This window comes from Equus caballus, chromosome 7, assembly GCF_041296265.1.
Source record: "Equus caballus isolate H_3958 breed thoroughbred chromosome 7, TB-T2T, whole genome shotgun sequence".
Taxonomy (NCBI): Eukaryota; Metazoa; Chordata; class Mammalia; order Perissodactyla; family Equidae; genus Equus; species Equus caballus.
The window spans coordinates 42,582,962-42,726,301 of NC_091690.1; the positions used below are offsets into that span (position 1 = coordinate 42,582,962).

Sequence of the window (143,340 nt, forward strand, 5' to 3'; positions counted from 1 at the left end):
ACATATCCAGGAAGCTCAGACACCAAAGAGGGTAAATACCAGCAAATCCACACTTAGGCGTATCATATTCAAACTGCAGAAAATCAAAGACAAAGAAAAAACTCCTGAAAGCGGAGGAGAAAAGCCTTACCCAGAGAGGGTTCAGAAACCATGCAAGCTTCGAAGAGAGTGGAATGAAATATTCAAAGTGTTGAAAGAAAATGAACAAAAAGACCTAGAATTCTGCATCCTTCAAAACTGTCTTTCAGAAGTGAAGTCAAAATACTTTCTCAGACAAACAAAAATCAAAGGAAATTGTCACCAGTAGTCCTACCTTGCAAGAAATAAGTCCTGCAGAGAGGTTAAAAGATACAGGTCAGAAAATTGGATCGACATAAAGAAAGCAAGAGCACCAGAGAAGGAATAAATGAAGATAAATACTTGAGTGAAGCACACAAGCCATGCTTCCCTCAGGAAGTCCCCTCCCCTGCCCCCTGTGCCACCCCCAGCATTCCAGGATCACTGGGCATAGCCCACATCACACAGCGCTCTGGTGGCCTGGTGTGGTCTCCCCACGGGCCTGCATGCTGTGTCCCAGAGGCCGCCCCTGAGGTGCTGAGTCTGATGGATCTGTGAATGGCATCGGTCTGGTGGTCTAATGAATGCATGAATGGCAGAGCACTCACACCAGAGGCCAGGATGGTGGTTAAATAGCATGGCTCTTTATTAGCAATTCAGCAAAAAGATTCCAGTGCTGCCACTGTCACAAGGAAGGGCTCACCCACTGGATTCTCTCTGCCCAGGTGTCGCTCGCAGGTCAAGGGGGATGGACATTCTTCTGACACAGGCTGCTCCTTGACTCCAAAGGACATCAACCTGGAAAGCAGAGGAATGCCCAAGGGGCATGTCACAGAAATGTAGGACAGCTAAGAGGCAGGGTTGACGGTGACTAAGCCTGCTGGACATCCATAGAGCTGGGTGCAGAGAGCAGAAAACCCAGGGGAGGAAAGGGCAGCAGTGTGTCAGACAGAGCCCGGAGTAAAGCCCTGCTCTGCTTCTCCCAACTTCAGAAGGCCCTGCAAGCACCTCAGATTCCTCATCTCTGTTCATATCAGCAAGCCCTTGACATGACACGTACCATGTGCTGAACACCATCGCCCTCAGCACCACGTTCTGAAGTCTGAGGAAACTGAGGTACAGAGGCATAAAGTAACTTGCCCATGATGGAGCTGGACTGGAACCCAGAATCTGCTCCCAAGGCTTGGCTTAACCTCTGCCGTCTGTATACTGGGCATGAACGATGCCCTCCTCTTAAGGTTGTTTTGGATCAGATGAGAAACCTTGACACAGTGCCTGTGCAGAAGCTGGCGTATAATAAGTGTTTGATAAATGCCTATATACATCTCCATGGCCCTCCTTTAAGCATGCTGGGAGTGAGCTGTGTGTAAGTCACTCCATCAGCACCCCCACGACAGCCAAGTTGGTCCTGCGCCCCTGGCGGGGGTACAGTAACCATGTCCTGAATGGACAGCTCCTGTGGCTGCAGCATCTATTGTTGGCCTGCCACCTTCCAGAGTCACGTGAACAGCCACTGTTATGACCACTGGTAACAAGTGCAGACCAAGAGGCTCTGTGACTCAGAGTTATGGCCCTAATTTGTGACAGGGCCAAAACCTATGCCCCCTGGCCCCTGACTCCAGTGCTGGTAATCTTGTGGTTCAAAGTGGGGTCAGCTGACCAGCAGTGGCCATGCTGGGGAGCATGAGAAAGGCAGAATGCAGGCCCCACCACAGCCTGCTCACACAGGATCCCCACGTGACCTTAAGGCCTGAGACGACTGAGAAGCACTGGTCTATGACACTACAGTTGAAACAGTCAGAGAGGCCACTCTGAACTTGACCTTGAGTCCTTCAAGAAATTTAAGAGAAGCCTCGCAGGGGCCTAAGGCAGCTGCCTTTCCCCCACCCCCAATGGCCCAGTGGAGCCCCTCACCAAGAGGGAAAGGCTAAACCTTTTCATGGAGCCCTCACCCCAGCACAACACTTCCCAGCCGAGGACACCATCTTCTCTGCCCGGCCCCTCACCTGCTGCTCTCCTGCCTGTTGCTCTCAGCAGTCAGAGTAGGAAGTTCTGTTGCGAAGCTCCTGAGATGCTTCGTCCGTAAGACGGCTTATGCTTCGGGGGACAGAGGACAGGGATGGAGCCGCAGGGAGGCTGCAGGGGCAGACCTCCCCAGACCATGCTCGGAGCTGGGCCAGGCAGAGGGCCCGTGCCTGGGCCTTCGCCCCATCTGGGCCTACGAGCAGGGTCCAGCCAAGAGGGTCTCAGCCCAGAAAGGCCCCAGGCTTGGGCTGGAGCTAAGGGAGACCCACAGAAAAGAGCCAGCAGCCGCCTCACCCCGCTACCTCCCGTCAGGAAGATGAAACAACTTGTCCCGAAACGCTTACCTTTGTCTCACCTGCTCTATTCGCTCTCGCAGAACATCGTCTCTCACCTCACTTGGCACTTGGAAGATACGGGTATGGCTGCAAAACACCATTCAAACACTGGGATTCCTGAGTCTCTTTCTTACTAGGCATTGTGAAACTGCTAGAGCTGCAATCATATGAACAATAGTTCTGACTCCGTCGCCTTGACTTGTGAGCTGCTCCTTCACCCTTCTTGTATTAGGAGCACAAAGCATTCTTTTCACTAACCAAGTACCCCTGAGCCACCCGATAATCTTGAGCAGGTAGCAAATGGTCCTAAGGAGAGTCAAGGAAACAGAGAGGTTAAGCACCCTTACTAGAGTTACACAGCAGTCAGTGGACCTGTAAGATGTGGAATTCGCCCCTTCTGAATGCCTCTCCAACCTCGTTATCAGCTCTTTACGATCAACATTGTGCCATATTCACTAGGATTTAGAAATACTGCCAGAAAACTCTGTCACAAAGAAGCTACAGATACCTCATGGCTGCTGCTGTTTCTGTTTTATTTCACGATACTGGATTTGCCTTCCTCTCTATGGTCCGCTTCGCGTCCTTCCCAACTCTGTACTCCCTTCTCCTCCCACAGACCCTCCACTCTAGCAAAACCAGCCTGTCCACTGAATGCCCTGTGTCTGTGTCTGTTGAAACTGCCTTCTCTGGATAACACCTTCTTCTAGGGGCTTCGGGCTTTCAATGTGGAGACAGTATTGATGCTGCCTCTAACAAGACAAATGTGCTCACAAATACCACCCACCCAAGGCGAGGCTGGGTTAGTGCCCAAAGAGAGAGCTAAGAGAGCATGGAAGCATTCCACAAGAGGGAGAGATTACCCCAGCCCTAGGTGGAAAGGGGGCGGGAGGCCACAGCACTGGGCCCTGGAAGCCAGATGGGACTGACCAAGTGGCCAAGGCTCTTGCAATCTGTGGGGGGCCCCATTCCTGGCTCCCATTTTTCTAGCCAGAGCCCAGTTCATAGGTCAGTCCAAGCAAATGTCCTCCTAGAAAGCTCTTCTGAGTACCCTGGGTGGCAACGCCTAGAATGCGTGTGCCCTGGGTCTCCCATGCTGTGCTCTCACAGGTATTCCTCATGACTTCTCTAATATTCACACACCTTATCCACCTAGTTAACTTTTATCCCTTTGAAACTGGGGACTCCATCTTATCCTTTTCTCTATCTTCCAGAGGGCCTAGCAAACATCAGATGGTCAGCACACATCTACCAAATAAATGAGTACTCATTGATGCTTAATAAAGGGACATGTATTCCCTGACTACAGACTATACCTACTGAAACTAACAGGAGGGTACCAAAACCAATGGATTGTAGGGGGAACCAGGCAGAGTTTATTGGCTTAAAATCTCCATAGAGGGGCCAGCCCTGTGGCCGAGTGGTAAAGTTCATGCTCCGCTGCAGGCGGCCCAGTGTTTCATTGGTTCGAATCCTGGGCGCGGACATGGCACTGCTCATCGAGCCACTCTGAGGTGGTGTCCCACATGCACAACTAGAAGGACCCACAACTAAGAAGATACAACTATGTATGGGGGGCTTTGGGGGAAAAAGGAAAAAAATAAAATCTTTAAAAAAAAAACCTCCGTAGAAAATCCAGAGTGGAAAATTTATTTATAGACGATTGATGGTGATTCCTGTAGCTTGGCTCTAAAGCTTTAACCTAGTTATGCTGCACAGCTAAGGTTTAAAGAAAGTTGGGGGCCGGCCCGTGGCTGAGTGGTTAAGTCCGCGTGCTTCCCTTCGGTGGCCCAGGGTAATGATCCTGGGCGGGGACATGGCAAGGCTCATTAGGCCATGTTGAGGCAGCGTCCCACATGCCACAACTAGAAGGACCTACACCTAGAATATACAACTATGTACTGGGGGGATTTGAGGAGAAAAAAGCAGGAGGGGCGGGAAAGAAAGTCGGAAGATGATGTTCACATTATCTAAACCAAGGAACCGCGACATCTCGAGTTCCATAGTGCAGCCACTTCGGGACGGACCAGCCCCCTTGTGGAGGGCGGTGGTTGGATTACAGTCACCAACGTTTATGACTTCAGGGACCTTGGAAGGTTTCCCCAGCCCAAAAATCTTTCCCAGGGAGGTCTCAAATCCCTCCATGAATTATCCCTCCCTGCTGTGTAATCACTGAGCCTTTGAATCCTCTCTTAAAATGCTAATGCCCACGTGAAAACTGGATATCCTGAAGCACAAATACATTTCTTGAGAAATATATCCTCTTTGATAGAAGAGAGCAAAGCTGGCGATGGCAACACGGACAGGAAGAAGACAGAGATTAGAGGGGGCTCCCTCACAGTTTCGCAAAGGCCCAGTTTAATCCCACAATTCTTCTACTTGGAAAAGAGACCCCGAGTGAGCACAAGTCCCTGAAAGGAAATAGGGAAGCTCTGCCAGAAAGAGTGAGCCCAGTTCCAAACCCAGCGCCCTCCACCTTGAGTCGTAGCATCTTTAGAACCAGGAAAGGTGGAGGGGGATGGTCTGTGCTCCAGCAGACACAGAGAGGGGCTTTCAAAGCCCCCTAGTGTGGAGCACAGAATTCCACCCTCGGGCGCTGAGAAACCTCCACACACCTCAGTGGCAGATGAGGGCTTTGGCTTTTGCATTTTGAGAGCTTATTTTCCTTTAGCTCTTTAAAGTGCAGCCACTTCTAAGAAATCAAGTGCAAAAATAACAGAAGTCTGAAATTTATTCAGAAGCACTGAAGAAATGGTGAGCAAGCCCAGTTTTCCAACCCCTCATGTCATTTTAAAATTTAGCAATGAGCTGGGCTTTCAAGATAGCAAAAATATTCCCTTAAGACCCCAAAGTAAGGCTGAAGAATTCCTCAGCCAAAGAAGTTACATCTCTAGAGAAGAACAGCTGGGGTCTGTCTTGTCCAGGAATCCTGAAGAGGGCGCTTGTGCCTTCTCTGCCCTTCCCTCCCCACACTTTGGCTCAGGAAAAATGAGATGCTTACCTCCATCTTATGAACTGGATTCTTGTTCTTTCCTCCAGGACCTCTTGACTCTGGTTTGCTAACAAATTAGACTTTGAGAGATGGTGCTTGACCTACGAAATCCAAGTAGGGTCTGCATGAGTACTGCGAGCAAGGACCCCCTGGCCAGGATGGAGCCCCTCCTGGACAAGTTCTGCCCACTTGCCCAAGACCCGTTGCAGTATGACCTCCCACCTCCCCCCACTCCCCGCACAGGTCCAGAATGGTTTGTCTCAGACTCTCAGTTACCACATCTCTGGTCACATGTACATCTTGGCCATGGGTGGGAGGGCCGTTGGTGGACATCTTCTCCTTTATGTCCTGGGAAGCCTCTTCTTCAGTCTGAAATGTGAGTAACTTCCCTCTGAAAGTGGCACTCTGTATCTGATCTCCAGTTTTCCCTCTTTTTCCTTCCTCTTCACCACAACACACATGCCGAGTGTCCACAAATACACTCTGTACCTCACAGGTGCTGCAATCAGCTCATTTATGGCTACCCTCCCGTGGAATTCCAAGGAACTCACTACGTCCCTGGCCCTATCCCAAGGTATTCCTGAGACATTCTGCAGCTGGGGGCAACGGGTCTGAAACTCTGCCTCCAGTATGCTCGAGAAACAGGACCAGGCTAGCGTATTCCAACACATCTTTTACAAGGACACAAGCCCCAGCATCTCCTAGGCCATTTGGTGAGTTAGACACAGCTCTAGGCAGGGTGTTTGGCGATGAACTTGATTGAGTTTCCCGGCTCTAGGGAGAGGGGAGTCCAGATCCCTGCCCCTTAGAGGGCAGCTCTCTAGAATTTTGGGTACCCTGAGTCATAGAGGAATCGTACTCACTTTTTTCAACCAGTGCTGTACTACAGACACAGCCTCACTTTCCACAACTTCAACATCCTGCAACAAATTGGTAAATTGGTGCCCTCAGGACACCTAGAGACTCAGCCCCCTCCTCCATTCTTGTCCAAAGTTATATGTTGTAAGATCTCTCTGGAAGTGCAGCAGGGGGCTCCGAAGGGAGAAGATACATGAGAAACAACTCCACCTGTCTACCACCAACTCCACTTACCGAACTGATTTTTGGTGGGAAGGGGAACCCTACACCTTTCCGGGAAAAAATGTACACAATCCATGTTGTAATGATCATCTTTGGACTTATGCCAGGCCTCCTTCTTGGCTCCCTCCTTCCATTGAAGCTGCCTGAGAACTCCTCTGGAGCAAGGGGTTCATTGAAGGGAAGCGCCCACCTGATTGGCTGGCCAATGATGATGTGACAATGACCTCCTGTAATCTCCATGGTCAGAGTGGAGATGGAAAAGAGAGGTCGGGAAGTATCTACCTGTGGTGGCCATAGCTCACAAGTAGAGAGATGAGGGGCTGGGAGGAAAGGATCAGATATAGCCAGTGGAGCCTGAGGAAGACACAAGGGGGAAGTTACCCAGATCATAGATAGAGATTTTTCAGGGCAGGGGGAGGACTTGCGGGTGGTCACCCAGTCTTGAGCAATGCTGAAGCAGAAAGAGATTTTATAAATCAAAAGAACACATTTGTATAAATAAATCTGTCATTTTTAAAAACGACCTGGGCCCTCCAGACATTCATTCAAACAATGCCACAAGCATTTCTTAGTCTTATTCTTACACGTGGGAGGAGAAAGAGCTTGTCCACCCAAAAAACATGAAAGATAGAGGAGCAAAATTCTCAACAAGGACATTTTATTTTTTTGTCTACTTCGTTTACACAAGTGATTTGAATCGTAAAAAATAATCCAAACAACATGCCACAGCTAGAAGGACCCACAACTGAAATGTACAACTACGTACTGCGGGGATTTGGGGAAAAAAAGTAAAAAAAAAAAAGAAGATCGGCAACAGTTATTAGCTCAGGTGCCAATCTTTAAAAAAATTAAAAAAAGAAAAGAAAAGAAAAGAATCTAAACAATAAGAGGTATAGAGTGAAAAGTGAAAGTGCCATTTCTTGTAAAAGATATTTCCTGATTATTTCAAGTCACCCACAGTGGACTGCCTAAGAGGAAAGACAGTAAATTGGAAATGAAAAAGGGATTATGTTGTGGGTTCAGAATTGGGGGCTCAGATAGCTGCTCTTCCCATCTAGAGCCTTCACCAGGAAACTGAAGGAAGTTCAAAATATCCTAAGGGACCCTAAGCAAATGTTTAGCTGCTCTCAAAAGTAGCTGCAGCCTAACCCTGAGACTCTTCTCAAGGTCTCAGAAACCTAGATTGTAATCCTGTCTCTACCACTAATTGTTATTGTGACCTTGACCCACTCATTAGTCTCTCTGGTATCTCCTAGTATCTTTGTCTTCAAAATGAAAAGAATAGAATAATGTATCTAGTTTTCTTCTAGCTCTAATATTCTATAAATGTTCTCGTTCCCATTCTCCTGAAGTGTATAGAAAACCTTTATCTCACTCTCTCCAATTCCCCTAATATAGTCACTACGTCTCCTCACTCTCAACAAATCACCTCAATTTTACATCTTCTCTATCTGTTGGAAAACGCTAGGCTATGCTAAGGCAACAAACAAGTCCTCAAATCAAAAGGGTTTTATTTCTGACTCTCAAAAACTCCAATACAAGTTGAATAATTCTTTAAGGCAGTCGTGCTCCACGTGGTGACTTAGAGATCCAGGATCCGTCCTTTGGCTCCACATCTCAGGATGCGATCGCCATAATGGCCAAAGCAAGGGAAGGAATAAAGTCAGCTCTTCTGTTTCAGCCCAAAGTCTCCTTTTTGAAGCTTTTCGGCCAGTACCAGTCATATGATCCCAAACTAACTCCAAGGAAGACTGGAAGTTGTAAAACAGAAGATGAAATTACTTGTCGACATCTCAGTTTCTGCCACTAACCCCTAAAAATTGTTTCCATCTTTATTGATATTTTATTTTTTGATATTTAAAACATTAATGTGATTCAAAAATTAAAACTACATGAAAAAATATACTCAGGGAAATTCCATCTCCTCCCCTATCCCTTCAAACTTGTTGTTACTTCAGAAGTAAGATTTTTATACGTTTCTAGGCTGTACATCCTGACATAAATCTATTCTCACTTTTTTAATTCCATGTTATAAAATGCATACAGTAAGATATAAAAATACATGGACAGCTCAGAAAAATTTTTAAGCACACACACACACGCATATGTACATGTTTAACCACCACCCTGATCAGCATATGAAACATTTCTAGTACCCCAGCAGGTCCCCAGTTAATACTCTCCCACAAGGTGACCAGCATTTTGACTTGTATCAACGTAGATAAGTTTTGTCTAGTATTCCATTGTATTACCACAACACAAACTATTTATCAAATGTATTCTTTTTTTTTTTTTTTTGAGGAAGATTAGCCCTGAGCTAACTACTGCTAATCCTCCTCTTTTTGCTGAGGAAGACCAGCCCTAAGCCAACATCCATGTCCATCTTCCTCCACTTTATGTGTGGGACACCCACCACAGCATCGCTTTTGCCAAGCAGTGCCATGTCCGTACGTGGGATCTGAACCAGTGCACCCCAGGTCACCGAGAAGCAGAATGTGTGAACTTAACCACTGCGCCACCAGGCCAGCCCCTCAAGTGTACTCTTTATGGACATTCTTGTTATATCTAGTTTGGTGTTTTTTAAAATAATGCTGTGGGGCTGGCCCCGTGGCCGAGTGGTTAAGTTCGCGCACTCTGCTGCAGGCGGCCCAGTGTTTCGTTGGTTCGAATCCTGGGCGCAGACATGGCACTGCTCATCAAACCACGCTGAGGCAGCATCCCACAAGCCACAACTAGAAGGACCCACAACAAAGAATATGCAACTATGTACTGGGGAGCTTTGGGGAGAAAAAGGAAAAAAATAAAATCTTTAACAAAATAAAATAAAATAAAATAAAATAATGCTGCTATGAACATTCTTATACCTATCTTTTGGTTGACATAAGCCCTAAATCTTCTGAGTATATACATACTAAAGAGTGGAAGTGGTAGGGAGTAGGCTTTATATATATTTAGTATTAGTATATACCAAAGAGTATTGCAAAGTGGTTGTACCAATTACTGCCCGTAAGCAATATATGAAAATAGAAGTTTCTATATATTCTTGTCAACACTTGGTATTGTCACTCTTTTAACTTTAGCCAGACGAATGGAGATATAGTGGTAACTAAGAATAGTTTAATTTGCATGTAAGTAATTAATTGTGTTAACCGTCTGAGTTATATAATAACTCTATTTTTGAGGAACTGTCAAAACATTTCCTAAATGGCAGCATCATTTTACATTCCCACCACGAATGTGTGAGAGTTCTAATTTCTCTACACCCTTGACAACATTGTTGTTAAACTGTCATTCATATTTTAGCCATTCTAGTGAATATGAAGTGGTATCTCGTGGTTTTAGTTTGCATCTCCCTAACGATTAGTGATGCTAAGCATAATGTGCTTATTGGTCATTTGTATATCTTCTTTGGAGAAATGTCTATCTAAATCCTTTGCCATTTTGTAATTGAATTATTTGTCTTTTTATTATTGAGTTGTAAGTAAAAGTTCTTTATATATTCCGTGTACAAGTGTCTTATCAGACATATGATTAGCAAATATTTTCTCCCATTCTGTGGGTTGTCTTTTCACTTTCTTGATGGTATTATTTGAAGAACAAAATGATGAATGAAGTCATCGTTCATGACACAGAATGGATTTTTGATGCTCTAGCTGATCTATTTTTACTTTTGTTGTTCATGCTTTTGGTGTCATATCTAAGAAACTGTTGCCTAGCCACGGTCATAAGATTTACTCCTATGTTTCTTCTAAGAGTTTAGTAGTCATAGCTTTTATGTCTATGCCTATAATCCATTTTCAGTTAATTTTTGTATATGGTGTGAGGTAAGGGGTCCATCTTCATTCTTTTGCGTGTGGAATCCAGTTGTCCCAGCCCATTTATTGAAAAGAATTTCTTTCTCTATTGAACTGTCTTGGCACCCTTGTCAAAATTCAATTAACCATAAATGAAAGGGTTTATTTCTGGACTGTCAATTCCTTTACACTGATATATGTATCTATCATTATGCCAATACCACACTGTCTTGATTACTATAATTTTGTAGTATGTTTTGACATTAGGAAGCGTGAGTCTCCAACTTTGTTCCTTTTTAAGATTGTTTGGTTATTGTGGGTTCTTTTCATTTCCATGTGGATTTTAGGATCAGCTGACAATTTCTGCAAAAAGGAAAAAAGCCTGATGGCATTTTGATAGGGATTGTATTGAATCTGTTGATCAATTTGGAGAGTACTGTCATCTTCACAACATTGTCTTCCATTCCATGAATGTGGAGTGGTTTTGCATTTATTTAAATCTTCTGTAATTTCTTTCAAAAAAGTTTCGTAGTTTTCAATGTACAAATCTTGTACTTCATTTGTTAAGTTTATTCCTATTTTATTCTTCTTGACGCTATTGTAAACGGAATTCTTTTTTTAATTTCATTTTTGGATTTGTCATTTCTAGTGTATGGAAATATAGTGGATTTTTGATATTAATCTTGTATCCTGCAACTTTGCTGAATTCATTTATTGTAATAGTCTTTTGGTGGTTTCCTTAGAATTTTCTATATGAAAGATCATGTCTTCTGCAAATAGAGATCATTTTCTCCTTCATTTCTGATCTGGATGCCTTTCATTTCTTTTTCTTGCCTACCTGCCTTGGCTATACATTGTTAAATAGAACTGGAGAGAGCAGACATCCTTTTCTTGCTCCTGATTTTAGGATAAAAGCATTGTCTTTTATCATTAAGTATGGTGTTAGATGATGGTTTTTTGTAGATGCCTTTTATCAAGTTGATGAAATTTCCTTCTTATTCCTAGATTTTGAGTGTTTTCCTTATCAAAAAGCATTGGATTTTGTCAAATCATTTTTTTTAGATGAGATGATCATATGGTTTTTGTCTTTTATTATATTAATATTGTGTATTATATTAGTTTTTGATTTTCAGATGTCAAACCCATCTTGCACTCCTGGGATAATCCCACTTAGTCATAGTATACAATCCATTTTACATGTTTCTGGGTTCAGTTTGCTAGTAATTGTTGAGGACTCTACATCTATATGTGTGGGAGATATTGGTCTGTAGTTTTATTTTCTTGTGATATTCTTGTCTGGTTTTTGTATCAGGGTAATACTGGCCTCATAGAATGGGTTGGGATATGGTCCCTTCTCTTCTATTTTTTGAAAGAGATTGCCAAAGATGGGTAATAATCCTTCTTTAAATATTTGATATATATTTAATTTTTTAAGAAATGTCAAGCTTTTTTCAAAAGAGGCTGTAACATTTTACATTTTCACCAGCAATGTATGAAGTTTCAAGTTTCTCCGTATCCTCACAACACTTGCATCATCTGTCTCTTTTATCATAGCCATTCTAGTTGGTGTGTAAAGAAGTATATCATTTGGTTTTAATTTGTATTTTCCTAATAACTTATAATGTTGATAATCTGTTCATGTGCTTATTAACAATATATATTTTAGTTGGGCAATATCTATTCAAATCTTTTTTTTTTTAATTAGGTTGCTTACCTTCTTTTTGTTGAGTTGTAAGAGTTCTTTGTATATTCTAAATGCAAGTCTTTTATGACATATATGATTTACAAATATTTCTCCCAATCTGTGGATTGTCTTTTCATTTTCTTAATAGTTTTCTCTTTTTGAAAGGAAAAGTGTTTTAATTTTGAAGTCAAATCCTATATTTTTTTCTTTTATGGAGTATAATTTTGGTATCATATTTAAAACTCTAAGGTCACGAAGATTTTTTTCTCTGTATTTTCTTCCAGAAGTTTTATAATTTTAGCTCTTACATTAAGGCCTATGGTCCATTTTGAGTTATTTTTGTGTGTATAGCATGAGTAACGATGTGAATATCTATTTTTGCATATAAATGTATAATTATTCCAGGACCATTTGTTGAAAAGACTATCCTTTCCTCCCACTGAATTGCCTTGGCACTTTTGTTGAAATTCAGTTGACCATAAGAGCTTATTTCTGTATCTCAGTTTTGTTCCATTGACCTATATGCTTATCCTTACAAGAGTAGAGCATTGTCTATATAATTATAGCTTTATAGTAAGTTTTCAGGTAAGGTAGTTTAAATCTTTTTTTTCTCAAAAGTTTTCTGGGCTAGTCTAGGTCCTTTGAAGTTCTATGTAAATTTTAGAATTAGCTTGGCAATTTCTAAAAAATATGATACTGGAATTTTGATAGGTACTGTTTTGAAGCTATAGATAAATTTTATCTAAGTTGTCTAATTGTTGGCATAAAGCTGTTCGTAGTATTCCCATAGAACTTTTTCAAAACCTGTGGGGTCAGTGGTGATGTCCCTTCTTTCAATTCTGATTTTGGTTATTTGTGTCTTCTTTCTTTCTTCTGGCTCATCCTAGCTAAAAGGTCATTTTTTTAAATCTTTTCAAAGACGACATTTTGTTTATATTGAATTTCCCTATTTTTTTCCCCTCTGTCATTTTTTGGTTTTCTATTTCATTCATTTCTAAACCAATCTTCATTTTTTTTTCCTTTTGCTTGCTTTGGGGTTGGTTTGCTCTTCTTTTTCTAGCTTACTAAGGCGGAGACTTACATTATTCACTTTTGATCTTTCTTCTTCTTTAAAAACAGTGTTTAAAGAGAAAAATTTCTTTATTAATATAGCTATAGCTGTATTCCATAAGTTGTATATTCAGATGAATTCAGTTTAACATATGTTCTAATTTGCTTTGTGAAATTATTTTATCCATAGGTTATTTAGAAGTATGTTGTTAATTTTCAAATAATTTTCAAATTTGGGGATTTCCCAAATATCTCTACATTGTTGATTTCTAATTTAATTATTTTGTGATCAGAGAATATATTTTGTTTGATTTGCATTCTTTTCAACTTATTAAGACTTGTTTTCTGGTATAGCATGTGATCTATTTTAGAGAAGATTCCAAGTGTACTTACAAAGAACGTGTATTCTGCTGTCATTGGTTGTTCTCTCACTATCATGTCAAGCTGGTTGGTAGTGTTGTTTAAGTTTTTTATACTCTTGTTGACTTTCTGTCTATTTTTTCTATCAGGTATTGAGAGTCAAGTATTTAAATCTCCAACTGTTGAATTGTTTATTTCTCCTTCTCATTCTGTCAGTTATTGCTTCATGTATTTAGGGACTCTTGTTTCATGCATAGACATTTAAAATTGTTATATCTTCCTGAGCAATTAATTCTTTTATATTTGTGAAATGTTCCTCTTTATGTCAAGTGATATTTCTTGAAGTCTACCCTGTCCGATATTAATATAGCTACACCAGCTCTCTTATAGTTACTGTTTTAATGGCATATATTTTCCACCCTTTACTTTTAAACTCTCGTGTCTTTGAATCTAAACTATGTCTTTTATAGACAGCATATAATAGGATCTTCTTTTTTAATCTAATCTAACAATCTCTGCCTTATGATTAGAGTATTTAGTCCATTCACATGTAATGCTCTCATTGATATAGTTGAATTCACATCTGCCATTTTGGTATTTGTTTTCTATGTGTGACACGTGTTTTTCGTTCCTATGTTTTTCATTTATGGTCTTCTTTTGTGTTAAATAAGCAATTTTTAGTGTATACTTAATTCCTCTTGATTTTGTTACTACATTTTTGTGTTATTTTCTTAGTGATGACTCCATGTATTTCAATATGCATCTTAATTAATCATAATCTACTTCTTAATTGTGGTAAATATAGAAACTTTGTTCCAGTATACCTCAATATCCTCCATCTTTCTTTATGCAATTATCATATGTATATTGCATCTGTCCGTATTGTGAACTCAATAAATACAGTGTTATCACATTACTTTATACAATCTTATGTCTTTTAAAGAAGTAAAAGTGAAATATATATTTACATAGACTTTTTACTATTATTTTATATGGTGCTAAAATACACATAAAATAAAATTTACCATCTTAACCATTTTTAAATGTACAGTTCAGTAGTATTAAGTACATTCACATTGTTGTGCAACCATCTCAACCATCCTTCTCCAGAACTCTTCATTTTGCAAAACTGAAACTCTCTACCCATTAAACAATAACTGTCTATTCCTCCCTACCCCCAGCCCAGATCATTCACTATTTTACTTTCTCTCAATGAATTTGACTACTGTAGGTACCTTATTTAAGTGGGATCATGCAGTATTTGTCTTTTTATGATTGACTTATTTCACTGAGCTTAATATCCTCAAGGTCCATCCATGTTGTAGCATATTGCAGAATTTCTTTCCTTTTAAGGCTGAATAACATTCCATTGTACATATATACCACATTGTGTTTATCCATTCATCCCTTGATGGACTCAGGTTACTTCTACTTTTTTGATTTTGTGAATAATGCTGCTATGAACATGAGTATACCACAACACTCATGCTATGAACATGAGTGTAGCCAAAATATTTCCTTGAGACTCTGATTTCAATTCTTTTAGGTATACACCCACAAGTGGAACTGCTGGGTCATATGGTAATTCCATTTTCAATATTTTGAGGAATTGACATACACTTTTTTGGGGGAGCAGCTACACCATTTTACATTCCCACAAGCAGTGTACAAGAGTTCCAACTTCTCCACTTCCTCACCAACACTTATTATTTTCTGGGGTTTTTCTTAATGGTAGCCATCCTAATTAGTATAAGGTGGTTTTATTTTGCATCCCCCAAATGTCTAGCGATGTTGAGCATCTTGTCATGTATGTATTAGCCATGTGTGTATGTTCTTTGGAGAAATGTCTGCGCAAGTCATTTGCCCATTTTTAATCGGGTTGTTTGGGCTTTTTCCTGTTGAGTTGTAGGAGTTGTTTATATACTCTTAATACTATTCCCTTATCAGATATATGATATGCCAATATCTTCTCCCATTCCATGTGTTGTCTTTTCACTCTGTTGATAGTGTCCTTTGATGCATAGAAATTTTGAATTTTGATGTAGTTTAGTTTATCCATTTTGTCTTTTGTTGCCTATGCTTTTGGTGTCATATGCAAGAAATCATTGCCAAATCCAATGTCATGAAGCTTTTTCCCTGTTTTTTCTAAGAGTTTTATAGTTTTAGCTCTTACATTCAGATCTTTGATTCATTTTGAATTAATTTTTATATATGGTATAAAGGTACGGGTCAAATTCATTCTTTTGTGTGTGGATGGCCACTTCTCCCAACACTATTTATTGAAAAGACCATTTTTTCCCCCATTTGAGTAGTCTTGGCACCCTTGTCAAAAATTATTTGACCATATACGTGAAGGATTATTTCTGGGCTCTTTATTCTATTGCATTGGTCTACATGTCTGTCTTTATGCCACTGTCATGCTCTTTTGGTTACTGCAGCTTTGTAATATATTTTGAAACCAGCAAGTGTGAGACCTCCAACTTCATTCTTCTCTTTCAAGATTGTTTTGGTTATTTGGGGTCACCTGAAACTCTATATGAATTTCAGGATGCATTTTTCTACCTCTGCAAAAAGCATCATTGGGATTTTGATAGGGATTGCACTGAATCTGTATAATGCTTTGGGTAGTATCGACATCCTCTCTTAACAATGTTTAGTTTTCCAATCCATGAACATGGGAGTCTTTTTATTTATTTGTGTTTTCTTCAGTTTCTTTTACCACATTCTGTAATTTTTCAGTGTATGTCTTTTGTTTCCTTGATTAAGGTTATTCTTAAGTAGTTTATTCTTTATGATGATATTATAAGTAGAATTATTTTAATTTCTTTTCCTGATTATTTATTGTTTGTGTTTAAAAACACAACTGATTTTGCACGTCAACTTTGTATCCTACAACTTTGCTGAATTTTTTAATTCAAATAGATTTTTTGTGGGATATTTGTAGTCTTCTATATATAAAATTATTAGGGGCTAGCCCCATGGCCAAGTGGTTAAAGTTCCACATGCTCCACTTTGGAGGCCCAGGTTCCAGGGTTTGGCTCCTGGCCATGGACCTATTCCACTCATAGGCCATGCTGTGGAGGCATCCCACATACAAAGTAGAGAAAGATTGGCATGAATGTGATCTCAGGGCTAATCTTCCTCAAGTGAAAAAGAAGAGGAAGATTAGCAATGGATGTTAGCTCAGGGAAAATCTTCCTTACCAAAAAATAAATAAATAAAAATAATTACATAAATAAAATTGTGATATATGGGGGCCGGCCCGGTGGCACAGCGGTTAAGTTCGCATGTTCCGCTTCTCGGCGGCCCGGGGTTCGCTGGTTCGGATCCCGGGTGCGGACATGGCACTGCTTGGCAGCCATGCTGTGGTAGGCGTCCCACGTATAAACTAGAGGAAGATGGGCACGGATGTTAGCTCAGAGCCAGGCTTCCTCAGCAAAAAGAGGAGGACTGGCAGTAGTTAGCTCAGGGCTAATCTTCCTCAAAAAAAAAAAAAAATTGTGATATATGCAAACAGAAATAATTTTACTTATTCTTTTCCAATTTGGCTGCCTTTTTTTCTTTCTCTTGCCTCATTGCAGTGGTTAGGACTTCCAGTACTATGCTGAATGGACATGGTAAAAGGAGGGGGCCTTGTGTTCTTCCTGATCTTAGAGGAAAAGCTTTCAATTTTTCACCATCCAGTATGATGTTTGCTGCAGGCTTTTCATAAATTTCCTTTATCATGTCGAGGTAGTTTCCTTCTATTCTTAGTTTGTTGTGTGTTTTTATCATGAAAGAGTGTTGAATTTTGTAAAATGCTTTTTCTGCATTAATCAAGATGATCATGTGGCTTTTCTCTTTATTTTGTTAATGTAGTGTATTACACTGGTTGATTTTCATATGTTGAACCATCTTTTCCTTCAAGAAATAAATCCCACTTGGCCATCTTTTTATTATGCTATTGAATTTGGTTTGCTATATTTTGTTGAAGATTTTTACATCAATATTCATAAGGGATATTGGCCTCTAGTTTTCTTGTAGTGTCTTAATCTGGCTTTGGTATCAGAAATCTTGTGATTTCTTCATTGATCCATTTGTTGTTTAAGAATGTTTTATTTAATTTCCACATGTTTGTAGATTTTCCAGTTTTCCTTCTGCTATTGATTTCTAGTTTATTTTCATTATGATCAGAAAAGATGCTTTGTATGATATCAATCTTCTTAAATTTATTAAGACTTGTTTTGTGACCTAACATCTGGTCTATCCTGGAGAATTTCCATGTGGACTTGAGAAAAATATGTATTCTGCTAACATTGGCTGGAGTGTTCTGTATGTGTCTGTCAAGTCCAGTTGGTCTACGGTATTGTTCAAGTCCTTTATTTCCTTATAATCTATCTGGCTGGTTACATATACTTTCATATTTACCCACATATTTGCTCTTTCCAGTACTCTTCATTTCTTCCTGTGGATTTGAGTTACTATAAATTATTATTTCCTTTTGGTCTGAAGGAATTCCTTTAATAGTTCTTTTGGGAAAAGCATGATAGCAACAAATTTTCTCGGTCTTTGTTTATTTGGAAATATCTTGATTTCACCTTTTTTGTAAGAATAGATTTGCTGAGGGGCTGGCCCCGTGGCTGAGTGGTTAAGTTCGCGAGCTCCGCTGCAGGCGGCCCAGTGTTTCGTTGGTTCGGATCCTGGGCGCGGACATGGCACTGCTCATCGAACCACGCTGAGGCAGCATCCCACATGCCACAACTAGAAGAACCCACAACGAAGAATATACGGCTGTGTGCCGGGGGGCTTTGGGGAGAAAAAGGAAAAAAATAAAATCTTTAAAAAAAAAAAAAAAGAGAACTACCGACTGCATAAAAAAAAAAAAAAAAGAATAGATTTGCTGAATATAAAAATACTTAGATGACTGTGTTTTTCTTTCATCACTTTCAACATGTCACTTTACTGATGTCTGGCCTCCATTGTTTCTGATTAGAAGTTATCTGTTAATTATATTGTTATTACCTGTGTGACGTCATTTTTCTTTTGCCCCTTGTAAAGGTTAATTTTATGTGTCAACTTGGCTAAGTTATGGTTTCCAGTTATTTTGGTCAAACGCTAGTCTAGATGTTACTGTGAAGGTATTTTTTAGATATGATTAACATCTACAATCAGTTAACTTTGAGTAAAGCAGATTACCCCTCATAATGTGAGTAGGTCTGATCTAATCAGTTGAAGGCTTTAAGAGCAAAGACTAAGGTTCCCCAAAGAAAAACAAATTCTACTTCAGGAATGCACTGTAGAAATTCTGCCTGAGTTTCTAACCTGCTTGCCTGCTCCGCAGATTTTGGACTTGCCAGCCCCACAATCACATGGTCAATTCCTTAAAATAAATCTCTTTCTCTTTATCCCTCCTTCCCTCCCTCCCTCTCTCTCTCTCTATATATATATGTATATAGATGTGTGTGTATGCAGATACATACAGATAGATAAATAGATGATATAAAGATAAATAAAGATTATATAAATATCCTATTGATTTTGTTGCTCTAGAGAAACCTGAACAATACAGACTTTGATATTAAGAATAGTTCTAGAAGAACAGAATCTTAAGGATAAATCTTCTGAATTGGCTCTGCAGTTTCTGGAGTTCATTCTCCAGTAATAAAGAGAGCATTGATAGTCCATGACATGATGTGGCAATAGAGATATGCAAAATACAACTACTGGATACTCCTATCAAATACCTACAAGAGGCAAGGTTCTAGGTGACCTTGTATTTGATACTTTAGAACATTTTTGTCAAACTAACAAGTATAATGAGTTTGGCTGGCTGCTTCTAATTACACTAGATAAAGTGGGGAAAGAAAAAGATGAGCTTAAGGACTCAAATTCCCAGGTTAAACACTGCATAAATGACCTGAAAGTTTCCATATCTGCTCTACAAGAAACCTTTATCTCCTGTAGTCACAGTGCTGAGAGTGCTTTAAACCAACCCCAGAGCCTCATCCTGCAAGTGGCTGAATGACAACACAAATTGAATTTCCAACCTCACAAGGGGTCTGCTGATAAGTGAAGATATTGGTTGAGAAGTAATGGGATCCTAAAAATTGGGATTGGGACATAGAAAAGATCCTGATGAAGCTGGGGACATTGAATTCCTAAATACTTCTTAGTTTTCCTTGCCAACAGAAGCAGTCTTTCCACTCTGTCTGAAGAGATTAATCCTGCTTTGCCTAAGGAGACTTGTAATGACCTACCCTAAGGTACTTGCCTTGCAAGACACTGCTGATTCTCCTCAGAACCCACCCCCACTATCCCTCAGCTTCTAGATTTCTAACTCCACTCAAGTCTCAGCAGTCCCCAACAGGTGAGGTACAAAGTGTGTCTAATGAGGAATTTCACTATACTCCAAAAAGAACCATGATCTTTCCAATTTATATAGACATAAATTTGAGGAATATGTGTGTGGATGAATATTAAGTGTATAAAATAATGGTGGAAGGAACATAAGATTGGATCTGGCCAAATTTAGTGATATGAGCCCACTAAGCAGATGTTGTGTGTTTAACATTGCGGCTTGGGGATTTAGAAAGGGCTCTAACAGTTTGGTTGGTTGTCTGGCTAAAACGTGGATCAAAAGGTGAGCTACACTAGATGAATCTGAAATGCCAGAACTTGCTTGGTATACTGTAGAAGGAGGTATCCAAAAGTATAGGGAGATTGCAATGCTAGAGTGTGTTTATCATGTAAGACAAGCTCACCCAATCCTGGGGGGTCCAGAGGACGTGCCTCTCACCATGACTGTGAGAAATAAGTTTGTGAAGGAAACCCAAGCATCTTTGAAGAACTCTGGGGCCACTCTTCTCTGTAAGTCAGAAATTACAGTGGGAACTGTTGCCACTGAACTGGAGAATCTAAACTCAACGGAGATATTTCAATCCCAGGAAGCAGGGATAAAGTGGCAACACAATCTCCAAAAGCAAGTAGGTGTCATTACTGTAAGGACAGCAGACTCAAAGCAGTAATAATAAGAGTGTGAATTTCAGAGACCTATGGAGTTGGTTAGTTGCTCGTGGTGTCCTTAGAAGTGAGATAGATGGGGAGTCTACTAAATTCTTGCTTGATCTGTATAAGTGGAAGAATTCTAGGTCAAGTGAACAAAAATCTAATTTGAATCATGCAGAGTTATGGTCCTCAACCAATTCTCCCCGAATGAAGAAGAGGCCAGAAACCCTTAAGGAAGGACCCTGCTATACTACCAAAAATGCATACTATTAATCTTTCCCCCAACTTTACTCAAAGGGGCTTGCAGCCTTTTACCAGGATGACTGTGCATTGAGGGAAAGGAAATAGACTTTTCAGAGCCAGTGTCCTGGCTCTGAACTAATACTAATTCTAGGAGACCCAAAAAGTCACTGTGGTCCATGAGTCCAAGTAGGAGCTTATGGAGGTCAGGTGATCAATGGAGTTTTAGCTCGTGTCTATCTCACAGTGGGTCCACTGAGTCCTTGAATCCATTCTTTGGTTATTTCTCAAGTTCCAGAATGCATAATTGGAATAGAATAGACATACTGAACAACTGGCAAAATCCCCACATTGCTTGCCTAACCTGTAGAGTGAGGACTACGATGGTAGGAATGGCCAAGTGGAAACCACTAAAACCGCCTCTACCTAAGAAGAGAGTAAACCAAGAGCAATACCACATTCCTGGAGAGATTGCAGAGGTTAGTGCCCCCAGTAAGGACCCGAAAGATGCAGGGGTGGTGATTCATACCAATACCCACGCAGCTTGCCTATTTGCAACACATGGATCTTAGGCAATGACAGTGGATTATTGTAAACTTAACCAAGTGTTGACTCCAACTGCCGTTGTTATCCCAGATGTGGTTTCATTGCTTGAGCAAATTAACACATTCTCTTGTACCTAGTATGTAGAAATTTATCTAGCAAATGCTTTTTTCTCAATACTTGTTAGTAAAACCCACCAGAAGTAGTTCTTCCACTTGGGCCATATGACCCAGCAGATTCAATGGTGCTTGAAGTGTCAGTGGCACATAGGGATGCTATTTGGAATCTTCGGCAAGCCCTTATGGGTGAATCACAGTGGGAACCGTTAGGGTTTTGGAGCAAAGCTTGGAGCTGTCCTCTGTGGGTAACTACTCTCCTTTTGAAATACAGCTTTTGGGTTGCTACTGGGCCCTAGTAGAAACCGAACACTTAACCATGGCCATGCAACCTGAGCTGCCCTTCATAAAGTGAATATTGTCTAGCCCATAAAACCATAAAGTTAGGTGTGCAAAGCAGCACTCCATCATCAAATGGAAGTGTGTAGTTGAGGTCAGGCGCAAGCAGGCCTTGAAGACACAAAAGAGTTACATGAGGAAGTGGCCCAAATATCCATGGTCCCCACTCTGGCTACACTGACTTCTCCCTCCCAGTACGTACCTATGGCCTCCTGAGGAGTTTCATATGATCAGTTGACAGAAGAAGAAAAGACCAAGGCCTGATTTACAGATGGTTCTGCACAATATCTTGGCATAACCTGAACGTAGACCACTATAGCACTATAGCTCCTTTCTGGGCCATCCCTGAAGGACAGTATTAAAGGGAAATCCTCCCAGTGGGCAGAACTTAGAGCAGTCCACCTCATTGTCCATTTTGCTTGGAAGGAGAAGTGGCCAGACCTGCAAGTGTATACTAATGCAGGGGCTGTGGCCAATGGTTTGGCTGGATGGTCGGGGACCTGGAAGGAACATGATTCAAAAATTCATGACAAAGGGGTCTGGGGAGGAGGTGCATGGATAGACTTCTCTGAATGGGCAAAAAAAAATGTGAAGATATTTGTGTCCCATATGAAAGTTCACCAAAGGTGACCTCAGCAGAGGAGGATTTTATTAATCAAGCGGATAAGGTGACCCATTCTGTGCATACTAGCCAGTCTCTTTCCAAAGCTATTGCTGTCATCACTCAATGGGCTCGTGAACAAAGTGGCCATGGTGGCAGGGACAGAGGCTACGCATGGGCTCAGCAACATAGACTTCCACTCACTAAGGTCAACATCCCCGCAGTGCCCAAACTGTCAGCAACAGAGACCAACACTGAGTCCCCAGTATGGCACCATTCCCCAGGGTGATCAGCCAGCTACCAGATGGTAGATTTTGCTGGCCTACTTCCATTATGTAAGGGACACTGTTTTGTTCTTACTCGAAGTGATACTTACTTTGGATATGGATTTGCCTCCCCTACACACAATACTTCTTCCAAAACTACATCAGTGGACTTATAGAATGTCTTACCTATTCTCATGGTGTTCTACACAACATAGTTTCTGATCAAGGAAACTCACAGCAAATGAAGTGCAGCAATGGGCCTATTCTCGTGGTATTCACTCATTTACTCATTATGTCTTGCATTTCCACGTATTTTTAAAATCAAATTGTCAATTACCACAAAAACTTCTGGAATTCTGATTTGTATTTTATTGAATCTATAACTCAAATTAGAGAGAAATGACATTTTTTTAAAGTGAGATTTCCATTCTTGAACATGCTATATCTTTCCATCTATTTGTCTTTAATTTTATCAACAATGTTTTATAGTTTCAGCGTAGAGGATTTGCTTATCTCTCATTAGACTTATCTCCAGATATTCGATATTTTAGTGCTACTTTCAATTGTATTTCTTATTTCAGTTCAGTTCTATTTCAACTGTTTTTTGGTAGTAAACAGAAATTTCTTATATTGCCGCTGCATTCAGTAACCTAATGAAATTCACTTATTAATAGTGATTATTTATAGATTCTGTTGGATTTTCTACATATGCAATCTTGTCATATATGGATAATGATCATTTTTCTTCCTTTTCAATTATTATAGTGTTTCTTTTTCTTTCCTTTTTGCCCTAGGCAAAACATCTTCAGTAAAATGTTGAATAGAAATGGTAAAAACAATCTTTGCCTCATTTCTAATCTTAGAGGAAAAGTGTTCACAATTTCACCATTAAACATAGTGCTAGGTTTTTGGCAGTTCCTTTTATCAAATTAAATACGGTTCCTTCTATTTGTAGTTCACTGAGAGTTTTTCTCATGAAAGGATGTTGAATTTTACCAATTTTTTCTTGCATCTGTTGAGATACCGTATGGGTTTTCTTTTATTCTATTATTATAGTGAATTACATTGACTGACTTTCAGATGTTAATGCCAATATTGAAATTCTGTGACAAACCCCACTTGTTCAGGAAATATATACATATACACACATATACATTATCCATACATACGGTCTTAGATCTTTTGCATCTATGACAATAGGAGGTATTGATATCGACCCTGATATCAGTTTCCCCGCATTTGAACCCAGCATATATGGGGTTAAAACCAAAACACTCATTCCCTGCTTACTCTCTGGCTTCCTGGCTCCAGAATCCACTATCCTCCATGGAGACAGACACTGCCAAGGACAAGCACCTGGATTCATTATCTCCTCCCCGCAAAGAGATACAGGCTGGTGGGAAAGCTGCTGACCAGCAAGGTCATATGCTCCCTCTCCCCTACCTAAAACCCCAAATAAAAACCCTTCCTTTTAGCTTTTCGGGGAGTTTGGGATTTCAGCGTTAGCCGCCCTCTCTCCTTGCTCAGAGCTGTGCAAAAATAAAATTCCTGCTTTCTTCCATCACACCCGGTGTCAGAGATCGGCTTGCTGCACAAGGGGTGAAGGAACTCACTTCAGGTTCGGTATCAACATTAGCCTATAATTTTTCTTTCTTGTATTTCCTTGTCCGATATTGATATCAATGTTATTCTGAACTCGTAAAATGAATTTAGGAGTGTTCACTATTTCTAATCTCTAGAATAACTCATGTAAGATTTATATTATTTCTCCCTTGTATATTTGGAGGAATTCATCTGTGGATCCACCTAGCTGGATGGAGTTTTCTTTATTGGATAGTTTTTAATTACAGACTTAACTTCTTTAATATATATAGTATTATTCAGATTTGGTTTTATGCTTGTGTAAGTTTTAATATTGTATTTTCCAAGGAATGTATTCATTTTGTCTGAGTTGTCAAATTTATTGGCATAAAGGTGGTCACAATATCCTTTTGTCGTATTTCTAATATCTGTAGCATTTGATGTGATTCTACTTTTTTTATTCCTGATAACACTAATTTGTGATTTTTGTCTCTTTATCATCATTAGTTTTGTCAGAGGTTTCTCATTTTATTAACATTTTCAAATAACTACCTTTTTGTTAATTTTCGTGTGTGTGTGTGTGTGTTCAATTTCGATAATGTCTACCCTTATTCCTTTCTTCTACATTCCTTGGATTGAATTTATTGTTATTGTTTTAGCTTCTGGAGATGGTATTTCAGATCATAATTTTCAAATTTTTTTCTTTCATAAGGTATGCATTTAGAACTAAAAAGTGCCCTCAGAACACTGCTTTAGTTACATGCACAAGCATTTTCATTATCATCCAGCCCAAAGTATTTTCTGACTACCTCTGATTTCTTCTTCTTTGGGTTATTTAGAACTGTGTTCCTTAACTGAAAAACTGTAGTTTTTCTAGTTACTATTATGTAATTCTAGTTTTCTAGTACTATTCTAGTTACTATTGTATAATTTAATTCCACTGTAGTCAGAGAAATACTCTGATTTCAGTCTTCTAAAATTAGCTTAGATCAGTGTTCTGGACCAGTAGACTTATAGTCTATTTTGGTAAGTGATCCACAAGCACCTAAAAAGAGAATGGACCCAGCAGTGGTTGAGAGCAGAGGTAGACATACGTCAGTCAGTTCCAAGTTAGTTGATCATGTTATTCCATTCCTCTATATCTTTACTAATTTTTTTCTTGTTCTATAAATTACTGAGAAAAGTAAGCTAAAATCTCCAACTACAGTTGTGGATTTGTCTATTTTCTTTTAGTTCTGTCGATTTTGACTTCATATATTTTGAAAGTATGCTATTAAGTACATACAAATTTAGCATTGATTTATCTTCCTATTAAGTTGCCCACTTTATCATCATTAAATAGCCCTATTGATCAAAAATTATAGCTATTACCTTAAAATTGACTTTGTCTGATTTACTGTAGGTATGGCAACTCTCTTTTTGTTAGTACTTACATGGCATATGTTTTTAAGTTTTATTACTTCCCATATTTCTGTCTGCTTATATAATATGTTCTTGTAAACAGCATAATTGTGGCTTTTTTCCCAATCTGGCAATCTTTACCTATTAATTGGATTGTTTAGCCCACTTAAGTCAATGTAATTGTTAATATATTTTAGATATTTCTAAGATTATCTTATTTTTTTCTATTTGTATCATCTGTTCTTTATTATCCTTTCCTTATTTTATTTTAGATGAAATAACTTTAATTATTCCATTGTTGACTGAGTTATAGGTTGGCTATTTCTTTCAACACTTTAAAAATATTTCCCTTGTTTTTTGTCTTCCATTGTTTATGTTGAAAAGGCTGTTGTTGATCTTATTTTTGCTCCTTTGAAGAGAATGGTGGTTTTTTTCCTGAATCTTTTAAGATTTTTCTTTCTATCTTTGATTTTTTTTTTTTGAGGAATATTAGCCCTGAGTTAACATCTGCTGCCAATCCTCCTCTTTTTTTGCTGAGGAAGACTGGTCCTGAGCTAACGTCCGTGCCCATCTTCCTCTACTTTATATGTGGTACGCCTCCACAGCATGGCTTGACAGGTGGTGCCATGTCCACACCCGGGATCCGAACCGGCAAACCCCAGCCCGCCAAAGCAGAACGCGTGCACTTAACTGCTGCGCCACCGGGCTGGCCCCTCTGTCTTTGATTTTTAACAAGTTGACTATGATGTGCTTGGTGCGTTTTACTTTGTGTTTATTTTCCTTGTGATTCATTGAGTATCTTGAATCTGTGGGATAGCTTTCACCAGCTTAGGAAATTTCTCAGACATTATCTCTTCAAATATTCCTCTGCCCATTCAGTCTCTCTGATCTGTCTGGGACTCCAATTGTACGTATATTAGAACTTTTTGTTTGTATTCCACATATCTCTTTTGTTCCATTTCTTTCTTTCCCCTTTCTTTTTTTATCTCTGCACTTCAATTTTGATATTTCTTATTATCCTAGCTTCCAGATCCCTAGCCCTGTCTTCTGTCATGTCCAGTCTGTTCTTAAATATATTTTTCTGCTAGAAAGTTAGTTGTGCCCTTTGAAGATAATAAGTTTAGCTCTTTAGGCTCCCTCCCCCATGCAGTTTCAACATCTGGTAAATACCTTGAGGAAAAGGCAGGCTGTGTATTTGAGGAGGCCCTTCTCTCTAGCAAAACTTACTCTCCTTAGCACCATGAGATTACAGAATATCTTACTCTGCCTTTTCCAAGTCCTTGGCCTAGCTCCCCAGCCTCCCAATGCACAGCCCCATCTCAGAAAAGTATCCTACGGGAAGAACTTGCCATACCTTTGGAGTTCCTGGAGTTGCCAACCTATCGCACCAGCCCTGTGTGATCCCTAAAGCTTCCTGATTTCTCTTCTCCCAGTAGAGTCCCTCTGAGGGGGCCGAGCCTAAACACAAGGCCAGGGCTAGAATCAATAAATGCCTCCAGAGAAGAAAATCACTGGCAGTGATCAGTTTTCCTCAGAAGCGCTCCACTCTCTCTAGAATTTTAATTCTTTTCTTCCTTTTTGCTTTCATGATCTCCATGCACCTGATGTATATATACATCTCCATCATACCTGATCTTTTAAATACACTTTTATAATGTATCTGGCTTTTTAAAGTTAGGCTGCTGTCATCTAACCCAGAAGCAGAAATTCTAAAATCTATTCTTATTTCCCTTTCATTCTTACTCAAAAAGTGTACACACATGTACACACACACACTAGCCGGCCTTGAAAATGTGCCCCCTTTCCTCCTGGTACTCGTGCCCTTGTACAGTCTCCTCCCACTGTGAATATGGCTGGACTGTATGAACACAAGGCTAGTTTAGAAGAGGCATGGTAGCCTCTGCCTTGGTCTTTCTGATTGCTAGATCTTGGTGAATTTTGAGAACATCCAAGTAGTCCTGTGGAGAAGTTCACATGGAGAGTAACAGGCCTTCCACCAACGCCAGTATCAATATGCCAGCCGTGTCAAAAGCAGATCTTCCAGCCCCAGGAAAGCTTTCACGACTGTAGCCCTGGCTAACATCTTGGCTGTAACTCCACGAGAGACCCTAAGCCAGAACCACCCAGTTAAGCTGCTCCCAAATTGCTGACCCACATAGAAGCAGAGAATAGAGCAGTGCTTACCAGGCTGGAGGAAAGGGAAAATGGGAAGTTGTTGCTTCATTGGTATGGTGTTTCAGTTGTGTAAGATGAGAACTACTGTAGAGCATAGGGCCTGTAGTCAACAATACCGTATTGTGCACTCAAAAATTTGTTCAGAGTGTAGATCTCACGTTAAGTGTTCTTACCACAAAAACAAACAAAATAACAAAGGGACACAAGGAAACTCTTAGAGGAGATGGATTCATGGGTGTATGCATATGTCCAAACTTATCAAATTGTATGCGTTAATGATGTGCAGTTTTTGTATATCAGTTATACCTCAATAAGGTTGTTAAAAAAAAGAACTGAGATAATAAATATTCATTGTTGCTTAAAGCTACTAATTTTAGGAGTAATTTCTTGTGAAGCAATAGTTAATAATACTAAATGTATATATACACATTCTTTGCACCTTTTTTTATTTAACAATATATCTTAAAAGTTGTTCCATCTGATTTCATAAAGATTTCCCTCATTCTTTCTACAGTTTATAGCACTACATTGGGTAGTTTATCGAACCAGTCTTTTGTGAACATACAATTCCAATATTTTGCTGTTAGAAATAATACCACAATTAATAAGCCTGGCATATTTCTTGTTGTTGGAGGTGTAGCTTCAGGGTAAATTCATCGAGGTAGGACTGCTGCTTCAATGTACACTATATTTGTAGTGTTGTTAGATATTGTCAGATTTCACTCCATGGGGTTGTACCATTTTTATTCCCACTAGCAATATATGAACATGTCTATTGCCCCGGGGCCTCACCAACAGAATGTTTTATCAAGTTTTTGAACTTTTGCCAATCTGATAGATGAGAAATGATATCTCTGTGTAGTTTAATTTGCCTTTCAGTAATCATGAGGAAAATCGAGCATCTATTCATTTGTTCAAGAGCCATTTATATTTTTTGTGAACTCCTCATATGTTTTACCCATATACCTACTGAGTGTTTAATTATTTTACTTTGATTCTTGAGTCTTTTATACATTAGTATATTAACCCTGTACCTATGCTATATGTTGCAAATATTTCCTCCCAGTTTGTCATTTTTCATTTTGACCTTGCTTATGCACTTTTTACTTCACTTTTGGCCATGCTTTACATGGCTTTTTTGCCATGTAAAATTTTTCCTAATTTTTATATAGTCAAATTTATTATATTTTAATTGCACCTGGATTTCAAGTCATAGTTTAAAAAGTTTTTTCCCACAACCCAAATTATATGGGAACTTATCTGTGTTTTCATCAAGTACTTCTGAAGGTAAAATTTTTACATTTACGTCTCCAATCCTTTGGGAATTTATTAAGAATATCTGTTTACCCTGTGCATCAGTTATTGATTGTTTCAATAATGCTACATTGAAAATCAACTATAAAATGTCAGTGGCTATAACAAGTGTTTATTCCTTATCTGTCTGGAAGCACTTAGCTGTCAGCTAGGTGTCTCTCTTGACCTTGGCTAGGCTCACCCACATATCAGAGGATCAGCTGATCTTCTCTGGCTTCTAACATAGGCTGGCTCCAAGGGGAGGAATTAAAGCAATGTGGCTCTGCTCTGTGTCTCAATAATCTTCCAGCAGGCTACCATGGGAATGTTCTACTGGTAACAGTGGAAGCACAATAGAGTAAGCCCAAAAGCACAGGTTCATTCAAGCCTTTGCCGTGTAACATCTGCTGACATCCCACTGGCCAAAGCAAGATAAGATACCTGATCAGGTCCAGAGTCAGAAAGGGAAGGTGCTAGAAAACTACATGGCAAATGGTTTGAAAAAGAGAAAGGGTAAAGAACTGAGGGCATCAACTACATCTTGCAGCCTCCTAGATCTAGTTCATCCTAGATCTCTCCTTATCATCTCAGGGGGCTTGAAAGAGTCTTTATCACTCACTATCTTCATGTCCTCATCTCCCCCTTTAATCCAGTTCATTATGATTTGATTTCCTCTCCTGATCTTTCCACTAGACCAGTTTTTAACACGATTGCCAAATGGGCTCTAAATTGCCAAATACAACATGCATTTTTTGGTTCTTATTTTATGTGACAGAACATGTTAGTTGAGCATAAAGTTAAGTCAGGCATTCTGTAGGCAGGTCATATTTGTGCCAGATATCTTCTGATTGGCCCCTCAAGATCCATTCTCCACCCCTCTCTTCCTTGCTCTTGTCCACTATACGGATTACATCAATGGACTTCTGTACCCTCTTGCTTCTAGTTGACTTCAGCCTATGGGACTCCTTGTCAGATTAGAAGGAGAAAGGAGAATGAGGTCAAGGTATTTATTCCCTTGGTTCCATACCTGTGACCTGAAGGTCACCTGCTCTATATGACTCCTTCTCCTTCCCAGTTACGGTGACCTCTCCCCTTCTTGCCTTCAGGCCTAGGATAGTGTTAGGCAGCCACTAATTGCCCTGGATTCCTGCACTATCCCACACGGTCTTCCTATACCCCTCTCATACCTGTGGAAATAGCCCCTTTATAAATAAACCTTCCTCTGATTGTCTGTTTCCTGTTGGAACTCTAACTAATGTAGTATGGCGTCATTCTTCATTGCTCCTCTCTCCATCTCAGTGTAGTCATTTACATTTAGGAGTTGGATGCTGCTCCTTCTGCTCATCTAATCACATCCAATAATTTATATTGGGGGGGGTGGGAATAGAGAGAGTCCTTGATCTTTACTCTTTGAGATTCTAGGAATTAAGGTGTCCTCACAGGAAACAAAAACAAGCACATAAAACAGAAGGAGCTGCACTTTATGTATGCAATATGTGGCCCTCTCTAGGCTATGGAGCACAGCACTGATATTTGCATCCTTCCTGTTTATTCGGCAAATGCAACATGGAGTCATTGAAACGTGTGGTTTCAATGGAAGGCTAATGAGATTTTCACCCCAGCTTGTGAAGACATATGAGTGATATTGACATGACCTTTTCTATTACATTTGACCCTACTGACCACTTCCTCCTCCTTGAGACTCTCTACTCCCCGGTTCTCCTCCCCTTTACGCCTATCCTTCTAGGTCTGCTTCTTAGGTCCCCTTTTCTCTGCCTGCCTCTTAAATCTTGGTGTTTCCAGGATTCTATTCTTGGTCCCCTGCTCGTCCCTCTCGCCATGTTCTCACAAGCAGTCCCAACCATTTTTATGATTTAGTATGAGGCTCCATCTATTCTTCCTTTGCAACAGTGAGTTAGGGCCAAGTGTTGGAAAAATCCCAGGGTCAGATGAGGAACTTGGTGCGTCCTGGAGAAACCTTAGTGTTCAGGGAAGGTAATAATAGCCCAAGGAGCAGAAGAAGAGCTGAACAGTGAGCTGAGTCTTCCCTTGCCCCAAGCCTAGAATAAGAGATGATCAGGAGCTGAGAGGCTTCCTCTTGGTGCGTTGAAAGAGGGCTAAAGACCCCTGGTGCTATGTTGCTATCACAAGCAGTAGAAAAGTATTTGCATATATGCGTGGTCCAGAGACTCTATCACCTATGAATCTATCTAAGAAACGAACTTGGGAAAGACTTTACTCTCAAACAATTTTTCAAACCAAAGACTTTGAGATAGAGGATGATGGAGAAAAGAAAGTGGTAAGTAATAAATATATACAAATACTTAAATATGTATATATATGCATTCATAGATATCATTTTATATACACATGCAGTCAAATATATATTGAAAATGAGCATCTGAGAATGTGTAATCTAAGAAATAAGGATTCTTAAAATAGAAGAGACCTATCGCAATATAAATTCTAATGATAGCTTAGAATAAATGTATCAAATTCTCTCAGCAGAACCTAGGTATTAGGGGGGCTGGCCCGGTGGCATAGTGATTAAGTTCGCATGTTCCACTTCAGCAGCCCAGGGTTCGCAGGTTTGGATCCCAGGCACAGACCTAGCACCACTGGTCAAGCCATGCTGTGGCAGCATCCCACATAAAACAGAGGAAGATTGGCACAGATGTTAGCTCAGTGACAATCCTCAAGCAAAAAGAGGAAGATTGGCAACAGATGTTAGCTCAGGACCAATCTTCCTCACACACACAATAAAACAACCTAGGTATTAGGATGAGGAGATAGAAGTAAAAATGTTCAAAGATGTCCTTTCAGGTTGGGGAGGAGGAACGTAGGGAAGGGAAAATATCCTAAAGCCTCATCTTAGGCAGAGTGTGGGAAGCAGTCAGATAATCAAGTGTCTTAGTGGGGGAAGAGGTTGACATTCGTTATCATCTACTAGTGGTGAAGGAAATATGGACTTGATTGAGTACTAGGAAAGGGTACACAGTCATTAATGGAATGGCAAATGATAGTGAAACTCCCAAATGTAATAAAGGGGTAAAATAGCAATAAAGAGCAACTGAAAAATAAACAGCAAACCAGCAAAATAAGGAAAAATATAATCAGGAAACCATAAAGTAAAATGAATAAAAAATATAAAATAAGAGAATGCTATATAAAGTGAAGCAGTTGTTATGCAATGTGAATGAACTGAATGCTTGTTGGAAAAACACCTTTAGATTGAGTCAAGAAACATATTTACAAATATGCTACATAGAAAAAAAACAGTTATACTTCAAACAAAGACAAAGAAAGGTTGGAGACTTTCAGTCTTGATAACAAGGCCAACTAGATAATCTAAAAAGTTTTCTGCCTCAAAAATCCAGAATGCTGAATAAAATAAAGTAAGCATACTTCTGAATACACAGCTGAGTTTATAAGAGAGTATGGGTAATTGCCCCTAGCTAAAAATTAAAAGTGAATTGGAAACCAGAGTCCTAAGCTTGAGCTGCTGCTATAGTTGACCTGAGCAAGGAGGAGAGGGGGACAGCGGAAGGGTCAATCCTGTAACTAAAGAGCTGAGGTTTTAACAGCCAGGGACAAGACATAAGTCTTGGGCCCACATATGGCAGAGTGTTGGTGCTGACAGGCCACAGAAAACTAGGACCCCTGAAGGACCACATCCTCAGTGAAAAGAACAATTAGAAAAATCCACCCAGTAACACAAGGAGCCAGGGATGCTCATCTGTCTGGGCCTGCGCTTCACCTTTCTTTAGGCCTCCTCTTACGTCTTTCAATTAAATTTTACCATTTGATCTATAAAGGTCTTGCCCATCTTTTGTTAGATTTATTCCTTAGTATATTATTTTGTTGTTGCTGTCATAGCTATTATAAAGGTACCTTTTAAATTATGTTTTCTGTTGCTAGTATAAAGAAATGCTGTTCGTCTTGGATCCAGCAATCTTGCTTAGTTCCATCACTATTTCTAATAGTTTGCCCATAGATTCTCACAGATTTTCTATGTAGCTACTCATATTATTTGAGAATAATAAAAATATTGTTTTACTTTCACATTTTTAAACCTCTTTTTTTTTACTGTTTTATTTACATCAGTTGGATTTCCAGTACAACTTCATAGTAGAATTGATGTCTTATTTCTTTTCTTATTCTAGGCTTTGGAAAGAATGCTTCTAATGTTTCACCATTAATAATAATACCTCCTGCAGGTTTTTGGTAGACATTCAGTTCTGTAACGGCATGTTCAGTCACCAGCCCATAAAGGACAGTCACTGGTGAGCTTCTCATCCATGCTGGTCCCCCTCTCACCAACACATCCTTTACCTCCTGGGTAAATGGAGAGTCCTCCAACCCAATCAAAAAACACAGTCAGCTGGTGGGGGTTCTGGTTTTATATAGTAGATCCATTCTAGCATGCCCAATTCTCTAAGCTTTTTGATGTCTTCTTCCACAGTCTGCAATGGAGTTCTTTGTCATATCTTTGTTATTTAGTGTGGGCCATCACTCTCATCAAACTTTCAGGAAACTTTCTAGCTCCTACTAGAATCACCTTCCAGGGCCGTTGCTAGACCGTGAAATCCTGTGTCATGGGAGAGTGCTACCAACTTAACAAATTCTCCCACAGAGAGTTTTCTATTCCGGCCCCCTTGATCCAGCACTCACAGGATCCACTCTTGGGCATGCTCTCCCAGTCCCTGCCCACTGCACATTGGCCAGGCCCTGCAGCTCCTTGGTGAAATCCCTGTCTTCTTAGCAGACTCAACAGCTTCCCAGTGGGGTCACACTGAGATTTGACTCTCATTATTTGTCTGGTGATAAGAAGAGAAGAATGAGGCAGCTGCTGAGAAAGTCAAGAATTTCTTGTAAGACACTTGCCCTGTTGAGGCATCTGGCTGTTCTTCACCCAAGGAGGGGCTTCTATCTTCCAGCAAGAGGGAGTGGCCATTTCTGTAGGACCAGAGGTTTCAGAGGAATCTGGAGGTTCAAGGTTTCCAACACATTCATCTGTATGTTCCTATACCAGATTACAGGGCCTCACTCTTTCCCTGTCAGGGCCATGACTTCAGCATAGGAGACTCATCAGGCTGAAATTCAGCCTTCTCCAAAATTCTTCCACTCTTACAATTAAGTCCTGGGTCTGGTTTTCAGCACTTCTGCTGCAGGAGATGAAGTCTCTTTAAAGCTGCTGAGGAGGTATTTTGACTCATGCTTTGCTTTAAATTGGTGATTGATTTCCCTGATCCTGCATTTTCACTCTCCAAAGCATCAATGGTGTTCTGCAACAGCCACTCAATTCCACAGTTCCTGTAAGTACTCTTTCTCCAGTGTCTCTAAAATACAAGATATCCTATGAACCAGTAAATCCCTCTCACCGGTACCCTGCCTCCATTCAGCATAAGTAATATCCTAGCAATTGCACTGTTAGAACATGCCAGGGACTGTTAACAGTTTCACCTACCACCATGATGGGTTCCTGTTGCCAACGAGTTGGCAAGTGGTCCAACTCCAGAATTCCATCCTTAGAGTCTCCTGGCAGCAGGTCTTAGAATGGGTTCCCTGTATGCAAAGCCTAAGGCAGGCAGTTGGGTTCGTGTCCCATATGGTGGAAATCCTCTTCAGGAAAAAACATGTGAGGGAGTAAGGAAAGCTAGACAGGATTGGGGAAAGAAGGATGTGGTCTCAGGGGAATTCCAGCCTTAGCCTGGTCCATGGAGATCACCATAGAGGTGTACCTCTTAAGGCAGGGGTGGCCTTTTGTAGCCCTGTATCAGCCACTGAGTGAGGGGCACCCTACGGGAGGGGTATATAACCTCTTGGCAAGTAGGCACATGTCGGCCTTCTCAAGAAGGCTCAAAGGCACTTCTCTAGTAATGGGGAACCTGTGAGCCATTAGCTACAGTCAAAGAAGCTGGGGAATGGCTACACCTATTCAGTATAGGGGATTTGGGTGGGACACTACAGTACCTACTATGCTTCTAAACCTTTAAACAATGTTGCAGGAAATTTCCACTCAGTGGTCAGCAAATTCCCCCACATTATCAGAACTTTCCCTCTGCCTCCTAGTCCTAGATTTGTCAATATTATCTCAACTTTCTCAGCTCACTCCGGCTGGACTTCTGTCTCTACCATCCCACTGAGGCTGCCCTTGTCCACATCATCAGTTACCTACCTCTTTGCTGCCCAAACCAACAGTCACTTCTCTGTACTTATCTTACTTTTCTTCACTCACTGGCTTTTAGTACCTCTCTTTTGCACCCCTTCTCTTCTCTATTGACCATCTCTTCCTGGGACTTAAATACCATCTGTCTGTGGATGACCCCCCAATCCACATCTCCATCCCTTGTCTCCCTCTGGAATTCCATACTCATATATCCAGTTGCCTACTTGACATCTCCAATTGGATGTTTAGTAATCATTTCAGATGTTAAAGAACACTTGATTTCCCTCCCCTTTCATATCTCCTCTTCCTCCAGTCTTTGCGTTCTCAGTCACTCGGGTAAAAAATTTAGGAGTCATTCTTGATTCCTCTATTTCCCCTCACCTATCACCTCAGATCTTTCTACTGGTCAACTCTCCCTACAAATGTATCCGTTTGGCCTCACTTCTCTCCATCTGTACCATGACTGTCCTAGTCTAAAACACCATCTTCTCAACTTTGGACTACAGTAGTGGTCTTCTCACTAGTCTCCCTCCTTCTGCTCTTCTCCTTCTACAGTCTACTCTCCACCACCAGTCAGAGGGAGCTTTTTAAAGTGTAAATTAGATCATGCCTTTTCTCAGCCTAAAACTCTCCAATGCCTTTCCATCATCCTGAAATAAAATCTCACTCCTCGGAGTTTGCACAGCCCTGACTCAGCGCTCCAGCCTCATCTTCTGCCCCTCTCTGCACTCCCCTGCACACTCACATCACATTGCTTTTTCTGTTCCTCAAACATACCACACTCGTTCTTGCCTTAGAGTCCTCGCATTAACTGCACCCTCTACCTGAGATGCTCTTCTCTGCTGAATTTTATCTGACTGGTCCCTTCTGGTCACCAAATGAGACAAGGCTTAAAATGTTATTTTGGAGAGGTCTTCCCTAACCACCAATCTAAAGCAATCAACCAGTCATTCTCTCTGCATAATAGCCATTACAATCTAAGATTGATAGATTAATTGATTGATCAGTCGATTGATTGGCTTGCTCCCTACAGGAGAATGTAGGCTGTGGGAAAACAGAGACTCTATCTGCTGATTCCAGACCATTTCTCTCCCCTTAAATATGTTCCTGTGAAGCTTCAGCCTTTCAAATCTACCACCTTCTCCTTCTCCTTGTTGGTGACATCTCCCATCATGAAAACTGCCTTTCATTCATGGAAAGTTTTAGCACTTGCCTCACTGTCTTCCTCTCTACTCAACTGTCACCATTCTCAGGGATGACCTACCTAGGTGATCCATCCACCATCATGGCCTCTTAGTTCTTTGAGATCCTCATCTTTAGTGAACTTTTCTCACACCCTACCTGAGCCATCTACTCCCATGGTCATACCATGGCCCTGGTCGTTGCTGGAATTTCTTCTTCCTTTAAATTATGAACACATTCTTACCAAGATCTGACCACAAGCTCCTATGCTTCAAGCACAGTGACTCAACACTGCCCCCTCCAAAAAAAAGTAGTAATCAAGATTCCAAATCATTGAACCCATCATCTTAATTGTATTTATCAGTCTTGTTATATCTTATTTACTCATCAACATAAGATTTCATGTTTTCTTATTATTATCTTTTAATCTCCCTCAACTACCTTGTCCCTCTCCCTCATCATGCTTTCCTAGAAAATCCACAATTCTGGATAACCCACAATATAATATCACCAGCCTCAAATTGACACAAAAAACAGCCCAGCAATTCTTAGCAATTCTCTAGTAAGCTCATTCTTCATACCTTTTCCACCACCACCATGACCCCTCTGACCTTTCAGCTGGTAACCTTGTCTCTCACTTCATAAGAAAACACAAGTCATCAAAAGAGAACTCTCTCCTACTCCCAGGACATCCTGGCATCTTCTTCCTTCTTGTCCCAAGGGATAAAATAGCTCACCTTTCCTCAAAGGCCAGTTCATCCATGTGAGGTCTAGATCCCCTTTACTGTTAATTTACCGAGTGCCTTGTTACTTTTGTTATCACCTTTATCCCTGGTGGCATCGGTCTCCTCCTGTATTGGTTCATTTCAGCAGCACAAAATCATACCTTAACATCTCCCAACTTAGAAACAGATAAATCTACCCTTGTGACATCGTCCCCTCACTGGCTACCATCCCATTTCTCTGCTCCCCTTTGCTATGAGGAATATTAACCCTGTTTTACTGTCTGTATTCTGAGGCTTTGACATCTGGGCACTTGCTGGCCCTTGAGAGACTGGCCTTCCCAGAATTAGCAAATTCCTGGAGATAATAGATAACTTTCCCACAAGTACAGTTTTCAGATACAAACCAACCCAGAGCCCATACCTCCAACCACCTCCCTTATCAGGCTTTTATGCTCCACGCTACTAATCCCCCCAGGGCCAGGTACCAGACAACTGGTACAGCCCCTACATCCGGGAGTCCACCGAAATTATTCAAACTAACCAGATCTAAGCCTGCTTACCTGCCTTGCCTGTTCCTTCCCATGAAAACCGCAGTAAAGACTCCTGCCCACAGTTTCCCGCTCTCCTTCTGCCTCCTTACCACCCTGGTGCTTCTCCACGTGGCCCCTTATGGCATGATATATCCCCTCCTCTTGGGAACAGTGAGTAACAAACTATCTTTTCCATGACAATTGTCTCCTGATCTCTGGGCCTTACTATACCTCAGACTTTCTGTTAATATATTATATTTTAAAACACTAGACTTCTCAAAAGTGTTGTCTATAGACCTTGTCTCAAATTGTTCATTTCCCATGCCTCAACTTACTCCGGTCTGGTTTCTGTCCCCATCATTCTGCTGAAGCTGCTCTCACCAAGGTTACCAATGCCTCCAAATTCAATGATGCAGTTTCTGAGCAGTCAGCCATTCTTTCAATGAGTATTGAATAAATCACTTTTGTGACAGCCACTCGAGCTCCAAAAGTGAACAAGACAGATAGAGCCCAATGTCCGAGGAGCTTACACACCAGTAAGGCAGACACATAATGAGCAAGTGTAACAGTGTGTTAAGGGACACTTAACAGGCAACAATCCTGCTGCCTGTGAATGGCAACTAAGGCCCTAAACTGTGGGCAAATAGGAGCTAAGTACCTCTCTTTCTTGAGGTAGCCACAGTTCTCAAGAGGGCCAGTTACCTCCAGCACAACCTACCAAGAGGCAGCATCTTTGGCCTTAGCACCACCTCACCACTCCCCTGTGGCTGGTAAGATAGAGGGCCTGGGAAGGGAAGAGAAAAGGGAAGACTCAAGTCCAGAGGCACTGCCTTATGAGGAGTGCCTGTAAATGCTAAGAGTCTTGTCCTTCTCCTTCCAATGTGAGCAGAGAGGGTGTGGTTCTCCCCCAAATCCAAATGAAATAAGGACTCCGAAATAATCTATCACATAGCTTGGGGTGGTTAGCAAGAAGGAAAGAAAGTCATCTCTCTCCTTGGAATGGCCACTGGTTGAGCTGCAGAACCTTATGGCTCAAACTGGTGCTCTAAGGAGGCTCTAAGAGAGACTGATCAGCACCCCTGGTGTTTGAGAGTATGTGCCAACTAGAGGATGCACACCTCCTACTGGGTGTTAGGAAGGAGGGAAGCTGACAAAAGCAGCTAGCTTCCTCAGGAAGGCTAAGTGATTTGCCCAAGTTCACCAGTTACTAAATGGCAGAACCAAGACAAGGATTTCCTCCCCTGGTAAGTGGGAGCAAGCCATTGTAAACACAGATGGCTTTATAGACTGGGGCTGACGCGTAAAGTAGAAAGGCAGTTTCTCAAGAGCAGAGTGATCTATGATCTGGGCTTTCAGGGTCCTGGCAAAATGATCCCACCCACCTCGCTTGCCTGATGAAGGAAGTAAGCATCTTGAAATCCTTCTTTGACAACAAGTTTGTAGACAGAAGGATACAAGGCCCCTGACCATAGAGGAAAAGGGTTCTATGGAAACAAGGGAAGGGGCCCAAAAGGGGAGGCTGGGGACATAAAAGGAAACCTGGGCTAGCTTATAGGCATGACTTGGGCTCTCCCTGTACCAGGCTGTCTGTACGACAAAGGGCCCTTACTGCTCCAGGACCAGCCCAGTCTCTCCCCAGAACCTAGAAGTAAAGGGTCTGGATCCCTGAGATCAGTATTATCCTGAGGTTTATAAAGCCTATGACATTTGTGTGTCACGTGGGCTCTCCCATCCTTGTCACAGTAATTTACTGATTTCCACTCATAAATGTATTGGCATTGCTCAGTAGGGTTCCAAAGTCTCATTTTCCAGATTCAACGGGCTGTAAGACCCCACTGGGGGAACACAGGCACCCTGGGACCGGTCGTGTCCATCCGAAAGGAAGCCTACGGGAAAAAGTACTGGAGCAGGACTAAAGTCTGAGGCCTCTTCCTATTTTCTAGGCAATTCCTTGCTGTCTTAAAGCCTTTGTGGAATAAGGAAGGATATGGAAGAAAGGAAGAAAGGATGAAATGGGGGAGGAAGTGGGAGAGAGGGGACGAGGCGGGAAGGAGCAGGGAAGGAAAAAAGAGGGAAGGGAGGAGGGAGGGAAGGGAGGGAGAGAGGGACTGAGGGGAAGGGGGAATGGGAGGAGGGAGAAGGGAGAGAGGGAGAGGGAAGAGGAAGGAAGGGACATTGGTTGGTTGGCTTGTTTGTTGGTTCTCACCACCTCAATCCTAACTTACCCCTTAAGGTTACTGGGACCCCCAAATGAAATATATGTGAATAACTTTCTAAAGCATGGAGGACTGGGTTAACATGAAGTTAGAGTCAATTTTAAAAATAGATTAAAGTCCCTTAAATAACAGTTTAACTCAGGAAAGGGCCTCCTGACCCAAACTAGTTGTTTTTTCCTCACCAATTAATTTGTTTTTAACTTAGCTTTGCCACAGTTTGTTTGCCAAATCTAACAAAAATGTTTGATTCTGGTCCACAACCTCCCCCTGTCAAACAGTCACGGCCCTGAGAGGATTAGGGGCTGCTCCCAGGAACGGGGAGGGGTTCGAAGAGCTGGCCTTCACAGGGTGGGGCTGGCACCGTTGGCCACTCATTTATGTGTAAACAGACTACAAAACACTCCATGCATCTGCTTTTAAAAATTAAGACCAGGGTGTATTAGAGATATCAAAAAGGTTTTCATTATGGCCTGCGAAGAAAAAGGAAGGGCAGAGGAGAGAAAAACAGAGACTAGGTAAGGATGAGAATTGTGACAGATTATTGAGGCCCAAGAAATCCATGGCCCCAGAAGGCTCTCCTGGCATCAGAGCACTGTCTCAGGGCTTTTAGGGAATTTTTTGTGGAGACTTTTTACACCACAGCAGACGTTTTTATTTTTATTTTTTATTTATTTATTTATTTATTTAAAGGTTTGGCACCTGGGCTAACAACTGTTGCCAATCTTTTTTTTTTTTTTTTCTGCTTTATTTCCCAAACCACCGCCACCACCACCACCCCCTCCCCCGATACACAGTTGTCTATCTTGGTTGCAGGTCCTTCTAGTTGTGGGATGTGGGACGCCGCCTCAATATGGCCTGACGAGCCGTGCCATGTCCGCGCCCAGGATCCGAACCCTGGGCCACCGCAGCGGAGCGCGCGAACTTAACCACTCGGCCACGGAGCCGGCCCCGCAGACGTTTTTAAATTGGTAGGTGGACCTATTTTTTTGTTTGGCCAGTGGGCTGGTTGTTTTCTTCACTTGGAACTATGAGCATAAATAGGAATATCCTATGTTGGTATTTGCCCTCCACCTAAAGACCAAATGAAATTAAAAACAAGCATAGTAGGAGCTGATAGATAGCCAGAGTATTGCCAAGATACAACATCAGGAAGAAAGGATGCCAAGAAACAAGAAAGAGGAGGTGATAAGGGGAGGATGGTGTGCTTATTTAGGCATCAGGTCTACCAAGTCAACCTGGAGATGAGAGAATAAGATGCGCTAATCCCTTCAAGGGAAAGGAAAGGCGCCGTTCAGTCACAAAGGAGTCACTGCACGCGTGACTCCTGCATGTGAAATTCTGCCTCGGGCCAGCGTGTTAGAGTGGGGGCTCATTTAGACAAAGACCAAGTCAAACAGAACGCTGTCTTCATCACATAACTGAAGAATTAGCATCTCTTCTAGTTCTTAAAGATTTCAGGCATTGTAAGAAATCTACAAAGGCAAAGAACTTTATGTGCATCAGACCATGAGATAAGCGACCCCCTTTCAGTTTCTGCCCAAGTGTCATCTCCCCAGTGAGACCCACTCTGAGCACTCTATTTAATCTGCACCCCACACGCTCCTGCACGTCACCTGCCCCGATCCTGCCCTATGTTTTCTCCAAAGCACTAATCCCTGTATTATAGTCTAGGCAATTTCTTATTGCAATAATTGCTTATTGTCTGTCTCTCACTAGAATATCAGCCCTAGAAGAGCAGGAAACTTATCTGTCTTGTTCACAGATGGATCTCAAGTGAATGGAACAGTGATCCACACAGAATAGACCCTCAGTATATATTTGCTCAGTGAATGAAGAGCAGTTCCTTGATCTCCAAGCCTGAAATCCTTTCAGAATCATGTTGAGCCATGAGTTTAAAATGAGTTAATTAGGGAGAGTTAAAGCCGGAGGTGAAATTAGGTAACATCAGAAAATATTTGCTAGGTAGAAATAAAAATTAGAAAATGAAGTTTTTTAGCAAATGTTTATTTATATCAAAATACAAAACATTTCTGAAGCAGAGTAATGTTACATGAGAAGCAATTAAATACTAAACCTCTTTTCATCAGATTAACTTGCAACACTCCCAGGATACCTTCACTGGCTACACACCTTGTCATTTGATGTGCCCTTTTTCCTCTTTTTGTTTGTTTGCTTATGTGCATGTCTGCTTGCTTTGATTTTTAACTCACTATATGAACATGCAGTGTTACCGGCGATGAATTGTGGTTAGTATCTGGCAAGCCTGAAAATACCAGTGAGTGGAGCCTGGCACAGCAGCCCGAGCCACAGCAGGCTGCAGAGTCTCTCCCTAATTGAGTTTGGGGTGTCACTCAGTTTTTTAACTGGCAAGAGTCTAAGGCCAAAGGAGTCACTGTCCTTGGTAACCAGGGCAGGCATTATTGCTTAGGGCCACAGAGCAGGCGTGGCTTAGGGTCATCTCTAGTGGGGTCTTCTTTGCGGAGAGGGAAGAAGGGGTAAGAGAGCCATTCAGAGCCCATCTGGAGGGGCGGCAGCTGGAACAGGCCGAGGCCCAGGAACGGGAGGTCAAGGGGCCCTGCAGGAGGAGACCCCTTCCCCAAGAAAGCAAGAGCTGAGGAGGAGAAGCGTTCCTCCAGTCTTGGCAGTCTGTGATTTGGTGGTGGGAGGTGCCTGCCTCCTGGCTGGGCCCTTTGAAATGCTTACAGTTTGGAGACTTTGAGGAAAAAGCACCTGGTTGGGAGTGTAGCTGTTTCCACGCACCTCCTTTCCCTGACAGAGAGGAAGGGGAGGGGACAGGAAACAGGAGAGAGACGTGTCTTTCACTACAACCACCCACTCCCAGAGCCCACCTGGGTCTCCCTTTCAGACCCCCAGTTAGTGCATTCACTTTGGCATTGTGCACCTGTAAGCAGACACACACACTTGTGTACACACACACACACACACTCACACCAGCCCCCACCCATGCACACAAATGCCTGCTTTCCTTCCAGAGTCAAGTCAGGAAGCAGGATGGTGTCTCATCTTCACCATCATCTCTGATCCAAGGTGCCCCGTTGGCCCTCTTGTCCCCAAGACCTAGCCCCAGGCTTGACACATGCTGGCATTCCCAGGCTTTGAGAAGAGGGTGACAGAGCAGGGAGCTCACCAGAGACAGGTGACACAAAGTGTAGAGTATATTCATATAAGGCTTTGGTACAGCACCGATTTAATGTTCTTGTAGTCTGATTTCTAAGTCGTTTCTTAGAAGAAAAAAAAAGCTTACTGAAAAAATAGTGTTTTTATTTACTTTTGAATTACATACCTGAAGTTCAAAAAGTAAGCCTCTAGTTGCCATTCAGATTCACACTCAAAGGTGTTCTGTGTGCAGCTGTACAATTTGTTGGTTTGTCTTTAATAGTTAACCAAAGTCAGCCAACCAATACCATGAAGTCAGCTGCCCGTGATAACTGACTTTAACCAGTCCATACATACAGAAAAGAGAGAGAGAGAACACAAAAGCCACCCCTACGTCTCCCACCCCACACCCCTAGGGAGAAAATAAAATAGAAGACAAAATACAGCAAGATTTAAGGAACCAGTGGGACAAAGGAGGTTCAGTCCAGCTGGCCTCTTCAAGAACAGCACCATAAAGCACCCTAGCGCAGTTACGTTGTAATACTAAACATTCAAGAAATGGAAACGAAGTTTGAGGGTCTTCACAAGAAGACCTGGCATGGATGAGGGTAAGCCCCAAAGAAAGGTGAAGAAGGAAACAAGAGTTTGAAACGAGAGCAAGAACTCCCATGACAAAACTGATAGTCATATCCAGATTCATTTTAGAAAAGAAGAACTAATGCAGGAAGAGACTGGGCATCTGGAGGTATGGAGTTTTTAAGAGGTCTTGGGGAGGCAGCATCAGGGCCCTCCCCACCTACACTGCCTGGTCACCCCCCACCTTCGGTATGTCTACAGACCCCTGGGTGAAATAGGGATAAGAAACTCAAACAAAATTGCCTCCAGGTGTGCAATGGAAGCATTATCCCCAGGACAGTAAACTCTCTCCTGGTAGAAGAGAAAAGTTGAAGATAAAAGGAACCAAGCGTCACTGACAATGAAGCAGGATGTTGTCCCTTCAGGTCAGCGGCTGTGGAAAAGAAGGAGCAAGTGGTGAAAGCACACCCCATCCGTGCCCTCAGTCTCTGGCCCCTCAAACGGCGGGGCGGTTCAGAAACTAAACCTGAATGAGACGTTACAACCTTCTGAGATTGATGCATATGACTTGGTAAATGGAGCTTTCAACTGCTCTGCTTCCCTAAACCAACCACTCCCTTTCGAACGCCTCAAAGTTCTAGTGATCAAGATCATTCCAGAGCAACCCCTCCAGTCCCTGGGCACTGTGCAAGAGTTTGCTAAACACCACAAGAGCCCTCCCACTCCAAGATCGTGGCCAACCCGGTACAGACCAGGAAATGTGCTGTGTAGGTTCTCCTGTCCCCCCACTTCCTACTTTCATACTGCCCAAAGGGGCTCAACATGAACATCTATAGCAAAGAGCAGTGCAAGGGCCTAGTAAAAAGCCCAAGAGCAATGGACAAACCCCTCTTCCCTAAGCTACTGGTTGATGATAAAGAGGAAAAGGGTATGGCTCACACCAATCCTTGGGTCAGTAATTCCCAGTGAATCTGTCTACTCCAAACTCTTGTTCTACATAGCAGACAGAGGCAGCAAACCAAAACAACTCTATAGATTCCACCATCACCTAGCAAAAGGGAAAAGCACCAAAATTCGATATCCTTTCCACTACATGGGAACCTAGGAGCTTGGCACAAGTATATGGAATAGCTCATGTTCCCGGCAGTGGCCATGGGCCTCAGAGGCCTAAGCCAAGCACGCATCCCACAAGCCTGTCCCATTAACTGAGAGGGCCAAAGACAGGAAATCTTGCTTACTGCACTTATCATCGAATCTCAGTCCATTGTGTCCATGAGCCTTTGTGAAAGACTGGCTCTTCGGAGGAACTGAACATCTATGCTAGGCTACCTAACCTTTGCCCTCCAATGTTGACCCTTTCACCATCTTTCTGAAGGCTCGTGGCCAGGATCACAGAAAGGGTGAAGGTAAGCCTGACACCCCTCCAAGCTCCAAAATTTCAAGGTAGGAGCTCTATCCCTTGTCTTCACTTTTCCTCCCATAAATGAAGAGTCCAATTGGAGGTTAAGGCATGGGTTGGGAATGTGCAGGTCAGTGACTCTTTCGATCTCATATACCTTGATGCTGCTGAGGTTTCTAAGGATCAAGCCCTGGGTTTAATGTGGAAAGTAGGGCTTTAGAGCAACCTAGACCTAGCAGGGGTACTAACCCTACAACGGGCCTGTGATGCTGACGTGACTTATTCTGCTGGTGCATGTGTACCAGAAGTGTCACAGCATCTATGGAGAAAGGGGGGAGGGTTGCTCTCAAAGCCAAAAGCAGAGGAAGGGAAAGACCTCTTTGTGTGCAGGCTTTACTAGATTAGAAGGGGTTACAAGCCAGGAAGGGACATAGAATGTGCTGCTTTTGCTCCTGTTCAATGTCCCTGAAAAATCTTACAAGAAACATCTGGTTTAATCCTGCTTTGGCCTCCTGAGAAAACTGCAGAAAAGATTAGTCACATGCCAAGGATAGACGCTCAGCCAGTTGGACCCAGTATTGGAGTACACAGACAGAGCCCATTTTCCCTCAGTAGTCCTCAGGAAACGAGAAGCATTTGAGTATGTAATCCTAGGGACTCAAGTAGAGCGCCTGAGTATTCTCCCCATAAGTCTACACTGTAGGGGCAGAAGGGTCAGGAGGCAGACTCAAGCTCCACGCCAATCTATTCTTCACATAAAACCCCCAAAAGAGGCCTTCTCATAGCTGAGGCCTCTGAGTTCCTCTAATGATCAAACTCCATACGACAAAAGCTCTTGGATAGCATGACATTTTGGTTGTGGAGGAGGGGTAGTATTGCCTTTTTTCAGTTGATGAGCAGAATAAGAGAGAGAGATTGCAGCCACAAGTCTCTCCTGGCTGCCTACACCACCTGGCCCTGCAACAGCTTCAAACACATCACTCTGAGCTCTTGGTAAGTCAGAAGAAAGAGCTAGCACCCAGGAGATGATTGATGAAGCTGTGAGGTACCTGGCCCTCACAGCACACGTGAGGTCTTGAATTCTCAGAGGTATTCTTCAGGGCACAGAGGTTTCCTGCTCAAACGCAAGTGAGTTCCTACTCCCCAGAATCTCCAGTTCTGGGTCAAACTCTTCCAATACATTGTTCAGTTCTGTAAGTCCCAGGCCAGGTGTTAGGAGGTTCCACTTAGACCCATCCTCCCCTTCACGCCCAAAGTTCTCTCCTTCCTCATCCTTCCCTCAGAAATTGGACCATTCCATTTCCAACAGCACCTTATTTTCCAATTAAAATAATAACTGAAGAAAGCATTTATGATAAATTCATACTAGATATCACATTCACACTGGTTCCAGCCATCTGCAGCAAGAGTGACCAGGGTGCTCTCCAAGACTGAGCCCATGCAGTAAGCCTCCCAAAGCTCTCTCGAGGTTCCTCCCTCTCACCACCTACCCTTCCGGGAGTGCTTGAGTCAAAGGGCTACAAAGCAGGACAGGTATTGCCATGAACCCCACAGTAATCTTGACCTTCTCCTTTCTAACAACGCTGAGCCAGATTCCTTCAGAGCAACCAGGTACCAACCCACAGCAATATGGAGATGGATTCACAGAGTCTTCAACTCTTCATCCTCACTATATTAAGGACTTGAGCCAAAGCCTTCAGGCCACAGTGTCCCCTTGCAGTGACACGAGATGCTGTGAATCCTGATTCTTTGGGGCTATCAGCTCCCCACAACCTTCAGTTCACTTGTCCTTTCTACAAGTGGAATATTTGTTTTGTTATTTTTAAAATTTTCATATATACACATTTCCATCAGAAAGACCCAAGCACCTATGGACAGAGAATGTCTCAAAGGAAGAGGCATGGAGGAAGGATGGGGAAGCAGGGGACGTCAAGGCATGAGCTAATATCCCAGACCACCTGGGGAAGGAGGTCCTGCTCAGAACATCTCTAAGCACAGGTACAAAAATAAAGCAAACTATGACTTCATATAGATATATAATAAGCTAGCTAGATAGACTTTATATAGGTTTTCTGTCTATTTATACATGTATGCTGAGGGCATAAGCTCCTGCTCCTCTTGCCCGGCTTTAGTCTCCTGCCCTCCCATGTCCCACTCCCCAGATGTCCCACTTGCCTGAAGCCTCCCACTCACGACTATTGCATATGATCCTTGCACCCACCCCCGACATAAGTTCCCCTCACTCCTTAAAATAGAACAAGTTATATACATTTATATAATTTTATATGCAATCTCCATAAAAAATACACTAAACATGGTACATTACTAATTTCACCCTCCTACCAAAACAGAAGTTGCCTAGCAACGAAAGAGTCAACCAAAAAGAGGGTCTCCTAGGCCCAATATTACTCAGGCAAATTAGTGTGTTCCTACAGATCTCTTATACACACACACACCATTCCACAAGCACACCACACCACACACACACTACCACAAACATGCCAGACACAAACACCCACACACCACAAACACACCACACATACACACCACACCACACCATAAACACACACACCCCCCCCCCCTCACAAACTAACATACATAGACTCTTACTTCCTGAGCCCAGGAAAGGAACACAGAATAGACAGCTGGCTGGGGGTTAGAGACCAGGGAGATAAGCTGATAGCTGCAGGGGGACAGGTGAGACATTTCTCTGACCCAGTCAGGACACTGTCGACTCAGGACAGACCTCTCATTGTTCACAGTAGGCAATATAAATATTTGTTGATAGAGTAATTGACAATTTCTCTTCCAAGGATTACAAGGTGACCATGAGGAGGCCTATTCTCCTCCACCAGGAACAAGGTTTCATAGATGCCCTAAGCCCTCATCACCAACAGGAGAGTTGGCATTTGCCCCTCCCATATACTCAGGTGAAAAATCCCACACATCACCCAAAAGCATGCTCACAGTATTTCTAAGGCTGAAAATGCAAGTCCCCACTCCCCAGCCCAAAACCCTTCTCCCCTCCCAGATTCCCTTCCCCACCCAACCACCTCCCTATCGTAAACCATGCATAAGTTCAAGGTCCCTGGAGCCACAATGAAGTGGGGAAGGAAGGAAAGGGAACCTAACTAGTGTGTTTATGGGAGGGAGTGGGAGAGCTTGCCCTAGTTCCTAAAATCAATCCAGGAAACCCAGTGCTGGGGGGAGGTGGGACTGGTGGAGCACATTTCAAGACCCAAAGGAACAACAGGCCCATACAGCCATTCATGTCACCATCTAGTGGGATAGGAAAGGCAGACTGCCAAGGGACCAGGGACAGCAGCTGAGAATTTGTACCACTCCAACTCCTCAATCTAGCTCTCCCCACCAGTGTTCCAAAGCTGACAACTACTTCATCAGCTCTCTTCAGAAACCCTAACTACTACTACAGACCCACCACAGAAGAGAATATCCAAGTGATTTCAATCACTGGGTGCTGTTCTACCAAAGTATTTAGCAATCAAGATACTCTGACTCTTCCTTATATAATAAATGGCCAGCTATTAATGATATTTGCCCTAATGCTTAATTTTTCTTTATCCTACACAGAAACCCTTGGGGTATGAGGATGTCTTTGGATCAAACTCAATCTATTGAGAATTATTCTATCAGCTTGAAATGAGGTCATGAGAACACTTCTACCCTCCCTGTAACCCAAGACACAAATATCTGGTGGGGATATTATATATGTTCATAAAGACTTATTTGAAAGTATAGACAGGGGGGCCCAGAAATAAAGCATTAAGCCAGTATGGATTCCCTCCCAGTCAGGGGAGGGGCATAGTCATGAACACCCCTAACCAAACACCAAGCTGCTAAGGGTGCTGAAGTCCAGTCTGGGCTTTGATCCTTGGTTTATTGACTTCTTCTGAAGAAGAGATTTTTAATTCTGCCTCTCAATCCAAAAGGAGGCAGAGTTGGAGACATCAAAGAGGATAGAGGAATGGCTGGTCTGATTTCAGGGTGAAACTTTTTCACCCTCCTAGGTCAACCAGACTGGTGGCCTTAACTTGTCAAAGAGAAAGTGAGGACAAAATCTCTAGGTATAAAGCCAAGTGTGGCTTCATGGCATGAAGGCAATCTCTATACCTCAAGAAGAAAGGGTGAGAAATGCAAAAGCCATGCCCCAAACCCTCCTCTCCATCGCCAGGAGCAATGTCTTAAGGAAGAGGAAAAGGCCACCTGCCACTTCCGCTTATGAGAACAAACGCACAAAGCTCATGAGAATAATTCTTCCTTCTCCACTGACACAGAGCTGGTGATAGGATGGGGATCTCAAGACAAGTCTCCTCACTTTGGGCCTTAGGAGCCCCCAAAAACAAACAGATAAAGTTGAAAGACATCACAAAAAATACGTCCATATTTGGTTTGGGCACTTAGTGTTATAGGCTAATTCTAGAAGAAGCAAGGAAGGCTAGCTAAGAAGACCTCTTCCAAGATCCCATTTGCCAAGACCTCACCTCACAGTCTTTCTTCAACAACTCTATTACCCTCCCACACCTGCCCCCCAAGATAATCTTGATTGCCACCACTCCCTGGCTTCCTCCACCTCAGAGCAATCACTCCTCTTCCTTTTCCGGGGACAGTCCTCAACTTGTGCACTGTACCCTTAGGGGTAACAAAGTTATCATGTGCCCCAAAGAGAAAGGGAAGGCTTGATGTCCTCTGGCTTTGGTCTTACTGTCATCTCCCAGAATCCCCACCTTCTACTCCATGACGGATCTAACTCTCTATTCCCCTTCCAACCTTACAGACACCTAGCAAAAGAATGTGACCTCCTCTCTAGGCTCTGGCTCTCTAACTCCCCTTCCTGAAACACCTGGCCCACTGGTTACCTTAGTCAGCCTGGATCTGGACACTAACACAGCTCCTTGGCCCTCTCCCCAGAGCAACAAGCGCAGCCCCGTGGGGCTCCAACCTCTGGCCTGCAGGAGCTGGCTCCCTCTATTTTGGAGAAGACAGAAATGCAGAGCTGGGTGGAGAAGCCCCACTGAGAACACGTACCCTTCCCAGCGGGAGCAGTGCGGGTATACTCAGGGGGCCGCCCCACATTCCCGCCCATCTCTCCCTGACTCCTTCTTACTGCTCCCCAGTGATCCCTGCGATGCCCCCGAAGCTCTTTTACATGCAAGCAAAGCAAGCCCAAGATTAGCCATTAGCTTTTCTTATGTTTCTCTACATAGTAATAAAATGTACTTTATGTACAATTCTTCCCCCCAGCCCACCCCAACCCCCAAAAAGGCTTTTGCTAACAAAATTGGAAGAAACAGCTCTAGCCACACACACCCCAGCCCTGCGTTATTCTAATTCTGGGAAGTGGCAAATTTGCCCTGATGCTCTGTGAAGCCTGTTTCCCCCGAAGCTACTGTTTTGTCAACCTTGTCAAAACAAAGTCAGGAAATTGCACATCTGAACCCTATCCAGTTTCCTCTGCCTGAAAGCGGCATTGGAAAATAACTGGAATCAGTTCATCCCCAAATATTTTAGATCCCACATCAAAAGTAAAGACAAAGAGCTTTGAAAAATATTACTAATTACTCACCCCAATCCACCCCTGCTTGAGACATCCCCAAGAGCACAGTCATGGGACACAGGCCCCTCCAACAGGGCAGAGCCCGCCCACGCTGGGGGACAAAGCCTCCTCTGAGAAAGTGGAATCTCAAAGCCCTCCCCAACGCCCGCCTTTCAGGGAAAGCTGCAAAGGAGCTGGGCCGGGAGGTGTGGGGGCTGAGGCCACCAGTGTACGCTGAGCCGGGGCCACAATGACAGTCCATGCCCATGGCCCCTCTCAAGCCATGAACCTACTCAGTGTGGTCAGCCCGCAACCAAGAAACAGGATTCACCTCCTCCTCATTTCTCCTTATCGTTCGTTTTTTCCCCAAACAATTACAGTCTCCAATCCCCCTAAGTACTTTCAGCCTCAAGCCCCTTCTAGAATCCTTTTACCCTTTTCCTGGTCTGCAAATCACCTAACACTGAAACAGCCATGGTTTCCAGTCAAGATGCAGAATGAAGGTCAGGCAAAAGTCTGAGACACAGGAATAGGTCTGATGTGAGCTACTTCTACTGCAAAGCTACCAGACCATAAAAGGGAGGTACGGAAGACATTTGCTCTCCCACTGAGTGCGGTGTGAAAGTCCCAGGAAGCTTTAGAGTGCCCACGGCCCTTGTTCAAGGGCAGAGCACAACGGACATTTGGTCCCTAAAAATGGCTACACCCCACCACGCACACATTCACAACCATACCCTCACACACATGCACACACCCAGCTCTTAAGTGTGTACCTATGATATCTTTACCCTCCATCACACGGACCAAGGGGACTGTATTCTGTCAGTTTCCATCACAGTCCTTAAAGGAAGGACTGACCATAGCTCCCAGGGTGCAGGAAGGCTGCTGGCCTCTAAGGGCACAGTCACAAGAAGGAAGCCCTCTTGGGAGGAGAAATGAATCTGAGGTTGTCAGGAGACAGGTTGGCCTTGTGTCCTTTCTCTAGCCTTGGTGACACCCCAACACTGCTGCCATTCAGTGGCCAGCAAAAAGAACACCTCCAATCCAATCATTTGGTCTGATATGCTGAGGTAAGGGGGACTGCCAGAGGAAGAAGAGAAGAAAGAAGTGAGCACCTGTGTTAGCCCTGGAGATAGCCCACTCGTGGGTCCCGGAAAAACACAGCATGGTCTGAGGCAGCTCAGCCCAGAGTTTGGCTCTCATCCCTGTATGACATCCTAAAGAAGGAAAGCCTTCCATTTCATCTTCTCTTCTTCTGTGACCTCAGGGCCTAGAATTTCCAGCACAGGGCTCAGGAAAGTTGGCCTGATTCATCCTGAATTCCCACCTCCACATTCCAGCCAGTATTCACCCTGGTTGGGAAACGACACTCCGCGAGAGTACAGACAAAGGCTACAAACTGACCCAGAGCGAGCCCCCACATCCATCCCCTCAATGCCCTAGGAGAGGTACTTGTGAGTCACTTATTGGAGCGCGGTGCCAGAGGTAGTGCTGCCTCAGAAAAGAAGACCAAGTCACCCAATCTCTGCTCTTCCATTTTGCTGCAGCTGCCACCCAGTGGTGAGGTGGATTTGGATGCTCAGAGAAGCGCATTAGCCAGAAAGTCCAGGTTCCACCCCAAGGGTACAAGGCCCAGCCCCAGAGCAATGAGGCAGTCAACAAGACAAAGGCCAGAAACTCTGCTCCTTTCCACCTCTTTTGCCAAACTCATCCCTTTCAGAAATGAACTGCGGTTGTGTGACTTGCATGGCAGAACCCCAAGCGTGGAGTTGGTCCCCACTCATTAGGCGAGAGAGAGGAAGCACCAGGGTCTGTGTGGCAGAGAAGAACTCAAGCCCTAAGACGGAAGCTCCCAAAAGGAGCAGCTTCCCGGCTCTCAGAGGCCCCTCCTTGCCTAGGTCATTGGGCTGAGCCACTGGCAACTGCAATGAACTCGCAGAAGCCTCTAGTGCTTTGACTTGGCCAATGTCCAAGCAGGTAACTGGGGAGATGTCCCCAAATCCACCAAGACAGCAGCACCAAGAAGGAAATACTTCAAGGAACCTGATCGCCACCTTTATTCTCGGGCAGCTGGTAGGGTAGGCTCCTGCACAGCAAGAGGGGAAAAAGAGACCAGATGCACCCCCATCCACTCTCAGGGCCGTCTGCCCTCTCTTGGGCAGCACCATTACCTTATTGGAAGGGAGAGATACATCTTCAGTCGCCGTAAGATGACCTCACAGAAACTTCTAGGTGCTAACAGTTTGAAATAGGACAAGATTTTGGCAGAGAAAGGATCAGAGCCCGTGCCCCTACCTACCACCCTTTCCACCTTCATTCCCATGCCTCAGCCAGTTCCACATAAATAGAACTGGGGGAAGAGAGAGGGGATGCAGAGCGTCCCCAGAACCCAGGAATCTGAAGCACCCTCGCTTCATGTGGTCCCATCCCATTGGCGACTGGGTCCACAGAGCAGTGGAGGGCGCCTGGGCAAAGAAGAGTCAGCAGGCAGCACGTGGAGAGTGAGGAAGGGAGCCTCAGGCGGGCTCCCCACAAGTGGCAATTAATCAATCTGGGGAATTAGCTCTCACAAAAGGAAAGGAGGAATCCAATCAGCAGCTTTGGAACCGCGCCCCAGAGGGCGCCGAGCCACAGGCTGGCTATAAATAGAGCCGCAGCAGCTTGGTGCTCAGCACAGATGGCTCCCGAATGGGAGGCCCTTTGGCCACAGGGCTCCTGGCCCTGGCTGGACCAGAAGGGACTGATGGATGAGCTTGACTTTGTGCATCAGAGCCCGCTCGGCCCCGCTGCTAAGCAGCTTCTAACTTCTGAAGCGTGAGCCAAACTGTGGAAGAAAGAAAGATGCCAGTCTGGCCCTTTGCCTGGCCACCCTTTCTTCACCCAGGAACCAAGAAATAAAGGCTTGCATTTAGTTCTGTGGTAAGTCATTGCTAACCCCCAAAGCAGGCAGCTGGTAATCATGGCAAGCGCCCATTTCTGCTCCGGACGGGAGAAGGTAGAGAGACAATTCAGCTAAGAAGGCATGAATCCTGTTCAGGAGGAAGAATGCCCTAGGCAGACATCAGGGCGCCACAGCCAGCTCTCTGCCAGTCCTGCTCACAAACTCGGATGTCTGCTACCCTCTTCCTCCTTCTTTCACTGACCACAGAAATAAACAGCACTTTGCTTCAATGTACATATATATACACATAGAGAAACCCACAAACTACATACATATGCATTTGTATCTATATCTATATATATGTAGAGTTTGGAAGATGGCATGGAAGTCCAGCCCTCTTCCAGGACTTGAAAAACTGAAACAGAAGCAGAGAGCATTAAACGCCATTGCTTTCCTCTTCTTCACTTCCAACGATAATTGAAGAGGTAAGAAAAATCCATCTGGTGAAGAGGGGAGAGGCGCAGAGGAGGCAGCACTCTCCCTGCCCCCAGTTCACTTCCCAATCTCTACCCCCAGCTGAAAGGTCTGCTCCAGCCCTCTGTCCCAAAGACGAAGCCAGCAGGCCAGGAGTCGGAGGAGACTCCTGCTCTGGCCGGAGAGACAACATGCAGACAAAGCTCTGAGCAGCCCTCGGAACTAACCCTCAGCCAACAGAGGAAGATGAGGCCCGCACCCCTTCCCTCGCGCCCCTCCCCTGCCCTCAGCCAAGCCTGCTCGCTCTGGGGAGACTTAGACTTGAGCTGTGTCACAGCAGAGTGGCGTGGCCTGGGTCATCGTGATCCACACTGTTGAGAATCGCCGTCTGGTCCTCTGGCAGCTGGCGGTGGCACAGGTCTGAGAGACGGGCAAAGGGGTCAGGCCGAGAATGCCTCTTCTTCTTCCGGAGGCAGACAGCTTCATCGGGTGATAGAACCTGAGAGTCTGGAAGCTGCTGAGCCTGGGAGGCAGAACCGTCTAGGGAGAAGGGAAGAGGTGCATGAAACAGTGAAGAGAAAATAAGGCAGGTGAAAAGGAGGGACGCGGCCTCATACGCACCCTTCTCATCTGCTAGGGCACGTATTCTGGGCGTCTGGGTTAAGAGAAACAGGTCACGCAAGGTGATGGGAGACTAGAGCAGAGTGCAGCAGAAAACCATCTCCCTCCCCACGAAGGCAGCAAGTCCCGGAGTCTGCCCCCTCAGTCCTCATGTGGCAAGGAGGCAGGATGCACGGGATGTTCCTTCTGTACTCACAGATCTAGTCAATCTTTCATTCTTTTTTATCTTTCATTTAATACTAAATATATTTATTTAATATCTCATCTAATATTTCTTTTTATTAAAGAAAATCAATATTCCATTTTTACTGCCTCCTGGGTGTCCGGCCTCGTTCTAGGTGCTGCAGATCAGGGCTTCAAAGAACAGGTTGGGGCTCTATCCATTCTGTCACCCCCTCCAGCCCTCACTCCCCTGCAGGCAGTGACGGACTTGATACGAGATCTTAATCACGTGCCACAGTCAGGCCTGGCCCGTCATATACGCTCAGGGCCACCCCTCTGCCTCACGACCCTTCTGGAGACACAGCGGGAAAACCCTTGCTTTCCAGGAGGTTATACTTTCATGTATGGGTGTGGAGGAAGAGACAAACTGTAAAGATGAAAAATTCAGAAATAAAATTTTCAGATACTAAAGTAGTACAAAGAAAGGTAAAATGACCATGTGATAGCAAATGAGTGAAGCACTGAAGGAGAAACACTTGAGTCCTGAATTCTAAGCCTCCAAAGATCTAAGGGAAAAGCGTTGCCTGGAGAAGGAATGGCAAATGTGAAAGCCCTGAGTTAGGAGCAGAAGTGACATGTTGCAGAGACAGGAGGACAGAGGAAGGAGGAAGGAGGACGGAGGAAGGGGGAACGCCATCATGGCTGAAGCAGAGTGAGCAGAGGACAGTGAGGCGGCAGACAGACAAGGGTGTCGTAAGGAGTTTGAAATCTGTTCTGGTTATAGTGGGAAGCTTCTGGAAGGTTTTAATCAGAAGTGTGCATGCATGTGTGCATGTGTGTGTGCATGTGTGTGCACACATGCCCATAACTGAAAGAGGATGTGACTGCACTTTCTAAAGATCACTCTGGTTGCTGTGTAGAATACACTGGAAGGGCCAGGACGGAGGCAGGAGAGCCAGTTAGAAGGCTATTGCCACAGTCAAGGTGGGCGACAAGAATGACTCCAACTGTAGTCTTAGCAGATGAGACAGAAAAAAGGGGTCAGATTCAGGATATGTTTTCAAAGTTGAGAGCCAGCCCTGACGGCCTAGTGGTTAAAGTTCAGCGCACACTGCTTTGGTGGCCTGGGGTTGGTTCCCGGGCACCAAACCACACCACTCATCTGTCAGTAGCCATGCTGCGGTGGCAGTTCACGCAGAAGAAGTAGAAGCACCTACAGCTACAATATACAACTATGTCCTGGGGCTTTGGGGAGAAAAAAAAAGAGAGAGGAAGATTGGCAACAGATGCTAGCTCAGGGCCAATCCTTCCCAGCAAAGAAAACAAAAAAGAATTATAAAAAAATGTTCAGCCAACAGACCTTACCAAATGGATCGGATGCAAAACACAAGAGCAAGAGAAGAACCACAGGTGAAGCAGCCTGAGGCACGGGGTGGGTGGAGGCGCTACTTATGAAACTGTGGAGGAACCGAGGAGGAACAGGCCGGGGGAGATCACCTATGCCTCTATTCTGGATGTTTCAAAGTCTCATAAAACACCCAAGCACATGCTCAGCAGGCAACTGGAAATATGAGACTTGAGCTCATGAAAGAGAACTGGGCTAAAGACAGACATTTGAGAGTTGTTAATATATAACAGGGAACAGGACCACTAAAACAGAACAAGACAGAAGATCTGATGTGACTTTTTTTACCAAAAAAAAAAAAAAAAAACCGGATCAATGATGATAGATCGGTAGGGAGGTAGGTACACAGATGGGTCTTAAACTGAAATGGGCTTAAATGGGTTGAAAATTCAGCTTTGGGCTCCAATTTCTCACCCAAGCCCTAAAAAATTCATTTTCTTTTCCTCCGCCTCAGTGGTCCCATCTATAAACTAATAGGATAATAGCACCAGCCAAAAGCTAAGTGAGAAGTAAGTGTTCACTGCCTCCCAGAGGTCCAAGGGCCCCTGGATCACACTTTCCCATAGCCCTGCCTTGAAGGAAAGTCACTCCAGCGTAGTCAGTAAAGAGCTGCAAGGAAATTGCTCAGCAGTCTTCTCTGACAGCCGGTCACTACACTCCTAAAACCATTGGTAAAAAGAGAGTACATGATCAATGTTAAGGAATTTTCTAAGTGCAAAAAAGGGCTCAATTATTTTTGCACAATCTTAGAAGCTACCTACCACTGTTGGACAAACATCAGACACATGTCAACAGAGGCGTCCTTTCCAAGAGATAAGGAGATTTCACTCCATCCCATTGAGACAGGTCTGGTCAACCTGCAGAGGTGCGTCCACGCCACAATGCCTCCTAAGCACTGAGTAGAACCCCATGATTCCCCCGTCCAAACAGAAGGCATCAAATGATAAGAAATTTCCAAGGCATATTGCAGAATGGAAAAAAGATACTATTTATGTTGTTAAAAAATACCTTGAAACAATATGATATAGTTTCTAAAGGTGTATGCACAGACAGGTTCTGAGAACAGACATACCCGACAGGTTCCCAGGTAGGAAGAAACAAAACTGGGAGGACAATCAGAGATTTTAACTTTATCTTTCTCATTTTCTACATAAAAATTATATTTATGTATTATTTGAAAATTAATGTTAAAGAAAAACAAAGAACAAGATAACCCCGTGAGTTGAATTCTACAGAAAGCCCAAAGTTGGGATCCTGAGGAAACAGCCTCATAATGACGGCTAGGCAAGGCGCAAAGAGCAGGGCAGGTGCTTCCCGCTATTTACCGGATCGTTTCTTTGACTTCGAGGAGCCCTTGGATGACTTTTTGGGCTTCTTTATCCGTTGGTATTTCAGAGCCTCCAGCCTCTCAGGTGCAGCAGTATCCCCAGGTGCAGGTGGATGTGTTCTGAAAGGGACAATCAGAGAGGCACAGGTCAGCTCCTGAAAGAGGGAGCTTTTGAAGAAGGGCTGGAAGAAAGCCAAACAGCTGACCCAGAGGAGGACAGAGGACAGTTCCGTGGAGTCCCAGCGTCCACGACAATCCTTGACACCAGCCTTTCTGTTGCTCCTGGAAGAAAACCCAGTAGAAAGCTCCAGCAGCAGGAGGCCTACCTCAGATGGAAACCAATCTGTAGGGCAATGAGAAGACCTAGGAAAGGGAGAGAGAGACTTTCATAGGAGGCCCGTTACACGTAGCTCAAGCTGGGAGGAGTGAGGTCAGAAGAGGAAGCAGCCTCAACATCTGAAGAAGTTCTTAGAAATCATCAAAATCAAGACCTTTAAATGAAAAGTAAAAGGGCAGATTAAAGCAGGAGGCAAGCAGCCCCAACCCTAATTACCTGTCCTCCTCCAAAAAAGAGGACGACAGGGCCAAATGAGAAACACAGTGCCCGGTGAGATGGAGCGTACAGATAACCCAGCTTCACTGGGCTTCTTCCTTCCAGCTAAAAGATTCAAGCAAAACCCCAGCAGCCAACAGCAACAAATACTCATCATCTACCAACGTTCCAGCAGGGGTGTCTCCCTGACCCCCTGCAGACTGGGCTCAGATTTCATCAGTCATGTAGGCGAACAGAAGAGGGCGGAAGTAGATTATGATAGTTAAGAGTGTCCAAATCTAGCAGCCTTGCAAACCCTTCCCAGCTATAGCAAGTATCCAGTGAATCTCTACATTTTAAGATGCAACAGAGAAACCGAGGTTGCTGGGAGAGGAGACCATGTACACAGGCCTCTCTTTCTCCTCCATTTGTGAAGTGGATGTTACCATTTGCCTGATGGATCAACTGCATGGTTAGAACCAAGTCAGCAATTTGACTGGAGCCTGTGCAGCCCAGGTGACAAAGGGGACCAAAGAGAGCTGAGACTGTCTGTGACAATCTGGGCATATTGAAGACAATTTTCCAAAAGTCATAAAAGAAGAAAATCTGGAAGATATGTTATCAATGCCATTTCTTCTCAAAGTAAGCCAAACTCGGAGCCTGAGGAATAAAGGGAGAGAGACAGGTCACTTCTTCTTTCCCAGCAGTGCTGGCAGTAGCACAGAATCAGGCAAGGAGGAGCACTCCAGGGCCCGGTGGACAGTCAGTCACGCTCTTCCTCAGCCCCCACATCACCCTCTTCCATCTCCATCACAATTAACTTCGGTAAATCTGATTAAAAGGAGTAGGACAGCCAACCGTGTGAGGGGAAAAGACATCCCCAGTGGTGAGCAAGCCTCAAATCTGAGGTAAACAAACAAACAGAAATGACAGAGGGATAGGAAGACAGCAGCTGCATCTCCCCAACATTAGGTATCTTCGCAGGCATGAGAGAAGGAAAAGCTTCCAGACTCATTATAGACAAGCCTCTGGTCTCTGGGGTTTCCTGCATTCACTGGCAATAAAGCAACCTCCGTCTTCTCTGATGGATGTCATCATTCCATAGTCCTTTAGTAAATAAGGTAGCAAGAAGCCTCTCCAACATTCAGGTCAGAGACAACTTCTTGATTTTTGCAGCCCCCTGACAGCATGGTGCTAAGAAGCCCCACCTACATGCGCACACACAGCCGCATAGTGAAGTAGTCAACTCACCATTAGAAGTCAGGTCTTCCACCCCCAGAGACCCAATCTGCCAACTCCCCACTGCCTCCTCTTTCACCAACTCCATACTCTACCCACAGAGATCCCATACAGCAGCAGCAGCAGCAGCTGGGAGGGAATTTGGAAGGCAGGCAAAGGATGGAGATGGCTAGGACACGAGGGAGCATGACTCCAATGCTGGTGCAACTTCCTCACCCCCTTCTCATCCTTGACCAAGGCTTCTTCAAGCTGCCTAAAAGGAAAATCAAAGATAATCCACTGCTCAGTCCAGCTGTCTCCCGGTCCTGCCAGCCTCTTCAGAGAGACCATACAAAGTGAGTGATGTACAGTCTGAGGAAACATATGACAAGCAAGTGGACCCAGGAAACAGTGCTTAAACAACACAATCCAGGGTGGCCCACGAGAGCACGTGAGAAACTGGGACAGGGCGTGCCTGAAAATTCCTAGGGATTCTCGAAGCCAGGTGAAACATCCCAGGATGGTATTATTATTATAGCCAACATATTATTAATCATTTTTCTCACATAGAATTTATTTACCACTTACCATGCCAGGCACTGTTCTATATTCTCTACAATAATTTTCTTTAGTCCTTACAATAAGCCTAAGAGGTAAATACCACATTGACCTCATTTTCAGTTGGAGAAACTGAAGTTAGAGAGGTTAAGTAGCTTGTCCAACAATTTGGTTACTATGTGATGGAACCAAGACTGTCAACCTTAGATTAAACCGCTCTTCCAACTTCTTCCTAATCAAAATAGCTATATAAGCTACAGAGAACAAAACACTGCTTCCACACTTCCCCTGAGAGACCAGTCTGCCCTGGAAGGCACCAGCTGCCACCACTGCTGACACTCTGCTTCAGCGGCAGAACCAGGGTAAGACTGACCAGGGAGGGGAAAAACTGGCTGAAGTTATGTCTTCAGGCAAAAACTCCCCAACAGCACCATCCACCGAGGAGGAGAAGTCAATTTCCCTCATGAAACAGCCCAGCTCCAGCCCTTCCAGGACACCTGCTGTCCACCTGTTTTCACTTTTTGCTCAGTCCTCAAACACAGAAAAATGACAGAAGAAGGCTCCTGGAGGCACCAAGACACTCTCTCAATGCAGGAGAAAAAAAATAAAAGCAAGCGTCTGGAAGGATGAGGGGGGAGGAGGGGCAAAATGGGTCTTTATTTTTAGCAAATTATACAGAAAAGACACATGAAATGTGGTCCAACAGACTCGACCTGCAGCATGTCAAGCCCTTCGGAATCAAACTGCTTCTCTTTTCTAGGAAGGGTGACCACGTCCTCTATCAATGTCAAACCTACCAGGGGCACTTTCTGGTCATGAAGCTTTTGGTGCTGATGTCTCTCAGACAGTAGGAAGCTTGGTCCATCCTATCCCCGGAATGCAATTGGCAAGCCAACCTGAGGTTGACCAGTAAGTCACCCTATTAGAACGGAACCCAACCCGAGGTTCCCCAGGAAGGTGAGGTGACAGTTCTCTTTCCAACCAACATCAATTCTCCTCAGATATACCGGAGTTCAGCAAACTCTGAGGTTCTCCTTCTCCCAGGAAATACGAGTATTACTGAAAGGTGAAGGCCTCAAAGCCTATGGGTTTTCTGGCTCTTCTATATCCTTTTCTTCCTACACCCCAGTCCTTTGTGTTTCTCTGCACCCCAGGGGTGTTTCTCTACAGTTCAGAACCACCAAAAACTGCCTGCAATTTACACTCTCTCCCTTCATAAATTCCATACAAAATCCAAATCACGACCATTTAGCCCAAGAGGCCTGAGCTGCTTAGCTCTCCACTTTCCCAGAGTAGCGGAGGAAAGACACAGGTTGGTTCCAAAAGTAGACAAACCACAGGGTAGGAAAGTCAAAATCCAATGGACATTTCCCACCCTTATGCCCTAAGAGCTGACCATGATGACATAGTTCACAGGCATGTCCCCGCCAACCGGAAAAGCAGCACATTAAAGAGCATTTCCCTCTTCTTCTGAATTGACCGAGAGCAGACTCTGCTTATCTGACTGCACACTGTGGACGGGAGGCCACGGAAATCCACTCATGGACAAGGTGTGGCCAGAAAAAAGGGAAATCCACTGTCCACATACAAAATATCTGGCCAGTGAGCCAGGAGTCCAGAGCTCAGCCCGTTCTCAGCTTTGACTATAATGATGTCCTTCTAGTGGGGTCAGGCGAAGCACTCAGGAGAGGCTTGTTTCCAAACGGTAGCTCCTCCCTAGGGCTCACCGAGTAAGAGGGGGCCCCATCCACACTCCCAGACCCACCTGCACCATCGAGGCCAAAGTTGGTATTAACGGGAAGGGGGATTTGAGGGAGAGGTGAAAACAGGGATGCTCCTGTTATCAGACAGGGAGCCTAGGACACCGCGCGGCCTCCCAGCCACGCCACAGAGGGTCAGGTCCCCGCAGCACAACTCCCCGTTTGAGATGGGAGTTGGGAAGAGGAGAGAAAGGGGAGAGAGAAAGGAGGTAGAGGTGGGGAAACAATTGCAGGTGTGGGGAGAAGGGACAGGAGAGAATTGGAGGAAATAGGACAGAGCAAGAACGGACGTAGACAAGACGTGTCACATCTTCTCCAAGCAAGACCGAGTGGAGACACATGCAAAGGCGCAGCATGAAGACAGCATCTGAAGAGGAGCCTGGTGCTCCCAATGGCCCAGCAGCTACGCCCGCCCGGGGAGGCTCCCAGCAAGCGGAGAGCGAGCGGTGGCTCCTGCTGCCCAGCACCGTCAAGTCTAACTCCGAGGCTGCGGGGATTTTACTCTCCTAGGCTGGGGATGCCGGCCAGGCCGGAGGAGACAGTGCTCCCTCGTCGCTGCCCCTGGTTTCCGGGTTTGCCACAGTGGTGAGAGGATGACAGCTCAGCTCTCTCGCACAGCAGGGACATTGGGGAGTCAGGGGGTCAATGGTCGGGTGAGAGGGAGTGGCAGTAACAAATGAGAATGAGGTCCAGGCACTTTTCAGGAGTGAAGTGAGAGCTGGTCCTGGAGCTATCACACCTCCGGGGGTGATACAGGGGTCAAACTGGGGGACAGGGAGGGAGAGCACCGAAGGTGCAGGATGGTCCAGCCACTGCCACTCCAGAGCATCCACCCAGCAGGCTGCAGGAGGTCCCTAGCACAGGTGAGCTCATAACTACATCCTGACACCTTCCGTGCTCTCTCCAGTGCTAATGGCCGCGTGTGGTACCTGCCAGCCTCATACACAATCCCAGGACCTCTGGGCTGCCAACACTTTTATAGCTGCAGATGGTAAAGAAATGGGAAAGTAGTCCTCTTTATGGGAGGCCATTCTTATGACTGAAGGAGATTTGTAGGCCTGAGTAAGGATAATCAGCTCCCCTGACATCCCCACGTGGGGAAGGGATGCAGATGCTTCTCACCTAGGGAAGCCAGGAGCACGAGGAGGCCCTCTGGCTCCCACCCCAGTGTCCGGGGCCTGCATGTGTTTGCTCCAAGAAGCACGGGCAGTGGTGTCCATGGCAAAAAGAAGCACGTTCTTAGCCACCATGAGAGACAGTGAGTCTCAAGCAACCCTAAGCCTCTTTAAGAGACTTGACACCCCTCTAAAATGCCCAATTTCTTGAGACCTCCACCTGGAAGAACGCTGGAAGAGCCAACCACGGCAGAGAGCAGAGGGAGGGATCAGTGCTTCCCCACCGGGTGTCTGCCTCTTGCCAACTCAACTTCCTTCTGCCTGGGGGAAGCCCATTCTCTCCCCCAGGGGTGCTCCTCCAAGACCCTTGCCCTAGCGCTGTGACCCAAGGAGGTCAGGGTGGCTACTACAGGGACCTTGAAAGCAATTAGAACCTAAAGGCAAGGTCCACACCTCAGTCCTGGAACAACCAAGAAGGGGCTGCAGAATGCAAGGAGCCTAGGAAGTGGTGACATGTCCCCCCCCTCACCCGGACAGGACTATGCGTGACCTGGTCCTGAGGAAGACCCAGCTGTTAGGGAAGGAGCTGGACCACACTCCAACCTGTGCTCGTTGAGAGCATCAAACATTAGTAAGATCTCAGGAAGATGGTGAGGGACCAGCAACCCCAGGGGAAGAGCTGACTCTTCGGAGGGTTAGGGAGGAAAGGGGGGCACTATGCCTGACGCTGCCAGGGAAACAGTGCAGAAATGGGGGTGGGACTGTTCCTGGACACCAGCGTGGCCCCAGACAGGTTTCCATGGGTGCAGAGAATGCAAAGCAGACCTCAGGCATTCGAGGTCCCTCAGGGTGCATGCAGGGCCACAAGGGGCTTCTGTGGAAAGCTCTAGGTGTGTTGGCAGCAGGATGGCGAGGTGTCTGAGTGAGGAAAACGGCGGGAGACTCTAGGAGAGGGCTTGACATGTAGGGTGGGGCTCAGAAGCTGCAGCTAGGTGGGACCAAGCATGGCCCAGTGGGGCCATTGGAGCAGCATGATGTGGGGAACCCAGAAGCCGTGGGGAATCGAGGAGCAGAGGCTGCCAGCCCCATAGAGGGGTGAGGGGATATGGTTTGGATTCCCCTGTAAAGGAAGCGATGGCCCTGCCGAAGCCCCGTCCGCCTGTCCGCCCCCCGCCCCGCCCCAGCCGCGGAGCTCCCTTACCTATTGAGCTGAGGAGAGGCTTGTCTCGACAACACTGCCCAGATAGCTGAGATCAATCAGAAACAAAGCAGTTATCAACACGGGCGCAGGGGGACCACCCACGCACACCCAGAGAGGGGAGGGGGAGCACAGGGACCAGAGAACCGACAAGCGAGGCCAGAGAATGGGGTGAGGGGAAGGAGAGGAGAGAGACAGAGACCCAGACGCAGGCACGATGGGACGAAGCAGATGAGAGCGCGGCACAAAGCACAGACGACAGGGCTGCGGCGCACAGCATCTCCGGCACAGACAGAGGCACGGTCCCCACGGCGCCTGCCTGGCGTCCTCGCTAGAGCTCTCCTCCACCTCCCTGGGCCCACTCCCTTCTCCCCCACAGGAGCAGGGTGGGGGTGGGAGGTGAGGCTCGCACTTCCAGGTACCAGAGAGGGTGGGAGTGAATGGGGCAGGGGAAGGGCACTGGCCTCCCTCCTGCTCAACCGCCTCCCATCCTGCCTACCACCGGGCCAGCCTCCTCTGCTCTGCTCCCCTGCACAGGCGGCCACATCAATAAGAGAGACCAAAGGACGGAACCAGAGAAAAAGAGAGAGAGGGAGGGAGGGAGGGCAGGAGGGACTGGGGGCACTACAGAGACGTTGCAGGCTCCTCTGAGCAAGTCGGGCCAACCCAAAGAAGATGGAGAAGGAAGGAAGACAGAGAGAAAGACAGACTTGAGAAGGAAGGAAGGGGAGGAGAGGAGGAGTTAAGAAGAAGAGGAGGAGGAGGAGGAGGGCAGGGGAAGAAAGACAAGAGAAAAAGAGGCACAGAAAGGTGTCCAGGCCAACTCTGGTACCTGGAATACCAGCTGCTACAGTTTAGAGTGTGCTCTCTCAGGCAGGCTGACCGCAGGAGCTGGTCTGTCTGTCTGTCTGTCTGCAGCTTCCTGCAAGGCACACAGGTTGGGGTGGTGTATGTGGCTCCAGGCCTGAGACTGTGCTCCCAGCCTCCAGGATACGCCCTCTGGTGAGGCTGTGGGAAGGGCCCAGCACTCACTAGGCTGCTAAGGGCAGGAGGTTGGGAACAGGAGCGCCCCTGGCCTGGTGGTCCAGGGAAGTCAGGTTTCAGGGTCCTGCTTAGCAAGGAGGAGGGGCCAGAAAAGAAAAGGAGGCAGAATACAAGGTCTGTGGGCAAATCCTGGAACCCCCCCACAGCCAGGATCACAGGGATGTGGAGAGTTCTCCACTCCAAGAGGAACCAGGCTGACCACTCACTCGGACACCACCTTCCCTCCCCTGTCCATGTGTGCACACTCCCCGTCATCCTGGGGGCCCCCTGAGAGCGCTGAGCTGGGTGGAAAAGATCCCTCATGCTCCTCGCAGGGTACCTGGGCAGGTGAGCCGCTACCCCAACCCCAATGACCATACCCTGTGAATGCCACCAAGCCCAGAACTCCTTTCCCAAGGGATGCTGCAGCATGTCCAGACAAGCCCTGTCACTCAGGTAGATGGAAGGGGTGGAGGGCGGGGAAGGGATGGGGAGGAAGATGACCAGGTGTGGGTGGGCAGGAGAAACCAGCTCACACTCACCCTGAAGTAGGTAAGGGTGGTGGGGGGGGCTCTGGTCTGAGCAGCTCCTCCCCCATCCTTCGAGGGGAAGACGTCTGTCCAAACACATCCAAGTTGTCCCCAGGCCCGACAGGGCCCGGCGGAGGGGAGGGGTAGCCTGTGGCCAGAGTGGTGAAGCCCATGGTGGGCCGATAGCTGGGGCTCCCACTGCGGCTGCTCTGGGAAGGGGAGCCTGTGGATGGCGTAGACTTTCGGGAGAAGCTGACGGCGGCCGGCGGCTGAAGGGTGATCTCGGACATCTCCGCCTGCTGCAGGAGGCCCGGGCGAGGCCGGGCCCGGGCAGCCAGTTCAGGGGAGCCGGTGCGGGAGCTGAGGGGGCTTTGGGTCAGAGGTGAGAGCCGGGAGGGCTGTAGCACCACTTGATGTAAACTGGGCTCGGCGCGCCTGGCCTGCCGCGGGCTGGGCCGGGGCCGGGGCTGGGGCTCGTACCACCGGGTGTCCAGGCCAAATGTGCTGGGGCCGCTGTGCCCCCCCGGCTCGGCCGGCTCGGGGTAAGGCAACACGGGTATGCCCATACCTTGGCTGGTATGTCTTAGCTGCCCTTGGCTCACCAGAGGTTGCATAGGTCTGTCCTGCCACTTGGTGGCAGTGGGCACTGGGACGGGGCCCCTGCCCGGTGACTTGCCTGCCCAACCCTTTGGCGCCTCCAGAGACAGGATGCCCGGGTAGGCCGCGGGCACCTGGAGAGAGGCGGGGGGCAGTCCTCGGGGGAGGCAGGCCTTTGGCTGCAGACTCTCGGCTACGTCACAGGGGTGCAGCTGAGGGGGGAACATCATGGCCGGGGTTTCCAGGCCCCCAAAGGGGAACTCTGGTGGGCCCCAGGGCTCAGGGGAGCGCCCTCCTGTGGGCGTCTGAGTCAAGGGCAGCGTGCTGTTGGAAGCGTTCTCTCCATTTTCCTCAGGGATGGTGGGGTGGCCAAAAGGCCCCTCACTGTGCAGGGGTGGGGAGGACATGACGGAGCTCAAGGGGCTGCCCACTTCTGGCATGTAGAAGGGCGGCGGCTCCACCTCCCCAGGGCTGCTGCTGCTGAGGTACCCGTAATACTGGCCATGGTGGAAGGGCCGGGGGGCGGGGGGCCTGGCTTGGCCTGTGGCCTGGAGCCGACCTTCCAGGCCACCGGGGCCCTCCAGCCCACGGGGCTGGAACCGAGGGCTGTATGCTGGTGGTGGCAAGTAGGACTCCTGGCTGGATGACAGAGGGGTCAGCTGGGACTTCAGGGCAGCCACAGACGTGGGCACCAGCGGGTCCTCATTCTCCTCATCCGACTGGCGGAACTCAGGGTACATGTCCGTCTCCTCCGCAAAGGGAAAGCCCTCGATGCGCCTGCTCTTCATCGAGGGCTCCATCTCTGAGGGATCCATCACGAAGCGGCCATCCGGACCTCTGCTAATAAGCTCGATGGGCGTCGTGGCCTCTGCCTCGGCCTCGGCCTTAGCCACACTGTACTTCTTGCTGCTGATGGCCCTCTTGGTCTTCTTGTACAAGGACAGCTCCTTCTCCCTGGTGGGACTGAGCATCCTTTTGGCTGCTGGCTGGGCTTGGTCATCGGAGGACTCTGACGGGGCCCGGAGTGTCCGGATGCTCTCGGGGCTCACCTTGCCGGAGGACAAGCTGTGGGGGCGAGGCAGAGGAGGAGGGATGAAGGGGGGGACACCTAGTCCATGACTTCTTTTTGTTCTCTTGACAAACAACAAGCACAGACACCTAGGAATGTGACGCTAAGGAAAAGGAGCGCAGACAGGCTGTGTATTTCAGCACGAAATACTCTGGCCAACTCTCAACTGTCTGGATGCATGCTGTCCCTCTTCTGAATGAACACCCACACTTCTACCTGGATTCTGCCCTGACCCTGTTGTTTGCCACACTTTGTCTAGTCACACCTCCAACTCCATTCCCAGGGCGCTCAAGAAATGCAAGCTCATTTTAACATCAACTTAAGCAAAACATATTAAGAAGGCAAACCTACTAGGATGAAAAAAAAATATCACAGACACACATTCCAAAGCTAAAGAGAAACAGATTACCTGCTAATTTGGATTGTCTATACTATCGCTCCCTCTATTAGTGTGGACAACTTAAAATTACCTTGCAGATCAATTAATAGTAAACAGCTTAGAAACACTGTCCTAGGGCTGAGCAAGGCAAACCCTCTACCAGTCTCCTCTCCACCTTCCACCCACACACCATTGCATGGTTCTCCCAGGGCCAGGGACACTTACGGAGACTCTAGGCTCTTCCTGCAGTGCGTGATAGAGAGTGGAGGATCTGGAAGGAAAAAGAAGTGGAGAGAGAGTCTCCTGAGGCCCGAGACAACAAAACTCATCCAGGGGTCAGCAGGGCCAGAAGCAAAGCCACAGCGGGAAGCAGCCCCTTTCAGCGTCTGGCATCTTTGGTCCAGTTCAGAGGTCTGTGCCTTCACCCTAGCTCTGCTTCCATCCTTCTCCCCACCATCCCTGCTTCCTTACTCCCTCTTTCAAATCAAGTCCCACTAGCAGTTCTACCCACAAGACCCCACTTTCCCTATTGCCAAGGGGGATATGCTAAAATGGGCTGTCTCTCCTGAAGCAAAGCATGGCAACGGGGCCCGCAGAACCAGACGGGGGGCAGACACCCACCTTTTTTGCGCTTGAGCTTACGCTTGCGCTGCTTGTTGACAAAGCAGGCGGCCAGGGTGCTGAACAGGATGGCAGCTGCCAAGAAGCAGATGGTAGCTACGATTCCAGCCAACACAGGCCGAGCCAGCCCCTCATCAGTCAGGTCCGGCTGCGGGAAGATGTCTGCAGGAAGGGGCAGGGAACATGCATGGGTCCCTCCCTCCCCCAAGGCCTCCACCGACTCTGACCCCCAGCCCCTAAGTATTCCCCCACTTCTGTAGCACAGACAACGTCAAGGCTCAGGCTCCATGCTCAACGCTAACACTGCAGTGGTTTGTACAGTGGGGGAAGAGGGGCCATTGACAGTAGTCAAGAAATCGCTACACAGCTTGTAAAGAAGAAAGAGCATCTATATCTTACCCCATAGAGATAACTTCAATAATAATCTATACTTGTCTGGTGCTCTTTGCAAAGTGCTTTCATGCATATCAGCAGATATTCTCACATTAACCCCATGAGGTAGACAGAGCGTGTGTTACTGTTCTCGTTCTCTAAATGAAAAAATCTGTGATTGGCTGAGTTTGAGCAGCTTGCCTATAGACACTGCACTATCAGTGTCGAAACTACAGCAGTTATTCTGACCTCCAGCTAGTATTCTCTGCCATTTGCCATGCCCTCTCTACAAAACGAGCACCTAGACATGGAGGCACCTTGAGGGTAAAATACCACCGCAGGGAGACGAGTTGTTACTACAGAACTCAGATCCATCCATCTCTAACGTGCTACAGTACAGAAGGTGAGCGACTTCTACAGGGAAGATCAGCATGTCCCGGTGATCTCAGTGCAGACTCCTGGAGCTGGCAGGGATGGTAAACACAGGTCCATTTCCCCGTTTTACAAGTAAAGAATTGATCTCACTTTGTGCCCGAATGTGACAGACCAGGACTAGACCAGGCTGCTGTGTCATACTTCATAGGACAGTCATATTAGTGGCTACCACTCTAGGTTCATTAAAGGGAAAAGCTATATATTCTGATATATTTGGCCAGAATCCATTGCTATGTTGATAATAACAATGGATAAAAATAACCCAAATGATGCTGATTGCTTGAGTGGAAAATGAACATTACAGCCTTTGGAAACGGGGGCTTAATTAGGGGGAATGCTGAGGTCGCTGCACCCTCATTCACCCAGGAGGACTCTCCCAACTATGCATGTTTCCTTTCAGGAGTCAGACATAAGCCGCTAAACACAGAACAGTTCACTGAGATGAGCCCGCCAAATCCTCAAGTCTTCTATTCTGGCCTTGGCTACATACTATATTCCCTGTTCCTCCATCTTTCTGAGTCTCTTCCCTGGAGGAAGCCAAGACAGAAGTACACTGGATTCTGCTGCCTACAGGAGGTACTTCTGTAAAAAGAAAAAAAAGCTCCACGGTGCCTAATAGCCTAGTATACAGGACAGAAGTCATGCTCCACTCCCGCCAACCTTCTCATGCCCCTTCAGTCCCCCCCCAGATCTGCCACGCCAGCACTTCCGTAACCCTACGAGTTACATGCTGCATGAGCTTCTTGGCCAAGCTCCTTGCCCACAGGTCCTCGGGGTCTTTGTGTGAGCAGTGCCCAAGGGAACAGTGCCACTGCTGGATCACTAAGCAGGAGTATCTTCCCATACCAAGGGAGCCAGCTCACGGCGGGGGAGGGACCCTGCTATGTTTCAGAACTGTAGCTGGAGGAAGATGTGTGGAAATGGGACCAGGGCCAAAAGAAAGAAAGATAAATAGAGAAAATGCTAGGAGCTGGCTTTATTTAGCCTGGAAAAATCTAGGGAGAGGAAGGAGTAATGCAAAACAACACCAAACAGCAATTTTCCAAATAAAACCACCATAATTATAAAGCAGTCTTATAAGAGGCAGTCAATAAGTCCTTGTTGACCTGTTGTCTCTTTGCTCCAATTCACCGCTGGAGGAAACAGAAAATTCATGGCAAAAGAACTTAAATCAAGCTCTTTTTGACTGCTATAATGAGAAAACTTGCTGAAGTTCTCTCTGTGGCTATCTTACAGAAACTTTTATAAACACAGCCCTTTAGTTGGAGAAATCTTATCTATCGTGGAAGCAGAAGCATGCACGTTGGGGGTTAAGAACTGCTACGACTCACGCAGAGTCAAGCAGAGCCCTCCTTGGATTCAATCTAGCCTCTCTTCCTGTAGTAGCTACTTCACAAAGGGCCTCCCACATGGCTCTGGGGCTTCTGTCGCTGTAGTCGTAAGAGAACTCCCACCCCCAAAGTACCTGTGCTGGAGACGCCGGCGATATTGCTGGGCTCGCTAATCAGATCCTGCATGACGGCCAGAACTCGGAACTCATACCAGGTGTCCTACAGCCCCAGAGACAATACCCTGTCAGCCGAGGGACTGGGACAGCCCTGACCCCACCACCACCAACCCTGCAATGATCTCTCAAGGAACAGGCACCTGAAGCAGTGGTGTACTGGAAGTGTTTACGAACCGGCTTTCTGGGATTAAAATAGTCCTGATTTGTAGCATTTGCCAACTGCCATGGTGCAAATACTCCCACCATGGCTGATTTCAGGCTACACACAGGAGGTCTCTGAAAGCAGAGATGGGCAGAGATGCACACATGGGCTCTCAGGAGCCCCCATAAGCCAATTCCAGCACTAAAAGAGCGTCCAGGGAAGGAAAGACAGATGAGACTGTCTGTATTCATGAAATAAGCGGCTTCCTCTCTCCAGCTAGGGAGCCAGTAAAGGGGGGTCAGCAGGAAAAAAACAACGTATTCCCCTCCAGGGCCTCTAATCGTCAAAGGGCAAACCTAGAGGACAAGCTTGCTGGGAAATCCTTTGCCCATCCCAGGTTAGACTCCCAGACAGGGGCTGAGGCCAGATCTGGTTAGGCATGCTGTGCCCCTGCCCTGCCCTGCCCTGCCCTGCCCTGCCCTAGCTTATGTCAGCACTTAGAAAAACTCCTCAAGGCAACACAACTGCCCTCTGCCACTGAGCTGAGAGAATACAGGACCAGCGGTGAGGGACAGCATAGGGCTGGCCGTCATACCCCTGAGTAGGGTCACTCAAAGCTTCCAGAGACTCTAGAAAGAGACCTGTCACTTCCAGAACTTAGGAAGAAGAGTTAAGGAAGAGCTAGACCCTCACCTGTGACAGATCCTTGGCAAAGAAGTCTCCATCAGTGCCTGGGATGGCATCATCTAACGTCTCCCAGCGCTCTCCAACACGGAACTCCATGATGTAGCGATCAATGGGAAAGCTATGGTTGGCAGGAGGCAGCCAGGACAGGAGCACACCCTGCTGGGTCCGGTTGGCTGTGAGGCACCTTGGTGGGGTGACCAGCACCAGGGGTTCTGGAGTTGTGACAGGGAATGCTGCAGCAGAGGAGATGAGAAGGGAAGATGGCACAGGGAGCGCTGAGGGCCTGCCTCCTCGCCCACCCTGGTGCTGCCTTCCAGCTCAGTACGTGTCCCTGGGGGTGCCGTGACCCCAAAGGGACAGTCACATTCCCACGCTCCAGCCCAAGCACCATTTCAGGGACAAGAGTGTCACATAAAAAGCCCTCCTGATCTGGGTGGGGGGAGGCGGGTGGGCAGGGCAGGCAGAGCAACTGGGCCCGGAACTTCATGATTCTATTTTCAGAGTACTTCTAAAAAACACACACAAGGGAATTCAGTATTTCAAAAGGAAAAAGAAACTGGGAACTAGGGCTGGCCCCGTGGCCGAGTGGTTAAGTTCGCGCGCTCCACTGCAGGCGGCCCAGTGTTTCGTTGGTTCGAATCCTGGGTGCGGACACTGCTCATCAAACCACGCTGAGGCAGCGTCCCACATGCCACAACTAGAAGGACCCACAACTAAGAATATACAATTATGTACCAGGGGGCTTTGGGGAGAAAAAGGAAAAAAATAAAACCTTTAAAAAAGAAAAATTGGGAACTACAAGGAAGAAAAAAGAATTAAATGTAATTAGATTATCAATAAGATAGTATCCTTAAAAAGATACTACAAAACATGTCTTTTGTCCTCTTCCAAGGAAGCAGAAAGATCTCCCCACAGCACTCTGACCTCTTCCAATCCCCTTCTTGGCTCAGGTGGAAAAACAAGGCTCAGTGAAGGAGCCCCGGAGCGGGCTAAACGCCCTGTCACCACTGTCCCCTTTGGTGGCTGGAGTGGTGCCACCTGTTCACAGCTGCCCTCTCTGGCTGAGAGAGGACAGCAAACATAAGTGCAGCCAGGCAGGATGCGATCAAGGAAGGAAAAGCCGGCCTGGCTAGAAGATTCGACAGGGAGAATCAGCCAGACACCTGCCACCAAATGAGGCCAGGGGCCCAAGGAAAGAACTGGGAGGGGCCTCTGTGCAAGGACGAAGGGCTCCCAGTGTCCCCTGTGCAGCCACAGGGAGATGCAAACATGTGGCCTAACAAGGAAAGGTAAAGTTGGAAGCCTCTTCTTTCTATCTAAGGATGCAACAGGAACCTGGTCAAAAGTGCTCCAATGTGGGACGAGGCACTCTGGTCCAGACAAACCCCACAGGATGGTATGCAGATCCTTGCTGGGAGATCAAATGACAAGACGTATAAAGCACTTAGCAAGGTGCCTGGCACATAGTAAGCAATGAATGCGACAGCTAGGACCATCAATCACCGTCTCTATCTATCTCAGTCAGCTCCTCCAGGAAACATCCTCCAGACCCCAGCCCAGGCCCTCACCTAAAGTGTTCACAGTGACCACCTCACTGAAGGCGCTCGTTCCCAGCTTGTTCTGGGCCAGGACGCTGAACTGGTATGCTGTCTCAGGCTCCAGGGCATCCACTAGCAACCAGCTGGGTCCCGGTGGCACTGGCAGAGACAGCCAGTCATGGGGCCCGAACTGTGCCCGCTTCATCCTGGCCAAAAGAAAGAGAGAGGATGGGGACAGGGGGGTGGGTTGGGTTACATTGGAGACATGAGAAGGCACACAAGGTCTTCAAGGGGGCTGTTGGGGGCAGACCTGGCCTTCCCAGGTTCAAGGACAGGAAGAGGTAATGACCAAGGCGGGATGACCTACTCAACTTTGGCTGTGCAGATCCTCAGGACGCCAGGTCACCAGCCACTACTGATACCTCTTCTACTAGAAAGGACCCTTAGATACAAGTAATGCTCAAGACACTGGTCAAATTACCAAGTGCATTCAGCAGAGCCTCATCCTGCTCACAACCATAAGAATGGCTCTGCCTTGGGAGAGCGAGGACACTGGGAACAAGGCAGGTACCATATGGGGATGTGAGGATAAGCAACTCAGCAACAGCTGGGTGAGGGAAGGAACCCAGGTGAGCTCGGCTACCCAGCCCCCAGGGACAGCCCAAAGTGGGACCTAGAGTCACCCAGAGGGCTCCCTCAGCCCACCCAGGTTTGGTTATCTGAGGAGGCCCAGGGTATATGGCAAAATGACCAGGAGTATCCCCACCGTGGGGACCAGGATCCCTGGGGCCCTAAGGGTTAGAAATCACAACCAAGGGGAAGGTCATACTACGCATGGAGAATAGTGGAACGAGGGGTGAGGGTCATCCCTTGCTCTACTCAGCCCACCTAACTCTCCATGGGCAGCAAAGCCTGCGTCTGCAGTGCAGTGCCCTGGCACCACCACAGGGAGGAGACATCATCCTGTGGGACTGAGACACTGGCAGCCCTCTTCCTGCAGCCCTGAGTAACAAGGTGGTGGATGCCCACCAGGTGCCCCTCTAGGCTTAAAGGCTCACTACGGTGTATGCCCAGGAGTTTGAGCTGAGACAGCAGAAAGCACAGCAAAAGGAAGCTAGCGCCAAATGTCTGAGTCAGTACATGGAGAGTTAGAGGCAGCTAGAAAGAAAAGAGGGAAGGAGACCTCCTCAACCTCTGCAACTGCCCTTCCCGGCCCCAGGCACCAAAGCAAGTGAGCAAAGTGTGATAAAGCAATGCAGATGAGCAGCAGTGCGGAGCAGAGCCACAGGCAGCAAGGGAGACCAAGGGCATAGACCAATCTATGCCCAGACCTTCCCTTCGGGCATCCCCAAAGATGGCTCAGCCATGCCAGAAGCCCTTCCCGGGCCCCGCAGGGGCCTGGCAGCACCATGATCTTGTAGCTGTCACCAAGTAGGGTTGTTAGGAGGCCCCTGCGCCTGCCCTGCCTCAGAATGAAGAAAGATAAGGGGTGGGAGGATGTTCTGGTTGCAAGAAGAAATTTCCCCAAGCTCACCATCGAGGTCCAGTTTGCCTATCCAGAACTCAGAATTCTAGGATAATCAGAATCTGGGAAATATCCAGCAAACCACCACAGCAGGAAACAGGGCAGGTTCTCCCTCAGCTCCCCGTGTGTTGAGAAGTGTATCAAGAACTCTCCTGAATCTCCAGGAGCTGCCCTCTGGAATGTGGCGCTTTCTGCTCCCCAGGCCCTGCTCGAGCCTGGCTGGGAATACGCTCCCAGATGAGAAAGGTCTAGAAAGGAGGAAGTGAGAGGGCTCGTCCTCCCAGCTCAAGGATGTCACCCATGATGCAGGTGGCCGTTTCTTGGCTCAGGATAGGAATGGGGGAGAGGGAAATCCTAGGGTGATGGGAAGGAGGTCAGCCGTGGCTTCTCTTTCCACCATTTCTGTACCTCCTGTCTTCAGCCTGCTTCATGCATTGCTGATATCTCTAGCTACCCAAGGTTTGGGCAAAGATTGCAAATCACTGCATCCGGATAAATTAATAAGAGATAAAAAAAACAATAGAGAGACACAATCCTAGAGAGAAAATGCAGATGCTGAAGACAAGGCCAGGAAGGTGAGCACCATGTCACACTGATTTCTGGAACCACTGGGGAAGGGACAGAATAAAAATTAGATTTTACACTTCCAGCTGGGCTGTTTCACAATGCCCTTGAGAATTAGGAGTCTCTTCCAGACTCCAGAGGACACAGGAACCTAGAAGAAGAATGAACCAAGGACACAAAAAGGGGTAGTGAGATAAGCTTGGAGAGAGTTGCAGAGGGTGATGGACAATTCAGGCAACGGCCCAAATTGGCATCCCAAACCTTCCAGGCTGGGAACACAGGGACGCCCAGAGTCCCTCACAGACACACCAACCCCCACAAGAACCTAGTCACTGTGTCAGCACCCCTCACCATCTGGAGGTCTGTCAGGCAAAGAACCATATCCTTCTCCTAACCTCCATCCAACCCAGGGGCTGAGTCGGGGGGTGGGGAGGGGAGAAGCAGAGAGCAAAGCATGCGGGGGTGACTCACAGAGGTCCGTACCAAACTGAGAATGTCTGCTCGAATCCTCCATCATAGCCTGGCTCCCAAGACACGTTGGCAGTTGTCATGGAGACCTGGACCCGGACACTGCCTGGGGCATGGGGGCTGGTGCCTGGAGACCAAGTGGAGACCTCTCAGACTGAACAGAATTGAGCCCATTGAGCTGGGCTCCCATAATCTTGCTGCACAGTAGCAAAATGCAGCATCCCAAGTGGTGTGATTAGGGATGAGGGATGCTCTGAGGAGCTGGTGCCCTGGCCCCACTAGGTAGTAGGGTTGAAGAAGGAAACCTGTCCCACCATGCAGTCTAGTCTATGCATCAGGAGATCACATGAGCATTAAGAACATGGGCCAAAGGGAACCAGAACCCTTGTCACCCCAGGCCAAAGTCCTGTGCTCATCTGGTGAGCACAGAAACACTCTCCCTTAGGGTCACAAGGCAAAGACAAAAAGCCCCTCTCCTGTAAAGTTCTCTGGTCTCATGAGACAGCCATATTCCACCCAAACACCAGTTTGAGAGACAGCACAACAGAGCAATTAACAACTTCAGTTTGGCTTTGAGTCCTGGGCCCACAAATTAGTGGTGCGATGCTGGGCAAGGTGTCCGACCCACGCCAGCCTCGGATTCAATGGAAGTACACCAGCTCCCACCTCGTAAGTTGTAAATGATGAGGCACCACTTGACAGAGAGCCTAAGACTGGCGGTAAATGCTCAAAAAGTGTTGGCTGTTGTTATGACTGTAGCTGTCAGTCTCCAGAGGGGCAGGCAAAATGGTACAGGCTGAGGTCCTGACGACACGCACACCTCAGGCAGAGGAAGTGGAAGCATAATACCCAGCGCCCCAGGTAATAGGAACACCATTACCTCAGAGCCCAGCCCGTAGATCTCAACGCGGTCGCCCTTCCCAGATCCCCCTCATTCCTATCCTTCCAGCTTCCCCACTAGGCCTTAGACTCAGAGCTCTGAGCAGATCCTACTGGCCACGCAGGGACCTCATTTCTGTGTCAGGGGAGGTGCTGGTACATTTTGCTTGTCCCTGTCGGAAAAAGATCTCCCCAGAACAGGCCCCATGTCACCTTCCCTTACACAGAGTCCACAGAGGGCTAGGACCGCACGCAGCAGGCCGCTCATTCAGGAGTAGACAGACTTGGGAAAGATGCCCACAGAGAGCAGACAGGCCCCAGCACCCAGACCTCAGCCCGCCTGCCCACGGCCCCATACCGATGACGGTCAGGTGGGTACTGGCAGTGATGCTGGTGACCACGTTGGTGGCGACGCACTCCCACTGCCCGTGGTCCTCCTTACTCAGGGCTCGGAACTGGAGGCTCCCGCTGGGCAGGGCGTTGTGCTTGCTTCTGCTGGGCTTCCCTACCTTGGCCAAACAAGAGGGCAAGGAGGAGGGAGGAGCGGGCAACAGGGAAGGAGCCACATCGGGCAGGGAAGAAGAGAAGCCACCAACACCTCAGGGGCCCGAGAGAAGGATGGAGAGGGCAGCACCCGAGCACTCGGCCTGTACCCCTCCACTGCCCCTCCTCCAGGGCGCCCATCACTCTAGAGTCACCCTTGCTCCTCGGCACCTCGCCCCAACAAAACAGAGCTGTGCCCGGGCCCCTGCCCCTCCACCACACTCCCCAGGAGCTCCAGAACCCCGAGGTACCTTTCTCCACGTGATGACTGGGAAAGGGTCCCCTGCAGCCGCACAGGGGATGAGCAGCTCCCGGCCAGCTTCCTGCCTATACTCCCAGCCTGGTAGCACCGTAAAATACGGGGGGTCCTAAGGAGAGCACAGCAAGGCCGTGAAGGTGGGCATTTCAGGTGTCCACCCACAGGGAGACTGCCCACAGCCCTGGGCCTCACCTTCAGGACAAGCCGCGCAGGAGCAGACTGGCCCATGGTCCCCAAGGTGTTGTAAGGCACACACGTGTAAGTGCCAAGAGCCTCCTCTGTGGCCTCCTCAATTCGAATGGAGCCATCCTCCATCAAGGTCCAGCCCAGGTTCTGCCGGAACACAGAGAGCAGAGCAGGGGGCAATGGTCAGGGGCACACACTCAGGCCCAGCCTCCTCCAGGCCAGACCTGAGCTGGGCCAGCTCCACGAGCCAACCTGGCAGCAGGCCTGGGCAGAGTACTGGCCAGCCCAGGGCAGTGTCATCTAAGTGCCCCGGGAGAACATCTAAAGCCCTGCCAACTGCAGATCCCCATGGGAAGCAGCTCTTTGGTTTCCCAGAGGTTTTTGGGGAGGCGTGAAGGGGTCCTGGCCAGGAACCAGACCCCCAGAGGCAGCATCTCAGTGTCGGAAGGGTGCATCTCACTTTGACCCCATGTGTCGCTCTAGCACCTTCTCAACCTGCAGGGGGCGGCCATCCTTATTCCACTTGACCACAGTGGCCGGTGGCTCTGCGTCCACAGGGCAGCGGATATAGCCATGAATTCCCACGGGCACGTAGATTATTGGGGGCATGTTGAGGACACGGGCTGGGTCTGCAAAGGGGTAGTGTAGGGTGGGAGAGAAGAAAGACAACAAGTGAGAAATCTGGACAGGGGATGGAGCCACCACACAAACCCCGGGGTCCCACCCAGACACTCCGACTCCAAGCCCCACCTTTCACCCCATCCGCTCATTCAGTAAGCACTGCATGTGTCCTCTGTACTCAACACAGTGCTCGGTGCCGGGCCCACCACGGTGAATAAGATGGACAAACCCAGGCCCGCAGGCTTACAGCCCAGAGGCCCCATGAGGCTGCCCCAGGGTAGGCTGCAGACTCCTTCTGTCTGTCCAGCCTACGGTATTCTCAAGAACTTCTGTTTTGAATGCTTGGGAGCATTCAAAGGCACACGCTAGCCTGCCCTAGTCTGCGGCATTCCTCAAATGCTTCCATGCATGGACTTTCCTGCTGGGCAAGGGCTCTCAACGTCCATTTCCCCAGTCCCTAGACACTGAACCTCAAAGCCAACATTTGACCACACTGCCCCAATCCTCCTTGTCCCAGTCTCTCTTGGACACCAAGTTCCCTCTCTCTCCACGCTCTAAGCCAAAGAGGACAGGTCTATGCACAAGGTGACTGGAGGCATGGCCACATGGTGGTTCTTCTCTCCTCTTCTTCTACTGCCTGTCCAGCCTCCCCAGGCCTCAGTTTCCCATCTGTGCAGCTGGAATGCAGAGTCAGCCTTGGCCACAGAAGAGATGAAAGGCTCTCGGGAGAACAGCAGGAGTAACACATCCTGTGATGTGGGTGAGTCATCCCCTCTCAATTTTCCCCCATTTCCCCTCAGGGCTACCGAGGGGAAAGATCCAGAACTTCCAGGGAGGCAGTGAGGATGAAGGAGCCAGTACCTTTTAAGCATTTGGAGCTCTTCAGAGAACAGCATTACATAATACCAGGCCGAGTTATATATTTAGACATTGCTTCCTACTTTTGTATGATACAGGTTTTTTTTTTCCTCCAAGATTTTCAAAGCGTTTATGAATGGGAAATACTCTGAACACTGCTTTTTAGCAGAAAGAAAGATCTTTGTCTCACCCACCTGAAAATCTCACCCCCTGGATTCTCTTTGAAGGCAGGAAGGAGGTAAAAAAGGACAAGTGGAAGTGGGGGATGGCACTGGGGAGAGACGAGGAACCACACACCTCTCTCAGCAGAATCGTGGCCCACAGCTTCAGGATGGGCGCCTTAATCCTGGCTAGATCCATCATCGTTCTGAAAACCACCCTCTGTTAGCTCTCTCCCTCCACCACGGACACCTTCTTGCCAAGGTGACCAGCCAGACTGGATGCTGCTCCAGGTGGACTCTTGCCTCCCTCAGCTTCTTCATTTCCAGCACAGCTCGGGCACATGGTAAATCACTCATCAACTGACTTTCCTCTTCCTACTGCAGTTGTCTAGGACAGACCTGATGTCCTGGGTCACAGAGCTTTTCCAGGGCCTCACAGCTCTTAAAAACTTGGGACTTGTAACACAGCATGCTAAAAGTCCTTTTAAGTTGTTGACAAGGGAAGTGGAGAGGGGATGCCTTTGCCCCCACGGCAAAATCATTGCACAGGGAAGAAATGATGAGAACGTGAGGTTCAGAGTTTGCCGGGCTCGCAGGTCCAGCCTAGCTCCACCACCACACCATTCAACAGTGGATGCGTGCAGACAACACCTCTGCTGAGCAGAGTCGGGGCAAGCCCCGCCTCCTGGAGTCACCACTTGTTCCTCTACTTGTCCTCAGCTCCAGTACTGACCCAGGCCACTGTCTCTCGACTCTTATACTTCTCAGTCTGCCACTCCATGTCCTTGGGGGTGAGCAGTTCTCCCTCACCAGCCCTCAAGTGATGGAGAGCCTGTCACCTACAGCAACGTGGCACCTTTGTTGCCTGAGTGATAGGGCTATCAACAAATCAAAAGGAAGAAATTAATCCTCATCTTTCCTCTCTCTCATAATGATCAGCTTGCCAGGGGGTGGGAAAGCAGACTACACTGAAGTCATCAAGATCAGAACTGAATTATTGTGCTCACACAGAAGCCCTCAATTGTTCTGGCATGAGGAATAGCTCATTCATTTGGGTCTTTGGCAGCCCTAGAGAAGCGCAACGAGGAAGCCAAGAGTGAGCCAGGTGTTGGCAGAACTGGATCAAGCCACCCCAGAAGAAGGTTCTGTCCCCCTCACCCTACACACCCGTCCACGGTGGGGGAAGGCAGAGAGCTGGCAGGAAATCTACCCTACATGGGCTTAAGCTATCCTCCCTCAGATACCGGAGAAAAAACCACCAGACAGTATCTTATTCAAGGTACAGACAGAGACGTGGCACAACATTCAACGCGAGGACAATTGTTCAGAAGGTCTGCCCATCCTTGAATCCACCCTAAGCGTGGCCGACGGGATGAATCAGCTAACACATGTAGCGATGCCTGGCCCAGAGAAGATGCCCAGCAAGCGCTAGCCTCACTTTGATTGATGAGCCCAGGCCTCGGTCTCCTCTTGGGCTGTCCCTCCTTCCTCCTCAGTCATTCCTCCACCCACATTGCCTCAAATGATGCTTGGTCTCTGCTGCCCTCCAGCCTCCAGGTTGGCCAACGTGGCCTAAACCTTCTGGAACTCCCACCAACCAGGGCTCTCCCTTGCCCTTACTCACACTGCACAGTCAGGTAGGCTGAGGCTGAGGGGGAGCGCCCCAGACTGTTGCTAGGGACACAGGTGTACTTCCCAGCATCCTCGGGCTTCACCCGGAAGATGATCAGGGTCCCATCGATCAGGATCCGCACTCTCAGCTTCAGGTCACTACAAGGGGACAAGGAAGGGACAAGGTTGGCAGGTGGGAGAAGAGAGTCTTCCACAAGATACCAGAGTAAGGTAGTAACAAGGCCCCTCTCCCCTATGGATGACACAAGGAAACTTCCTCGCATTCCTGGGGTCTGTCTCAAGGCCCCCACACGCAGACACGTGAGACACACAGACTCCCAAGAGCCCAAGAGCAGCCTGCAGCGGCCCCTATTCAATGGCCTTGCCCTTGGGGGGACTAACAGGGGACCCCCCCGAGGGGTCAGGGCAGGGCACTCACTTCTGAAAGTAGACATTCTCATCCTGCCAGTACCAGGTATAGGTGAGGTTGCCGGGATACGCCTCCGCCCGGCAGGTGAGCAGAGCATCCTGGGATATGTTGACAGTGATGTTCTCAGGAGGGGACACTATGAAGGGAGGCCCTGGGGAAACAGGAAACAAACATGACCTCACCTGGGGGGCAGGGGAAAACAACAGCACCAAGACCTCACAGGAAGGGGTGCCTTGACTCTGGGATGGAGAGCCGGGGGCAGCACTGGCCCAAGGGTTAGCAGTGCAACCTGGGCAGTTGTCATGGAGGTGCCTCCAGCTGCTGCCAGCGCTCAGGGTCCTACTCTCCCTGCAGCTTCCAGGGATGCAAAAGGTCTGGGGGGTGTGGCCAGGGCATGCCCCACCCCCTGGAGCCAGATGCAGATACTCTGCTGGGTGCATACCACCTCACCCCCAGACACATCCCTCTATAAATCCTGTCCCACAACCAGCCATCAACCCTGCCTATACACACACACACACACACACACACAGCCCTTCCTGCCCATCCTTCTCTTAAGCAGAGCCCCAAGCAGGAGACACGCAGGAGGGAGAAAGGCCACTCTTTTCAATCCAGAGTCAGGAATAACCTTGCCTCTGGGGGAGAAGGGGCTGTGCTGTTTACCAGCCCAAGGTTAAGAGGGCAGCTTGGGGGAGAGGAGGTTGGGGGAAAGCAGAGAAAATGAGGGCGAAATTCCAGGAGTCCCTGGTGCTGGGTTTCCAGACAGGCCGCGGCTGCCAACTGGCTCTCTCCTGAGAGCGGGGTGCTCTCCTCAAAGCTACAGAGGACCACTGGCCCATGCCGCCGCTCAGCACTCCCAGGCAGGAGGAGGTGGGAAGAGCACGTGCCCAGCAGCCTAGACAGCCACCACCACCCCTCACTCGCTCCTCACGCAGGCGCAGGGGCAGGCGCAGGCAGTGGGTGGGAGGCGGAGTGGGTAGATGGGCTCAGCACAGGGACCACACCGCCCCTTCTGGGGACTCTGGGGCCTGGGTAGGGCAGACTAGCAATCTGCCAAATGCCCCAGTGTTATTTAAGCATCTGGGTCTGGATTGAATTCCTATCTTTATTTATTGATGCCATCACTAATGGATGGAGACCTGAGGGAAGTCTCCTCCCCTGGGGAAGGTGGAGGCATGGCAGGATGCTACCTGGGCATTCAGAGAAACAGGAAACCCACTCAGCATGGTACCCTCCACCACCACCCCTCCCCGTGTGATGGCCACAGCAGGCCACTGTGGGAGCTCTAGCCATGAGGTACATGATATGTGGGAGGAGCCCCTGCCTAGCTCCTCATGGGCTGCCCATCTCTCCTCTCACCTCCAGCTGTGCCAACCACGCCCCAGGAAAATTCCTCCACTGCTGAGCTGGGTTGGAAGTCCCTGCAAAAGGCCCGGGGCATAAAGAAGCCAGAGAAATCATTCTTACCTTGGACAAGCAGGTGGGTGGTGTGGACAGCCTCCCCTTGGATGCTGTACGCGCGACAGGTGTAGGCGCCTCTGTCCTCTCGGCTGACTGATGTCACCGTCAGGCTGCCATCTCTCACCTGGGGCCAAGGAGAGATGGAGCTCAACACGCACCCTGTGGCCCCACCAATGCCATCCTCAGGCAGAAGCAGCCTCGGGGCTCAGGCACCTGGGGGATACCGAGGCAGGCACCTTGTTTTCCATCTCCCTCCAACAACATGGACCCCATGCCTGCGGCCAAGCCAGTCTGCCTGCTGTTTCCATCTCACTCTGTGCCGCCACACAGAGCGTTCCTGGTTGTGTGAAGTGGGAGAAAGGGGCGAAGGGAGGGTAGGTAAGGAGGTGCGAGGGCAGCGGCCCCAAGGTAGAAATACTCTCACCTGGTATTTCCCACTAGCACCTAGGAGTGTCCCTTCCTTGAGCCAGGTGACAATGGGCTTGGGATTCCCAAAAGCTGTGCAGGTCATGGTAACACTGCCACCCTCCTTGGCCTCGATGTACTGGGGGGGTGTTTCTGTAAAGGTGGGAGGAGCTGCAAAAATACCACGAAAGTGCAGGACAGAGTTAGCTGGGCCGCTGCCCTGCATGCAGTACCCGCCAGCACCAGGCACCACATCAGGTGTGCTCATACAGAACCCTCATATGTTCACACATAACTCTCTGCAAGGTGTGAGGATGAAGGAAGGAAGTGGGAGACAGGTAAAATGCTCTGCCTCGGAACCTTACAAGGGTGGGGAGACCTGGAATTCAAAGTCAGTCTGGCTGGGTACAAATTCTAACCTTTTCCTTTGTAATTGGCTAATTCCCAACAAAGGAATATTGATTGACCATCTACTATAAGGAAGCCACCATCCTCAGCAACTAGGACGCGAAGACAAACAAGACAGCTCTCTCATGGCCCTCACAGAGCACACACTTGCCGCCAGGTGTACAGACTGTTCCATCACCCTTCAGTCCTTTGGCTCCTGATCATCCATGATACCCTTACTTCCTCAACCCCAGCCCAACCAGCCCTCATATTTCCAGGACATTCACCCTCTGAGCCCCATCTAGGCCTCACACAGACCACAGGCCAAGACTACACAGAATCTTCCTTTTCCCAGATCCTACAGAGAAAATCCACATTCCTCACTTTCTACCTTCCAAGGATAAAGGCAGTCAGCCCACTCTGCAGGCTACTCCCCTCTTAAATCTTCTCTGATTATGCTAGCTTGCTTCCCCCCCTCCCCGACCCCCGCCATCACCTGCATTGGAGTTTTGACAAAAATCCATCCTCTTTGGATACTCAGCTTTTAAGACACTCAGTCTCACTTGTCTGAGATGCTTATAGAAGTAATCTGGTCAATCTTGACCCCTTGGACTATCAGTTCTGCGGTCTTCTGAAGTGAGGGGCCCCTACTTCTGAAGACCAGCCCTGAGGGTCCACCACGCCAGGCTGCACCAGACCACTGTGAGCCCATCAAGGCACCCAAAGTCAGGACCCAGCTCAAGTGCTAGATTGCCGCTCGTTGAGTAACCCGGGGCAAGTCACTCAGCCTCTGGACTTTACCGAGATCCCTCACCCTTCAAAAGTGATTTGAGGAATGAAGGAGACAAAGTCTGTGAAAAGGATCTTATAAAATGTAAATATACATAAAAGGAGGGTTATTTGGCCATCACTATCATCCCATCACCTCTCCAGGAGCCTCTGAGGCATTCATGAGAAGCTCTGAGAGGGGTTTGCCCTCCCCAAATGGCCCTGCCCTGGGAACTGGTCAGAGTGCTTTGAGATTCGGCCCTTGCCGCCCCCACCAGGCCAAGCTCGCCTCCCATCACTTTCTCCTTCACTGTGCTCTAACCACACTGACCATCTGTCCTCCTCGAATGTCCAAGAACGTCCAACCTCAGGGCCTTTGCATTTGCCATCCTCTCTGCCTACGACTCTACATCAGAGCTCACTCCTTCTGTTCATGCAAGGCTTTGCTAAAATGCCACGTCTGCCTTACCTGGTCAGCTAGGATGGCACTTCTGGCATTCTCCATCCCCTTAGACTGCTTCATTTTCTTTAAAGCACCTACCACTAACTGTCCTTGAGAGCAGAGATCTTTTCCATAAATCCCGCTGTATGCCCAGCTTAGTTCCTGGTACGTAGTACTCAACCAACATCTGCTGAATGGACGAATGAATGAAATGAATGAGGGCGCATACACCTACACACACCTAAGACCCACACAAATGCAAACACAGAAAACTTAAGAGCAGGACCATGGTAAGACCACTCTTTTCAACAATCCCCAAAGCCTTAGCTCAGTATGGGCAAGCAAGGGGCTCTTGGAGAGTGACTACTGAATAAATTAGGAAACACACGTCATCACACTCAAAAACACACACAACACACATCCTCAAGAAAGTCGATTCTCATCCAGTGTCTAATATACTACATATAAGGGTAAAAGTCATCCCAAATTCTTGTGGCGGAATCCAGGAGCCCTCACTGCCAGGCCTCTCTCCTGTCCTGGAAGGTGTGCTCATCCCCAGCAGAGCCCTCTTGCCAAGCCTGTCCCTTGAAACACAGTTAACACAGCCACAGTCTCTATTACCTCCTGTGTCAAGCTCAAAAGAAAAGATGATAAATTAAATTACATCCTGAAGTGACAAATTAATTACTAATTACATAAATACTTTATTATTTAGGTGCTAATCAGGAAAGTACATTGAACAATTTTGAGTTTTCAGGCAAATAATGGGTTGACTCTTGATTATTTACTGAATTAGGTACTAGCTTGCCAGCTGCATTTCCAGGCTTAATTCTTTTTCACAAGTGCCCTATAATTAATAGTGCAGGTTAGAAATAGGCAGGCCTTTCCGCCAAGTAACTCACCAAACTGAGGCAAGGCTTGGCTTGGGCCTCTCGGGTATTTTCTATGTGATAAAGAAATAACTGGGTTTGTTTCCACCCAACTGTGTCTTCAAGAAAACACAGAAGGAGAATGACACAATTCGTAATTCTAACTTTTCACTGGCCTTTCATTTTCCAAAGGTGATCCCTGTCACAAAATGCCTGACATTAAACATTCTGGTTTGGAAGCAATGGAATGTTGGCACTCCAGACACTTACCTTCAATAATGGAAATATTTATACTGGAAAGAACCTCAGAACTTGGGATGAAGGCAGGGGAGGGGAATAGAGGGAGGGAGAGCTCTCAGCTTGGGAGGTCTGTTCTGTTCTACCCATCTGGGAGGTGGGCTCCTTAGTATGGGATGAGCCCTGGCTCTACAGCCTGGAGCAGAAGGCACACACTTTCAGCTCCTCTGCCCCATGTGCCCATGTGAACAACCCGCCCCAGCTCCCTGAGCCCCCCGCCTCTCCTTCCTCTGCGCTTCCAGGCATGCTGTTTGGTCTGCTCGGAACACACTTCCTCACCTCCCACCCCTGCACCTGCTACCTCCTCCTCCCTGGTAGGCTCTCTGCACGGGTCATTTCCTCAGAGAAGCTCTCCCTCCCTCTGCTCCCAAACCCCATATTGCAATTGTCTCCAGACGTGGCTTCTTGAAGTCTCCTTAGGAGCTGGGTCTGGGTCATGCCCACTGCTGTAGCCCCAGAGCCTGCCGCAGAGCAGACGTTCAAGAACGTGTTTTGAATGGATAATTACTGGTGGAATCGCAAGGACTTTCAAACTCCCACAGTCCCCTGCATCTTCCAGCCTAAGGTCCTTCTTGTGTTACTACATCCCTACTGGTCCATTTTCATCTGATTTCATCTTTTTTCTCTCTTGAGAAGGATGGCAGCATCTTACACACAATTACTCACATGTAATTAATGTTCTAGACACTGTGCAAGACACTTCCTCACACAGCATTCCATTTAATCCTCACAACAGCCCTGCAGGTAGGCACTGGTTTTGGCGGCTGAGGAAACTAGAGCTCATAGAGGTGACTTAGGGTACCCAGGATCATACAGCTAATATGCAGTGGATTCCTGAAATAAACCGAGTCTTTTCAGGGTCTGGTTCCATGCTCATTCCACTCTGGGCTAGCTAGGAGTTCCCAAAGAATCAACCCCTACTCATGCAAACTAAGAGAGCGATGTAACAGAACACACAATGCCAAACTGAATTCCACTTTCCCGGAAGACCCGGCATCTCAGATTGCTGAAAAGGACACCAGCAGGATGATGCGAAAGGAAAGGAGGCGGCACTTGGAGGCGATTCCAGCCCAGGCTGGGCAGGGCCCAAGAGGAAAGAAGGCACGTGGGGCTCTTGGCTCGGTGTGCAAGCGATGAAGCAATCAGCATCAGGTTCGGCCCCCTAATTACGTTTTGCTTGGGCTAATATTAAGACGAGTTTTCATTCCCAGTGCACACAACAGCTGGCATCAATAGGAGGTGACTCAAAAGCTTGCTGGGTGGTGGAGACAGCCCACCTAAGACTTGAAGGAAGCCTCCCATCCGTCTCTCGGACTGACCGACAGGAACTGACTGCATCTGACGAGTCAGGAAGCCGGGACAACACTGACCCAGGGCTACAGCTCTAAGTGTGCTTTTCCCAGAAGCCAGTGCTCTGGCTAAAACACTCTGCTCATCCAGGATCCTGGGTTGAAAAGGAGCACAGCTTGACCCAGCCCTGGGAGGAATGACCCAACCCCACAAGGCAGGGCAAACAGAGCCATCCTTCAGGTCATACCAATACTGCAAGAAGCTCCCAAGCCTGGAGCAACACCAATGCCCCTCTCCCAACTAAGCACTCAGAGTCATAGACAGCAAAACCGTGAGGACCCAAGCTAGGTGGAGCATACCCAGAGTACACGCGCGGAGAGGCCTCGGTCCCCAGCAGTGTCTGCAGCACAGCAGCGGCCGAACACATTCTGTCATCAGTTGAGTAGAAGAATAAGGGGTCTGGCCAGAAAACAAAACAGAACAAAAGCCCTGCTCCCCTCCCACTATGAGAGCCACACTCCTTCAAACGTTCTCCACGGTTCCAGCTTCTCCTGGCTCCTCCAGGGTATCTCATCCCAAATAAGGACTTCCAGGGACACGAGGGGACTCTCCATCCAGGGAGACCCCAAGGGTCCAGCCTAGGCCAACACTGGGAACTGAGCAAACTCACCCGGGGCCTCTGCACAAGGCTCCCTTGCCCTTGCCTGGACACTTGAAAAGCATCAACACACAGCACAGTTCACTTAACCTGAGCTAGAAAAAACCGATAGCCACGAAGACTGTGACTCTTCGCAGGATTCTCAGTTTGTATCGGACAGTAAACCCGGCACAGCAGGGACCGTGTCTGGGCGTGCTCGTCCTCTTCCCCTCGTCTAGTGAGGGCTTGGCATACAACAGACCCTTAATACACATTACTCAAATGAACATATCTAACAAGCAACCAAAATATTAACCCAAAAAGGAAGACTGTAATGGCAGGGCTCCAAGAACCCCACTAGAGGGCGGGAAGGCAGGTCCTCCTGAGGCTGGGAAATGGTGCCAGCAGTTACTGATCCAGCCTCCACAGAGCCTTTCCCCTTCTGTTTTCAAGAACCAGATTCCTAGCTCCCTCTAAGGAACTCTGACACCACCACTCACAGAAAACCCCTGCCTCATGCCCAGGACACTGCAGGGAGCTGCTCCTCCTGTGCACCCCACTGACCCAGAGGCTCCAGGGAGATGACTGAGGCACGGGAGGCAGGAGCCGATATCCAGTGCCACCCAGCTGTGCCAAGACTCCCTCTCTACAGCAGAGAATCAGAGCAGGGACCGGGTGCAGGCAGGAAGGAGGCTTCCCCTAAAGCGCGCAGTCCCCCCGGGTTGCACCCCTCCCCAGGAAGGAGGCCCCTACGTACCGTTGATGGTGAGGTGGACCCAGCTGCCGTTGTGGAACGTGTCATACTGCTGGTCCAGCATGAGCACTTTGCACTCATACCAGCCCTGGTCCTCAGAGCGCACCTGCTCCAGCCGCAGGGATGCTTTATCATGAAGACTCGCCCGGCCTGGGGGACAGAGTGGACAAAAGCCCCAGAGGCCGTCAGGGAAAGGCCAGCCACTCAACACTCCCCACTCCAGCCAAAGGGAGAGGACCCATTATAACCTTCAGACCATCTCCCACAGCAGGGCCCCAAAGTGACAGCTGGCACCAACCTCCAGCAGCAGGTGGCAAAGGAAAAGACATAAAGCCTTAGCCACAGAACCACTCTCCCTCCCCAGCCCTGCAGCCTCACGGGGCCATCGCAGCTGCAATGACAACTCTGTGTCTGCACTGAGAAGAGCCTCAGTTCCTCAGAACACTCCTGTTCTCCTGGAGATCTCCTGGGACAAAGGAAAGGCATGAGGGATACAGCACTGAGAGGAGAGAGGGGGCAGAGAGGGAGAGATGGAGGGAGGGAGGGAAGAAGGGAGACGGGTGAATAAAAGAGAATGAGGTAGGGAGTCTCAGGCAGGGCCTTGAACCCCCATTCAGGTTGCATGACACCCCCATCCCAGCTGAGTCCTCACAGCCAGCACCCTCTCTGTCTGGCTTCCCTATGGTAGGGCAGACGGAAGGCAGGCTGGGGACCTGTCACCCCTATTGAGCCAGAGCCCAGTGCCCCCAGGAGTTGAGAGCCCAGGGTCGGAGAATGAGGAAAGGGCTGGCAGGAAGAGCAAAGACCCCCAAGCTACCCACCCTCACTCCATCCTCCTCCCCATGAGGAGGCCATCTTTGTCTTGCTCATTGGAGAAGGTAAGAGCTGCAGCAGGAGCCAAGCAGAAGGGAGAGTGGATCCCCCTCCTGCATGAGGAGGAGGGGAGCTGTCCGAGCATCCTCCCACCCCTCACCCACTACTCAGCCCACCCTTCACCCCAACCTCACGACCTCCTCTGCCTTCCGCCTTGTCTCCACACTGGCCATCTGCCTAAAACCCAGACTATCAACACCAACCACAGCCAAAGAAAGGCCAAAGAAAGCAAGAGATGGGGGTGAGGGGGACATGGGGACACAAAGGGAGAGGGAGACAGGAAGAGGGAGAGAGAGGGAGAAAGAGGGACGGAGGGAGAGAGAGAGATAGGGAGAGGGAGAGAGAGGGAGAGAGAGGGAGAAAGAGGGAGGGAGGGAGAGGGAGGGAGAGAGAGAGATAGGGAGAGGGAGAGAGAGGGAGAAAGAGGGAGGGAGGGAGAGGGAGAGAGAGAGAGAGATAGGGAGAGGGAGGGAGAGGGAGAAAGAGGGAGGGAGGGAGAGGGAGGGAGAGAGAGGGAGGGAGGGAGAGAGAGGGAGAGGGAGAGGGAGGGAGGGAGAGGGAGGGAGAGGGAGAGGGAGGGAGGGAGAGGGAGGGAGAGGGAGAGGGAGGGAGGGAGAGGGAGGGAGAGGGAGAGGGAGAGGGAGGGAGGGAGAGGGAGGGAGAGAGAGGGAGGGAGGGAGGGGGAGGGAGAGGGAGGGAGAAGGTGAGAGAGGGAGAGGGAAACAGGGGGGTGGGAGACAGAGAGAGAGGGAGAGGGAGAGAGAGGGAGAGGGAGGGAGAGGGAGAGAAAGGGAGAGGGAGTGAGAGGGAGAGAGGGAGAGGAAAACAGGGAGAGGGGAGAGAGGGAGAGAGAGGGAAAGGGAGACAGGGAGAGGGAGAGAGAGAGAGACAGAAATGGATGCTTTCTGAGAGAAAGGCAATTCAGACCTCAGAAGCCAGAAGCAAAGATAAAAGCAGGGTCCTGCAGGCTTCCTCTGGTGCTTTAAACCCCAACACACACACACACACACACACACACATATGCACGCACGCGTGCACACACACTCGTACACATGTACTCGCATACACATCCCACACCCTCCTCCCTGGCAGACCAGTGGGCAGGCGCTGTCAGGGACTTACAATGAGGCCTCTGCTGGCAGAAGTAATTGCAGAGGATACCCAGCGGCCAGGAGAAGGGGGCTGGAGTAGCATGGGAGTGCAGCCTGGCTGACACTCACTGACACTTAGGGCCCAGATGAGGCCCCAGCTCCAGAGCCAAAGGGAGGGCGTGGGCAAAGGCAGACAGAGCAAAGCCTGCAGGGCTGTGACTCTGCTTCCTCCTGCCCGGAGCTGCCATCCTGCCCAGCCCTGCTCTCCCACAGCCAGGCTCCAGGCTGCCTCTCACTCCTGCCTCTGCCCCTGTGCACCCTGGGCTGCGCTGTTTAGGAGGGATTCTTGTCTGCACCGCCTCCTCTTCCCTCTCCTCCCCACCACTTAATTAAAACCTACGGGGTCCAAAGGATGGAAGGAAAGAGGCAGAGACTGTGGAAAACAGAGATAACAGACCAGTCAGAAAAGATAAGAGGCAACAGAGATAAAGGTAGGAGGAACCCTGACCATGACCAGCAACCAGTGAGAGCCCGGAGGCCCCGGGCTGGAAGGGGCAGCCACACTAAAACCAAGGAGGGAAACGAAGCGCGGGGGCGGGCACCCTGCAGCCCAGACTTACCTGCATACTCAGGGTCCACATGCGGGGGGTAGTAGCCAAACTTGATGAAGATAGGGATGGGCACCCCAAACTTGAACCACTCTACAACATAGGGTGGGGGCTGTCCCGTCACCGGGTGGATCACGTCGCATCGCAGGACCACACTCTCGCCAGCTCTCGCAGTCACAAACTCGGGCTCCTCTCGCAGGCCGTGGGCACCTAATGGGACAGCAAATGGGACTCAGAAAAAGAGATGATAAGGAGATCCTGCCCCAGCAGCCCAGAGGCGGCCTCTGCCCACGTCCAAGGACCTCCGCACCCCCCTCCCCTCCACCAGGCCAGCTGCCCTCGAGCACTCCTGCTGAAGAGGACCTCACCCACTCCCCAGAGGGTCATCTGTGAACCCACCAACCCCGCCCCCCCCCCATGGCCCTGGGGCCCAGTACCCAGGAACCTGCGGGAGAGGAGGACAGAGGAGAAGAAGAGGGACGCAGTTCTCTTCAGCCCCACAAGCCAACCTTCCCTCCGCAGTGCCAAAGAGCAGAGCCACAACCATGCCCTCCCCCTTTAACACCCCCCTAAAGCCTAAGGAGTCTGGCCCCCGAGAAGGTAGAGGGGCCTCAGCGCCTCTGAGGAGACCACAGCCTGGGCCTGCAGCAGCCAAGGGTAAAGTGGAATGTCTCCCTGCAGCAGAGCTTCCATCAGAGCCTGGCGGGAACCGCAGAGCCAGCCATCCTCCTACACCCCGCCCCCAGCTCAGCCCGCTGTTCCAGCATACAGCAAGAGCACTCCACGCAGGAGCAGGGGAATCCCTAACAAGCAGAGCAGAGACTGCTCAGGGCAACACCAGAGGGAAAGCCCACAGGCCTGAGCTGGCCTCTCCAGGCCCCTCCTCCCAATTCATCTTCCATGGGGAGGAGGGGGTAAGGGGGGGCCTCCAGCCCTCCCATTTCCAAGCCCCAAACCTATTGGACTGAGAAGACTCAGACATTGTCATTGGGAGAGAAGGATGCTGGGGACAAAGGAGGGGGACCCTGGCACTGCCAACCTCAGCCAGCTAAGGAAGAGGACAAAGCATGTGACTGGATAGGGTGTACCCATCCTCCTGGCAGGGGAGGGGGACATGGCATGAGAGATCCAGCTCCAAACTGGAGGACAGTAGAGAGGTTAACCCAGGCACGGTTTTACATGCCTCAGCAACCTGCTCCTGAGCCCCTACGTGAGGATGTGCAGACCCACCTCCAGCCTGACCCTCCTCACCCGCACACCAGGCCTGTGCCCACAAAGTCACCTTGTCCAGCTTCCTTCCCAGTGAAAAGGACAGCTGGGGAAGTCTCACTAGCCCACACAACCCCAGGCTGGATCACAGCTTTCCCCAGCCCCACAGCTTCCCATTCCATCCCTGCCGGGCCCTCCAGGCAGCACCGAGGACAGCGGCTGCTCAGTGAGGCCCAAAGCCCTCCCACCACACCAGGGAGAGGATGGCCGAGAGCAGTCCCTGCCTGTCTGTGGCCAGTCTGTCAGGTGCCCCTGGATCTAACTCTTACAGGCCTCCCACCTCTGTGTGCCCCCGCCTGTCTCCTCTTGTCTCTGTCTCTCCTTCATGTCTCTGTGCCTTGTCTCTCCGTCTCTCTCTGGTTCTCTGTCTCTCTCTCTCTCTCTCCTGTATGTCTCTATCTCTCCTGCTCCTCCATGTCTCTGTCTCTCTGTGCCTGTCTCTCTTCAAGTCTCTGTGTCTCTGTCTCTTTTTTTTCTAGCTCCCACTCTATGTGGGGATCCTGTCTACTTGCCTGTCTCTGTGTCTCTCTCAGTGTGCATGCCTGTGCATGTGTGTGTGCACGCGTGTGTGCATGTGTGTGTGTTGGGGGACACATGGATCTCTGCCCGCTGTGCAAGAGGAAGGGGTTTGTCTGCCTGCCTTTCTGTGTGTACCTCTTTCTCTGCCAGACTGAGCGCTTGTGTTCACTTCTTTCTCCATCTGTCTGTCTGTTGTCTGTGTGTCTCTGCATCTCTCCTCCTCTCCTTCTCTCCTGCCCCTCCCCCTCTCCCTCTCCTCCCCGTAAGTTGCGGAAGGAGGAGGAGGCAACCTTTCCAGAAGCTGATTGGCTACCGGTGACATCACTGTTTTCTAGAGGAAGAGCTAAGATCACGGAGTATTTTTGGAGCAGAGCAGAGCGTTGCACTCACCTGCCTGCAGCCCCAGCAGGTTTCCCAGTCCCCCGCCCCAAATCTTGCTTCAGGCTAAGTTTGAATTCCAGCCCCTCAGGGAAATACGGAGCGGGCCCAGCTGCTGCAGGAGCCTCCCCCACAACCCCACGGGCACCCAGATAGGGACAGAACCTGCCTCCCGGCATCCAGGAGCACAAAGGCTGGTCCTGGACCTAGAAGGAATGGATAAACCAGGCACCATGAGTGAGCAGGGGAAGCAACGTGTGTGCGCATGTATGCAATGTGTGTGTGAGAACAGCTCTTGATAGAAGGACGTGTGTGAGCGAGTACATGCAGATCGTGCACTGAGAGTGTATGTGTCTGTGCATTGCATATGTGTGCAGCACAGGCCTTGGAGGAGAAAAGGAGACATATAGGAGCCTGGGGGAAGAGGACGGAGCTATTCCCAGGGACGGGTTACACGACAGGGGACAGAGGTCGTCCACAGAAGGGGGCTCCTTCCCAGGGCTCTGGCCCCAGAGCCTAGGGCAGGAGGAAAAGCGGTGGGAAATGGCGGCTGCCCACCTCTAACAGTGAAGCTCAGCTCTGAAGCGCTCTGGCTGCTGGGGTTGAGAGCTCTAGGGGGCAATGCCAGGAGGCGGTCGCTCTGACATGGGTTCCCACAGTGCTGGCTGCTCATTTACACCTAGCACTCCTTCGCTCTCACTGCATGGCAATGAGGCAGCCTCTTTCACACTTCCCCCATCACTGGGGCTGGCTCCAGGTTTCCACCCCTACCCCCAGCCTGCCCCTGGGCTCAGGGCTGAGCACCCAACCCAAGGCCCACCCCAAGACATTCTGCCCCAGCCTGCATCTCTTCTCAAGGACCCTTTCCAGCAGGGAGGAGCAGCTGGAGAGAGGACACAGGGAGACAGGCATCCCAGAGGATAAGCAAGGCAACAAGAGCCGGAGCTTCCCCAGAAGAAGGCAGAGGGCTGGGAGCCCCGCCCACCACTCAGGCCAAGCCTCCTGGCTCCGAACTGGAAAATATTTATGAGCTTTCCTCATCTCTTCACCACACACGCACGCACGCACACACACACACAAACACACACAGCGTGTTCTCTCACTCTATCACCCACAAGCACTTCTCCCTACGCCTGATCCTTTCTGAGCCAAAGCATGTCTAATAAAACACTTTCTCCAGAAAGGCTCAAAGCAAAAAAGAAAGTAACTAGACTGGCAGTAGAGAGGGAAGAGGGGCTTGATGGAGGAGAGGGAGAAACTCAAACCTTGGAGGACACCAGACCCAATCAAGGAGTAAAAGAGATTCAAGAAGCAAGGAAGGAGAGAGACACCAAGATGGGCATAATGCAAACTGGACACAGGCAGAATCCAGCCTAGGGCAAGAGGGAGAACTCAAGGGTACAGAGGATTCAGCCACTGAGACACAGAAACACAGGCCTTCAAAGGACCCAGAACCAGGAGGGGGACAGAGCTGAGGCTGTTCCTTCAGGGAGCAGGTGGGCTTCTCCCCAGCAGGGCTGGCGGGAGCAAAGGCCCACTGGTTCTGCAGGGAGCAGAGGGGAGAGGGAGGTAGGGAGGGGGAGGGGAAGACAAGGATGGATATTGACCAGAGGTGGGGAGTGGCTGCAAGAGGGCGAGAGGCCCTCAGACCCTCCCCCATCACAGTAGCCCAAAGGGATGAGGCTGTACCCTCAGAGGGAAGCTGGCATCAGCAACGGTGAGGACAGCAGGAGGCCAGGAGGTGCCCGGGACCTCACACGCCATTGTAGAGAAGGCAGGAGCAGCAGTACCTGAGCCCAGCAAACCTGCATCTTGGGGCTCTGCCCAGCCCACTTTGGGCAGTTTCACCCACAGTAGGGAGGAGAAACAGGAGAGCACAGGGGCTTGAGGTGCGCCTGTGGTCTGGCTGACCTTTTGGGAAGCCCAGAGGGTACAAACTTCCTGCTCTCTGGGCCAGGTGGTCCCAGCAGGTGGCCCATTAGATCCCCTGTGGCCAAGAACAGGAGGCATCCAGGGCCTGGCACAGCCCCCATGCCTGACACTCACAACCTGCAGCTCTTCCGCCAGGGCACGGCAGCATGGAAACACTCTAAATACCAGAGGAGGCCTAGGTGCCAGGGCAGGCAGAGCTGCAGCTGCTGGCAAAGCTCACTTCCTCTAAAGACCTACTGCACTCCAGGCTTGGTGCTGGGCGTGTGACACGAACTCCATTTGTGCCCAAAATGCCCACCTGGCAGAGGTACAACCATCCCCATTTCACAAGAGAGCAAACTGGGAGGCTATCTGTCTCAGCCAAGTCACTCAGGGAGCAGATGGGGGAGTCAGGCTCCAGGTGCCCATAGTCATTCACACCACCCTGCTGGCCACAGGCCCAGGCACCAAGGCCTTTCCCCAACTGCTCCCAGAAACAGCCCCATTTTCTTCTGAGTCAGAGGTCAGCCCCTCCCACTGCATGCTCTGCACAGCTTCTGACAGCCAGACCCCTGCAGCCCAGGACTAGAGAAGGATGACCGGGCAGGCCTGTCTCAGAAGGCAGCTGGCCATCTCTGGCTGGCTCTGGGCTGAGCAGTGTCACTCTGCACGAGACTCAGGAGCTTCTGGCTGGGTCTGGCGGCGGCTGTGGTAAGGGGAAGACCACGGGGTGAGCACCAGCCTCCATAGCTCATAAATACAAGTCCTTACTGGAGCTTTCTCTTCCTCCTCCCCCCGCCCCCTCCTCCTCTGGGCACCAGACTCCCAAACCACAGGCCTGTTGTCTAATAATACCAGCGACAGCCACCGCCACCTCCATCTGCCAGCCTAAAAATAATCCCTGCTGAGTCCAAAAAAGGCACAGCCCCCAATAGTCCCCCAATCTCTCCTCCCTGACAAGCCAGGAGGCTCCAGGAGATTCCAGGAAGCCGGCAACTCAGGCTCCCCGGGAGCCTCCCACGGAGGTGCACACCCAGAAGGGTGGCAGGAGGAAAGCAGAGGACAGACTCCCCATGGCCCAAAGCAATGCTAAAAGCACTCTAAACTGTGAGATGGAGAAGAGGCCTGAGTCCAAAACATCAGACTGTGTCCTTGTTCTCATCTCCAGAAGGCAGGTGGGCTGGAGGTCATCTGGACATCATTCTGCCTCCAGCAAGGACCCCCACATGCAGCCCAGGCAGGTCCTCAGAGAAGTCCCCAGCTTCTACAGTCTCCCCATCACTGTCCTCACAGAGCTCCAGCCCCCACTCTGCATCAAACCTCTCAGCGTCCGAAGTCAGAGGTCAGGCGAGCCCAGACTTGCCCTGGCCAGGAAGCTTCCCATCTTCTGCACAGCAAGGCTTTGGGGAGGAAGGGGCAGGAACAAAAGCCTCCTTCCTCCTGTGGGTACCTCTCCTCCCTCACCATCCCGGCTGGGCTCCCCTTAGCAGCCCATGAGGCAGCGATGCTATTAGCAACCTTAATTTGCTCTTGGCTGGATTGTATTTCCAAAAGCCCTTTCCCCAGGAGCCACTGACAGGAAGCAGTCAGTAATTCAACCTCCGCTCTGCTCCTTTAATGGCTCCTCAGCAGAAAGGCAAAGCCACACCCCATCCCACCTCCTCCCCACCACCTGGGCAGAGGCCTGCACCCTGCCCTCACGCTCATGGCCATGTGGCCAAGTACACACCAGCTGGCACCACCAGGCCACATTCCTCAGATAAGGGGCCAGGTCACTAGACAAGTAAGTGGGAAATTAAAGCCCCATGTTTACCCACAGCAAAGCGTCAGCATTCCCTACTCTGAAGCCAGAAAATGAGGACAGTGGCTCATCTCGTAGACTTTGTGTAGATGAGCTGCTGTGCAAGCTGTCTGCCACAGACCGTCTCAGTGGTGCCTGTCACCAGAAGGGAGGTAAGGGGGTGGGGGAGCAGGGGCTAGAAGCACAGGCTGCGGGCACTATCCCTACCCTTTCTTCTCAGAAGGACAGTTAGGCTGGCTGGGATCTCCTCAAAGCCTTGGCCCACATGGAACTGTCCTCCAAAACCCTTATGGAGGCCCCATCTCTGCTCACCAGTCTCCTGCTTATTCACGCGAGAGAGAACACAAAAGCCGGAAGATTCCTAAGAAAAATAGGTCAGCTGCCTCGGGCAGACGGGGCTTGTACCCGTGGGCAGTGCCCCTGAGGGGGCCAGGCTACAAGCTGCCTCTCTGCAACCCCAGCACCCTCTCCAATCTCCCCAGGGACTCAGCCCCTTCACTCCTGAGTGTGCTGGGCTAACGGGCTCCTGAAGCCAGAGCCCACCTTGGCAAGACTGATTCCTTTCTGTGTCCCTGGGAGCTCTGCCTGGATTTGTCCCCTAAGCTTTCTCTCAGGACCTCAGACATCCTTCAATCCAGCCCCTGGGCTGAGCCTCCAACTTTGGGACTTCTGGGTTGCCTAGGCTCAGGTGTAGAGTAGGGGGATGAGGAAAGCAAGGCGTCACCTCTGAGTCTGGTCTTCCTGCCACCCATGGCACTCAGACGGGAGGGACCCCTTTCTTGTGCCTGGACACTAACTGTGCCCTGTCATGCTGCATTCTACATGTGCACGCACAAACACATGTGCACACATACAGGCATGCACATAAGGGCGTGTGCACACACCTCCAGACAGCGTGCACCCACCACCTCTCTCTGCACAATTCAGATCCACTCTTTGCCAGCTGTTTAACCCATCCCAGGGAGGAGACCAAAGAACACTGCTCCCCTGAGCCCAGGCCCCAGCCGAGGAGGCCACATGTGTGTAGGAGAGGGAGGGGACTTTCATAGAGAAGAGAAGGGCACTGACTCTCAGGCCTTGCCCACCTTGGGGCTTCTGTCCCTGTCCTTACTCCCTCAGCGCAGCACACAGGAAGGCCACGTGAGGCAGGCCTGAGAAAGAGAGGTCCAAGGGAGCAAAGAGAGCGGTAGCAGGGCGGCACGCTGGCTGGGGTGGGCAGAGGGGAGAGAGAAAAAGCAGGCACCAACAGAGCCAGTGCCAGGGCCGCGAAAGAGGTGGAGGCATAGATGCTGGGCTCCTGCATCTCCCCACGAGGCAGCCTCTGCTCCTTGCATAACCAGATTCCAGCTTTCTGTCTCAGAGCCACAGACATGAAACCACCAGCTCTGGGACTGACAACTCCAAGTCTAGCACGTGTGGGGCCTCAGGCAGCAGCTGAAAGCTGATTCTTCCCACTGTCCCTCTGCCATGCCCCTCTGACACATCCCCTCCCTCAGCTTCTCCCAGGGTACATGCTGCCAGACACACCCCTGCCTCCAGCGGTGTGTGCTGGGGACATGCATACACACATCACTTGGCCACTTCCTGAGCTAAGTCCTTTTCAGCTGATGGGCTGCCCACGAGGTCCTGCTGGCAGCTTCCAGGTCTAAACCTCCTCCCTCCAACCTCTAATGCCAAAAGGAAGAAGGGAGGGACAAGGCCAGGCAAAGGGTAGAGGGTACTGGTCCAGCTATCACCAGGATCTGAGTCAGAACCCCACTTTATTTGGGGACTCTGCAGTCAGGGATGATCCACGCAGAGAATCTGTAACAGACAGGAGGAGGCAGCCTTGGGAATGAAGGCCCAGACTTCCCTCCCCTGTCAGAGGCCCAGACTCAGCCAAGTATGGCCCAGGATCTTCCCCAAAGCTTGCTCAGGAAACGTCTGGGATGGCGACAGGCCACTCACCACCTTCCAGGCTCCAGATACCTCTCTTCTGCATACCCTCCCCAACCTCTCCACTGTCCTCACCCACCTCCCAGACACATAGGATTAAAGTCAAAAGGGGGAGTCTATGCCTACCTCTGTCCCAACCTGACACTGCCTGAGGGGGTCTGTCCCCTTTCAGCCCTCTGCCGGAGCAGCCCCTACATCAGCCAAACCCTAAGAGTGGCATCTCAAATTCTCTGCCCCTGAGGAATCTCCCAGGAAGTCGCCTCTGCCAGTCAGAGAACAGCTGAGCTCTCACACAGAGCCAGCATTTGAACACTGGCTGCTGTTTCTCACGCAAGCAGGCGCCTGCCACACAGGCCCCCTCTCCCTCCCTCCAGATGCTGTAGATGCTGTGATGCTAGGAGCGCTGGGCTCCTGGGCTCCCTGCATTCTTCCCACAAGCCTCTGGCCACTGACACAACTCCAGTTTTGCAGATCTTCCAAAGGACTTCCAAGCAGCATTCATGCCTTCCTCACATCTCCCTGGGATGCAGAGAAACAAGAGGCTCTCCCCAGTCAAGGTCAGGCGTGAAATGCACTTGGTTCCTGACAGTCAGCCTTCTGAACTTCCCCCCAAGACACTCCCAGCTACCAATGCCTTGAAAGGCCCAAGGAAAAGAAATTGAGAAGGGGCTTGGAACCCCACAGATATTCAAATTACAGTAATAAAAATAATAATGTTAACATTTATTTAGCACTTACTATATAACAGGTGGTCATTCATTTCTTTATAGCAACAATGTTCACAAACAAAACCCTACAAGCTCCTACTGTTAACCCCAATTTCCATTGACACAACTGACATTTAGACAGGTTGAGCAATTTGCCCAAGGTCACAGAGCCCACAAGTGGTAGAGCCAGAATTTGAATCCAGGCCTTCTGACTCTAGTCCTGGGTCCTTAACCACCACACACAGATCCTCTTTAGGCTACAAAGATCCCAAGACCAACAAGCCGTGGCAGGCAGGGGTGCACATCAAGCCATCCCAGACAGAAGGACCTCTCCACACCCAGAAAGAGGCATAACCTTCATGTCCAACAACCTGCAGTGTTGGGAAGTCCTTCCTTCTGTCTGGTCATTCTGTGTGTTGCTGCAAGATAAATCCACTGTCCTTTATTCTGTGCTTAAACTTGCAAAAATTTTCCATTCCCCTCACCTTGACTTCTCAGGTTTGGAGGCTATTTCAGAGACTCCCTTCAGTGCTTTTTTTATTCAAAGATACCAGCACATCCTTTTGTGCTTTCGGCGACAGTCCCACAGCAGGAACATACCAAAAAGTGGAGGGGAGGAAGATGAGGGCATTGGAAGACTACAGGGAAATCGGGGGAACGGAGGAGGCTGAGGCTGGAGACAGATTCTCCACACGGCTCAGCCCACCTCACAGGCATCCCCACTCCATAAGCTCCTGCAGTCGCCCTGGCCTCAGCTTTCCCGCCTGACAAATGGAGAGCTTTAAAACCATCCAAGTCACCAACACACCATTTAACAAAATCACCCTTCCCTTCGCGCTCCTCTGGTTCTGTTTTCAGACCCCTCAAATAGCAGGGGAGACACAGACAATTCCAGAAACTTTCTAAAATCGCTTCCCCCTCCTCCTACACACCCCTAGACAAGGTGTAATGAGAGGACCCTGTAAAAGGCGTCTCCTGCCAACCCCTTCTGCCCTTGGACCGCTGGGAGTGGGTTCTCTCCCTGGTGGGTCCTCCTGGCTGACTCCCACCCACCGACCGGAGCCATCTCCCGCAGCCATCTCTCCCGGCTTTATGAACTTGCCCGCAGCTGGGTCGTGTCCGCGCGCTGAGAACCGTGAGCTCAGAGTCCTGGCACCCTCCAGACTCCGCTCCTACTTCCATACAAGGGCTGAGAGCTGGGGGTGCCACCCAGAGGCTTGTAGGTCTCTTTGCCCGTCACCAAAGCAAAAGCCCGCGCGCTCACGCACGCATCACTCAACTCGCTGGCTTCCCTCTTGCCTCTTCTCAGCTCAGACGGGTTAAAAAAGAAAGAGAAAAACCTCCCTCCGCTCCAAGATGCAGCAGTGGGGACCCCCCTTCTCCGCCGCCCTCGCCCCTAGCCAGCTCTGCCACGCAGCCGGGGAGAGCGGCGTGGGGTCGGCCCAGCTGCGGCGCGCTCCCAGGGAACTTTTGCCTGGCCGGGGCCCAGGTGCGGCTAAGACAGGCGGAGACGCAGGCAGGGCTAGCCAAAGGCACACACTCCTCGGAGCCCGCCGAGGGACACCCCGCCCTTAACCAGCTCTTCTCCTCTCTTGGGGCTCCATGCGCACCCGCCCTGCGAAGAGGATCCGACCTCCAGGTGACAAGATGTGTGCTCAGAAGGGGTGCGAGCTGGTGCGGTGGGTGCCTGCAATGCCGAAACCCTGTCCCTTAGCCGTGGGTGCCGAGAGTCGCAAGGCTCTGGGTCGCGCCTCACTGCAAGGGCTCGCCCACGGAGCGGTGGCGTTGCGCGGAGCTCAAGCGTGCTGCAGCCTACCCGAAGGACCTGCAAACTCCCCGGTAGCCAGAGTTAGTAAAGCCACAGACTCCCCAGCGCTCAAGGAGGCGGCTGCTCCGTCAAAGGACACCGGGCTCCGCACGCGGGTGTGAAGCCCTAGGGCCGACGGCAGGCGAAGTCGACCCGGATCCCAAGGCATCCTTTCCTGAGTGCCCCGCAGCCTGAAGGCTCAGACCCCTTCCCGCCTAGCCCCTCTAGCCCGCGCGACCCCCGGCCCTCTCGGGCAGTGCCCCGGAGCGCGCCTGGCTCGAGCCCGAGCCCGAGCCTCGCCCGCGGAAAGGCGCGGCGCTTGGCGGGGCCGGGGAGCCCGAGGCGAGGAGGAAGGGCTGAGAGCGCCGGGGAGGGGCAGAGGAGGAACGCTGCACTTCAACTCACCTTGAGCCGCAAGACCTCGGGTGCTGATCACACTTGCTATCAAAGTGGCCACATACCAAATCATAGTACTACCGCGCGCCAGCCAAGAGCCTCATCCTATCGCAAAGTGCTCCTGCGCCCGCACACTTATCGCGCCCGAGCGCCTGCTCACGCCCGCGCGCGCCCGCCTACGCCCCGCGCCGGTGCTCCTGCAGCCCAGGCTGCCGGCTCTCCATCCCTCCGTGGCTCCGCTCGGCTCGGCGCGCAGCCTCCCCGGCCCCGGCGCAGCAGCACCTGCACTACTAGCCCGGGCGGAGCGCAGCCAGCTCCACGGTGAAACCTAGCCGGGCCGGGCCTCTGGGACCGCCCCCGCCGCCCGCCCATTGGGCACTGCCCACAAGCCTGGGGGCCGATTGGCTCTGATATCTGCCCGTCGTGGAGCGAAGGAGGCGAGCCCATTTCAAGGTGCGTTGAAGTGTGGCGAGCACAGAGCCGCAGAATCATGCGCATTGCCAGGGAGAAGGCGTTGTAGCGTCTCTCCTCTCTTCTGTTCTATGTTCACACTGCATGGCAAGTTTCTGGTGAAGGAAATGGTGGCTTCTTGGGCTTGCCAACGGGACCCTGGGAGTCTCATTTACCCCGCACAGGTCTGAGGGAACTCGCCCCCGCCCACGCAGGGAACCCAACATCCGGTTTCCATCCAGCAAAAAGCAGTTCCCGGGAGGACGATGCTAATTCAATGGTGGGGAAACCCAGGAACGGGCAGCCTGGGAAAGCTAGGGAACGTCCTTCGCTGGAGATCTTTTCAAAGAGGTCACGCGCTATCTCCCCCACCCCCACTCCTTTCTACTCACGGACACTCTTCCCTGGGCAACGCACCCCCTCCCACCCAAACGTGATATTAAGTTAAGCTCCATGCAGCCTGAAGGCAGGGGGATGACTAAAATGACCTCCACAAGTCACTAAGATTTAGAATGAGTCACTGGCACTCCTCAGCACTTTCAACTGCGGCAGTGTCACGACCCCCTCTGGGACACACGTACACACAGACTGCCACCCCCGGGGCAGGGCATCGTTGCTCATCATTACTAAATCTCAACTTTGACCAATAAAAGTTGGGGTTTGTTTTTTTTTTTTTCCTTCTCCTAAAAACGGCTTTCTCCTCATGCACAAGATTCCTTCCCTCCCCACCTAACTGGGAACCTAGCCCCATCTCGGCAGCGGGAAGCCAAGATGGGTTTGCGGAGCAGTTTAGAGGTTTGGGATGGAGACACCCAGGGAAAGGGAAAGGTGGGTTTTTTATTCCTACAGAGGAAGATAGATGAGGCAACTAGAAGGTTGCGTATTTCCCAATCTCTCTGCTCTAACCTCTACTCGTCCCCTCCCCCAATACAGTTGCATTTGCAGAAGAAATAAATGAGCGTCATGGAAACATCTACTAGGAACAATCACCTCACACCAGCAAGCCTTCTGAGGCTGCAGTGAAGATACTTGTTCCTTCAAGGAGTGAAAGCAGTGGTGAGGGTGGCACAGCTCTCTAGGATGGGCTGTTGGCCAAGGAAGGGAGAAAGAGGGGAGAGAGGGACAGTCAGGAGTTTCACCCTCACAAAGCTCTCAATGGCCACAACGCAGTGGCTCTAGGACATGAAGCTCTTAAAAGAACAAGAAGGAGACTTGCTTGTGGGAAAATATACACACAACATGCATTAAAAGTGGCCTGGAGTTCTGGAGGAACAGCCTTCCCTGAAACCCCAGCCCACTTAACTCATTGCCAGCCAGGAGATGGGAACCTGGGACCCCCAGCAGAGTAGCAAATACATTGGTAAAGTTTTAGCATCTGGCTGTAATCTGAAGATTGAATAATCCCCTACCCTAACCACCTACTCCAGCTGTGCAAACATACTCAAGATGCATAATTCTGGGGATATAGCTCCCTAAGCCATTGCTTTAGGTTCTCCTTCTTTGCCAAGATGCCTTTCTTGGGGATATGAAGTGAGTTGGAAACTCTAGGCCCCCACTGATGTTCTAATTGCCAGCAATCATGCCCAAGAACAACTCCACCCTCAACATAAACCTGCTCACACGTACACGTAGTTTCCCATGGCCCTAGGGCCATAAAGCCTTACTGGGATCCATTTGCAGAACTGGTGATAACAGGATTCTTCTCCTTCCAAAACCCCTAAGGAGCTAACTGGACAAGAGAGAAATGCTGGATTCCCAAAGGCTAGCCCCAGTTCTATAAACAAGGCAGAGGAGTGGGAAGCATCTGTGCTCAGAGAAACATTCTTATAGTGGCCTTCAGGGTAAGGGAAAGGATGGAGCCACTGTCATCAACCATCCTGATTTTTTTTTTGGGTGGCCATCTTCTTTGTCCTCCTCAGTGTGGTGGTTTCTGCTAGGGAATTAAAACTGTCAGGTTGGAAGGAAAAAATATATATAAAGAGCTTTAGAGCATGAGTTGGGTTGAGAAGAGTTTCAAAGGAACCATCTAAAAAGATTAAACGTCTTTTGGATACGTCTATTGGAAATGGAGCGGAACAGTGAGTGAAGGCAGAGAGGAAAAGGAAGAAAGTTGAGACACAAAGGGAAAAGTTAGCATTATCATCTCAGACATCTCTCACTTTTATTTCATATCAGCTCTAAAGAGATATACTGTCAGGTCACAGTGAGAAATGAGACTAATTAAATCTTTCCCTCTTGACATATATCTAATCTCTGGACCCAGAAAGGATGGCAACCCCATTCCCTGGCATGGACACATCCAGTGGAGTATTCAGGGTGAGCATGGGGCCCAGCTGTCCAAGAGGGCCACGAGAGAAGAATGTGAGCCACTCCTATGAGCAGCTCCAAAGTGTCCGTGATTAGTGATCGATGTCACTAATAAATGCAGTGTATTTACATCGGGTATGGGAGTATATGTCATTCCTTCTTCTTTTTTGAAATGCGAAATTCTAGTCTTATCAGTTAGTCCCTGAAAAAACACATCTAGCCACCTACCTACACAACCCCAAAGGCCCTTGGTGGGAGAATGAGAAAGGTAGCCAACAGAAGCTTTAAGTCTAGAAGAGGAGACTATCCTTGCTCCCTCCTCATCCACTGAGCAAGTAGGACTCAAAAACAATAGTTCACTTACCTGTCACCTCCTACCTTCTTCAGTGGCTCCAGACCTCTTTGTAGAATCTAGGTTAGGACAGTTTTTGGGAGAGCTACTTGTGAGGAAGAAAGACAGCTCTAAATCAAAGCAATTTATCCAAAATGAGCACCAAAGACATAAGTAGTGTTTATGCAGTTGGGGAACTATATCAGTTATCTTGCCATATAAAAACCATCCTCAAATATAGTGACTTAAAACAACGAGTCATTTGTTTGCTAACAAATCTATAATTTGGGCAGGGCTTGGTGAGGACAGCTCTTTTCTACCTCATATGGTATCTGACCAACTTGGGGATGGAAGCTGTACTTTCAAGATGGCTCCCTCACAGGGCGAGCACGTTGATGCTGGCTCTTAGCCAGGACCAGAGGCAAAGCTGTAGTTTCTCCATGTGGGCTTCTCCACAGGCTGCTTGGGCTTCCTCACAGCATGGGGTCTGGGTTCCAAGAGCTGGCAATCGCAGTAGATCCAGGTGGAAGATGTATTACCCTTTATGTTCTAGCCTTGGAAGATGTATAGCATCACTTACACAAGACTCAAAACCCTGCCCCAATTCCAAGGCAGAGAATGTAGATCCCTACATCCCAATAGGAGCAGTGTCCACCTCCAATTTTAAAAGGTCATGGGATAGGAGGTAATGTTGCAGCCATTTGGGGGTGACACAATCTTCCATGAAAACAGCCTCCAAAATTAAGACAAAAATGAACTTTAGAGGAAATCTAGAAAGGAAGGGTTTGCAAGCAGTATCTAGATCTTAGTATTTTCTCACTTCAATTCATGCTGCTGCTGCCAGCCCCAGGCACACAGGGATGTGAGCCTGACCCTTATAAAAGTCCAGCCCATTTGTGAAGCAAATCCTTTCACCTTGTTTTCTCTTAGTACACGAGAGACCAGTCAGTGTGTTTTAAAAGAACTTGGAAGGAGAGAAGAAAATAAACAAAGGAAATTGGATTTCCGAAATAGAAGTATCTAATCTTAAGATCTGATAAAGAAGTAGAGAAAAGCTTTATAGGATCCGCAAACCTTCTTATCATAAGCATTTTCCAGCTAGGCTCAGAATGCTCACAGACCTTTGCAGGCACCTTGCTTGGCTTCCTTCTCTCCCACATCCCTGCTTGTCCCTTGGGCAGGTGGCCTTTGGACATAAATTGTTTTTATGGACTCAAGTAGCTATTCTAACAATCCACTTTGCCCTCTCCAAAAATAAATTCCTGAAGACTTTTTCTTATTAAAACTCTAAATTCATTATGATTCAAATTTCCCAGAATATCCAGTGTTCCCCTACCTGGTTGCAATTTCCCAGAAGGCTACATATTGGTTAGGTGCTAGTGAGTGGCCCAGAGACAGATCCAGTTCTTCCTGGCTTAAGACACCTGTTCCAATCATGATAGGATCATTTTAAGGTATCTCATCCAGATGAGTCCCCAAGCATGGGAAGTGGGTCTACCAGAACCCCACCTGTTCCAGAGGGACAGTAGGACATTCCTTAACTGTACACTAACCATCATTGCATATGGTAGATACAGCACACCTGTGAGCAGGTGCAAGCTTATGCTCCCACAACCTGCCCATACATCTACAGAGCAGAATTCCCTCAACTGAGCCTTAAGTCAGAGTTCTTAAAGACAGGGTTGTGGCATCTTACTTAGAAATTAATTGATACAGAAACCAGTTCCTGGAATTTTAGCCAGACTATATTCATTTCTTATCTGGCTGAAAAGGGAACAAATTCTTGCCCAGGGAAGAAACCTATCCATGATTGAGGATAAGTTTATCTGAAAACCAGATAGATAGCCCTTTCAGCCATAACAACCCCTCTTTCTTCTTGGCTTTCCAGACCAGCTCTAAACAATCTCAGAAAAGACATATTTCATGTTTTTGTGGCTTAATCTGAGAATGCAGAAGGGAGGTTCTCTGCTTCTCATCAAGTTTTTCCCACAGGACTCGATGCCCTAATGGCAGTCCTCCTCGTGAGGAGAAATATGCTGTTCAGTCTCCAGCAACCCCTCACCTTTCCAAGGGCTGTGTCATGGAAAATGATTCACAGGACTCCTGGGCAGCTCTGCCCTACCTGAGTATGCCCTTGCCTGCCCAGGGCTGAAGGCCTCAGCAGCGAGGTGCTGGAACAGCTGGGCATCAGTGGCCCCCACTTACTCACTCTGGCATTCAGAAGCCTGAAAGACAGCTAGGAGTCAGGGCTCTGCCGAACCATCCCAGCCCTGACCCTAGCAAGTTGGGGATCTGGGTCATTCTTTTTTCTGAATTATACTTTCTCTATCTGTAGAAGGTAGTAGGAATGAACGTCTGCAGGAGAAAGGAATCTGAAGGTTCTTATGTGCTGTTTCTGTCACAGACTCTCGAACAGTCTCAACTATTAGTCCAATGCTGTGCCCCTGTTACATTACTTTGGAGGAAGATCAGACCTGGCCTTATCCCAAAGACTCTTGATTGACCAGAGATTCTAGTATGGTATGGAAGCTTCCATAGAGGCACATGGAGTTGTGGCTTGGAGCAGCTGGCATCGTTGAAATTGGAAAAAAGTTGATGTGAGCAAAGGATCAGGAAGATGTGGGGAATCAGCCAAGGATTAGGTCATGCTAGAATGCAAGAAATGGAGAGATCAAGGACGTAGGCTCAAGAAGCAGCAGGAGAAGGAATTCTCCAATTAACAAGCAGCCACTGAACACCAATTTGCAGTCAGCACTGTGCTAGGCATTGAGGAGGACACAAAAGTGACAAGTCACAATCCCTATTACTCAGGAGCTCAGCATCTGGTTGGAAGGAAACACTTGTAACATGTAATAAACTTGTCAACATGGAACCTGGAGACAGATGGTGACCCAGTCTTGAACTTCCATAGAGCCTCAAGAAGGTGGAGATGGTGGGGATGGGCAAGAGCTGAGTGACGGAAATGAAAGAGGAGCTAAATCTTAAAGAAACGAGAAGGAGAGACAGGGTAAAACAAGGCATTACAGTCAAGGAAAACTGCTGGTCTATAACCCCGTGAGGGCAAAGAGCTGCTCTGTCTAGGTTTCTGCTCTCTAGTACCCCGAGGGCCTACTGCGTAGTGCACGTTCAATGGAGCTTCATGAGGAATGAACGCACAGAAGTGGTAACAAGGGGGAATGGCACAAGGAAGAAGCCTTCATGTTTGGAGCAGAGACTGTGTTAGGGGAAATGAGGAAATAGGTCAGCTAGGAAAGGTGAGAAGGAGGAGTAGGCAGATAGGAGTAACACGAGTGAGTGTAGGGTTAGTTAGAGAGGGAAGGAGGGAGGTGAAGAAAAGGCTGAAGAGAAAGCATCTCTCTTGGCTCAAATAAAACCAAGGGGCAAAGCCAGCCCAGATGGCCTAGTGGTTAAAGTTCAGCATGCTCAACTTCAGCAGCCCAGGTTCCATTCCCAGGTGGGGACCACACCACCCATCTGCCAGTAGTCATGCTGTGGTGGCAGCTCACATAGAAGAACTAGAAGGACTTAGAACTTACGCAACTATGTACCAGGGCTTTGGCGAGGAAAAAAAAGAGAGAAAGGAAGATTGGCAACGATGTTAGCTTAGGGAGAATCTTTCCCAGCTTGAAAAAAAAGTAAACTTCATGTTTGACTTTCTGTAGCACTCTCTTTACATATCTCACTTTAAAAACAAAATAAACAAAAAACACCCCAAAGGGCAAAGCGGCGGGGGATGGGGAGGGACAAGAGGCCCAGGCAATGGTGTAGGAAGGGGCTGTGCCTCTGCTTTGGACCCACAGATGGATAGGCTGGGATGAGAGAAGAGAATAGACTCTGGAGCTGCAGCTGGAGGGCTGGGGGGAGTCTATTTCTGGCACACATTTGACCCCCGGACCTCTCATTCTTGGGCCCCTCCACACTTAGTCCTCAACCCTCACACAAAAGGGCCTTGTGCAAGAGTGCTAGGAGACACTAATGCATCTTTATTCCATTGCTTCCCCCTCCACCCCTTCCCCAGAACCTTGGCATGAGCATCGCTCTAGCAGGTGCAGGAAACAGGAAGAGAGGGGCTGGGAAGCAGACACGAGCCAGAGGTCTCCAGTCGCCATTACTCCCTGCTGCCTCCTCTCTGACTCTCCTCCTCAGCTGCTCCCCTTTCCTCACCCCCTGCCCCTTTGTGCCTGTCCTCATCCTTCTTTCACTGCCTCCTCTATCTTCTCAATTTTCTCTCTCTCTCTTCCTCTCTGTTCTTCCCCTTGTTGGGTTTCAGAGTGGCACGGAATGCCTAGAGACAGAACTGGATTTATTCTTGGAAAAAACATCCATGACAGAGGGTGGCACAGCAACAAGTTTCCATGGTTCCTGGACACAAGGTAAATATGGTATAAAGGAGAGATTACTGGACTCAGAATCAGAAAAGCTGTGTCCCATCCTTGCCTTTCCTCACCAACAGTATAACTTTAAGCAAGTTGTGTAACTTCCCTAAGCCTCACTGGGAATTCTGTGAATGTCCAGCCACTTAATGAGCAGCTGGTATTCACAAATATGGATTGAGTACCTATTGTGAGTCAAGCACTCTACTAGGTGCAAGCTGAGCAATGCAGACACTGCTTGCCATCATAAAACTTACAGGTAATAGCCAATGGGGTTGCTCAGAAGAACAGTGTGCTAAAGGTTAGCATGGTGGCTGGTCCACAGCAGGTGTTCAGGAGGCCCTGTACACAGGAGGTACACTAGAAGCCCAGAGAGGAGAGCAGTCTGGCCTCTATATGCCCCAAAGGATGTAGCTGCCACGGCACCGGCACCGGCTAAGACAGTGCTGAACCTCTCACCTTGCTTGCCGTCTAGTATCTGTTTCTAGGTTGTTAGAAACTAGAGAGCAACAGGAGATAGTGAAGATTCATCCATGCAGGAGATAGGGTAGCCCAACCTTGGAAGGCCCAGCTGTACAGCAGATTCTGGTGTGTATGCTTGAGAAGTGTATGTTCCTGGAGGTAGGATGGGAGAAATATATAAACAGTGATGGGAACTATTTGGGAAAGGAAAAGAATTCATCCAGAGCCCTTACTTCTGAGGGCTTAGAAGCTAAGCTCCCTCCCTACTCCCTTTCTAGGAAACCAACTTGGAAAAGCCTGTGGGCTTGGGGGTGGTCACAGCTGCCCAGGAAGCCCAGGGCACGAGGGTTTTGTGGGAGGAGGCCAGTCGAGGCTCTGAAAAGAGAGTCTCATAGGGAATTCAGGACAATGAGCTGATAGAAGGAGGAATGTGGAGAGAAGGGGGACAAAGGGGCAGGCTGCCGTGACGGCTGCTCTCCTGGCAACTTCCCAAGGTTAATGGAAGGGCACCAAGAAGCCCCTGCAACATCCCAACAAGAGGGAGGCTGGTGTGAAAAGAGCATTTGCTGTGAGGAGAAGGGGCCTTTCTCTGCCCTAGACTGCTGTTCCTTTGTGGAGGTTCTTTGAGGCATGAGCCTTGCAAAAAACCGTGGGGTAGGATGGGGGAAGAGTGGATGGTCTGCCATTCATCATCCAGGCAAATGGTTTACCCCTGGCAGACAAGAATGAGGTCAGTGGATGGTTTAGCTGCCTTTAGACCCCAAGATGACAGTAGCTTGGAAATGTCTATATGTGGAATTCCAGAATCCGACCGTACCCCATGAATTATGGATATTTAGAGAAAGGCACAAAGGGAGAGAAGGGGAGAAGGGTGAGTATTAACTGAAAATTAGGCAGTACTTTTAGGAGACAATCAGGAATTCACAGTGTAGAGGAAAGTGTTAGCACTTCCCAAGCTTCGGGCCCTGCCTCTCAGTTGGAGGGTTTGCTATAATAAGAATGGCAAGGCTTTTATCATATGGTATGTTAGTACATCTAAACCCACGTCTCTCCACAAACACACACACAAGCAATGCATTGCACACACACCCATTGTAGGGACTCAGACACATATGCAAAATCACACACATAAATGCAGGGCACTCTTGCGCATGCATTGACAGGTAGAATCTCTTCAGATAACCACACATAGGTCGCATGTACATCTGTACTTATCTACAGAGTCCATATCCTCTTAAACTGCTCATATGGGCAAGTGTATGCCAGATCCTCGTGCATCACAAGGCTAACACACACCAACTCATAGTTCATATTTACCTGGGTCCTCCTGCTTTCTCACACCAGAATTCTCAGCATGGATGTCCCTAGAACATTCTTCTCTTCTTACCTAAGTCACTTCCCAAGGAGACTTGTCCACATGAAATCCACCTTCCTCAGACTCACCCAGAGCTCTGTGTCCACGTTTCCCTAGGCTTCCCCCTAATTCTTGTCTCCCAGGTACCCAGCTCCCCAGTCCCCCACTTGTTACAGACACTAGGTAACAGCCACCAGCAGGTGGCACCAGCAGGAGCCTCATGTAACCAGGATTGGTATTAATGAGAACAAATCCACATTTCTGGGAGGAGAAGCAGTCATGCCGGGGTATAACCCTCCTTCCTGTGTCCGGGGCCAAGCCCAGTAAATGGATCTACCAAGAGCACCAGGTCAAGGAAAACCACTCCCAAGGGAGAGGAGAGAGGGGACAAAAGATTGGGATTCTCAGAGAAGATGAGAAGCTGAAGATTAGAGATAGCAAAGAGGAAGGAGGAGCAGAGAGCCAGCTTCTGTGTGATCTGTCACAGCTTTGGACATACATGTGCTCATGTTTTGTGTGCACATGTGTTACTGTTTGCATGCACATTTGAGTGCTTTACCCTAATGCTGGTGAGTTACTTACATGTCAGTGGATACGGAAGAAGTAGGTGTGAATAGGCTTGAGACTGCAGGTGTGTGTGTGTGTGGTATGTGTGTGTGCACCTGTGTGTGCTGCTGCATGTGGTGCAGCTCAGGGAGGAGTAAAGATGAAGCCAAGCAAAGTAGACTGACTCCTCACAACTACGGGACCACCAGCACCACACACACCACAGTTGTTAGCCCTCTCCTACACACTCTCCACACCACACACACTCCCGGGACACACACACTCTCACACCACCTACGCAGACAGGTGCTGTGCCGCCACATACAGACCTGCCCGCCCACACACTTTCGCACATATACACGGGCCCTGTACAGAACCACAGGGATACATATAGATGCAGCCAAGATGCACACCAACGCCCAGGCACACAGCAGCTCCACATGCCCATGCACGTATGTGCACTCTTGCGCACTCTGCTATATCTGTAAATTCTCAGTGCCCCCCAATCCCCGGAAAGTGGGAGAGACGCATTAATAGAGAGGAGATGACTCCTATCCTGTACAGCATGCTAATTTATGTGCCTCTAGGGGTCAGAGAGAGGAGTGAAATCTGAGAGCCCCCTTGTCTGAGGATGGTGGGAGTGCGGAGAACAACCCTCTACACACCCCTCTGCGGGTCCTGAGCAGCAGCGGTACCTCCTCGCCCCACCGGTCCTACTGAGGCTCCTCAGCACTGTGGACAGCGCCTCAACCAGCAGGGACCTGCGGTCACGGAGCAGTTCTCAGAGGTTCGGGACACTGGAGCTCCCTTCTCTGCATCCAGAAGAGCAACTGGAGTCAGATACATTCAAGTCCCATCTCCTCTGAATTTGGAGTCTTATAGAACAGGGGATAAAAATACCTGCTTCTCAGGGCTGTTGTGAGAATCAAATGGCTTGTAGACCATCCATCTCCTAGCACTGTGCCTGGCACGTACTAGAGGAAACTCTGGTTTCCAGCCCCATGAACTTCCAGACCAGGAGGTGAACAGTCTGTGCAAAGAATATTGATTTGTTTGGTCATACAGCATTACCATGTTGTGGAACTAGAGTCGGGTGATCTGGGTTCAAGCTCCAACCTTGCCAGATTTTAGCTCTGAGACCTAGGTATATCACTTACCTCATCTGAGTCTCAGTTTCCACTTTTACTGACCTGGAATAATAACCATAACAATAGCTAACACTAATTGAGCTTCCCACATGCCAGGCCCTGTTATAAGCACTTTACAAAGATTAAATCATTAAATCCTCATGACATTAAGTGAAACAATTGGTTATTATCCCTATTTTAAAGAAGAAGAAGTGAAAGCACTTGCCTAAAATCACACCAATTGTAGGGGCAGAGACAGGATTGGGACCCAGGCAACCTGCCTCCAGAATCTGTGTTCTTAACCATGACACTACACTGCCTCCTTCACAGTGTGTCATGTGCGTCAAATGACATCATGGGTATAAAAGGAGTTCAAAGACTGAAAAGCATTATACAAATGTGAGGGTATATTGTTATGCATCGTAGCCTGGCTCATGCTATGAGTAATTGCACCAGGAGTGAGAATTGAGATGAATACAGGAAACAGAAGGGGGACAGGTGCCATCTGGGATTGGTACATCACACCAAGAAGAGAGAAATGGGTAGAGAATGGACATAAAGGGGCCAGCAGTGACGAGCATCCTTGTGTGGCTTTTCACTCTTAGTCCATTACTAGCTTGGAGGTCAAACTATTTTGTAGAACATTAAGATCATTTTCAAGTCACCCTGAAATTTTCCTCTAAACTCCAACCAATGTCTCACCAGCTCCTTTTCCCCTGTACCCTCCATCACCACTCCTCAGCCACAGTCCCTAGTGTAGAACACATCACCTACTCCATGACATGACATATTTGAGAATTGCTATTATGGGAGAACTGCTGCTAACCCAGAGCATCCTAGGGCAAGTCGCAGAAGTACAATCAAGTTAAGAGTCACCTGTGGATTAGAGCAGGTCCCTCTGCTGTCTCAAAGATAGGACATGGAGACCAGGAACTTTATTTGCAACTTACTTCAGAAAATGGACCTCTGGACACTCTCTTTGGTCCCCAACCTGACTCATCCTAATATGACCTACTGCTTCCTAGAAAATATTCTCTGATCCTCAGAAAGGAATCATTCCATGTACATGAGGAAAAGCCCCATCTTTTTGGAAGCCTCATGTCCCCCATCCTTGGCTGGCTCCCATGTAAGACAGAATAGTCACTGGCCAGCGAGGGATGGTCCTTTAAACCCATCACACCACCCCCACCTCCTACTTTTTCCCAATTCTTCTTTTCTCTGCAGAATCTTCCCCAGCCTAGTCCCTCCTCCCTTACTCTCATGGCAGACGAATCCATTAGCACAGAGTTCTTCTCTTATGCCCCTCAAGCTGGCAAAATGAACCCAGGCGTTTAATAGGAATGGCTATGAGCCTGACACCATTAGCCGTGCAGTGAAGGCATCTAAGCACTCCCAGCTCTCTATTTTGTTCTTGCTCCTGTTAGAAAACGAAATTCAGCTGAGTAAATTTGAAGATCTAATGGGCTTTATTAAATGATTCATAAATCAAGCAGTAACACATGTGGTAAGCAAAGAGACACTCCAAGGTGTTATACAACATGGAAGACTCTTATGGTAAGGAGGCCAGGACAAGGAAAGGAAGATATCAGCAGGGAAACAATGAAAGTTCATTAGAGGAAAATAAAAGTTCAGGTGACAACAGCTTCTCATTGACTAAGCTGCAGCATTTTCCATTGGCTGGGCTTGTTGCTGGGCAAGAAGGAAATCTTCCTTTCTTTTGCTGGAGCATTAAAGTAGTTGCACTTCCTGTTTGAGAGTGCAACTACTCTCTTCTGCTATGGTCTGTAACTGAGCTGTAATTAACTGATGCTGTAATTGATGTCTTCCTGTTGGGGGTAATTGACCAGAGTGGTAGGGCATTAGAGTTCCCTCTACGGGCCTTCCTGACTCCATTTTTGGTTGTTTTCCTGTACTAATTTTAACATTCCTTTGTATCTCCTTTCACGTTCTCCTAAAACTTAATCTGGACACCTCCCCTGCTCCCCCCACCACTGCCTAAGAAAGATGCCAAGGAATTCATTGGCATTCCAAGGAACAAGATTCTTAAGGAGCCTCTACTAAATTGGAGGAGGCTGGAAACACTGTGAGGGAGTTCCAGTGAAACACAGAATTGCCAGGGTTTTAAAGCCTTGTCATTCCACTCTTCTCTCTTTATTCATGACTTGGAGATACCCACGCTCTCCAACAGCCTCCCTTCTCTTTCCACCTGCCTCAGGCAGACAGGATGCCCCATCATTCATGTTGCCTCTTAGCTGTCCCTTACCCTCAGCTGGAACTAGCTGCTTACTGACACCCTCCCTTCTTCTCCTTCCACTTCCTAAAGTTGTGTTTCGCCAAACATTGCTCCTGGACCATCTGCATTGAATTACCTGGAGCATGTGACAAAAATCTCAGCCTCTGAGCCTCACCTCAGATCTACCCCAGACCCACTGAATCAAAACCTCTGGGGTGAGGGCCTGAAAACTTGCTCTCTACAGCACCTCCTGGTGGCTCAGGCACACTGCACTTTGAGGAGCAACTGCCTTAATGTAGCAGGAACCATCCTCCAAAGCCATCTGGGTGACTTCCTTTCCCATCCACCTTCACCCCAGATGAGTAAAAGTCATACACATGCATGTCTGTGCCATATCTGAGCATCACTGGAGTAGGAGAACCACTGTTATAGTCCAGAGCTGGGTCTGCCAGCTCTGTGAACCCAGCTCTGCCACTAACTCGCTATGGGAGTTTTGGCAAGTCACCTTGCATGTGTCCCTCCATTTCCTTGTCTATAAAATGGGGCATGATAGTTGTGTTTTCACCTCATAATTATGTTTTAAGTTTCAAATGAGAAAAGAAAAGTGAAAGCTTGTTGAAAAGCTGGAAGCCTTGAATAAATGATGTGAGTTTTTATTATTATGCAAGAGATGCATAGGAGTGAAAGATATAGTATCTGTCAAGAGATCCTGTTCCCACACTGTAGATCAGCAAGGGCAAAAAACAAAAAGCTTGTCCTCCAGGTGCCACCACTCCCTGGGCTCTCTTCTCAGAACTCATCCCACTAGAGGAAGGGAGGCTAAGTTGACGTCATGTGTTCATGGGGAAATTCCCCAAATTTCCTTGAATGAGTCTCCTCTCCACTATGCCCCATCTGCCCCCAGGCTGCCAGCGCCATCAAGGGCAGTAGGCCCAGCCCCTGCATCTGCTCCTTTCCCTCTAATTACTCTCCACACACTCTGGCGCCAGGCCCTCAAACCAAATTACAATTGATTCTTCACTCCTTCTGGATCAATGCCATTGACCTGGAACAGGGAGGACAAATCCAAACTCACCCTCTAGGAAACCAACGGCCCAAGGCAGAGCCCAGCAGAGACATTTGCCCACCCCAACTGTACATGTACGCACACACATTTGTGCACACACACACACACCCAAGAAGGCGTATGGAGAAGTATGTGCAGAAAATGCACTAGGCCACACATAAAAATTTGCATGTAGACACAGAAATAGTTGATATACATACCTGGATACTCTTATGTATGTCTACCCACATGTACACAAACACAAACACACTCATACATGGGGACACATACACATGCTGTTGACTAGAAGAAGAGGGCACTTTTGGGACCTCAGAAAGCATGCGCTGGCCAAGTGATGAGCAGAATTTTAGTTCCTCACCAGCCCCCTTCCCACCTGCCCTGCGAGCTGCACACTCAGGAGCACGCACTGCCTGTGAGTCATGGTGTGATGAGCCCGACACACTTATGACACACACCTTGAGCAGAAGCTCTTCTGCCAGTTGTGTAGGACTCTGACTCCCACTCCTCTGGGATGTGCCCTGCCTGCTAATCTCGTCAAGGGTGTTGGAGAAACGCCCAGCGACTTCTATTCTAGACAGAGCCCATTATAACTCAGCTGGGCTCTCTCTACACCTCCATCCTCAGAGGAGCTTGGAGCACATCTGCACCTGAGGCCCCAAACAATAGGAAATGAGGTGCCAAGCCTTATAGAAGCCAATGCAGAGTGACAGCCACCAACTCACTCCCATCTGGCACAGAAGTGGGGATGCAAAGAGAATGTCAAGGTTAGAGGAGAGAGAAGGTAGAATGGGACCACCCACTCAATACAGCCCAAGCAGATGCTCCAGGCCTCAGACTACACTGCCCCCTACCCTGTGGACAAGTTCATCTTCTTTCCCTTGCACACGCCTATGCCACTGGCTTCATGCCGGGTCAATCTCTGGGTCAAGTCACAGAAGCATAGAGCATTGGAAATAGAAAAGCCCTGAGAGATTATTAGATCACCCCTTCCCCATTCTCTCAATGCCCAAATTTCCTCAATGACTTTTTCAACAAGTGACTGTGTATCATAGTAAACATGTTCACTGGGACACCGTGGGGAATGGAGAACTCCCATCAAGCAGCCACTTCTCGAGCTGAACAGCTCAAAAATTCTGTTAAAATAGAGTCAAAATCTCCCTCCCCATAATGTCCACCAACTGGCATGAGGCAAAAGGAAAACCACTTAATTACACATGGTTGATGGTTCTGCTGAAGCTGCTTACAGGAAGGAACAGTGTTTTACATTTGTATTCACTGTTCTCAATATGCGGCTGTGCAGAGGCTGATGACAAAGACCTTGGGGGCAATCTGACCCTCAGAAGGACATGCAGGTGATTTCGACCTCTCATAGGCAAGAAGAGATCTTGAAAAAGCCTAAGATAACTTTCAGCCTATGGAGGGAGCCCAATTTGAGTTCGATCTCTATTTTTGTTTACTAATTTTCCTATGTGACAGTGGAGGAGCTTCTTTCTTGGCCGTCTCTGGGCTAAGCTTCCCCCAAAATAAAATGAGTTAATAGGATTACCACAGATGGTGAAATGTCTAAGGTCTGAGGAGAATAATTTCAGTGCTGTGCGTGCCTGTGCAGGAACACCCCAAGCCTTGGCTCCAGCATCAGAATCCGAACTTAGCACGTGAAGTGCAAGTCTCTGAAGGCATGTTCTCCATGTGCATAGTTTGAACCTTCTCTGTGCAATCTATTGCCACCTCTAACTCACACGGAGGTTTTACAACCTTGAGGGCCTAAGGACCATCAACTACGCCCCCTATGGTCCCACTCACCCACTTTTAGTTATAACTTCTTGGACTCAGGGAGATTTCTTGCCATTCATCCATCCCTTTCAGGCAAACAATAGACGATCCATCTGATGGAGAAAAGAAGGCTGTGGGAGATCCCGTTGGCTGGCTCTGTCACTCACCATGTCATTCCCCACCACCACACCATCTATATGGAAAGATTGGAAAGCATTTCCCAAACCACCTTGCAGCTTTGCTTTCTGGTGGTGAATTAGACCCCACTCATGACATGCACTTGCACAAGATTTGGAAGACAAACAGGAGATGGAGGTGATCTCCCTGCGGCCTTGGCTATTGATGGTTATCAAGGTTATAATAGTCTTGCAGGAGTTTCCACTGTTTTTTCTTAATTTTCTAAGTTTCAAAAACATTAGCAGTAGCCTCTTCATCTAACTGTCTAATCCATGGATTTTGAGGTCTATTTTCCCATCTCCAGGTCTCCAGAGGCTTCTCTGGGGCCAATGGCAGCTCCAACCTTGTTGGGCTTAGCCCCAGTGGCAGCCTCAGAGTTACAGTGTCCCCAATTCTGCATTGTTCTGGGGGTCCTTCTAATAGTCTCAACACTGAATCTGTTTCTCCTACCCTTCCTACAATTGTGTAAGTCCCTACTTTTCTGTATTAAATCCCTGTCTGCTTGAGATATCTAGAGTGGAGACTTCTTCCTTCACTGAACCTTGACAAACAAACTGAAGCTGGGTTAAGAACAGTTTTGATGTCAACTCATTTCAACAGATATTTAATGAGCACAGGCCATTTACCTCGGCATCATGCCCATGGAGACAGGTAAGGCATCTAAACACGTAAGCATGTAAGCCAAAGTCCTGACATGGAGGACATGGGAAAGGCAGGGGAGAGCAGAAGTTTCAGTATCCACACAGGCAGCCAGGCTAATGAGAGAGAGGCATGTGGCACAAAGGCGGCCTTTGGAGGCGGACAGATGGGGTTGGGTCCTGGCTCCAGTGCTCACCACTGCCTGAACTTGGCAAGCTGCCTAGACTCCATCTAAGGCTCAGTTTCTTAGCTTCATTCCTGCTGCTCCTCTTCTTTGTGCTCCTTATCATTCATCCTTCAAGATGCAGAGGTCCTCTCCCCAAGGTCTTCCTGTATCTCCTATTCAATGCCTCGGTTCTATGCTAACCCCTTTTATAGCCCTTTCCACAGGGCTCATGGAAAGTGTTCAGCAGATTGAATTAATCTGATTCCCTTGCCAACATTTCTTCTTTCACACACACACACATGCACACACATACATGTGTATGTGTATGTATGTATGTGTCCTGGGTCAGGTTACCTAGACGTAGAACCTGGGATGGGGATTCTTGTGCAAGGGATTTACTGAAGGAGAGCTCTCAGGAGGAACCTAAGAGAAGTGAAGGAAACAGGATGGGCAGAGGGAGAAGCCAAGGAAAGACAGGGTTTCATCTGAAGTCTAGTTTCAGCTCACTGTCCCCCTGGAGCCCCAAAGCATGAACTCCATGCGCACTACACAGCTGTTCCACCTTGAGGAAAGGGGGCTGGCCTTTTGTAATCTGCACTGGTCAGCCCAGGTCTGGGGGCTGAATTTCCCTGCAGGGTAGGGTGCAGCTCTTAGCCAATAGTGGCCAACACTCACAGAGCAGCTGGGGTGGAGCTAGCAGCCCAATAAAGGGAGCTGGGAGAGGCACCAACTGTCAGAGGTATAAAATAGCAAATGCACTACAGGATTCCTAGAGAATGAGAACTGAACAGATAGTGTCAAGGGAAAGACAACAGGTTCCTAATTAAGTTGCCTTTCTCTTCCACCAGCTGAGCCAGAGCTAGATGAAACAGATTCCCACCAAGATGGCAACATGGTCATAACAAAGAATTGGTTATGCTTGCAGGTGTTTGGGGATTAATACTGAGGTTATTAATTAAGCAACATAAAGCTGCAGGGTGTGTTTATTACATGCCACCAACAGAGCTGTTGTTTAGATTGCAGTGAATTCTGAACTCTGTGGCAGGACTTGTGGGCAGGTGGAAGACCTCTGGGGTGGAACTCTGGCAGAGGGCATGCCACTCTGCCTGAAATGCTCTCCAAGCCACATCATCTTAGCATCTTCCCAGGAGGGATCAGAGTGTCTGGTACGCCCTCTTTTTGATCAGCCTGTAGGAAGGTGGAAGGCAGTGCTGTACCATCTAGAAGCTGGGGATGGACAAGAAAAGCTTTGTGTCAGGAATGCAGTGGCAGTCCTGTAAAGACATAGCAAGCAGTGAACATATTGCTTGAGCCAGTCCTTGGTGTTCCCTTAGCCCAGAAAAATGAAGAGCAAAGCTGGCCAAAGTTGGCCTTCCCCAGAGAGGAGAGACACAGCCCAGGAGCTTGCAGGGTGACCTAGATCCTTGTACTTTGGCAGGGAGAGACAATGCCACAGTGACCTGATGCCTGGGATTCTCTGTCCAGGGGACTAACCTCAGGGTTGTATGCTACCTGCCTTGAGGTGGATCTCTAATCTTGTTTTTTTTTTTAGTTTTTTCACCTCCAACTCAAGAATCTTGAGTCCTACACCCCCTACAACAGACTTCTGGGAGGCCAGAGTCACCAAAGCAGAAAAAGGAGTGGTCTGGGAAATTCTGCAGACGTCATTTCTAACCTGGCTGCTTTCTCTGCCCTCAGCCTCACTGCCTTCCCTTCTCCCTCCTATCTGCCTTTTCCTGGACTAACAGAGCAGGTGGTGATTCTTCTCGGAGCAGAATTGGCCGAAGAGAATATCTTCCTGGCCCAGAAAAGAAAGTGACAACAACAGGTCCCAGAGAATCTGTCCGTATGGCAATGTTGGATACCAGAGCAATGAAACCTGCACTTTGCCCTGCCAGCCCCAGGCCCCTGATGAGTGCCCCCACTCCTGTTTGTAAGGTAACAAGACAAATGGTGGCTTCCGCTCTCTAGGCTGGCATTGTATGAGCAACAATCAGATTAGCTCTTGGTTACAGGGAGAGCGCTGAGCCAGAGCATTGAAGAAAGGGTCACCTTTTGCAATAGTTAGGATCATTCCCCATATGTTTAGAAACTGCTGGAAATGGAGGTTTAGCCAAGAGGTTGGAACTCAGGCTCCAGGAATTAAGGGAGACATAGCTGGTGGGAGGGAGGTGAGGAGTAAGGGCTCTCGGGGGGGTAAGAGCAAGCAGTCTGCCTGGATCAACTGTTTGACCCTGGTCAATCTTTCAGGCTAAAACTGCCCTTACAACCTTTTCTGTCCCTCATGTCCTCCAGCAAACGTCACCCACTTACCTCTTCAAACTCTGGGAGACTGCTTCTACCACGGCAAACACAGCATTGGCTCCACTCTGAAGACTGTTGCTTCTCAGTTGAGTCATTTTCTTAAGCAATTGCTGAAAGCTGGAAATGCAAAAGACTTGGTGAATTTTGGGGTCACGCAGATGTCAAGCCACCCATCCCCCTACCTCTAGAAATTTACATCTCCTAGAATGTGAGGTGTTCTCCTGTTACTATGCAGAAGTCATACTAAGATAGAAGATAATACCTGGCCAGGGACCCAGACCCCAGCATGCCTAAATCCTGCCCCACTACAGCCACTCTCAACTCTATCTTGACCCTGTAGAGCTCCTGCAGAGAGAGATGCATGCATGGAGGAGAAAGCCAGGCTAAGGTATGCTCTTGAACTTTGTGCTGAAACCTCAAAACAGCCCCTGGGAAGCAAGCCACACACATAGAGGTCTCCCTTGGCCAAGACTAGAGGTAGATGTTCTTCCTTCTTCTCTCTAGGTCTACATCCACTTGACTTCCTTCTTCTGGATCTCAGCAAATGAGTGAAACTGACTTTCATCTCTTCTGGACCTTAGTTTGCCTCCTAGACCTTTCCCCACCTGAGGGTAGGAAGGAGAGGCTAATGGGTAGCAAAGATTTGTGGGCTCCAAACTCTGATTTTGGAAAAACTCTGTTAGCTTGGAACATGGACCCAGGAAAATTATCCTCCTCTAACTTTATCTGAAAGAAGGGGTGCTGAGCCCAAGGCTGGCCCCTGAGGGTGAGATGGGAGTGCAGATACAGGGAGAGCCAGAGTGGCACCACAGGATCCAGGTGGGATCTCAGAACAGACTGAGGAGAGAAGCAGGGTGAGTGTACATCATTATCCTATGATTAATATATAATAATGCAGTCATCACCAGGCAGAGCTATGTTAATACAACATTAGGCTGGAAATAATAACCACAGGAAACACCACCTGAAGCCTCCCACAGCATCAGTAATTTGGCTTCGCATCCAGTTAGCTCAAGTGAGAGTAAGAGGACCCTGAAGACACTGGGAATACAGTCGGATTCCTAACTCGCTCATGCAGGGAACTGCTGAATGACCTAGGCACCTAGTTTGCCTGGGACGTTGGCTACCAGGGAAGCTTCATGGTTTCTCTGCTCCCTTTTTCCATTTGTCATTTCATGCACAAGGGGACAGAAGATAGGTTTCCATGGTCCAAGGGAAAAGATGGTTTGGAGCCAAGGTGCTGTAGCTATGGTCTCTTCTTCAGGGTCCTGGGGCCTAGGACTTCCTTCCTGTCCCACTGGTGAACTGTCCTGACCTGTGGATTCCTGGCAGGGGCTGTAAGAAGATGCTCTGCTTTCTTCTGTGCACTCATTCATTTAAGAAGTATCTGTCTTTACTTGAAGAGTACTGTTTTAGGCAAAGTGAACAAAGTTCCTACTCTCAAGAAACTTCATTCTCAGCAGACGTACCGTCTCAGGCCTTGGGGACACAAAAGTGAAAGGTCTTGGTCCTGGACCACTTAAGTGAGGACAGTGAAACCAGTCATTTAAGGGTATTGCCTGCATCTCTACTGCACTGACTTAGAAGGGGAGAAAGACACTCCAGAGAGAGAAGACTCACTCCCTGACATCAAGGAACATAGAGCCTAATAGGAAAGAAGTACAAATGAACACAGAACAACTGATGAGGCACCAAAGAACTAAGGGAATGTGCCACTGGATGGGCCTGATGGAACTATCAGGGAAGAAGTCACCAGGTGTATCTGCCCCGTTTCAGAGGTCAAACCCCATCACCTGTGATTTATACTTTACCCTTGCAGGTCTGCGCATTTTTTCAGGAGTCCTTCTATGCCATGAAGGTCGTTTGTACGTGCCCACTCACAATATGACCAGGGCACAGGATATTACCAGACATAGGGCATAACATCCTGTGCTTAATAGTTAGCAATGATGGTACCAGGAAGAGAAGAAGGAGTCTGGTGGTAGTGATGATACTGGAGATAAGAGGGCTTCCTAGGCAGGAGACCTGGTCATCTGGAGATAATGTAGGCCTATGCTGGGCCCAACTCACACCAATTAATTCACAAGACATGAGCACTACAGGGAATTTGTTCATCTTACTCATCTTTGTATTCTCAGATAGGCAGTCTACATGATGGCTCCCAATGCTCCTCGCCTCCCGGTATCCATGCTTTTATATAGTCCCCTTCCTTAGGGCTGACCAGGGTCACCAATAGAATACTCTGGAAGTGATGGTGTTTAACTTCCAGTGCTGGATTATAAAGGCACTGTGGCTTCTGTCTTGGTCTCCTGGATACTCACCTAGGGGAAGTCATTGCCATGCCATAGAGAGACTTAAGCAGCCCTGTGGAGGAATCCACATGGAGAGGAACTGAGGACCCCCACCAAGAGCCAGAGCCATCTTGGCAGCCAGGTGATTAAACCACCTTGTAAGCAGATCCTCCAACCCCAGTCAAGCCTCCAGATGATGGCAGCCCAGGGTGACATCTGATTGCAATCTCATGAGAAACCCCAGGCCAGGAACACCTAGCCAATCTGTTCCTGATTTCCTGATTCACAGATATTATGACACATAATAAATGGGCATGGTTGTTTTAAACCACTAAGTTTTGGGATGATATGTTATGCAGCAAAGATAATTAATACATACGCATAGCAATAATAGTGCCTGGAACACAGCATGTGCTCAGGAAATGTTTGATGGATGAATGCACAAACAAAGCTTCTAGGAGAATGACCATAAGTCAAACATTGTGACCATTGGCAAGAGAGGAGGAGTGGCCACAGCCTGGACAACCAATATTCAAAACTTAGAAAGATAACAAACTTAAAACATAAATGTAGATATTCAAGAAATGGTATAGTACTTCCTTTTCTTTAAATAAAAATAAACTAGCTCTAAGTCATTATTGTTACCCAATATTGTTTCCCCCTACTTCAACCACACTCAAGAATCTGAGAAAAAAAACCCACCTGGGGAAAGAGCCTCTACACCCCAACTCTATTCTAGTCTCCTCTGATACCTTTGAGCACACGCCATGATCCCTCAAAGCAATGTTGCTTTACAACTATAGGGACTTTCTTGGGAGTCAGTGTCTAGAATATAGTCTCTTAGAAATACAGTAAAGTCATTTTCCTCTGAAGTCTCACACCTCGTTTGTTTATTCATTCATTCAAGAAATATTTATTGGCTGCAGTACTAGTCAGAGTTCTCCAGACAAAGAGAAGCAATAGTATTGTCTATAGAGATATACATCTATAGACATGCATATAGATAGAGAGACATATCTATGTATTTATATCTATAACTATCTACCTATCCACATAGAGAGAGACACTTTAAGGAACTGGCTCATGCAATTGGAGCTGGCAAGTCCAAAATCTGCAGAACAGGCCAGCAGGCTGGAGATCAGGGAAGAGTTGACATTCCAGCTTGAGTCCAAAAGCAGTCTGCTGGCAGAATTCCCTCTTCTTCGGGGCACCTCAGTCTCGTTCTCTTAAGGCCCTCAATGATTGGATGAGGTCCACAAATGTTATGGAGAATAATCTGCTTTACTCAGAATCCACTGATATAAAAGTTAATCTCATCAAAAAATGCCTTCACAGGTGCCAGCCCAGTGGCATAGTGGTTAAGTTCGCACACACTGCTTCAGCCTCCCAGGGTATGTAGGTTTGGATCCCAGGTGTGGACCTACACACCGCTCACTGAGCCACGCTGTGGCAAGTGTCACACATATAAAATAGAGGAAGATGGGCATGGATGTTAGCTCAAGGCCAGTCTTCCTCAGCAAAAAGAGAAGGATTGGCTGCAGAGGTTAGCTCAGGACTGATTCCTCAAAATACAAATAAATAAAATTAAAAAATACCTTCACAGCAACATCCAGATTAGTATTTGACCAAATATCTGGGTTACTGTGGATTAGCCAAGTTGATACATAAAATGGACCAGGTGCCTTTAACTAACCTAAGTACTGGGGCGACAGTAGAAAGCCAGAACATACAAAATCTATGGTTTTACATACTAGGGGTACGAAAATAATAACAAAAAAAATCAAATACACATAAACAATGGTAGGTAGTTCTAACACTAGGAAGAAACATAAATTATAGAAGTGAAAAAAAATAATGAAGCTTGTGGTTTTAGATCCGTCGCTCAGGGAAGTTCTCCCTGGGAAGATGACAACGGAGCAAAGACCTAGATGAGGTGAATAAGTAAGTAATACAAACATGTGGAAAAGAACATTCTAGGCTGAGCAAACAAGCACAAAGGCCCAATCAGGAGAAGAGCGAGGAAAGTGTCCTCTGTCCTCAGGCCTGAGGGGCTGTGTCCTGCTCCCTCCCCTGGAGAAGCTCCCCCGACCTTCTTCTCCTCACTCACCTGAGGGGCTCTGTCTGACTTTCTCACCTGGAGAACGTCCCCCTGATCGTCTCTTTCCCCATCTCACACCCTCAGCCTCATTCATTCAAGGAGTCCAGAGTCTCAGAAAACAAAATTCTGGACCGAAGCTTGTCCTATACAACTTCTCTTTCAGGAATAAAAGTCTGCTTAAGCAAAGGAACATAAATGACCTGGTTACTTTCTTGGAAAGAAGTTGCATGAGCAAAATATAACAAGATCAAAAAGTAATTTGTCAGCAACTCAGACAACCATGGAACAGCAGCTACCCATCTCGTCCCCACTCCCAGCTGGGGTCTTCAGACAGGTTTGGGGTGAGAATAGGCAGGAAGGTGGGACGAGGAGCAGAAACTCATTTTTAGGACTGTCTGATTCAGAAGAATTCACAAATTTCCTTCCAAAACTAAAGAAATTTCCCCCAACCTGTAAGCTTTCCCCTTCCCCCAAGAAATCCAATGTAGATTTGGAAATATGAGTGGTTTCAGGAGTCGGGAAGGCAAGAAGGTAACTCTCCGATCACACCATCTCAGAAATGTGACCAGAGGCTCCCTGGAGAGGAAGCCACATTGAGTTCCGCTGCACCCTGACTCCAGCCTGTGGCCAACCTGCTGCCTTCTGGAGCCAACCCCAGAGATATTTGAAGCCATGGTGCCCACTCCCCGAGAGAGAGGGGCAGTCCGTCAGGGGTTTGGCCTCGCCATGACTGAGCTGTTATAAACTTAAAGTAGAAAAGCGAGAGGAGATTAAATTGATACCCAAGACTTCTGTCAGAACAGGATGCTTAAGGCCAGAGACCTAGACCCGAGGAGGGAAGGAGTCAGGATGGCTTAAGGCCAAATAGTAATGGAGAGACCTTAATTCTTCCCCGAACACACCCTTTCTCTCCCTCACCATCTTGCACTGCCGCTCCAACACACATGCATGCACGCGTGCATACGCAGCCCCTGGAAAAGATGGCATCTGGGAAATTGAAACCATTTCAATTCAACAGACCTATATGCATTAAATTCTCTCCTCTATGCTAGGTACCTCTCCAGGTGCTGGGAATGCCAACGGGAACAAAAGCAACCTCCTGGCTACTGTAGGAGCACCCAAGGTTATGGTGATAGAACTGGCACACCATTGCTAGGAATAAAGTGTAGTAAGGGCACAGAGGAGGAGAAGATTCATTCTGCCTGGAGAGCAGTGGGGGAGGGGCAGATTTCACAGAGAAGGTGATGTGTGACCCTGGGAAGCGAGGTGGGGTGATGCAAAGAGAGCAGCTTTCCTGGGCAGGCGATGGGGCTGGTCCTTCACTTATGAGGGGCTCTGTGAAGGAGCCTGATCTGTATTCCATAGGCAGTTTTAAAATAAAATGTTCTTAAACAGGGGGTGTCCTTATGAACTCTTTGACAAAGATAACTGTGGCCTCTGCAATGCATGGGGGTGACAGGTAAGCTGGAGGAAGGAATGATTACGGAAAGGGACCACAGAAGACATTAGGAGTCCAGATCAGTGGTCCTGGCAAGGGGCTTTGCCAGCCTCTGTGAGGCCATGGCAGAGAATGGAAAAGAGAGGGCAGATGTGAGCAAGGTTCCAGATGGAATATGGACTGGGAGTCAGCCGGATAGTGTGGATGCAGAGCACCCAGAGATGCTCACAGGTTTCTGACTTTGTTGGTGGAAGAAGCAGGTTTGGGGGAGAAAGGGCCAGAATGTAAGCCCCATGAGGGTAAGGCTAGATCTGTCTCAGTCACTGCTGTACCCTAGCACAGTGACCGCCATACTGCCCACTCAGTAACATTCATGGACTGAATAAGCAGAATGAACGTGCAGTGCTGGAGGAGGAAAAGCACGCCAGGAGCTGCTGTGCTATCCTGCTAGTGGTGGCTGCTGCATGTCCCAGAAGGGCACTTAATCCAGGGTAAGAACTCGCCACTCAGAACGTTTGGCATCACTTCAGTGCAGAAAATATTTCTCATTGGTGGGATCTGCCACTTGCTCCTGCTCGGTTTGGCTTCCAGGCTCAGGCCAGTGGTGAGTGAGAACGGCAGACTCTGCAGTGGAATGAGAGCTGTGAGGGTGCAGAGGGCACAGAGACCACAACAGAACAGGCAAGGAGAGGAAAGTGAAAGAATTGAAATCTATTAACAGCAGGAAATCCATAACTGGGTCTGAGGCCAGGAAAGGGATTTGCAAAGAAAATTCTGTTCATAGTGTATTTCCTTCTTATCGCAGTAAATGGTCTGCTAAAGTGGCATCGCTCCGGATTAAGAACCTGCTGTCCTTTCAAAATTGCACACAGACACCCATGCATTGTGTCTGCTGTGTGGACATAAAGAGGTAAACATAGCCACAGCTCCATTCATAAATGCAGGGCCTGCGGGCTCTGACTGAGGGGGCGGGGGAGCAGTTTCTGCAGCAGAGACGCCTCTCCCTTGAGCGGGGCTAAGACTCTAGTTACAGATTATCCTCCAACTTGTGCTTCCGGATAAACTCCACCCCTTCTTTTTTGAAAGATATTTTTATTTATTTTTAAATGATTGTACAATGGTAAAATTGACTCCTTTTTCTTGGGTGTATAGTTCTATGAATTTTTACACACGTATAGATTCATGTAACCACCACCATGATCGGGATGCATAACAGCTCCATCACCCGAGAAACTCCGGCAAGCTACCTGTTTATACTCAAGCCTCACCCACTCCATAACCCCTAGCGACCACTGATTTGTTTCCCATCACTGTAATTTTGTCTTTTCCAGCATATCAAATCAATGGAGTCAAGAGGTAGGGAGCATTTTGCGACTGACTTTCTCACCCAGTACAATGTCTTGGAGATTCCCTGACCTGTTGCCTGTAGCTCATCTCTTTTCTGCCAGGTAGAGATCATGGAATGACTGGACCACAGTTTGCTCCCCTGCTCTTTTGGTCCACCTCATAATCCTTACTACCTTTTTCACAGAGTGAGCTAAGAAAGAAGGAAAAACACACTTTGACTTTTCATCTTCCTTGATGGTCAGTGTTGATTGGGGGTCCACCATGTGCCAGGCACTGCTACGTGACTGAGGATGCACATTTGAACAACATAGGCAACAATCCTAGCCTATCACAAACCTAATAAATAAGTGGTGTGGGATGTAAAAGGTGATGAGTGCTGTGGGGCAAAATAAAGAAGGTCAGGAGGAGTCAGAAGGGTGGGGAAGGGGCTGCAGTTTAGAAACAGAGGAGACATTCAAGCAAAGACTGTAAGAAGAGAGCGGGACCTTCACCAGCTCCTGAAGGAAGAGCAGACTTGCAGAGGAAACACCTGTGTCGGGGAAAGGCCTGGAGGGCTCTGCTGGAGCCAGCTAAACAGTGTGGTAGGTCTGGGAGCAGCATGGGCTCCTTCAAGACCGGGAGCTCCACTACCACGTGCCTCCCCAGCCCCGTAGCTGTGCCGTCTCAGAACAGCCGGGATAGCCAAGCTCGGAAGAGGTTCCCAAAGCAGACTCGAGCACGTGTTCATGGTGGGGAGCCTTTGACAGGCTTCCTGGAGCCCCATGGTAACTACACTCAACCATCAAAACCACCTCACAAACCAAAAGCCTCCTGGGTCCTGACCCCAGAGACTTTGTTCTGCTCCCAGGAAGGAGTGTTCTGGTCACACTCTGCCCACACTGCCCTCAGCCAAGGAGCCAGCAGGGCCTGTGCCAGGGATCAGACGCAGCCTGAATCCTGGGGCACAGGCCTCGTGAGGTGTGGTCATAGGGACACTTGAGTCCAGCAGGCATACCCCAAGAGAACTCTTGTTAGCCCTTCTCCCAGAGCCAGGCAGAAGGGCACTAATCCACGCCTGAACCGCTGGCTAGGGTTCCAGATCTCATTAGCATTTACAAAAGTTGAATTAATCCTCCCTTGATAATCTGGTGGTTATTGATTTTTATTTTTAACTTGTGTTTTATGAAGACAAAGTGCCTTCAGCAACACAGATGTTCCCAGGAGAGCAGAGGAAGTGGGGGAGAGGGCAACCAGGCATTTAGACAGGATCAAAGAATCTCTTGTGGCCTCCTGAGCACGTGAGCTGGATAACATGTCAATGTGGCCAGAGTCAATTCAACTGATGAGGAACAGAGAAGACCCCAAAGAGGCCATGGAGACCCAAGCCCCTAGTGCCCCAATGAGGACCATCTGCAGCTGGTAAAGACAGCTCTGATTCATCTTAATGACATGCAAGTTAAAAATAAACATCAATACCCAGCAACGTGGAGAAAGGAGATAACATTTTGAGATGCAAATGAAGTGGAAAGTCCCAAAGCCAGGCAAGGAGAGTGGCCACCCTCTGACCACCTCAGCATACCTAGTCTGAGGACAATTCAGAGGCCACCTCTCAGCCTCCACACCTCTCAGGAACCAGCACAGAATGGCAGATGCCAATTTCTCAGCGTGAGAACTGTGATGGCTTGTTGCACGCAGTGCCTTCATGGTCACAACGGTCTACTGGACACACCTGGCTCTTGGTGGTAGAAGACATGGGCTCCACCCAAGCCAGGCACTTACAGCTGCGTGAGTCACAGACCTGCTACAACTCAGTTAGATGTGACACAGGGACAGTGCCCAGCAAGGGCCTCATGCACAACAGGTGCCCCACAAGCACTTACCCATTCATTCACTTTCTGCTTCCCTCAGAAGACAAAATCCACTATTTAGAGAACTGGTGTAAATTACAGAAGATGAAAATCTTGAGTAAACGTCTCATAGTAAATCAGTTGCCAAAGATTCTATAGGAATATAGAAGGTCCTTGGAATGTATATTAAATAATCAGTTCCCAACTCCTACCCACACAGAGCTTAACAGTCAAACAGGGCCGTTATAAACAGTCCACTGAGCACAAGGGAAGAAGTGGCTGACAGGGACCGTGTATCCAGTTCCGTGTAGATGTCAGGCTCAGACTCCATCGCGCCCAGGAGCAACGGCGAGATGGAAGGACAAGGGCAGCTGCCATTCTGAATTTTCTGCCTACATGCAGGCATTTCCACCTGTGATCTCGTAGTCAGCCCTCAGAGGTTTCAGATGAGAAAGCTGAAGCTCAGATGAGTTAGGCGACTTGCCCGAGACTGGGAATCTTCTAACCTGCATCTGGCAGCCCAGTGCCCTGGCTGCTGCTCTGCCCACCCAGACGCGCAGTTACAACACCCTCAGGCGAGCAAAGAGGCTGCAATCTAACTCATTGCATCGGCCCAGCAGCTGGGCAGTCTCCTAAACAAGCTCTTGGCTCCAGCTTCTCAAAGCACAGTGGAGGTCCCCTAACTCGCCCTTATTAGCACAAGCTCCAGAGCCCCTGTCCTCACGTCCTCCCCTCAGCTTTCAGCCGGTTCTTCTCTGCTCAGCTCCTGAACCCAAGGGCCTGATGGTCTCCCAGCACCACCACTGCAGCCGGTGGGGGGGGCGGGGCGAGCAGGGCGCGGCTCAGCCTACTGTCCACCACCTGCCTCTGCCTCAAGGCTGGGTCACTCCCCAGGACAAGGGAGACATTTATCCACTCAGAAATCATCACCATCTCGTTCCTGGTATGGGGGATCAGATGTAGCAATTGGCTGATTAGGAAGGCTGAATTAACACGCAGTCAAAACAGCTCTTTAAAACAAGCTTTGACAAAATTGTCACATTGGATGTATCTGAATAAAGTCAGCTGGGTGGCTGGCAGAGCACAATTCTACATCGTTTTGACAGCCTGCATTAAGAAGCTGCGGGCACCACCAGGAAATTACCTCCAAGCTAAGCCCCAATTACAGCCAATGCAGCGTATTCCGCCCTTCCTCAGGGAGAGGTGGCCAGGGGAGGGGTTCTGAGAGCAGAGGACAACATTCTCCTCTCCTCTCTTTCCACAGTCAGGAGTGCCGAGAGGGTACCTCTGCCTGCTGGGGAAGCAAAACGGATTTTAGTGCAGTTAGGGGAAACTGTCCTCCTTCCATCTGAGTGGGATCCTCTGCGCTCGCGTTTCGGTCTGGTCTCCCAGTTTAGCGCCTGGGAAACACACTGAATGAGGTGACAGTGAGCCCCAAGCAAGTCCCTCCCTCTGTTCCTAATGAGCTGATTGATCTCTGGCAACTTACCTTCCTGGCCTTCCATTTTTTTTCCTGAAAAAAAGAAAAGACGACAATCAATGTTTTGCACACTGTGCTCCGTAGATCTCCAAAAGGTGCCCCAGAGGGGATCCGATGGAAGGGTGGGTGGAGAAGGCGAGAGGCTCTGCATCCTCAGTCGCGCTCTAGCTAGAGCTGTGCCGTTTTTATCTGTTATATATATTGAGGTTCTAAAGAAGGTGCCTCTGAAGGAAAGGTTCTGTTGCTAATTTTTTTTTTTTTTTAAAAAAGGAAGGAAGAAGAAAGAGAGGGAGGGTGGAGGGAGGACCCCGCAGCAGTCAGGAGCAGTCAGACTTCTCACTGCTGCAATAGTCTGTGCTTAAAGGATCACATATTCTAGTGCTCAGGGAGGGCCTTTTCCAGAAGTAATCATCCTCAGAGGCTTCATGGCAAGTAAGGAAACCTGTGCATTTTGCATGTTTCCGAACGGGAGGTCTGATGGCCCGAGCGCCTTCTGGCCCCTGGAGGAGGGTGGGTAGTGAGAGCCAGGCCCAAAGATGCCTGTATCAGCCCAGCCTTGCAAGGAGGTGGAAGGAGGCCTGGGCTCTGCGGGCGCCACCTCCCGACCGCAGCTGTCACAAATACAACCTGGTGAAGCAGGCTGGGCTGGAAGAGACTTGAAGAGGGAGGATGCAAAAGGGCGTGGGGGCTCTGAATATTCATGATGCTAATTAAGCAACAGCTAATTGGAAAATGTTGGATTTTATGAAGACCTCAGACTTAGATCATTGCAACAGGCACCAACATAATAACAATCATCTAATGGGCACTTTGGGTTCTTTCCAGAGTTTCTTTCCTCCCTCCCTGGTTGTTAACGTGCAGGAGAGAGCAGGCAGCGAGCAGACGGGGCCAAGGGGAGCTGGCTTTACAGCTTGGTTTGTGCAGTCGAGAAGCAGAGCATTGGGCTGAAGGACCTGTGGAGACTCCTTCCACATCGTCATGACTGAAGTAGCTGAAAGGAGGGCTGGAGAACCGTTTCATCTTTTCTGCACCCCGGCATGCCCGAGACTGAGGAGGCAGAGAGACATCCAGAAGGAAGATATCTGCCATCCCCAGAGGTGGAAGGACGATTCCACACGGAGCGTAATGCCTTGCACTCAGTAGATAGTCAATAAAAGTTGATGGAGGTGACAGGAACAAAATGAGCTCTAGGACGGAGTCACTACAGGGAGGTCTGCAGGCTCACTAGCTGACTCTGCTGTGGAGCTGGGGGCTCGCTGCTTCTCTGATCCTGGAGGACGCTTCTCAGGTTCGTATGTCAACCTAAAGCACTGAAAACAGCTCAGAAGTGGGGGGAACTGCAGTCTACTAGTTTAATTTCCCCACCTTGCAGAGAGAAAAAAAAAACAGCCTTAAAAGGAAACAATGTAACAAGTAACGAGCGCCCTGGCTCCTTTGGGAAATGTCTGACATGACATCGATGTTGCACTGGGGACAACTGCAATCACACCTTTCCTACTTGGAGACTTGCTGAAATGGGGCAGAAAATGAAATGGGACTGAGAGGGGCTGTCCTGGAAGCCCCCTCCTCACGAATATCTGTTATTTATGAGGGTATCAGAGCTCAAAAATGCTCCAAGTTCACAGTCCCACCTTTATCACAGAAATGATGGGCAGGGAGGAGGCATAAATGTCTGCTTAGAAAATAAAAACCGAACATCAGAATCAGGAGAAATGGCCATAAATTCCCCCTGATGAGTGGTGTATTTGATCAATCAATCAGCTTTGCAGAACAGCCATGTCACCAGCAACAGCCATCCACTTCCCTGGGACCCAAGGCACAGCGAGTGAGCCCAGGCACCCCTGAATGAAGAGCAGGATGCAGAGCTGTTCCTGAGCCCCATTCACACAAGAGCAGCTTCCCTTCCCCTGCGTCCCACTGAAGACCTCCCTCCACCACCACTGCTCTGCCCAGCCCAGGCCACAGGGATGGGAGGTCTCCCTCAGGCAAGGCAGCAGGCTTGAAACCCCACACCCAGACACCAGGTGAGAAGATGGAACGAGGGACCAGGCATGGCCAGGAGACAGTGCTCCCCTAGGCAGGCAAGAGTGCTCCTGACCAGGAAACAGAAGTCAGGCAGGACAATGAGCATCTTGAGGAGGGAGTCACTATTCAAGGGACTTTTTCATGGGAAAAGGAACACCAGAGGCCTAAACTCTGAAAATATCCCATTGGTTTGTTTTTTTTGACTGGGACAAAGACTTATTTTTATTGACAAGGAAAAGTGTGTGTTACATTTAATCAAAAAAAGCACGTTGGAGAGCAGCATTCTTTATGCAGATTAAAAGCAAGCAGTCTATTCATTTGATTTGCTTTTTCCCGTTGGTTTGCTATTAGGAGAATCTTCCTTGGCCATTTTGAGAAAATGTCTCATGTCCCTCCCATGGAATCTGGATTAAGATGTAGTGTTATTTCTGCCCATGTTTCCTTACTTTCTATCACCAAAAGGAACTTATCGAGAAAAACATGCTGGCGAAGATGTGAAGAAAAGGCAACCCTTATGCACTGTTGGGGGGAATGCAAACTGGTGCAGCCACTAAGAAAAACAGTATGGAATTTCCTCAAAAAATTAAAAATACAACTCCCACATGATCCAGCAGTGTCACTTCTGAGTATTTATCCAAAGGAAGTGAAAACACTAACTCAAAAAGATACATGCTCTCCCATGTTCATCGCAGCATTATTTACAATAGCCAAGATATGGAAGCAACCAAAAAGTCCATCCATGGATGAATGGATAGAGAAAATGTGGTATATATAGACATTGGAATGTTATTCAGCCATTAAAAAGGCGGAAATCTTACCATTTGTTACAACATGGATAGACATGAGGGCATTACGCCAAGTGAAATCGTCAGACAGAGAAAGACAAATGCTGTATGATCTCTCTTATATGTGGAATCTAAAAGAAAAACCAAGCTCACAGATACAGAGAACAGATTGGTGGTCGCTGGAGCCAGGTAGTGAGGGATAAGCAAAATGGGTGAAGGGGGTCAAAAGGCACAAACTTCCAGGTATAAAATAAATATCATGGGGATGTAATGTACAGCATGGTGAGTATAGTTAACAAAACTGTATCATATATTTGTAAGTTGCTAAGAGAGTAAATCTTAAAATTCCCATCATAAGGAAAAAATTTTGTAACTCGGTCTGGTGACAGATGTTAACTAGACTTATTGTGGTGATCATTTAGGAATATGTACAAATGCTAAATCATTATGTTGTACACCTGAAACTAACATAATGTTGTATGTCAATTATACCTCAATTAAAATTAGAACGAACTAATTTTAATCAAGTTAAAATTTAGCTAATTTTCAAAAAAGAAAAAACAGATGATAGATCAATGGGTTGATGAAAGATGGATAGATAGATGTAGATATAGTTATATAAAACAATGCAAAAGCTCAATGATTGATAATACTTATAGCTCTTTTCTAAAGTATTTTCAGGCACGTTCCTGTCTTTCCTTGGAGCCTATGAAAGTGTCGGGGCAAGTGCACTCGTGCCCATCTCCGCAGACGCAGAATTTAAGACCAGAGAGCAATGTGATTTGCTCAAGGCAGCACAGTCCAGAGATCTTTCTCTTCTGATGAACTTCTCCTCTCTTACTTCAAGGGAGCAATTAGTCACTAGCATTTTCAAGTCCCAGCTGAGGGCTGAGGGCAGAAAGGGAAAATATAGCAAATCCCATCAAGAATGGAATCGTAGCTGGAACCTCTCCAGGGATGCTGCATCTAAAGCCAGGGGGAGCCGAGATGTGAAGTTTGGCTGAGTTTCCAGGATTCCTCTGTGTCACTCTCTCAAGGTTCAGAGGAGGCCCCTAACCATCTGTACATCTGGGTCCTGCTTGTGGGATATGCCCCAGCATTCAGGGAAGTCCCAAAGGGGACTCCTGCCCCCCATGAGTGTGCACAGGTAAAGGTATCATATGTCCCCCACAGCAGAGGTCCCCACACCTACCTGCTCAGCCTTCCCAGAGAGTATACTCCCTTTGAGAGTATACTGCCACCCCCTACCTGCCCCACTTTAGGGGCAGATTTAGTGAGGTAGGGGATGCCTCAGGGTCTGCCAGTCAGAAGTCTAAGAGAGAAAAATGAAGATGCTTATAGCTCCCCAGTAATTTGAATCTATTGCTGTAGAGTTGGGAGTACTTCTGCCCTCAGCATCCCCCCGCGGGTGGTTTCCTAGCAGGATCCTCCCAGGTCTAGTCTGGTGACATCTGCACGTGTCTGCCTCACCCCTAGCAATAGCCTTACAACCCCTGATATTCAGAAAATTCAAGAATAAACTGTGGACCGGGACCCAGCTCTGGCCCAGGCAGGCATCTGGGCCTTCCCTCTGCCTGAGCCACAGTTTCCCGTCTGTAGGTGGGAAGAGTAAGAGTAGGTAGTGACTGGGGTCTGGAGTGGAAAGACCTGGACGACTTTGTGCATAGTTTCTCAGCCAAAAACTCCTCAAAGGGTCTAGGGTTGGTCATAACCGGATTCCGGGCTCTTTGCGCTCACTGTGTAAGAGAAAAACTGGGCCTGACTTAGTAAGAACCCTGGGGAGGTGGACCCAAGCAGCGGTGTCAGCGAAACTGGCCCGGAAAGAGGGTGCTTACATGTGAGCAAAGGGTCAGGCAGAGGGTCACCCCGACAGGAGCGAGGGGAGCTGACTGGACCCGTGTGGCAGGAGGAATTAACCAGCCAGCCGGCATCATGGCCCAGTGTAGGCTCGGCACGTGGGACATACGTCCAAGGCGGGATGCTGTCCTCACTCCAGGCAGTCTGACAGCAAATCTAGTGCCCCCCCCCCCCCCCACCTCAGGGAGCCTTGGAGGAGTCTGCAGCCAGAAAAGAGCCATTATTTTCCAGATTTCTGAGTTCCCTTCTTTGTCTTCTCCATGTGACTGTGTTTCATTCAGAGGAGACAGCTGAGCCGCTCAAGGCCCTCCACAACCCGTCTCTCCCCACAGGCCCAGCTTCACCCCACACTCATCTTGTCTCCCGGGCACCCCTGGGCTGGATGCCAAGTGCTCCCAGGCCACAGCCAGCCCCACCTGCCGAACTGCTCCAGCCTGGCTTCCCTGCACAGTGTCCTTAGCTAGCTGCCCTCTCCCCACCTGCACCATGAGCCCGTCCCCTTCTCTATCCTCCCACAGGCCCGCACGGGGCTCCGCACACAGCTGGTCGCAGTTTCTGACCTTCCTCAGCAGGCTGCACAGTGCGAGGCGCTAGGATCCCCTGGTCAGTGGACAGCTTCAGCAAAAGATGCCACAGGGGGGCCACAGAGACCTTAGCTTGCCCTACTTCTCTGCCCCTTCACTGTCAATAATGAAAGACCCAGGAACAGACTCCTCCAGATACATCCTCAGCCAAGCAACCAAGCAGGAAAGCAGGTCCAGGCAGCAGCCCCAAGGCCAGTCCCCAGGAAAGGGCTGTGGAGACGGAGCTGTCCTTCGCACCGTCTTCCGTCTCTCTGGCCTCATCCTCTGAGGCTTCAGATGACAGATTTGGCTGCTTCTCACCCCGCTGTCTGGCTGCCTCCTTCCCAGCCCTGGGTTTCTGCTCCCTCTGAGTCACCCTGACCCCAGCTGTCACTCCCCGCAGGCTCTGCCACCCGGCCGTCTCTTCCTCGTGAGTGACAGCCCTGCTTCATCACCGCAGCTCGGCAGCGCACTGCGTCCTTGAAATTTTCTCTCACCTGCAGTGCATGCACGTGGCTGTCCTCGCGCCCTCTGCAGCTTTCTCCACGCTCTTGGCACCCTGCATTCTCCAATATCTGGGGGAAACCTGGGTCAACCCAGCCCTGGCTGTGCCACGGCTACATGTGCAACCTTGGCAAACCTCCGACCCTTCTAAGCCTGTTCTCTCCTCTGTGAAATACAGTAATAACGCATCCTCAGCCGCCTCACGAGATGACTGAGAGGTGAAATGAGATCATGTGTGTGGATCTGCAAAGCACTGAGAGACTCTAGTCAAGATTATTTGTGTTCCTATATTACAACCTACCCCACATCTGATCACTGTAAAGCAGGGGTAGCACAGTTTCAACGCCTGGAGACTGCCACCTCCTACCTTCGCCAGTCAGATTCCACGGGAGTCCCTCACGGCTTGCCCCAGCAAGCTCAGCTCCACCTGGGTCTTGACACACAGGAAGAATATCAAGTCCTTACATGACTGTGAGGGTTAATTTTATGTGTCCACTTGACTGGGCACAGACTATCCAGTTATCTGGACAGACATTATCCTGGGTGTGTCTGTAAGGTGTTTTTGGATGCGATTAACATTTGAATCTGCAGACGAGTAAAGCAGACTGCCCTCCCTCATGTGAGTGGGCCTCATCCAATTAGTTGAAGGTCGGAATAGAACAAAAGGGCTGACCTTTCCTAGAGTAAGAGAGAACTCCTCCTGCCTGGCTGCCTTCAGTTGGGACATCAGTCTTTTCCTGCCTTTGGACTTGAACTAAAGCATCAGCTCTTCCTGGGTCTCGAGCTTAGGGGCCTTCAGACTGGAATTTACACCATCAGCTCTCCTGGGGCTCCAGCTTGCTAACAGCAGATCTTGGGACTTGTCAGCCTCCATAATCACATGAGCCAATTCCTTACGATAAATCTCTTCCTATATATATATACATGTATATATACATGTACATGTCCTGTTGGTTCTGTTTTTCTGGGGAGCCCTGACTTGTCTTCCAGTGGTCGTTATTAGGGAGTGTGTGGGGATGGAAATACGTCAGGAACTTCTTGGTTGTCAGAATGACTTGGGAGAGGAGGCACTACTAACATTTAGCAGGCAAGTGCTAGAGATGCTACATGCCACCTAATACCTGTGCTTGTCTCAACCCAAATGCCAATAGGACTTCTTTAAGAAACTCAAATTGGTGTCCTAACCACCTATCCAAGTTCATCGCCTTCACTGCAGCAAAGCCGCAAACACAGCCAGCCAGCTGCTGCCTAGGAATTTTGCACTAGCCATCTTCTCCGCTGGGTGGTCTCTGTCCCCACCCCCAGACAGTCGCATGACTGGTTCTTCTTGTCCTTCAGGTCCCATATCACCATCTGAGAGAGGCCTTTCTTGACCCCCAATCTGAGGTGGTCCCTCCACCCATGACACTCTTTAATCCTCTGCTCCACCTCCTGAGGGCAGCTAGTGGCCTGTGAAACGGTCGTGTCCACTTGCTTCCTTGCTTCACTCTTGTCTATCTGCTCCCACAAGGGCAGGAGCTTCGTGTCATTCACCCCTGGATTCCCAGGATAGCAGTAGAAGCGATGTGCATGTTTAGTAAAGCTGGATGGGGAGCATTACTGAGCCAGACACTGTGCTGGGCCCTGAAAGATGCAAAGTAGAATCAGCCCTGCCCAAACACAGGGGAGGAAATGTTCTGGGATTCCTTCGGCAAAAGCAGTCCTGGCCCTGGCATTCCTGTGAGAGCCCCAGGCCCCTGCCTCCTCACCAAGGTGCGGCGTGACCAGGTCCAGGCTCAGTCCCAGGAGTGCTGTGTCCCCTCCACCCCCAGTCCACGTAACCACTTACCACCCTCTACCTCCTCTTGGTTTTAGCAGCTCCTTCCCCCAGGGCACCCCACACGCGGGCTATCTCCAGAAGTGTGACTCCTAGTGTGCTGAAGACCCACCAGGGCTCTACCGCTGGTCCCCTCCCTGCTGGGCCCCACCTGCCAGAGTGGCCCTTGTCACATGTGTCAGCCCAGAGCTGGCTTGAATCTGCTGACTCTCTGAATACTCCCTCGAGTGCCCGCTCTCAATACAGGAAGCAGCCATGGAAGCTGGGAACGTTTCCCGCAGCCACTACCCTTTCTAGACCTGATTTCTCACAGTTCTCTGATTCAGGCTTCCAGAATGCCACTGGCCTTGTACACAAACCCACTCAGGTTCAGACCAACACACCCACCCTGCCCCAGGGTTTAGTCTTAAGGAGAGTGTGTGAACGTTGACTGATCTCTAACCTGGTCCCAAATATAGACGATCCCCAACTTACGGTGGCTTAACAGACAATTTTTCGACTTTACGATGGTGCGAAAGTGATAGGCGTTCAGTTGAAACCGTACTTTGCATTTTGAATTTTGCTCTTTTCCCAGACGATATGCCGTACCATGGGGTCTCACGATGCTGGGCAGCAGCAGCAGCCACAGCTCCTAGTCAGCCCCGCCATCATGGGGGTGAACACCGATACACTTACAACCATTCTGTATGCATACAGTCATTCTGCTTATCACTTTAGTACTGTATTCAATCAATTACATGAGACATTGAACACTATACTGTAAAATAGGCCCTGTGTGAAATGACTGTGCCCAACTCCAGGCTAAGGTCAGTGTTCTGAGCCTGTGTAAGGGAGGCCAAGCTAAGCTGTGATGTTCTGTAGGTTAGGTGCATTAAATGCATTTTTGACTTACAATATTTTCAACCTACAACAGGTTTTTTGGGAGATAATGCCCTTAGAAGTCAAGGAAGATCTGTTTCTCCTTACTGGCCCCATGGCTCTTCAGGTCAGCAAAGTCTCAGGGGCTCACTGGTAAATCTCTTTTCTGATGGCACGTCTGGAAACCAAGTTCTAGTGCTGTCTGCCATGGGCTTAACCAGGACAACAAACGCTGTAAACAGGGACCTCGGCCCAGCCGTGACCTGGCTCCCTGCTCCACAGGTATACACCCCTTTGCTGTGACTTGGGGTACCTGCTCCCCACCTTTAATTCCAGCACTCTCTCCAGAAACTTTTTGTTAAAAATGTAAATATTGTCAATATGCAAACTAGGAGGAGTAAAACATCTGTATTACAATACTCTCATTTTATCATACTAAAGATCAAATACCCGGGGAGAAGGGAACCAGAACAGGGAATAAAGAAAAGGAATGGGAAGGAAGAATTGCCAGCAAATATTTTTTGTTTCGGAATCTCACCTGAGGTCACACCTTCAAGATGTTCTCTCTGGAGGGAACACCCCAGGCGGGAAGGGATCACTAGATGTCAGCCAGCGCCGTTCACAGTCCGCCTCAGCTGCACCTCCTCTGAGTGGGAGCAGCCGCCGCTGTCCCTCTCTCCCCTTTAGGGATGCTGATCTGATCTCTGATCACTGACTGTCCCCGCAGTGTGAGCAATTCTCTTTTTGCCTTAGATTAGTTGATACAAGGTTGAAATTATTCAAAGTAAATTCCTGAAACGTAAGACCAGAAAAGCAAAATGAGAAATCAGAAAATGCAGACAACTGTTTTCTCCCAATACAGTGCGTCTCTCTGCAGGTGAGAGTGACCTTGCTTGCTGATGGAATTTTCAAGCGTGCTCAGGATTTGAGATTTCTGTTCATTAAAAATAATATCAGATCTATAAGTATCCTATTTTTCTTTAAACAAGATTTACTATGTTATAACATTTGTACAACAGAAGTACACTCATAAATAATATAAATTGCAATATACACTTTAATCAACCTTTCTAACATCATGTGTTTTCACTTGAGCTGTAAATTGTCATCAAGCTTATCTAATATATTTGTTGAAACCACCTGGAAGCGGGGACTAGTGGCCTCACCTGGACCTCAAGCCTGAGGTAGCTTCTGGCTGAGTCTTTCTGGGTGGGGCTCCCTGGGCATCTAGTCTAGACAAAGCTGTACTTCTGCCTGCGGCCCAGGCTGCTGTCACTGTGCCCTGGTCTACACCCTCAGTGAGGGATGGGTTACTCCCTCTGGCCCACAGACATTTCAGTCCACAGACTTGAACCACGAGACTTCTTCCTTAGTCCTTCTGCTGGAAAGGTCTGTGGCTCTCAGCCTTAGAAGGCTCCTCCCGCTCAGCCTTCTCTCTGTCATCCTCTTCTCTGTCACTAACTACCTGTTGTTACACGCTCAACGAGATTCATACTTGGGACTAGTCTCTCTACTTCAGTGCTGTCCAACAGAACTTTCTGGAACGATGGCAACAGTAACATCTCGCCAGCCACATATGGCTTTTGAGCACTTAAAATGTGGCCAATGCAACTGAGGAGCTAAGTTTCTAATTCTACTTAATTGTAATTAACTTAAATTTAAAGAGCCAGATGTGGGTAGCAGCTACTGTATTAGACAGCACAGCTCTAGTTAACAACCACACAGCCTCGTGGACACCATTGTCATCCTGGTGTTGTCTGGCTGATGTCAGCGCCCTGCCCGTCATTCCCTTTAGGTTCCAAGAACACTTCCATTGGATCTTATATTTAGATCCCTGTTTGTCTGAGAGCTGCCTTTCTTCCATCATATTTGCAAAGCAGACGTATCTTTGGCTTTTAGTTATTCCTTTAACTTACTGAATGGTCTCTTTTCAGTTTAGTTTAATGAACTCTCTCCCATGGCTGCCTGGGAGGCTGAGGACAACTACCTGACTGGGAAGGAGAAAGTAAAGTGGTATTAGGAAGAATTTTGATATTAAGGAGAAGAAATTTAGACACGATGCCTTAAGAAGTGAAAAATCATTGAAAATTTCAGAGCCAAAAGGTGACAAAGGCAGCAGGCATTTAAAGAAAGCTTGGAAGATTTAAAGCCTAGAAGAGCTGAATTTGAGTCCTCTTAACTAGCTGTGAATAAGTGACAACTCTTCTGAGTCTCAGTTTGTTTGTCTGTAAAATGGGGATAATACTCACGTGTATTAGTCAGGGTTCTTCAGAGAAACAGACCAATAGGGTGTGTGTAGAGAAACAGAGAGGTTTGTTTTAAGGAATTGGATCATGCAATTACGGAGGGTAACAAGTCCAAAATCTGCAGGGTGGGCCGGCAGGCTGGGGAGCCAGGCAAGAGGCAATGTTGCAGTTCAAGTCCAAAGTCTGTCTGCTGCAGAATTCCTTCCTGCTCAGGGGAAGTCAGCCTTTTGTTCCACTCAAGCCTTCAACTTATTGGATGAGGCCCTCGCATGGCATGGAGGGCACTCTGCTTTATTCAAAATCCACCAATTTAAATGTTAGTCTCATCCCAACAGCCTCGCAGAATAAGCAGACACTTTCCAGAATTACATTTGACTGTGTGTCTGGTCACCATGACCTAGCCAAATTGACACATAAAGTTAACCCATACAGTACAGGGCAGTACCATGTTGGTGACACTATACACACGGTCACGCACACTCACGTATTTGACTGAATGTATAGGAGTGTTCTTTGAAACTGTCAAGTGCTGTAAGAGGGAGATGGTGATGAAAACAATGTCCATTGTCTGGAGACAATAAATGGAACGAGGTGAGAGCGATGAGTCTAGAGTCTGGTGGGTAAGACGGAGAAGGGCAGCAAGGGAATGGCTCAGGTGAGGGACCCTGGACAAGCATGGAGGCCACGGAATGGGGAAGCAGTGGATGTGAGTGACACGTTAAAGAAGTCACCCCTGAACTTGATGAGGACTTGTACGTGGTAAAAAGAGAGAGAGAAAATGGACACAGCTCCCTTAAACATGGCCATGCACCACTGGCAGAGGCAGGAATATTGGTCTCGTAGGAACGAGGCGATGGTTTCGGTTGTGAACATTTTGAGTTTAAGGTGGCAGCAAGATGTTTAAAAGCACATTCCCATAAACAGTGGAAGGTTCCAGTTGTTGAGGACTGTGAAGGGTCTGAGATTTTACCCCACTTGCAGGTAATACGGTAGCCTGCCACCGTCTCCCGCATGCTGGCCAAAGATGAGAAACTCCTGAGTCAGAGACAGAGGATTCCGCTGCTCACAGCAGCAGCAGTAGCCAGAATATCAGCGCTTATGCCACTTCCCCCACCCCACTTCCCACAGGACAACGTGGAGAGGACCAGCTGAGGCCTGCAAAGCAGGGCAGTGTGTTCTCGGAGAGGAACCCTCAGCTTAGGAAACTCAAATCCTTTCCGGGGCTGTAAGCCTGCCCCCTGAGAGAGGCGTGCTCTTCCTGTGCTGGAGAGTGAGCAAGCCTGTCCTTCACTCTGAAGGGGGGCCCTGCCCCAGTCTCCAAGCTGTCCTCCAAACATGCTTAGAAAGATCGTCTGGAAAAGGGGAGTCAGTGCCTCCACTCACGAGATGTGCAGAAACGTGAGACCCATGGGGAACCGACTCCCAACACCTCTCTGGACCTTAAGGAAGAGAAACAACTGGGGATTTAGGTTGGGAATCATCAGCAGATACCCAAACCATGGGAAGGGATCCATATTCCTGAGTCCTTATCAGTCAGAATCCTGGTGGAAAAAACGAATTCACCCCCGCTGGTTCAAGTGAGGAGATAGATTGTAATGAAGGGGTTACTCGCAGAGGTGAGAGCGGGTGAGGCAGGTAGGAGTGCAGCACAAGGCA

The 143,340-nt window shown here is 48.3% G+C and overlaps 2 protein-coding genes across 12 annotated transcripts; both read right to left on the reverse strand.

Annotated features, from left to right (window-relative positions):
* Nucleotides 1-679: 679 nt before the first annotated feature.
* SPATA19 (spermatogenesis associated 19) lies at nucleotides 680-6,699 on the reverse strand. Of its 2 annotated transcripts, none has more exons than XM_003365295.5 (7): nucleotides 6,499-6,699; nucleotides 6,270-6,326; nucleotides 5,683-5,775; nucleotides 5,416-5,507; nucleotides 2,427-2,504; nucleotides 2,064-2,154; nucleotides 680-855 (listed from the first exon to the last, which is right to left on the reverse strand). In XM_003365295.5, exons 1-6 carry the CDS (start codon nucleotides 6,574-6,576, stop codon nucleotides 2,088-2,090), a joined length of 465 nt encoding a protein of 154 aa, XP_003365343.1. In that variant the 5' UTR covers nucleotides 6,577-6,699; the 3' UTR covers nucleotides 680-855; nucleotides 2,064-2,087. The 2 variants fall into 2 exon arrangements, with proteins under 2 accessions (XP_003365343.1, XP_005611782.1); XM_005611725.4 differs by having other exon boundaries at nucleotides 2,438-2,504; nucleotides 6,499-6,681.
* Nucleotides 6,700-41,718: 35,019 nt separating this feature from the next.
* IGSF9B (immunoglobulin superfamily member 9B) lies at nucleotides 41,719-101,573 on the reverse strand. 10 transcript variants are annotated; one of them, XR_011440897.1, is made up of 22 exons: nucleotides 101,252-101,573; nucleotides 90,532-90,729; nucleotides 87,951-88,097; nucleotides 86,916-86,984; nucleotides 82,523-82,674; nucleotides 82,105-82,222; nucleotides 80,647-80,788; nucleotides 80,221-80,366; nucleotides 77,443-77,585; nucleotides 76,963-77,103; nucleotides 76,763-76,879; nucleotides 76,327-76,477; nucleotides 75,093-75,216; nucleotides 72,563-72,738; nucleotides 71,001-71,227; nucleotides 70,124-70,208; nucleotides 67,852-68,013; nucleotides 67,456-67,501; nucleotides 65,198-66,847; nucleotides 63,636-63,681; nucleotides 57,250-57,371; nucleotides 41,719-54,276 (listed from the first exon to the last, which is right to left on the reverse strand). XR_011440897.1 is itself a non-coding variant. In XM_023645153.2 (21 exons), exons 1-21 carry the CDS (start codon nucleotides 101,313-101,315, stop codon nucleotides 54,068-54,070), a joined length of 4,377 nt encoding a protein of 1,458 aa, XP_023500921.1. In that variant the 5' UTR covers nucleotides 101,316-101,573; the 3' UTR covers nucleotides 41,719-54,067. The 10 variants fall into 10 exon arrangements, 6 of the variants coding, with proteins under 6 accessions (XP_023500921.1, XP_023500920.1, XP_070130023.1 ...); XR_011440898.1 differs by having other exon boundaries at nucleotides 54,249-54,276; nucleotides 57,250-59,275; XR_011440899.1 differs by lacking the exon at nucleotides 41,719-54,276 and adding an exon at nucleotides 57,458-59,275.
* Nucleotides 101,574-143,340: the final 41,767 nt, after the last annotated feature.

Bases quoted from the DNA above. Each gene is read 5' to 3' on its own strand.
- IGSF9B (XM_023645152.2), bottom strand. From the start codon at position 101,315: ATGATTTGGTATGTGGCCACTTTGATAGCAAGTGTGATCAGCACCCGA. The intron at 86,985-87,950 runs GTACGTAGGGGC...AACTGATGACAG, and splicing joins GGTCCACCTCACCATCAACG to AATGTGTTCGGCCGCTGCTG. The intron at 66,848-67,455 runs GTAAGTGTCCCT...TCGCCCCCACAG, and splicing joins AGGAAGAGCCTAGAGTCTCC to CTTGTCCTCCGGCAAGGTGA.
- SPATA19 (XM_003365295.5), bottom strand. From the start codon at position 6,576: ATGATCATTACAACATGGATTGTGTACATTTTTTCCCGGAAAGGTGTA. The intron at 6,327-6,498 runs GTAAGTGGAGTT...AATTTGTTGCAG, and splicing joins TCCCACCAAAAATCAGTTCG to GATGTTGAAGTTGTGGAAAG. The intron at 2,155-2,426 runs GTAAGCGTTTCG...TGTCCCCCGAAG, and splicing joins ATAGAGCAGGTGAGACAAAG to CATAAGCCGTCTTACGGACG.